Source organism: Pseudophryne corroboree, chromosome 6, assembly GCF_028390025.1.
Source record: "Pseudophryne corroboree isolate aPseCor3 chromosome 6, aPseCor3.hap2, whole genome shotgun sequence".
In the NCBI taxonomy this organism is placed as follows: Eukaryota; Metazoa; Chordata; class Amphibia; order Anura; family Myobatrachidae; genus Pseudophryne; species Pseudophryne corroboree.
In genome coordinates, this window is record NC_086449.1 from 117030781 (window position 1) to 117140227 (window position 109447).

Below are 109447 nucleotides of genomic sequence, written 5' to 3' on the forward strand. Positions count from 1 at the left end.
GTCCATCGTCCGCGGGTCAGGGAATTCCAAGGTCCTTACGGCGAGGGTGCATTCGGGGGCCCAGCCTGGACCAGCTGTGACCCCACATCCTTCCTCCTCCAGCTCCGGGTTCCTCTTACGGCCTGACCTCCATCGGCGGATCCTCTGGGGGAGTGGCATCTCCTCACGGTCGCTTGACGCTGGCCACCAAGGGGAATCTTCCTCCACGGGGACAACAGTCACCCACTCTTGGCCTCCGATATCGTCTGTGGCTTCGTCCCTGTCTTCCGGGTGTGGTATCGACCACCACCCAACAGCGGAATCCTCCGGGGCATCCGTTTCCTCCCGGGCAACAGCCACCACATGTAGAATTTCCTCGTGGGGCATCTCCAAAGGTCCTGTGTCTTCCTCTGGAACGGGTCCTCCCACGGCATCACAGTCCTGTCCCCGTACGTCGGTCCATTTCGGCACTCCTGGCAGGTATTCTTGCACCAGGACTATCTCCTCCTCTTTACGGGGGGCATTCAACTGGGAGCATGACTCCACCCGATCCTGCCAGTCACTCTCGTCGGCGCTTCCGACGCCAGAGTCGTCCTCCATCTGTTCTGGGAGGGATTCGTCGGCGGACAGCTCACCGTAGTCCGAGTCCTCCTCCGATATCTGGACTGGGGTATTACTTTCCTCCTCAGCGTACTTCTTCGCTTCCGCTGGCACCTCTGCTTCCTCAGCGTACTCCTTCGCTTCCGCTGGCATCGTTACTTCCTCAGCGTACTCCTTCGCTTCCGCTGGCATCGTTACTTCCTCAGCGTACTCCTTTGCTTCCGCTGGCATTTCTTGGTACCCAGGACACTCCTGTTCCGCACGTCCTGGTCGTGGACGGTTCCATCGCGGGGAGATTCCGGACGTCTCAGTCACTGGGTCTTCACACTTTTCTTCGCAGCGGAGCCTCTTCACCTCCCAGTCGTCCACCTCCGCCTCATGCGGGAAAGGATTCTGCCTTACTGGGGTCACTTTCTTGGGACAGAGTAGGTCCTCGGCATCTTCCCAAGGGCACTCACTGGCCGCATGTCCTGGTCGCCGACACTTCCAACAAGGGAGGGCCACTGCCACCTTCTCCAAGACGGGTTCCTGGTCCGCCTCCTTCACTGGGGAATCTTCACCCGTTGGTTCCGGCTCCGAGGAAATGGGCACCTGCGAATTAACTTCAAGCAAGGCCTTCCGCTCCATTTCCCTGGTTTCCTCCTCCCATCTCTGGGCGCGACCATCCGCAATCATCCGGTCTTCATTCCACGGACAATCGGGAAGCGCATGTCCTCTCGTCTCGCAGAGCGCACACACAGGCTCTGCAGCCACCCGGTCCCAAAGCTGCTGACGAGACTCCGTCATCTGCTTCACCGTGGCCTCGTAGTCCGTCCTGTCTTCAGTCCATGGACATTCCAGGAGCAGATGTCGGGGATTTCCACATTTTTCACACCGGGAATCAACCTCGTCTTCGCTCGACTCTTCGTCCCAGGGACAACTGTTGTGCTCATGCCCGTAGTTTCCGCAGAGCAAACACCAGGACTCCTTCGCTTGGCCCTTCTGACGTCTTCGGTCCGCTTCCTGGACCACCTTCTTTGGGGACGTCTCTCGCCAAGTACACTCGCTGGCAAAGTGCCCTGTTTGCCGACATTTCTTGCAGGGCGTCACAGCGGCCTTCTTGCGCCCCTTCTCCCGGCGCTCTTCTTTTTCACGCTGGACCGACCGCTGCACCATCTTCAGGATGTCTGCCCCAGACACCGTCACCCAGTCGCTCTGGTCCGCACACGTCCGGGGGTGAGTCTTCTCCGGAGCCGTCCGCAGGGAGGTCTTCTTGGTGGCGTTCCACATCGTGTCCGTGATCCGGTCTCTTTGATCCTGCCGACTACGCCAAGTGTGAGAGGTGCGGGGGCCTGCGGGTGCGTGTGGTGGTGCCTGCTGCTGTGCAGGTGTAGACTCGGTACTCACCAGGCGCCGCTCTCTCTCACCTTCAGGTACCGGAACCTTCAACGGACCTGGAATTCTTCAGGCGGATCCGGACACGGCGATTACCTCTTGGAGCTGACCGTCGACCGAGCTGAGGAGAGAATGGTCTACATTAAAGGGGGTATCGACCCTGCTTCCGGTGGAACAGGGGATACCCCAGGGGTGGCTGCGACCTTCACCGGCTGGGTGAATGGTCATCACCGGCACAAAGCCTCAGCTACCCAGCTTTCACACACTCGCGCTTTCGCACGTAGTGTGATGAAAGGGATTCTCACGTCCATGAGCAATCCTAACTCCGGCGCTCGGGGACAAACAAGGGACAGACGTACACGGATGCTACTCACCGTCACAAGTCTTGCACTCCGATCTTCTCCACTTACAGGTCCCTGTAAGGAGGCAAAGAGAAACAGCCGTGCAGGGCCTAACTCTGACCTAGTGTCACACCCTATACTATCTACAACGGCGGAGCCCTCAAACTAGCTCTGTGGGTGTGGTGCAACACAACTATGCACAACTTACACAACACATACACTTTGCCCTGCACGGTAACAACATATATCACACTATCGGAGTTACAACATAAAACGGTGCTGTCCCTTTTCTACCCGACTCAGAACACCCAGTAGTGGGGACCGCACAGCTCACCCACCTACCGTACTCTCAGGGTGGCCTGAGCCTAACGCCCAGTGCCACCTTTACTCACCTCGGGGAAAACACTGCTTCGCTGGGCCTGGCGCCCCCTAACTGCACACAGGCCGGAGGCCTGACTTCACCCACGGGCCTAGCGCCCGCCTAACTTGCTGCCCGTTGGGTGACCTGGGCCTTGTGCCCAGGGTCACCTTATCTGTACTTACTGGCCAAAATACGCTAGGGCCTAGCGCCCTCTAATGTCCCAACAGGCCTATTGCCTGAACTGCCCCTCGGGCCTAATGCCCGCCTAACTGTGCCCACAGGCCGGTGGCCTGACTATTCTCATGGGCCTAGTGCCCAACATGTGCCCCCCAGGCCTAGTGCCTGCCTATCTGGTGCCGCAGGGGTTGGGTGGCTTGGGCCTAATGCCCAAACCACCTAATCAGACAAATGACCCCCAATCTCCTAACTGCGCCACAGGCCTAGTGCCTGACTTGTGCCCGCGGGCCTAATGCCCGTCCCTGGTGGTCGAGGGAGGAAGAGGGGAGGATAGCCTCACTGAGGCCTTACCTAACCCGAGGGCCTCCGACACCGTCTTCTGCCGCTGACCCGTCCTGGCCAGCGGCGTCGCCTCCGCTGCTCCGCGTCCAGCCGCCGCTGGACATCTCCTTCCTGGGACCCGACGTCTTCCGGCCTCTTCAGCAGCCACCGGAGCTCTTCTCCCCGCGGCCGTCGTCGTCTCCTTTCTGCGGCGGCGTCTTCCTCCTTCTTCGCGCTCTTCTGCGCGCGCAACCTCTTCGGCTCCCGCCCGTGTCTTCTGTCCTCGCCGTGGCCTCCTTCGCTCCGTCCCGCCCGGCGTCTGACGTCACTGGGGAATCTTCACCCGTTGGTTCCGGCTCCGAGGAAATGGGCACCTGCGAATTAACTTCAAGCAAGGCCTTCCGCTCCATTTCCCTGGTTTCCTCCTCCCATCTCTGGGCGCGACCCACGGGCCTAGCGCCCGCCTAACTTGCTGCCCGTTGGGTGACCTGGGCCTTGTGCCCAGGGTCACCTTATCTGTACTTACTGGCCAAAATACGCTAGGGCCTAGCGCCCTCTAATGTCCCAACAGGCCTATTGCCTGAACTGCCCCTCGGGCCTAATGCCCGCCTAACTGTGCCCACAGGCCGGTGGCCTGACTATTCTCATGGGCCTAGTGCCCAACATGTGCCCCCCAGGCCTAGTGCCTGCCTATCTGGTGCCGCAGGGGTTGGGTGGCTTGGGCCTAATGCCCAAACCACCTAATCAGACAAATGACCCCCAATCTCCTAACTGCGCCACAGGCCTAGTGCCTGACTTGTGCCCGCGGGCCTAATGCCCGTCCATGGTGGTCGAGGGAGGAAGAGGGGAGGATAGCCTCACTGAGGCCTTACCTAACCCGAGGGCCTCCGACACCGTCTTCTGCCGCTGACCCGTCTTGGCCAGCGGCGTCGCCTCCGCTGCTCCGCGTCCAGCCGCTGCTGGACATCTCCTTCCTGGGGCCCGACGTCTTCCGGCCTCTTCAGCGGCCACCGGAGCTCTTCTCCCCGCGGCCGTCGTCGTCTCCTTTCTGCGGCGGCGTCTTCCTCCTTCTTCGCGCTCTTCTGCGCGCGCAACCTCTTCGGCTCCCGCCCGTGTCTTCTGTCCTCGTCGCTCTTCAGCGCGGCCTCCTTCGCTCCGTCCCGCCCGGCGTCTGACGTCAGACGCCGGGGGCGGGGCCTATGACGCGGCGAGCGCCGATTGGCTCGCCGCGTCTCTCTCCTATTGGCTGCCACTCCGGGAGCCGTGATTGGCTCCCGGAGGGTGCCAACATTCAAATGCCCCCGCAGTCTCTGGTCCGGTGCAGGGAAAAGGGTAATCCCTGCACCGGACACCCGCCGCCGCCACACACTGACAGGCGCTGGGGACAGACAAGCTGTCCCCGCGCTGTCAGAGACATTGTCCCGCAGGGGACACAGGCGCTCTGGCTGCTGCAGCTGGAATGTGTCCTGTAAAACAGGACACATTCCCACATTGAGACAGTTGTACACTGTGTAGACTCAGTGACTCAGTGGATGGATCTGATTCATGCAGCATAAGCCTGCAGGAGGTGGAGCCCCTGTGGTACAGGGCTCTCAGCTCAGTGCTCACTGATCCTGCTCAGTGTGCTTGTGGGTGGCAAACTCCCTGGAGGCTAGATAGTGGATAATATAATAAATACAAGGCCACCTAAGAAAAAGCCCACCTAAAATAACCAATTAGCAAAGTATGCAAAGTAAAAAAAAATGTTTTTATTTGGTTTAGTTACAGACTGAATGATGTGTTTCATGGCTGTTAAGCTTTCTCTCCTCAGCCAGAAGTAATGTGCATATTCTGTAACTAGTATGCAATAAGTGGTTATTAATATATCAACATAACACTGAATCAATGTTAATATATTATTAACAATCAGTGCATAAGCAGCTGCCTCCCCCAGATACACTGCACAATCACTGCAGCTGAATAACTCCCTCCATGAGTCCAGCACTGATCTGCCAGCACTGGCAACTCACTGATTCATGTGCAGTCTCTGCAACACATTCCAGTACAAATGAGTCATGACTCATGTGCCGAGACACTGACTCGAGACACTTCACTGAACTGAGTCATGTGTCTCAACTCAGTTCAGTGAATCACTTTGCCCATGACAATTGCGATCAGTGAGAATAAGTAACGCCTCACTTAGCTGCCCTTTATTAAGGGGAAGGCGGACCTGATGGGTGACTGTGAGAACCTTGGCAGGAGGAGTCATGTATTGCCTTTCCTTTCTTTCACAGGCACGCCCCAAATGTTGCAGCAGCACAGTTTAGGATTTCTAATGTATTTCTGGTTATTCATTGCACTGAGCTGTTTGATACACGTTCACCTCAGCAATTAGGCTACCGTACTGCCAATCACAATGTTTAAATCACTGTAGAGTTCCGTATATAGATTTTTTTTTAATTGCTATATTTCATATTAATGTTTTAGAAGCATATTCGTACACATATTATAATGTAAATAATATGCTACGAGACGTTCAAGGAAATCCTGATATGCGTTCTATAAATCAATCAATCAATCCTTTCAGCTACAGGGTGATGTGTGTTTGAGTAGTCACAACATAATAACCATAACGTCAATTCTTTAACGACTGATATATAAACTGTTACTATCACTGTGCTGCAACAATATTATTGAACTATCACATACTATAGATACATCTGCACTCAGAAGAGATTCAAGCTGCAGTGTTACCATGAATTGCACGGATAACAGAGATTGATTGACATACCCTTTTGTTTTCTATCAGTAATGACGATCCCTGGCATATATAAATAAACAGCAAATGTATATTATATATATGTACTACTAAACTTTATGTGTGGACATGTGGAAAAAGTAGGACAGCCTGAAATATCTAAAAAATAGTAGTTAATAGTCTAACCCAGTGTTTTCCAGGCTTGGACACAGGTGACTTAATTAGCACCTCAGTTACTTTGATTTAACCATCTGTGCTGAAGCCTGGATATCACTAAAACCTGCACTGTTGGTGTGCCTTGAGGACCCCGGTTGGGAATGCCTCGTCTAACCACTCCAATACAATACCTGGAATGGAGTCATTAAAGGTTAGATAAGTAAAAGATAACATTTTTAAAAAGTTACTGTTTATCGATCAGATTAGGGGCAGAAGCTAATTTCTAGCTATAGAGTATCACATATCTATTATCTTATCCCCGTGTGATTCATTGATCTTTTAACTGCTACCATAATAGTTATGAAGCCGAACTCTCATGAGCACAACAGACATAATACATGCCTTAATGTTTTGACTTTATTTTTTCAATGTACCTGATATATTTCCCAAATACATAACGCGTGTATTGGAACAGCAAATGTCCCGCACACATCCGCCTTCAGATAGGAAGATGAATATTCAAAATGGACCAATGAGTGTCGACCAGATTTCGGCGGGACAAAACAAAATCACCCCAATGCCTTGCCGCTCCTGTCTAGTCACTGTAACGGCTAAAAGTTGCCTGGCTCCCGGGCTCGGTCTGCGTGCCAGCTCTGCGCTTCGGTCTCTCCCTCTCATAATGAGCGCCGCTGATGCTGTACGCAGCCAGTCCCGATCCGGAACACTGCTGCTCAGCCGCCCCTGTATCTCTGTTATTCTGCGGAGCAAGGCAGGCATGTGTGCCTGAGCAAGCATTGTATGATCACCAAGCTCTCGGAAACGGGTGTCTAATAATGGATTGGGTTGGATATAACTGCACTGATACCGGAGTTTGCATCCTGGTGTTAAGGTGCGATGATACAGTAAAAGTAGCACCAGGGCCAGTGCTAGGGTGTCCAACGCCTCCCTGCAAACTACAAATTTGCGCCCTCTCTCCCATACTTAAGGGACAGTGCGCACCGAAGATGCGTGCCACAAAGGGGTGGGGTCTCACAAAGAAGGGGCGTATCCATACAATAGTACCCCCAATTTAAAGTACACCACACAGTAGAACAATTTTATACATATAAACACACACATACACTGTGCCCCCATACACACACACAGTGCCACCATACACACTGTGCCCTCATACACACATATACTGTGCCTCCATACACACATACACTGTGCCCCTACTGTACTGTATATAGACAGCAGGACTCACCCTCCCTGTAGAGCTGACACTTCCTGGACACATGACTGCTCAGCACCAGTCATGTGATCTGCATTCGGGAGACCACACACAGCATCAGCTCCCTGAGCTCCGGGGACCGGGCTCACTTCCAACTGCTGGAGACTTTTTCTCAGGGGCATACTGCAGGTCCGCGGCGGCATTCTTCAGTGGGAGGAAGGCGGGTAGAGGAGGGCAACAGCGCACATGGACGCCAGCAGAGCAGGGAGAGCGCCTCTCCAACACAGCGCCTCCCTGCATTGCAGGCTCTGCTGAGCGGGTAGCGCCGGCTCTGATAGCACACTACACAGGGCATCTTGAGAGACCAACGACCCTGTAGTATCTGTGATCAGCAGGGAGTCAGGGAGATAGTAACACAATTGCTACAATCTAATGATACTTTGTAACATTTCAATGAGACACAATCATTCTCTAGTTCTGCAGAAACTACACGGTCACTCACTGCTCTATGGATTGCTTTTTCTAAGCACTAACGGCGACATCCGCTATATAATGCCTATCTATTACCCCGATTTACAGCTCCTGGAATGGAGGCACAATGCAGCTTTGCAAGCAGTACATAACATAATAGCCACCGCAGTTTCAGCCCGATTAGAGAGGAGGTGGGTGGCTCTTAGAAGAGCCTTTGTGTTGATGCGAATCAAGATAAGGAGGGGTGGGACGACTACTTGGCGCTGGTGTACTTGGTGACGGCCTTGGTGCCCTCGGACACGGCGTGCTTGGCCAGCTCTCCCGGCAGCAGCAGGCGTACGGCGGTCTGGATCTCCCGGGAGGTGATGGTGGAGCGCTTGTTGTAGTGAGCCAGGCGGGAAGCTTCCCCCGCAATGCGCTCAAAGATGTCATTGACAAAGGAGTTCATGATGCCCATAGCCTTGGAGGAGATGCCGGTGTCAGGGTGCACCTGCTTCAGCACCTTGTACACGTAGATGGCGTAACTCTCCTTCCTGCTCTTCCTACGCTTCTTTCCATCTTTCTTCTGGGTCTTGGTCACGGCTTTTTTAGAGCCCTTCTTGGGCGCTGGAGCGGACTTGGCTGGATCAGGCATTCTCACCAACTACTTCTCTCTGCAGAGCAGACAGTAAATTGGGATGTTACAATAAGCAAACTGCCAATTGCCATTGACACACAGCGCACAGACCGTCTATATTTATTGCCTATGCAAATGAGGCGTTCACTCCTTCAGGCTTTTCTATTGGTAAACGTGTCATGTGATCTTTGTGAGCGGCATCATAGATCCCCTCCCCCAGTACATGACGAGTTTATGAGGCAACACCGCCACCTAGTGGCCAACTTCGGCATGAGCACCTATTTAAAATTTATTTATTGTATTTTCCAACTATTTATTATTTGAATGGATCTCAACATAACCAGCAGCCATTTTTCATATGAGGAAACACATTAGGGCCCTGTGTATACGGCCAGGGGTTGCCTCCTGGCGTTATTATAGTTCTCCAACAGGACTGGGGCGTGTGTATGGGTGACGGTACGAAAGAAGGGTAGATGCTAGAATCAAGTGGGCTAAGGGACCTTTTCCGTAAGGGGGAGGAGTTACGACGCAAGGGGGAGGAACTAGGCCAGCGGGATAGTTCCTCTACTATCCACGCCACCAACTATTACCTTTAGTAATTAGGTGGTGAGCGAAGCGGAGCGGAGCGAGCCACCGTGCCCGAAGCGTGGCGAGCGAAGCGAGCCCGCGAGGGTACTTTTCGGGTACCCTGTTCGCCCGTAGCTCCTCCCCCTGGTGACGTAGCTCCTCCCCTCAATACGTCACAAGGTCCCTTTAGCCCCTCCGATATAGAACCAACCGTACGAGAAGCCAATCAGTGCGCAGCGCCTTCCGGTACGTCATCGCGTAGGCACGCGCACTCCTGCTATGCGCTGCACGCTGCACGCTGCACGCTGCGGCCTGTACGTGGATTTGGAGCAGCGGTCTCGAGTGAAAACCATCAACAGGGTGAGAGCGGACTAACCCGGCCTAAACATGAGCAAGAGGAAAGCGCCGCAGGAAAGCCTGAATGAGGGGATAACGGACTTCCTCGTAGGTGAGAGAGAAGGGAAGGTTCAGGTGTGATTATTGTGTATTCATTGTGCAGCCAAATGACATGGATCGTGTGACACACTCACACACTGCAGCAGCCACCTTCAGTGTACATTGTCACTCATAATATGCTTAACATGTGTCTATACACGTACTAGTTTCACCTATATGATAGCTGGGGATCACACTGCATACACATTACCTTTCTTGGTAAAGATGAACATTTTTTAATTGATGAAAACATGTTGGAGAATTCAGACAATTTAAAAAAAAAAGAAAAACCTGCAGTTTCCAAGGACTCATTTCGAGTAAGGTGTCCCAAACACGGGTATGGCTGTAATGTTATACCCCTTTTCCACTAGTGATGCGGGTCGCAGCCGGGAGCCTGACACGGGTGCTACTCGGCTGCGACCCGCTTCAGAGCCCCCTTTCCCACTGCACTCGCCAACCTGGCATATTACAGAGTTGGTGGCGCTGGGAGATCACATGATCTCCCAGCACCGCCCTTCCATACACTGTGAACGGGAGCCGTGTCGCATCGACACAGCTTCCGTTTACACCGCACAGCTTACCGGGTAGGATTCCTGGATCACTTGATCCGGATTTTTGCAGAGGGAGCCGTTTCCACTAGCAAAAAACACGGGTAAATGCACGCCCCCGTGCATTTACCCATGTTTGTTGAGCTACTGGAAAAGGGGTATGAGGCTTACCATACTATCCTTTTAAACTGGGTCCCATTAATTACACCGGTTCTGTGTTTGGCTGACATCAAGTCTGCATCTCATCTGGTTTTAATAAGCCACAGACTGTGTAATTCAGTAGTATCTCTGTTTAAAGGGATGTTATGGGTAAGCCTATCTATGAGAAGTATTTTTTATATCACATTGTATACAAAACAAAGGGCTTGGTGTATCCAGCCGTGATAAGAGTGGACAAGTTAGCATTGAGGTAACATTTATCATGGACATTTTATGAGTTGATAGGTAGAAGCTGAAGAAACTTCGTTTCACTGCTTGATACATCACCCCCCAAGAGTTTTATTGTGTGTATATATAATGTATTTTTATCATTTAAATATGTTTGGAAAAAAGATGTCTCCAAAAGAATAACCATTTAAAACCCAAATCTGACTCTCGGAATAAGTTATATGTAGCAACCCTATAGCTGCATACACACTGTGCAATGTGGACTATATAGTCCATATCACAGGAAAATAAAGTGTTTTTATGTTACATCCTAGAGCAGGGGTGGGGAACCTTTTTTCTACCGAGGGCCATTTGGATATTTATAAAATCCTTCGGGGGCCATACAAAAATTCTCAACTTAAAAAATTACCCTGCCCCCCAGTAGGTCTGCCCCTTAGAGGTACTGTGCCAAAAAAATTGGTGTGGCCAGTTAAAATTGGATGTGATACACATATGCCCCCAATAGTGCGGTGCCAGATCCACAATTGCCCCCACAGTGCCAGGTATACAAATGCCCCCCACAGTGCCAGGTATACAAATGCCCCTCACAGTGCCAGATATACAAATGCCCCTCACAGTGCCAGGTATACAAATGCCCCTCACAGTGCCAGGTATACAAATGCCCCTCACAGTGCCAGGTATACAGATGCCCCCACAGTGCCAGGTATACAGATGCCCCCCACAGTGCCAGGTATACAGATGCCCCCCACAGTGCCAGGTATACAGATGCCCCCCACAGTGCCAGGTATACAGATGCCTCCACAGTGCCAGGTATACAGATGCCCCCACAGTGCCAGGTATACAGATGCCTCCACAGTGCCAGGTATACAGATGCCCCCACAGTGCCAGGTATACAAATGCCCCTCACAGTGCCTGGTATACAGATGCCCCCACAGTTCCAGGTATACAAATGCCCCTCACAGTGCCAGGTATACAGATGCCCCCACAGTGCCAGGTATACAGATGCCCCCACAGTGCCAGGTATACAGATGCCCCCACAGTGCCAGGTATACAGATGCCCCCCACAGTGCCAGGTATACAAATGCCCCCCACAGTGCCAGGTATACAAATGCCCCCCACAGTGCCAGGTATACAAATGCCCCTCACAGTGCCAGGTATACAAATGCCTCCACAGTGCCAGGTATACAGATGCCCTCCCCTCTCCCCTCCGTGCTTCTTACCGTGCTCCTTTCGGCGGGACACGGAGGAGAGCGCGGATATGTTGGGCGGCGGCGTGTAGGACTTGAAACCAGCCGCAGGTTCGAGAGCCAATCAGAGCTCGCGGACAGGCAGCCGCGAGCTCCTGATTGGCTGCTGGTCCGCGAGCTCTGATTGGCTTACGGACCGGCGGCTGGTTTGAAGTACTACACGCCGCCGCTCCCACCCAACAGCCGCGCTCTCCTCCCTGTTCTGACAGCTGAGACACGCTGCCGCCGGACTGAGCGGCAGCGTGTCTCACTGACACAAGCTGGTGGGCCGGACCAAACGCGGGCCGGAGGTTCCCCACCCCTGTCCTAGAGGATGCTGGGGTCCATATCAGTACCATGGGGTATAGACGGGTCCACCAGGAGCCAATGGCACTTTAAGACTTTAATAGTGTGGGCTGGCTCCTCCCTCTATGCCCCTCCTACCAGAATCAGAAAATGTGCCCGGAGGAGCCGGCCAGATCTAGGGGAGCTCCTAGAGCTTCTTTGGTTTTATTTTATTTTTAAGAGTAATTAGGCACAGGTAGGCTGCTGGCAACAGCCTCCCTGCTTCGTGGGACTTAGGGGGGGTAGTAGTGTCCAACCCTCTGAGGTTAATGGCCACTATCTCTGCTGACAGGACACTGAGCTCCTGAGGGTAATGATCGTTAGCCCCCGAAGCGACCGCTCACTCCCGCAGCATGCCGCCACCCCCTAACAGAGCCAGAAGATCGAGGTGGTGAGTGTGTCACCGGCGACCCGACAAGCGGGGAGCCGGTGTGCATGGTGGCTACAGGGTTGGAGCGCAGTACTAACACTGCACTCCGGAAGGCTCAGCAGTACAGATGTGGTGCTGTGAGGGGCGCCCTGGGCCAGCGCAATACCCTTACAACTGGTCACTCTAGCTATCAGGGGCTTCGGTAATACTGCTAACGTCATTACCTCAGGCCAGTATAAATATTCAAAGTGTGGGAAGACGCGCCATGTTTGGGGGCGGAGCTTCTCCTCAGAGCGGACCCAGCAGCTCACCAGCGCCATTTTCTCCCTGCAGTTCCACACTCTGAGACGCTGACAGGGAGCGCTGACCCTCCACGACTCCAGCTATCCTGTGCTGTACCAAGGGGGTTGTAGAAGGGGAGGGTGGGGGAGGGGGGGGTGGACTGTCTATTAACTGTGTAGTTCTATTAAGGGTACACAGTCAGCGCCAGGCAATTATTCTATAACTGCCTACTGAGGCGCTGTGTGTGCTGGCTCCAAGCTCTGTGTTTCTCTGAAGGTACTTGGGGGGAAACTGTGTCTGACACTTTTGTGTGTGTGTGTGGGTGTGTGTGTATGTATGCAACTTTCTCACATAACCATGTCCAGGGACTCTGTTTCTTGTGTGGCAGAATATGTATCTTCTCCAGAGGAATCCATTCCATGTAAACAGGAATGTAATATTTTGTTTCAGCCTTCCGAATCTGAGCCCCAGTGGGTAGCTTCTATTAAGGGAATGATATCCCAGATTTCTACTAGGATTGCGCATTATGAGACTGAATCACAGATTTCAAAACAATCTATGGAGGTTTTGTCTGGTTCTGTCCCCACTACCTCAAAATCCCCTTGTGTATCCAAGAAATGTGTGCTTGCTCAGATTGTGCCAGACGACACGGACACCGTCTCTGGCACGGCAGAGGGTGATTCGGATATGCGGGGGGGGGGGGGGGGTGAGGCTTCCCTGGCAAGATGGGTGCAACTCATGATTGAGGCTATTAGGAATGTGTTACACGTTACTGACAAACCACCTGAACAGGTAGAGGAGGCTTACTTTACGGACAATAAGAAAGCTTCCCTACGTCTAAGGAATTAAACGCATTATTTGAAAAATCCTGGGAAAATCCAGAGAAAAAAATTTGAGATCCCAAAGAGGGTTCTTGTCGCTTTTCCTTTCCCCGAGGATGATAGGAAAAAGTGTGAAAACCCACCTATACTATACGCTTCTGTATCTCGACTGTCTGAAAAGGTGGTTTTACCTGTCACTGGGTCTACCGCTTTGAAAGAACCGGCAGACCGCAAGATTGAAACTACTCTTGTAAATCCATATACACTGCTTCAGGAGTGGCGTTAAGACCCACTATTGCCTGTGCATGGATTTCTAAAGCCATAGTAAAGTGGTGAGGCACATTACTAGAGGATTTAGATTCTATGGATAGAAGCGACATTGAATTGTTTTTACGTAACATACAGGATTCGGCGGGTTTCATGGTGGAGGCCATGAAGGACCTGGGTAATCTGAATGCAAGGACATCGTCCATGGCTGTCTCAGTACGCAGGGGACTCTGGCTACGCCAATGATCTACAGACGCGGAATCCAGGAGAAGTGTGGAGAACCTACCCTTCACATGTCAGGCTCTATTTGGGGGAAGCATTGGATGCGTGGATTTCCACGGCAACCGCTGGTAAGTCAACCTTTCTTCCCTCAGCCTCTCAGACGATGAAGAAACCTTTTTCTATGTCCTCTATCCTTTCGGTCTGCAAAAGCTAAAAAGTCCAAGACTCCTACCACTTTCTTCAGAGATGGGCGAGCAAAATTAAAAAAACCGGCACCTGCAGGTTCCCAAGACCAGAAGCCTGCCTCTGTGTCCTCAAAATCCTCAGCATGACAGTGGACCTCCCTGCCTGGGGAACAGGCATTTGGGACCGAGGCTCAGACGTTTCAGTCACGTCTGGGTGTCGTCCGGTCTGGATCCCTGGGTACAGCATATTGGGTCCCAGGGGTACAAACTGGAGTTTCAAGAGCTCCCACCGACAGGTTCTTCAAATCAGGCTTTCCAGCTTTGCTGACAGAAAGGGCTATCCTTCATGTAGCCATTCAAAAATTAGAATGGTCAGATGTAATTGTTCCAGTTCCACCTCATCTGGTAAACCAGGGTTACTATTCAAACCTATTTGTGGTACCGAAACAGGAGGGTTCGGTCAGGCCAATTTTGAACCTGAAGTCGCTAAACCCTTATCTGAGGGAATTCAAGTTCAAAATGGAGTCTCTGAGAGCGGTGATCTCAGGGCTGGTGGGGGGAGAGTTTCTGGTGTCCTTAGACATCAAAGATGCGTACCTCCACATTCCGATTTGGCCACCACACCAGGCTTATCATATTTGTGCTGTTGGACTGTCACTATCCGTTCCAGGCACTGCCGTTCGGCCTCTCTACGCCACCGAGGGTATTCACCAAGGTAATGGCAGAGATGATGATTCTACCTCCACAGGCAGGGGGTGAATATAATTCCTTATCTGGACGATCTGCTTATAAATGCATCTTCCAGGGAGAGGTTGTTACAGTCCATTGCTCTCACGAATCGACTGCTCAGGGAACATGGATGGATCCTGAATCTTCCCAAGTCACTTTTGGAGCCGACAAGGAGATTCTTTCCTGGGGATGATCCTCAACACGGAAGTGCAGAGGGTATTTCTACCGGTGGAGAAAGCGTTGGTGATCCAAACTGTGGTCCGGGATGTCTTGAAGCCTTCCCGGGTATCGGTTCATCAGTGCATTCGCCTTCTTGGGAAGACGGTTGCCTCCTATGAGGCTCTTCAGTATGGAAGATTTCATGCACGGGATCTCATCTTCACATGCACCAGAGGATACGTCTGTCGCCAAAAGCCAGGATTTCACTCATGTGGTGGCTACAATTGCCTCACCTAGAGGGCCGCAGGTTCGTGATTCAGAACTGGATCCTTCTAACCACGGAGGCAAGTCTCAGAGGTTGGGACGCAGTCACCCAAGGGGAAACCCTCCAAGGAAGGTGGTCCAGTCTGGAACCCATTCTTCCAATCAACATTCTGGAACTAAGGGCCGTGTACAACGGTCTTCTACAAGTGGCACATCTTCTACAAGATCGGGCCATTCAGGTGCAGTCGGACAATGTAACGACGGTGACCTATATAAACCAACAGGGCGGAACGAAGAGCAGAGCTGCTATGTCAGAGGTAAAAAGAATCCTCCTCTGGGCAGAAAGGCACGTGTTGGCGCTGTCAGCGATCTTTATTCTGGGAGTGGACAACTGGGAAGCGGACTTCCTTAGCAGACACGATCTCCATCCAGGAGAGTGGGGCCTCCATACGGAGGTGACAAATCTTTGAAGTGTACCTCAAATGGATATGATGGCCTCCCATCTCAACAAGAAACTTCGGAGGTACTGTTCCAGGTCAAGAGACTCGCAAGCAGTGGCGGTGGACGCCCTGGTAACTCCGTGGGTGTTCCAGTCAGTGTACGTGTTTCCTCCACTTCCAATCATTCCAAGGATTCTAAAACTCGTAAAGAGAACAAGAGTTCGGGCAATCCTCATTGCTCCGGACTGGCCAAGAAGGGCTTGGTACGCGGATCTTCTGGATCTTCTGCTGGAAGACCCGAGGCCTCTTCCTCTTCGGGAGGACCTTCTGCAGCAGGGGCCATTCGCTTATCACGACTTACCATGGCTACGTTTGACGGCATGGAGGTTGAACGCCAGATCTTAGCTCAGAAGGGCATTCCGAGCAAGGTTCTTCCCACCCTGAGACAGGCTAGGAAAGGAGTAATATCTAAACATTACTATCGCATTTGGAAAAAGTATGTATCTTGGAGTGAATCCAAGAAGTTTCCTACAGTGGAGTTTCAACTGGGACGGTTTCTCCTCTTCCTGCAAGCAGGTGTGGATATGGGACTGAGTTTGGGATCCATAAAGGTCCAGATTTCGGCCTTATCCATATTCTGCCAGAAACAACTGGCTTCCCTCCCTGAGGTTCAGACTTTCTTGAAAGGGGTTCTGCACATCTAGCCTCCCTTTGTGCCGCCTACGGCACCCTGTGATCTTAATGTGGTGTTACAGTTCCTCCAATCGGATTGGTTCGAGCCTCTACAGGAGGTTGAGGTCAAGTTTCTCACTTGGAAGGCTGTCACTTTGTTGACCTTAGTTTCTGCTAGACGTGTGTCGGAGTTGGGGGCTTTGTCTTGTAAAGGTCCCTACTTAATCTTCCATGAAGATAGAGCTGAGCTCCAGACACGTCAGCAGTTCCTTCCAAAGGTTGTGTCGGCTTTTCATATCAACCAACCTATTGTGGTGCCAGTGGCTACTGACTCCTCAATTTCGTCAAAGTCCTTGGATGTTGTAAGGGCTCTGAAAATCTATGTGAAGAGGTCTGCTCGTCACAGAAAATCGGACTCTCTGTTTATCCTTTATGAGCCCAAGAAAATTGGGTGTCCTGCGTCTAAGCAGACTATCTCTCGCTGGATCAGGGTCACTATCCCGCATGCATATTATACGGCAGGATTGTCGTGTCCCAAATCTGTTAAGGCCCACTCTACTCATAAAGGTGGGTTCTTCCTGGGCGGCTGCCCGGGGTGTTTCGGCTTTACAGGTTTGCTGCGCAGCTACTTGGTCTGGGTCGAACACATTTGCTAAGTTCTACAAGTTCGATACTTTGGCCACTGAGGACCTAAGGTTTGGTCAATCGGTACTGCAGGAGCCTCCGCGCTCTCCCTCCTGTTCTGGGAGCTTTAGTACATCCCCATGGTGCTAATATGGACCCCAGCATCCTCTAGGACGTAAGAGAAAATAGGATTTTAATTACATACTAGTAAATCCTTTTCTCGTAGTCCGTAAAGGATGCTGGGCACCCGCCCAGCGCTTTGTGATCCTGCAGTGGTTACTTGGTTCAGTACTGCTTTGTTCTTGGTTAAGTACTGTTTTGTTACTTGGTTAAGTATTCTTGTTCAGCAGTTGCTGAGTTTTCAAGCTGGTTAGCTTGGTTTGCCTTGTATGTGTGAGCTGGTGTGAATCTCGCCACTATCCGTGTAAAGTCCTTCTCTCGAAGTTGTCCGTCTCCTCGGGCAGTTTCTAGACTGAGTCTGGTAGGAGGGGCATAGAGGGTGGAGCCAGCCCACACTATTAAAGTCTTAAAGTGCCCATGGCTCCTGGTGGACCATCTATACCCCATGGTACTAATATGGACCCCAGCATCCTCTATGGACTACGAGAAAAGGATTTACCGGTAGGTAATTAAAATCCTATTATCGCACCGTGTGTGAACAGCTTGCAATGCTGATGCGCGGTCCCGCGTGATAAGAATCGCAAGATAAAACCGACTGTGCAGTCAGTCCAACAGTGACTATATCGGTGGTGCCAGGCTCCTGCCACATCGCATAGTCAATGTTGCGCATGGAAACAGAACATATGAAAAAAGTGTGTGATTTCAACATCCTGCCACATCGCATAGTCAATGTTGCGCATGGAAACAGAACATATGAAAAAAGTGTGTAATTTCAACATAATTTAACCAGTTATGAGTTTTGTATACCACTTGTATAATATACAGTACTGATAAATGATCATATATTCAAGTTTGATGTTTGTGGTTATATTTTCAGAGCTGGCCAATTATGAGCGGAACGTGAACAGAGCCATCCATAAGTACAATGCCTACAGGTCAGAGCAAGTCCCTCATTGTAGATTGTAGATCACTTTGCGCTGAGATGCAGCAATACTTTAATGTTATACAATAGCAAGATGTCACAAGGAATGAATTAGAGCTGTGCCTAATTTCAGTGTCATTTATTGCTTTTTCCTCTTCTGAAACAGGAAAGCAGCCTCTGTGATAGCAAAGTACCCCACAAAAATCAAGAGTGGAACAGAAGCCAAGAAACTGGTGAGCACTCACGTTACTTATGTTTAACATGCATCCTGGGAGACTTTACAGTGATCGCGCTGAGTCCAAAAAAAAGTGGGTCCCAGGGACCCCTCCCTTTTAAAAATTGGGATCCTACCTGTCCTTTTCTGGGTCCCATCGGAATGAAGGTTTTATTAATCTTATTATAAAAACATAGAAACACAGACTTGATTTGGACACTACAAAGTGTTGAAAGGGGTAGGATGGGGTGACGATCCTGCTGGGCTGTGTAGCATACAGGACACTGCACCAGAGCTGTAACTAGACATTTTGGCGCCCTAAGGCAGAAAGCAAATTGGTTCTCCCCTTCGCACATGTGAAGGTATGGACAGTGAACGGCGAAGGCGCGCAGCAAACATTTATGGCCGTTGCTTCATGGGGAAGGAGCGTGGCCACATAATAGTGGCAGTTCACATTACACCACCCAGTAGTGCAGCTTATGCACATTGCGCCAAGTAGAACATCCTATACACACTGCACCAGGTAGAACACGTTATACTTTTTTTTATTTTATTTTTTTATCTTTTGCGCCAGGCAGAGCACATTCTACTCTTTTTGCGCCAGGCATTGCACTGAGACACACTGCACCAGGCATTGCACTGAGACACACTGCACCAGGCATTGCACTGAGACACATTGCAGTAACCTCCTCAGACCTCCCCCCTCCTCCCCCAGAAAGCATCGCTGGACCCCCTACAGCAAGCCCATCCACCACCCCACACACAGCCTGCTGCAGCCTGGCACACATGCTGCTTGGGGGAGGGGGGGACGGACACCGGACTGGGGGCACAGGGCAGATACGGAGCGGCACTCACCGTTGTGGAGGAGGACGCTGTGCCGGGTGAGCGGGGCCAGTCTCTTGGTGCTGGCAGTGGAGACAGGGTCAGCGAACAGCGGGGAGCAGGTGGAGCAGTACCGGGTGAGCGGGGCCAGTCTTCCAGCGCTGCAGCACAGATTCATGGTGCTGGAGGTGGAGCCCAGCCCAGATCAGCGCGCAGCGCCATGGTGATGGGGATTCAAACCGTGCCGGGTTGGCGGGAGACACCGCAGGCTGTGATTGGCTGCTCCTCCCTGCTGCACACTGACCCTGTCTCCGCCGCAGCTGCAGGAGATGATTGGCCCTATGGGACCCGCTCATCTTCTAAACGTGGGTCCCAGGTCGCTGTTTCTGGATAAAATACGCGCCATAGCGTGTTTTTGCGTTCACTGCTTTATTTATTCTAAGTAGAGGATTCAATGGGATTTGGCTTCCCAGAGTTATTCTTGTGAATAAGCAGTCTATTTATGAAGCAGTGAAAGGGTGGAAAAGAAACAGTGCAGAAGTTGCCCATGGCAACCAATCCACTTTAAAGGAAGCCTTTATCAAATACATTCTATAAAATGTAAGGGAGATGCTGATTGGTTGCCATGGGCAACTTCCCTACTGGTCTGTTTCTCCATTGTTTTCACCGCTTCATGAATATACACCTATATCGTTTCTCAGAAAAAAAAGACTGCGGGGCAGATGTATTAAGCCTGGAGAAGTGATAACGTGCAAGGTGATAATGCACCAGCCAATCAGCTCCTAACTGTCAAGTTATAGGCTGGATTTGAAAAACGACAGACCGGAGCCAACTGACAGGTGCGTTATCACTTTCCACTTTATCACTTCTCCAGACTTAATACATTGTGGGCAAATGTAATAGCCCACAATTTGTGGGAGCCAGTGCCATTCTGATAATCACTGCATTTAAAGCAGCTATTAGTTTAAAAGCAAAACCAACCTGGCTTTGTCTTAAACTAAAGCCATTTTAAAACTGACTATGGGGGAGATGTACCAAGCAGTGATAAAAGTGGAGAAGTGAGCCAGTGGAGAAGTTGCCCATAGCAACCAATCAGCATTGACGTAACATTTATAATTTTCATATTATAAAAGTGTACAGAGCAGCTGATTGGTTGCCATGAGCAACTTCTCCGCTGGCTCACTTCTCCTCTTTTATCACTGCTTAGTACATCTCCCCCTATATTACTGCAGCTGCTCATGCAGATCGCGGGCTATTACATTTGGACGAACATCTCAAATTACATCCTGTTAATGTAGGAATTTTTTTAAAACAATATGTATATAGTTTATTCAAACATGGAAAATGCTACAGTTGACAAATTGAAGGCAAATGTTAGGTGATAAATAGTAGAAATAATAAACTCTTTGCTTCTCCCTACTAGAACAGTAACTCCCAGCTCCCTGCTCCTATAGGATTTAATATTCGGTGAAGTTAGCAAGATGGCCCACTTAGATTTGTCCATTTTACACTACCCAGACAAGAGTTATCTCATTTCTGAATTCATTAAATGTGGCTGGGACCCTCTTCATTCTACTTTTGAGCAGGTTATGTATATATGTATGTATGTGCAGGTGATGTGTGAGCACACTCAGGTCTATTCATGTACAAAACAAAAAAAAATCATTGTTACTTGTTTAATGAGATATATAGGTTTGGTAAGTAGCAATTCATGTATAATCGCCTTTCCGGCGATGCAATCCATTATACAGGGGTCCAGCGGTGACGTCTTATGCTGCGGTCCCTTCTGTGATGTGTGGCGTCAGCCAGCTGGTCCCTCTGCGCATGCACCACCAGCTAAACCTCCCATCAGAGGTGATCGAGGCTAAGACAGTAGAGCAATTTAAACATGCATGGGATAGACATAAGGATATCCTTACATAGAAATAAGGATCAAATCAGGTTTGAGATATAAATATGGTTAAAAAAAAAAAAAGGAGGGGCAGACTAGATGGGCCAAGTGGTTCTTATCTGCCGTCAAATTCTATGTTTCTATGTAAGCTTCTAGGAGGCTGTAGGGAGGTCAGGGGCCTGAGCTTGCATGGGTGCATTGAGCTTCCCTGCATTTACCGCACCACACTTCAGACTACGACATCCTGAGATGGCGAAGCGGAAAGCAGAACTCTCCGTTCCTTCATGAATCTCACTCTCCATACTAACATATGGTGATGCGATTCAGGCACAGAGCGGGGGGTGCAGGTGGGGAAGTCGGGGACATCTCCAAGGTAGCCCTGTGAATAGGCCAAAGTAGAGAAAAGCCCTGTTTTCCGCAAAACGGCTTTTCTCTGTTTTATGAATAGACACCCTGATTATGCTTTGTACGGTATCGCACAGCTCAGGAAAGCGGCTGTGCAATTCCGTACAACTAAAATACAAATGCTGCAGGAGGCATCTGTAGGAGATAGACGCTAGTGTGATCGAAGTGCTGTGTCTGAAGATGCAGCATCTGATCTCCATGCGCTGTGTTCCCTATATTGGATTTGGATATAAACCATAAAGTTTGCATACAGTTCCAAATCAGGCCCTTAGGTTTCATGTGTTTAGTTAATGTGGAAGATTCTCTGTGACAGTACCCACCAGGACTATACTGACGTGCTGCTAGGCAAATGTACCCTCAGTATCCACATTTAGTTTGTGCAAAATATTTTATTTTTATTTATTTTTTTACTTTTAATCAAATGTTATTCACCGCCTTCTGTCAGTTAACAAAAACAGGTGATCACATTGGCCACTAGTCTTTACAGATCGGTTCCTATTCTCAGACAGAAGTGGCTCAGGTGACTCCTGGTGGAACCACACCCGTCCGCTAAGCCTCTATAGCCTTGCACTGTCTGTGCCTCTACAGCTGGATATGAATAAACACCAGTTTCTTTTTCTCAAGTCTGTGTCCAGTGATCCTGGATCAGCAGCCTCTCCAGTTTCATATACTGTTGCCTCCTGAGTTATTTGAGAAAGGGGCACCATTAGCTGAACTTATCTGAGGGACAGGTGAACCTTGTGCATTAGAGCAACCCACTCCCCCTTTTGTGTATTGCAAGAACGGGCTCTGCTGAGCTGGGTGGTCCATGAGCAACTATACCTGGTAAACACACAGAACAGTAGCCAGATAGTGACTGGGAAGCTTACATGCTCTGATAAACCACAATTTGAATCCCGTAGTGTAAAATGTCTGTAGTCATTGCCTGGTCCGTGGAAGCCTCCATACATAATCTCAAACAACCCACTGACCCCAGACCAACGTTTCTGTGTGATGGGGTCCAGCCAGTACCCTACAATCTGGCTGGACCAATATGCTATATGTAGCACTAAACTTCCTATATAAAATTACTGTTATCCTATAGATTGTAAGATTGCAGGCAGGTCCCTCACCTGTCTGTCTTTTAATACCCAGTCACATTTTATCACTTTGCTTGTTCCCAATTGTAAAGCACTGCGGAATATACTGGCACTACATAAATAAATATCAATAAATAATTATAATTCAGATACTTGCAGATATTCAGTCCACTCAGACCTCATAATGATAACTTCTGTGGAAGGACATCAAAGTTATTTATAGTGGCATTAGATGAAAGGGAGTTCCAGACGAGTGGAGCCTTTTGCCTGGTGTCCACCTTTTATCGCAGTATACACGTCCGGTATCCTGTGCGTGTCGTTTATGATCAGTCTCACCTTTGGGGGAAGAATGTAATGCTGCTAAATCTACAACTTGTCTCTAACGCAATTCCTGAGCTTTAGCCCGTAGATTTAAAGCAGCAATAATTTAAAAGGGAAAACCGGTTTGGTATGGTTGCTTCTCACTGGCCATTGCAACACTGTGGTTTGACTTTGACAGTGCTAGCAGGGTTTATTTATATTAAACTGAGGCCCTTCTCCATGATGATGATGATTTTGGGTTGAGTTAGACATTAAGGTGCATACACTCTCTTGTACAGCAACTTCACAAAAATATACCATCAATTAGACTGGGTTGGGTTCGATTTGCTGGAGTTTGGGATGACGGCAGTCCGTATACCAACCGCTGCACCCCGATGTTCGGAATCCTGACAGGGGAAGGTAAGTATACTTACCTTCTAGTCCTAGCCCCCTGACCCTACACTCCATGCTGCCTAAACCTAACCCTCCCCTCAGCCTAACCCTAACGGTCCCCAGTGGTGCGCAAACCTAACCCTCCCCTCCCCGCAGCCTAACCCTACTGTCCCAGGTGGTGCCTAACCCTTCTCCCGCAGCCTAATCCTATCCCCTCGCCCCTCTCCTGCGGGCTGGTGTCTTCTCGTTCAGCATCCCAGCTGTTGGGATTCCGGCGCTAGGATGGTGAACCTATTCAGGATGCCAATGTTGGCATTCCGAATAGTATCAGGATTCCGGCGTCAGTATTGTGACTGCCGGGATTCTGACTGGATCCCATTAGATTTATCAATTTCCATGTCGCTCATATTTGAGAGTATGATCTGTGACCATCAGCTTTGCAAATGACTATAGTGAATACAAATCGACACCTGTCAATTTCCAACGTGAACATTACAATTCTATTAAGTAAAATTAGCATGCGGTATCTTGGCAGGATTTCTCAACCTGAGATAGAATCAGGAGGAACTCCAAAGTGCAGTCTCTAACTCTCAATCATATGTTAATGTATTAGTTTAAGATTCCGAGACATGACTGTGGAAAATGTAAAGAAAAGTGAAGTAGTTGGTAAATATTGATAGAAACATGTTCTGCCTATCACTGACCTGGTCGAAGGGTGTTGTGGACTCGGGGCTTCTTCCGGTGACAGGGAAGAGGAACCGCTACTGGGTCGCAATAGAGATGGCCGGATGTAGGTCTTCTTCATACAGGATGAAGACGGTAAGCAGGAAGCACGGAGGAATGATGAAGGTCTCCTGAAAAACAAGACTAGTGAAAGTGCTGAGTGCTGAGGTACAGAGATGCTGGAATTATTGAGGTGCTGAAGGCACTGAGGTGCTGAGACACCGAGGTACTGAGGTGTTGGAGTTCTGTGATACTAAGGTGCAGAGGCTCCGAGGTGCTGAGGTTCTATGGTGCTGAGGCACCGGAGTGCTGAGGAACAGAGGCACTGAGGTGCCAAGGTACTATGGTGCTGATGGCGCTAAGGCGCCTTGGTGGCACGGAAGTGCGTGATAGCGCTCGGGCGCTTGGAGGCACGGAAGTGCGTGATGGCGCTCGGGCGCTTGGAGGCACGGAGGTGCGTGATGGCGCTCGGGCGCTTGGAGGCACGGAGGTGCGTGATGGCGCTTGGAGGCACGGAGGTGCGTGATGGCGCTCGGGCGCTTGGAGGCATGGAGGTGCGTGATGGCGCTTGGAGGCACGGAGGTGCGTGATGGCGCTCGGGCGCTTGGAGGCACGGAGGTGCGTGAAGACACTGGAGACACAGCGGAAAATAGGAACAAGGGAGCTCTGGAAATCACTGCTTCTGACAAGCAGAACGATGATACACAGGCGCCGGCTCCCTGCTCGGCGTCTGGCTTTGAACCTCCCGCCTTGGTCTAATTGGCGGAGCGGGCAGATGACGTCAGCCCCGCTCCGCCTACCTAATCTAAAGCAGCATGGCGGCGCCCTCGCTCCGGGAGCCGCCGGAGATACCCGCCGACCCGACGCCGGACCCCCGAGGCCGCCGGAGGGGAGAGACGCCAGGCCATCCAGGACACCCGCAGCGGTAAGCGCGGCCGCCGCTGCCCGCGGGGTGTGACAGTACCCCCTCCTCCAGGAGTGGCCCCTGGACACTTTCCGGGTTTAGTTGGATGTCTGGAATGGAAGATTCGAACCAGTCGGGGAGCCATTACCTCAGTAGCATTGATCCAACTTCTCTCTTCAGGACCATAACCTTTCCATTCTACCAAGTACTGTAATTTCTTATGAAAATGACGAGAGTCAAGAATAGCTTTGATTTCAAATTCTGTCCCAGCTTCAGACACAGTAGTAGTTGGCCTAGGAGATGCTGAGTGGAACCGATTTAGAATGAGGGGGCGGAGGAGAGAGACGTGGAAGGAGTTTGGAATTCGAAGGTGGGAAGGCAACTCCAATTTGCAAACGACCGGGTTCAAGACTTGCCGCACTGAGAAAGGACCAATGAACCTTGGGGCAAATTTCATGGTGGGTACTTTCAAACGAAGATTGCGGGTAGAGAGCCATACCTTGTCACCAACCTTATATTGAGGAGCTGCTCGTCGTTTCCTATCCGCAAATAATTTATAGCGACCGGAAACCCTCTTAAGATTGGCATGAACTCTGCTCCAAATTTGAGTGAAATGTCGAAGAGTTGAGGCTGCAGCAGGAACTTCTTCTGGAGGACAAATGGGCAACTCCGGAACTTGGGGATGAAATCCATAATTAATAAAGAATGGAGACTCACCAGTGGAAGAATGATAAAAATGGTTGTGGGCAAACTCAGCCCACGGCAACAACTCCACCCAGTTATCTTGAGAAGGGGAAAGGTAAATACGGAGAAAAGTCTCTAGATCCTGATTGACGCGTTCAGTTTGCCCATTAGTCTGTGGATGGTAAGCAGAAGAGAATTTGAGCTTAATTTGTAGAGTTGAACAGAGGGCTCTCCAGAATCTCGCTGTAAACTGTACTCCCCGATCTGAGACTATTTCCAGAGGTAACCCGTGCAGGCGGAAATGCTCTTGGATAAATAACAGGGCCAACTTGGAAGCGAAGGGTAATCCGGTCAACGGAATAAAATGTGCCATCTTAGAGAATCGGTCAATGATCACCCAAATGGTGTTATGACCCTTAGAGAGCGGTAATTCAGTAACAAAGTCCATCGAGATACGAGTCCAAGGCCTTTTAGGAATGGACAAAGGATGCAACAAACCCGTAGGCGGCAGACGTGGAGTTTTGTGCTGAGCACATTGAGGACACGAATTGACATACTCTTGAACATCTTTTTTCATAGTGTCCCACCAGTATGATCTTCGCAGAAATTCCCACATTTTCTGAATTCCCGGATGACCAGAAAACTTAGAAGTGTGTGCCCACTGCAACAGTCTCGGTCGAAATTTAACTGGTACCGACATTCTTCCCGGAGGAGGGCCCAACCTAGTGGGAGCTGCAGAAATAGAGATGGGACTGAGGATTAATGCCTTCCCCATAGTATTCTCCTCATCGGAAGCCATCACTGAACGGGATAGGGCATCCGCCTTGGTATTTAGAATTCCAGCCCGATACTTGATGATAAAGGAAAATCTGGTAAAGAAGAGCGCCCATCTCGCCTGACGGGGGTTCAAACATTGGGCCGTCTTTAGATACAGTAAGTTCTTGTGCTCCGTAAAAATTGTAATTAAGTGTTTAGCACCCTCCAGAAGATACCTCCATTCTTCCAACGCAGATTTAATTGCCAGTAGCTCTTTGTCTCCGATGGTGTAATTTAGTTCAGCAGGGGAGAACTTGCGAGAATGAAACCCACACGGATGCAACTTCCCATCTGAGGCGTATTGCGAGAGTACAGCACCTATGCCTACCGTGGAAGCATCAACCTCCAAAAAGAATGGTTTTAGGAAATCTGGCTGCTGAAGTATGGGAGCAGATATAAAGGCGGTCTTCAACTGTTTGAACGCTGCTATTGCTTCAGAAGGCCAATTGCTTGGGTCAGCCCCTTTTTTAGTCAGAGCCGTAATAGGTGCCACGATGGTAGAGAAACCTCTTATAAATTTCCGATAATAATTTGCGAATCCTAGAAATCGTTGCACTGCTTTTAAGGAAAGAGGTTGAGTCCAATCCCGGATGGCCGAAAGTTTCTCCGGATCCATACGCAATTCAGTTCCAGAAATAATGTAGCCCAAAAATGAAATAGAAGGAACCTCAAAGGTGCACTTGGAGATCTTGCCATAAAGATGATTCTTGCGCAACCGAAGGAGTACTTCCTTAACTTGTAGTCGGTGCTCAGAAAGATTCTTAGAAAAAATCAAAATGTCATCCAAATAGACTACTACATTCAGATACAACATATCCCGAAAGACTTCATTAATGAATCCTTGAAAGACAGCGGGGGCGTTGCTGAGGCCAAATGGCATTACCAGGTACTCATAATGCCCATCTCTCGTATTGAAAGCCGTCTTCCACTCATCTCCTTGACGAATACGTATCAAGTTGTATGCTCCTCTTAAGTCAAGCTTAGTAAATACTCGAGCTCCACGCACTCTATCGAAAAGCTCTGTGATGAGCGGCAGAGGATACTTGTTTTTAATGGTGACTTCATTAAAACCACGATAGTCGATGCATGGTCTCAGCCCTCCATCTTTTTTCTTTACAAAGAAGAAGCCAGCTCCCGCTGGAGAAGTGGAGGGACGGATGAAGCCCTTCTGCAAATTCGACTTAATGTACTCAGACATAGCTTGTGTCTCTGGAACCGACAAAGGATAAGTGCGACCTCGAGGCGGTATTTTCCCAGGAATGAGCTTAATGGGACAGTCCCAAGCCCTATGCGGAGGTCATTTATCAGCCGCCTGTTCCGAGAAGACATCCAAAAACTCTCGGTAAGCCTCAGGAACTAACTCCACGTCCAACTTGGCCGACGCACGGAGTGGAACGACAGGAGTAAGACAATTCAATCGGCAGAAAGGACTCCAAGAAATTATTTGTGTCGACCCCCAGTCGACATGAGGGTTGTGTAGCCTGAGCCAGGGAAAACCCAAAACGAGATCATGAGACATTTCCTGAATAACTAGAAACTTCAGTTGTTCATGATGTAAAGCTCCCACTTGTAGCTGAATTGACTCAGACTGACTCGTAATCAAGGCGTTAGGAATTTGAACCCCGTTAATGGCTGTAATAGTAATAGGTCATTCGACCAACTGTAATTTCAAACCCAAACTCTGGGCGCAGGAAAGAGAAATAAAATTCCCCGCAGCACCTGAATCCAAAAGAGCCATAACGGTCTTGACTTTTGTTTTAGTAGACAAAGATACTGAGAGTAAACAGTCCACTTCTGGAGAAGATTGAGAAACCACACCCAGCTTGACTTCCCCGGAACAGGCTAGGATTGCCCGTTTCCCGGGCGAGCTTTGCAAGACTTGAGGAAGTGATCCGCGGCTCCACAGTAGAGGCAAAGTTTGTTCTCACGCCGACGCTGTCGCTCCTCTGGAGACAGTCGAGACCGATTAATCTGCATGGGTTCGTCTGGAGCTGTCGTAACCGATGGTTTAGACGGAGGAGCCCGGAATCTGCACCGATCAGACCGAGAACGTTCGCCAACTCGTTCCTGCATGCGGAGATCCACTTTCACACAGAGCGAGATCAACTGTTCCAAGGAATCTGGCAAATCTCTTGTAATCAATTCGTCTTTAAGACGGTCGGACAGCCCGTTCCAGAAAGCGGCCCGTAAGGCATCATTATCCCAGCGCAATTCGGAAGCTATGGTCTGAAAATGAATCACATACTGACCCACTGAACGAGAGCCTTGTCGAACTCTAAGAAGATCTGAAGAGGCAGCGGCCGTTCTGCCAGGCTCATCAAAGATCCGGCGGAAAGATGAGATGAAATTAGTGTAGTTGGAAACCAAAGGATCAGATCGCTCCCATAAAGGAGACACCCATTCCAACGCTGAACCCTCAAGCAAGGAAATAATGTATGCTACTTTGGATCGATCCGTGGGAAAATTGTGTGCGAGGAGTTCAAACTGCACCTCGCACTGGTTAAGAAAACCACGGCAATTCTTCGGGTTGCCGTTGTAGCGAGAGGGAGTGGGAAGCTGAAGGCGTGACCTGGTACCGGACACTGCGTGAGCATTAACCGGAACGACTGCCGGAGTGGGTACTGGAGCTGGAACTGGAACTACTGAAGCCAGGGAAACCTGAATTTGATCCAACCTGCCGGATAGCTCTTGGAGATACCGCATCACCTGGTTTTGCGCCGCTTCCTGACTCTGTACACGGGAAACCAGATCTTGGATGGCACTTGCTTCTGGGTTCCGATTCCCCGGGTCCATGTGGCCTGTGTATACTATCACTGACCTGGTCGAAGGGTGTTGTGGACTCGGGGCTTCTTCCGGTGACAGGGAAGAGGAACCGCTACTGGGTCGCAATAGAGATGGCCGGATGTAGGTCTTCTTCATACAGGATGAAGACGGTAAGCAGGAAGCACGGAGGAATGATGAAGGTCTCCTGAAAAACAAGACTAGTGAAAGTGCCGAGTGCTGAGGTACAGAGATGCTGGAATTATTGAGGTGCTGAAGGCACTGAGGTGCTGAGACACCGAGGTACTGAGGTGTTGGAGTTCTGTGATACTAAGGTGCAGAGGCTCCGAGGTGCTGAGGTTCTATGGTGCTGAGGCACCGGAGTGCTGAGGAACAGAGGCACTGAGGTACCGAGGTGCTGATGGCGCTCAGGCGCCTTGGTGGCACGGAGGTGCGTGATAGCGCTCGGGCGCTTGGAGGCACGGAAGTGCGTGATGGCGCTCGGGCGCTTGGAGGCACGGAGGTGCGTGATGGCGCTCGGGCGCTTGGAGGCACGGAGGTGCGTGATGGCGCTCGGGCGCTTGGAGGCACGGAGGTGCGTGATGGCGCTCGGGCGCTTGGAGGCACGGAGGTGCGTGATGGCGCTCGGGCGCTTGGAGGCACGGAGGTGCGTGATGGCGCTCGGGCGCTTGGAGGCACGGAGGTGCGTGGAGACACTGGAGACACAGCGGAAAATAGGAACAAGGGAGCTCTGGAAATCACTGCTTCTGACAAGCAGAACGATGATACACAGGCGCCGGCTCCCTGCTCGGCGTCTGGCTTTGAACCTCCCGCCTTTGTCTAATTGGCGGAGCGGGCAGATGACGTCAGCCCCGCTCCGCCTACCTAATCTAAAGCAGCATGGCGGCGCCCTCGCTCCGGGAGCCGCCGGAGATACCCGCCGACCCGACGCCGGACCCCCGAGGCCGCCGGAGGGGAGAGACGCCAGGCCATCCAGGACACCCGCAGCGGTAAGCGCGGCCGCCGCTGCCCGCGGGGTGTGACACTGCCTTTGCATACATTTGCAGATAGATAGGTATGCTTGCAAGTAGCCCTTACAACTGCAGATTAAGTCAATGGCTGGACATATAACACAAAGGCCATTTGTTACAGCTTCATAGTTTTTTACATAACCTCATGGAGTTAGCCATTTGCTGGACAGCTTTGAATATTCACGAGTATTAATAATAGGAGAGTAAATTCTGTCCAGAGCATGCTCAGTGTGCTTAAGAAATATCCTATGACATAATTAACGTTCTGCTTTCTTTAAATGGTCTCTGATTGGCTACATGAGCTCAGTATCCCAGAAAATCTTGTCACCCCAACAGCTGGTGTGTATAATACCTATGGAATTAAGGCACGGTAAGTAGTGTAGTTTTAGGTTTTTACATAGGTTTTCTATTACAGTTTATTGATCACTTAATTTTCATCCACAAAAGCCCCAAAATACCAGGTGGTGGCAGGAATTTTTTGACCTAGGAGATGTTAGGTAGATAGACCATTAAATGGAAATCTATTGTGCAGGGCGAGTATAATACATCACAGACCTTTTTATTAACAAGCTTGTCTCCCTTGTTATTCAGGATGGTGTGGGAGCCAAAATAGCAGAGAAGATTGATGAGTTTTTGGCCACTGGAAAATTGCGGAAACTTGAAAAGGTAACAAAATATCCCCCATTGTATTACCAATCCATATCCTACCCCTTTCACACCGCACAAATAACCTGGTATCGACTCAGTATATTGCCAGGTCGACATGGGTCGCTGTGCGGTGTGAAAGGACCCATGGCGAATTCCCGGGTCGCTTGACCTGGTAATTCAACCCGGGAATAAAGCGGTGTTCTTCCCGGGTTGAATACCGGGTCAGTGGCAGTGTGAACGGGTTGCCGGGTCGATGCGGCCAGGGACCCAGTTCACTACATAGGAGAGGCGGCGCGGAGATGACCTCATCTCCAGCACTGCCTCCGCCCCCAATGACGCCGCGGTCCCCGCCCCTGTATAGCAACCCGACCCGGCGATATACCGAGTCGGGATGGCAGCGTGTAGGGTCAAATGCCGGGTCCCACCCGGTAAGGACCCGTTTCCAATTACCGGGTGGGATCTGGCATTTGCGATGGGAAAGGGGTACCACTGTGCTTAGGCCATGTGTTCCTCTGACACCCTTGGTCAGGCATCCCGGCCTATGTCGGTCATGCTGGCATTTTTGCTGATTACTTAATAAGAGTCCATCTGTACTCAGCCATTCACTGTGCATTACCTTTTTTTGTTTGTTTTTACACTTTCTAATTTGCTTTGTCAATGTTTTTTTTCTTCCCCATTAAATGGCACTCTCATGGTGGATTATGTTTTCTCATTTGAAGGCTAGGCACTGGAAAATAATGTTTCTCTGGCTGGGTCCACAGGATTATCCACAGGATAACATTGGGATATTGTCGAGCGACAGCGAAAATGGCACCAACACGGTCACGAGCTTTCTGGCCTCCCAGGATGCATTTGGGCCTCCACTACATAGTCCCGCCCACTGACTCAGTCAGATCAGTTTTTTGCTTGGTGCGGCAGGAAGCCGCATGGTCACAGGGCTGCTGTGAATTAAGCAGCCTAAAGCTTTTATTATTTTATTTTTATAGACTTACTATATTTTTTAGAGCGACTTATCTTAACAGCGTCCTAAACGCATATTAGAAAGAGTCGCTCCAACAACTCCCCACCGGGTCGCAACAACGCTTACCTCCGCGGTACAGTGCTGTCTCGACGGGCGTCTGTGTCGGATGTTCTAGCAGGTCCAGCAGACGTAACCAGGCTGTGGCCGGAGCATGGGGAGACGGTGAGTCTATGGACTTCCTCTTACTAGGGGCGTCCAGACACAGCTACACTGATTTGGTGGAGACTACAGACAGTGTGTTGATGCGCCGAACATCTCGAGTGTGACAGCGCTACGCTCCGGGGATCATAGGTGCCAGGACTAGGTAGAGGCCGCGATCCAGGGAGTTTAAGTCAACAGGGGGTTTCAGACGCTCTCCTGGCCGTCCCTCCTCCGAGTTCATGGCCAGTTCCCGCGTGTCTCTCGTTTCATGAACTGAATGACCTCACTTCCGGCTCAGACGCTACCACGAGGGTACTCGGTCGCAGCTTAGACGCTGCGGTTGTGTACACTGGATATAAACCCGCCCAGACTGAGTCGCAGGCCTTTAACGTCTGCATACACGTGGAAGTCGCTCAGCGTCCGTGTCCGTTGGTGAGCGTCCGTGTCCGTTATCAGTTACCAAGAGCGGCAGTGTGCACCAGTAGCGTCTGAATCCACTCAGCGTCTTACGAGCGTATTTGCTTGGATATGGAAGTGTGGTGAATCTCCCTGTATCCCGCTCTCTGGAGGCAGGGTATACAGTACTAAAAATTCCTTCTACTTCTTAGTATGCATTGTTAATTTTTAGTACCTATTGCATATGAGACCTGTATATTACTGTGTTTTCTGCATGTTATGTTGAAAAATAGAACCAGTTAAAACAGAAGTACAATGTTCCTACTTATGTATAAGTTATTATGGAGGTTGTATTCTCATATGACAATGTCTAATGCTTTAACATGTGACTGACTGCTAGTATGTGTACTGACTTTTCTGTGTAATGTCAGTCCTGTTCTGACCCTCAAATCAGGTGCAGCTGTGGTCAGATTGATCTCACCTCTATATACTGACATATAGGGTGTTTTTCAGTCACAAAGTGTGTAGTCGATAACAGGTTAATACCATGTCTATGAGCGGCAAAAGTGATGAGGAGAATTTACCAAGCACTCCTATAACCCTAACATGCTTATCTTGTAAGTCAGGGGTAATTGATATGAATCAATTGGTCACTTATGAGGGTTTGTGTGCAAACTGTTTAGCTTTTGAGCGAAGTAAAAAACAGGAGTTAGTTCAACCTCCAGTAGAGCCACCATGGAATATGTTCGCAAAGACTCTGTCTTCAATAGCGGACAGGTTAGCTCCGGTAGCACCACCTCAAGGGTTAGGTTACACTATGAACCCATACATGCAGCTCCCTTCCTATGGTTTGGTTCCAGTAGCCTCTACAAGCAACCAAGGGGCAGGTAAGACTAAGACAGATACGTCTGTATGGCAGACTACACAAGATGATACATCGGATGATGATGCGGAAACAATAGATTCAACTCCGTATGATGATCAGTCGCAGAGCTTTAGTTCAGAAGATGTAGCTGAACTTATTAATGCAGTGAAGGCTGTGCTTTCTCTGGAAAAACCAGCCAAGACGGCGTTAAAAGCAAAAGCACCTGTATTCAAACGAACAAAGTCAGTGAAAGCTGAATTTCCAGCGTCAGATGAATTGACGGAAATGAAGGATGAGTCTTGGGCAGCGCCCAGTAAAAAGTATAAGATTCCTAAGAGATGGGATTCTTATTATCCATTTCCTGCTGGGGATTGTTCGAAGAGAGAAGTTGCTCCAAAAGTAGATGCACATGTTCTGCGACTCGTGCATAAATCTGCTTTACCACTGTCATCTACCTCTTTGAATGATGTCACAGACAGAAGGGTAGAGAGCCTATTGAAAAATATTTTTTCTCTTGTAGGAGCAGTGGTAAGACCTGCTATGGCTTCGGCCTGGGTAGCAAAGGCAATGGGCGAATGGATAGAGGAACTAGAGAATGACATCCCCTCTCCTACTAGGGAGCAAGAGGATCGTTTTTGCCGTTTAAGACAATCTACCCAGTATTTAGAAGACGCAGCAATCGATGTAGGCACTGTTGCTTCTAGAGCTTCAGCCTTGGCAGTAGTCGCTCGCAGAGCAGTTTGGCTACGGACCTGGAAGGCAGATGCGGAATCCAAGAAGGAATTGGAAGCATTGCCTTTTAGGGGTAATATATTATTTGGAAAACCTTTATCGGATATCCTAGAATCAGAGGCTGAATCGAAAAAGGTCAGATTTCCGGCTGCTTATAACCCTAAGTCCAAGGGTTTAAAATTTTGCTCTTTTCGTTGGAAAAGTAAAGCGAAAGCTAAAGAGGAGCCTAAGCAACCCCAGTTTAAATCCGGGGGTAGGAAGCAGTGGGCTAGCAAGAAGCCAGCTTCCAAACCTGAACAGAAACCCTCAGCCTGAAGAGACGGGCCTCCGCCTGGAGGATTCCAGGGTTGGGGGCCGACTCCTGCAATTTGCACACATATGGCAACGGTCAACAACCGATGCCTGGGTGCAGAAGGTAGTATCTCAGGGGTATGGGTTCCCATTCAGGAGGCAGCCTTCTCAAATATTTTTTTGCACCAGCCCGTCTCGTATAGAGTCGAAGGCCAATGCCCTGCAAGAAGCAGTCCAAAGATTACTGCAGCCAGGTGTGATTGTCCCAGTACCTCCATCACAAAAGGGACAGGGGTATTACTCCAATCTATTTCTAATCCAGAAACCAAATGGGTCATATCGACCAATTCTAAATCTAAAAATGTTGAACAACTACATATGGATCCCGAAGTTCCACATGGAGACGTTACGCTCCATAATGTTGGCTATGGAACCGGGAGACTATATGGTATCTCTGGATGTACGGGATGCTTACCTACATGTGCCTATAGCACTGTCACATCAGTGTTACCTCAGGTTTGCCATCCTACAGGAACATTTCCAGTTCCAAGCTCTGCCTTTCGGGCTAGCTACAGCACCCAGGGTGTTTACCAAGATCATGGTGGTTATGGCAGCTTGTCTGCGCAAACAAGGGATAAGAATATTCCCATACCTAGACGACTTGTTAATCTTAGCACAGTCGCAAGATTTACTGTTGAGCCATCTCCAACAGACGATAGTTTGTTTACAGAGACACGGGTGGCTCATAAATTGGGAGAAGTTGTCCCTGAATCCGTCACAGCGGATGGTTCATTTGGGAGCCATATTGGATTCAGACCTACAGAGAGTTCTCTTACCAGAGAAGAAAATAGTCAAGGTGCAGGTCATGGCTCAGGAAGCGTTGCAAGCCCAGACAATGTCAGTCCATGCAGCAATGCGACTGTTGGGTCTGATGGTATCAACGTTCGACATGGTGGAATATGCGCGATTCCACTACAGACCGTTGCAGCATCTCATTTTGACCAAATGGAACGGAAATCGTCAAACGATAACGAAACAGATGATAAAGATTCCAGTAAATGTAAAAAGGTCTCTAGCGTGGTGGCTACAGACAGGCCATTTAAACAAGGGGAGACCCTTTTGGATAAAAGAGTGGCAAGTCCTGACGACAGATGCCAGCCTGCAAGGCTGGGGGGCGGTACTCGGAAGCCTATGGTTCCAAGGAAAGTGGACCGCAAGGGAAAGTTGCCTGCCGATAAATCTGTTAGAAATAAGAGCCATTTACTTGGCTCTGGTTCAGGCAAAGGACAATCTACAAGGAAGACCAGTCCAGATCCGCTCAGATAATGCGACGGCAGTAGCATACCTCAATCATCAAGGAGGAACTCACAGCAAGAGTCTGATGGAGGAAGTAACTCCCATCCTAAAATGGGCAGAACTCCATCTCCCGGCATTGTCAGCAGTATTTGTCCCGGGTGTACTAAATTGGGAAGCGGATTTTCTCAGTCGGCACACCATTCAGGAAACCGAATGGGCACTACACCCAGAAGTGTTTCAGACACTGGTGAACAGATGGGGTCTACCGGAGATAGACCTTATGGCGTCTCGTCTAAACAACAAGGTTCTGAGATACGGATCAAGAACAAGAGACCCAGGAGCGGTCCTGGTAGACGCACTGTCAGTAGAATGAAGGCTTCAGCTGGCGTATCTGTTCCCTCCAATATCTCTGTTACCCAGAGTAGTGAGAAAGATAAAACAGGCAAAAGGAGCAATCATTCTAATAGCTCCAGCTTGGCCAAGAAGGCATTGGTACACAGATCTGTTGAGAATGTCCGTGGAAGCACCGATACTGCTCCCTCAACGTCCAGATCTGTTAATGCAGGGTCCTTGTTGTCACAGTCATCTGGACCGCCTAGCTTTGACGGCGTGGCTGCTGAAACCTCTATCTTAGAGGCTAAAGGATTTTCAAAGCAAGTAATCCAAACCATGCTTAGAGCAAGAAAGCCTTCTTCGGCCCGTGTGTATCATAGAATATGGCAAGCCTATATTCATTGGTGTTCTGGAAAAAATTACAATCCGAGATCTTTTAAAGTAGCTAGGATTTTGGATTTCCTGCAGGCAGGATTGGATAAAGGGTTGAAGGTTGCTTCCTTGAGGGTGCAAGTCTCAGCGTTGACTGTATGGTTTCAGCAGAAGATTGCTGACCTACAGGATGTACGTACGTTTTTCCAAGGAGTAGTACATATTCAAACTCCATTTGTTCCTCCTGCTGCTCCCTGGGATTTGAATTTAGTTCTTAAATTTCTCCAGGGTCCTCTGTTTGTACCACTTGAGAGAGCAGATCTTAAGTGGTTAACGGTTAAAGTTCTTTTTTTACTGGCAATGGCGTCAGCCAGAAGAGTGTCCGATTTAGGAGCATTATCTTGTAAGTCTCCTTTCCTAAGTTTTTTTCCAGACAGAGCAGTTCTCAGAACGATATCCCAATGTTATCCTGTGGATACCTGTGGACATAAGAGAAATCACGTTATCAACGGTAAGTTCTTACCATAACGTTCATTTCTGCAGCAATGTACACTGGGATTCCACAGGGAATAACATCGGGGTGTAGAGTTGGAATCTTGATCCGAGGCACCAACAGGCTAAAGCATTGACCGTTCCCAGGATGCAATGCACTGCCTCCTCTATATCCCCACCTCCAGGCACTGGAGCTCAGTTTGTAAGTTTGTGCCTGCAGTGCAGGCAGCTAACAGGTGGGGCTGCGCTAGGCAGCCCTGAAAAGAGCTTTTTAAGAAGTCTTCAAGGGCCGCAGCATTGGTTATGTCTTTATGACATGCTGGGCTGCGCTGCTTCATCACCTCCCCCAGCAGCGCTGCATACTCCCGGGTACTTGCAGCGGAGGCGCACTGGACTTCAGGCACACACCGCTGACGCTCTTCTGGTTTGCGTGGTTGCAGCTCAGGGAGGAGGTAAGAGGGTCCCCCCAGGTGGGACCCGCCGGTAAATCGCGGTCCCAGGAAACGACCTGCGCTGCTGGCGTGGACACTGTACTGCACAGGGACCCCATTATATCCACCAAGGCAGGGAGCACAGGTCGGATTTACTAAAATCAGTTTGTAATAGGCTCCACAGTACCCGGTGGTGAAGTCCAGCAGAGGGGATAAGGTGCTGACCTGTAGCCCCTCCCCCAGCTCCGGGCGCCATCTGCTGGTGTTCCCGCCCTGGAGCTGCATTTCTCTCTCCCTCACTCCCTGACTGAGATTTTGGCGCCATCTAGACAGTGTTAGTTAAGAACAAGTGCACTACTACCTGAATATTTAGTACAAGTATTCTGTGAAATACATCCAGTATTTACTGTGCATTGTTATATCTGTATTCATATTTATATGTAGTTTTACTAGTCCAGTGCAGTTTTATTGTTTATATGTAATAACTTCTGCATTGCACCTGTGACTGAGTGTGCCTGTAGCTGTTATGTGGATTAATTTCCTGTATGACAATTGCTATCACTATTCTGTACCCTGGGGGGCTAGGTGCGTCAGGGTCATATATATATATATATATATATATATATATATATATATATATATATATATATATATATATATATATATATATATATATATATATATATATTATACACCGCCTAAATCCTCTGTTTGTGCTCTATATTTATTGTCACATAGCACAGGGGGTTATTTGCAGGTATTGTATTTGTCTGGCTAAATTGTACTGTTACACTCTCTAAGGCTACATTCCCTATAATGTCTGCCACACAGGGCGGGAAATCCACGGACGCTCCTGCATCCTGCAGTGTTGTCACCACGGATTTACCGGTGGGGGAAGTGTTAACTGCTGGTTCAGGCGCTGGGTGCCATACATCTCCTGGTACACCTGCTGCACCTGTGGCTAATCAGGACCGACCTTGGGCGGCGTTTTCAAGTATGCTGACTACACTTGTAACACATCTTACGCCCCCTGTGGGACCTCCTGTGCCATTACAGCCACATATTGTCCCTGTAGTAAATCCGCCCTGGGTGGATAAGCTGTCTACCCAATTGCAACAATTAAATCAATCTTTGGTTAGACAAAAGTCTACCCCCACACCCATCTGGGGCCAAGGGGTCATCTAAGCGGGCCATTTCTTCCTCACAGTCCACTAATATTTCGGATTAATTCCTCCGATGAGGGTGGGGAATATACTGACCCATCAGACACTGATACAGTTCCTTCTGATGAGGATTCTCCAACACAGGTTGATGATCCTGAAGTAGTGGAGGCTATCAAGCTGATTCTCCAGACTGAGGATGAGATCGAGCCTTCTGCTACTTCTAAGAAACCTGACAAGTTCAAACGTCAGAAGGTTGCTAAAGTAGTTTTACCACATTCTGACGTTTTAATTGACATACGTCAGGAACTCTGGGAGTCTCCAGGAAAGAAGTTCTCCCTCTCTAAAAGGATGCTAACTCGTTATCCTATCCCTGCGGAGTTGAGTAACAAATGGGAGACTCCTTTGCCGGTGGACTCTCATGTCGCCCGTCTTGTTCTGCCCCCTACTCTGCCTGTCACCACCGTCGCCTCACTGAAGGGACCGACTGATAAGCGTGTGGAGGGTTGCCTGAAGTCTATTTACTCCTTTGCCGGTGCTGTACATAGACCTACTATGGCAGCCTCCTGGGCTGCGAAAGGTATTGAAGCATGGGTTCAGGCAATAGAGGATGAGCTCGGAAGACAGGAAAACACCAAAGAAGCCAATTGCGCAAACACCACAAGTGCAGCCCAGGTCAACTCAAAATGGCTCACCACACCATAACCAATGCATACAATAGAAAAAGAGAGAGACCCTGTGGCGCAGATATGGTATAAAATACAATACAGTCCCTTTAAATTTCCCTTGCTGGGGATAGAAGATTTCTTCCAAGAATGTCGTCCTTCTCTCCAGGGGTTCACTCCAAGTATTAGCCTCAAAATAGGAGGAAAATATTCTTAGTGTAACACTGTGGGGTCTGGGTGGAATACACTTTAAGATATATGATGTTGCACTCACATTTTATAATAATTAAATATGCCCATCATCCTCCATATGTCTGTTTCTCCTTCTCCGCCAAATGTGTGGCTCAAATAAAGAGAAATATTTAGTGCAACACTGTTGGTTAAAAACTAAAACTGAATTTATTACAGAATTGCACTCACATTAAATAAAACATAACAAAGCATATAGAACCTCCTCAATAGGGTAAGATGATTCTCACGACAGATAGATTCGGAACCAGCCGGTCCAACCGTCAAAGGAAGATATCACCGTTCCCAAGATGTTTCCAGAGGTAAGTCCAAAAGTCCAGAGTCCAAAGAAATCCACCTGCTTTACGCGTTTCGGACTTAGAAGTCCTTCATCAGAAGCATGGTGGAGTACAAACTGAATGGGTTTTTATACCCACAAACATTATGAAGACCACCCCCACCCCACCTGAGAATGGGCGCCCAGATTCAAACCAGCCAATGAAAGAAGCAAAACGGAGCCGTACTTCACATTACATCACTTCCGGTTTCCGGATGGATGCGTTCCACCGTGTTCCATACATATGTACGCGTGCCGTCCGCTCGCTTCCGGTATTACCCGGAAGTTGTATTTGCGTTCCACCGCGTTCCAATGTGGCGCTTCTTAGAGCTTCCTCCTTTACTTTAATTCGAAAGCATAGCGGTGACAGTTACCATGGTCACGTAGTTGACATTTACTGGCGGCTCAGACTCTCATGGGGTGAAAGTGGTCAATGATGATACATAATCTATAAAATATACCAAAAAACATAATTAGTTATACAATAGGGGAAACTATAGGAAATGCTTGAGCTCAAAATCCCCATTCAAACCTCTGGGGACCAAAGATTTTAATACGTAAATCCACTTCATTTCAGCTTTGGAAAGCCTAAGATCCACATCCCTTGTTTTCCAATTATGTTGGACTATTTGAATGCCCCAAAAGGATTTAACATGACCCTCATTTGATTTGATGTTTTTCTTTAAAATGGGCCGATAGTGTATGTAACTCTAAGCCCTTTTTGATATTATATATGTGCTCTGCCATCCTAGTTTTTAGATTTCTAGTTGTTTTACCAACATAAATTAAATTGCAGGTACATTGTATAACATAAATAACATTCTTAGAATTGCATGTTATAAAATCCCTTATGGGATAGGTTTTACCATTAACTGCAAATTCTTTTATTTTAGAGGGGTTGTTTTTCGTAGTCGTCCTGCACATTAGACAGGATCCACATCGATGAAAGCCTTGTATTCTAAGGCTACTGCGTTTCACTTCATCAATGCTACTGCGTACCAATTTATTTTTTAAATTTGGTGCTTTCCTATATATGAAGGAAGGTTTACATGGGAGCTCCTTTCCAATTACAGGATCCTTAAGAAGTAAAGACCAATTTCTCTTAATGCATTTTTCTATTTCTTTAGAATTAGAACTGTATCTACTAATAAATGCCCATGTATAGGTGTTGTCATTCAATACTTTTGGTTTATCCTTTAGTAGATCAGTTCTTTCTATTTTATCAATGCGATCTTCTGCCTTGTTGAGTTCCTCTAAAGTATACCCCTTTTCCAAAAAACGTCCCTTGGTTTCTTTTATAAGCTCTTTACAGATCTCCGGTTCTGAGCAGTTTCTCTTAATACGACTATACTGCCCAAAAGGGATGCCACTAAGCCAATTATCATGGTGCTGACTGTCCCTATAAATATAACTATTACAGTCAGTGGGCTTACGGTAGTTCTTTGTTTGAACTTTACCATTTGTTGTATAGATCAACAAATCCAAAAAGACTATTTCCCTTGTACTTATTTGAAAGGTAAGAGAAATATTAAAATCATTAATATTTAAAGAATTACAAAAAGTCTGAAGGTCCTTTTCTGTTCCATTCTTTTTCTATTGTATGCATTGGTTATGGTGTGGTGAGCCATTTTGAGTTGACCTGGGCTGCACTTGTGGTGTTTGCGCAATTGGCTTCTTTGGTGTTTTCCTGTCTTCCGTGTTATCTGTCACTATCACCAATCAAGTACTGCAGCAAACATGTTTGCATTTCGGGATTGTCGAAATGAATCTGTTAAGAATATTTTTGAAACCTCTAATATAGAGGAAGAATGTAGTAATGAAGATCTCTACAGTCTGAGTAAAAAATTGGAAACTACCATGTTAAGGGAAAATAGAGTATGGTGGGAAGTCATAACATTAGATAAATATCAAACTGAAAATTTAATACCAAAAGGTCTTCAAATTATAAAACCACCATCCCTTAATGGGGTTGATGAGACTTTCTCCAATGAGTGGCAAGCTATGCTTGACCAATGCTCCCATAAATTGATTGATCTCATTCTCAGAGAACGAAAGAAATTATTGAAATCTTTAAATGAGGAAATCAATAATCTTTTCATTCTAATTGGTCCTTTTAAAGATCAGAATGTCTTTAAATCATCTGAGGAGGAGATAATGAGAAAAATAAATAAAGAAACTCGAGAATTGAAAGAAAGGAAAATTCGAAAATTTAATAGAGATACAGTTCTAATTCTAAAGAAATAGAAAAATGCATTAAGAGAAATTGGTCTTTACTTCTTAAGGATCCTGTAATTGGAAAGGAGCTCCCATGTAAACCTTCCTTCATATATAGGAAAGCACCAAATTTAAAAAATAAATTGGTACGCAGTAGCATTGATGAAGTGAAACGCAGTAGCCTTAGAATACAAGGCTTTCATCGATGTGGATCCTGTCTAATGTGCAGGACGACTACGAAAAACAACCCCTCTAAAATAAAAGAATTTGCAGTTAATGGTAAAACCTATCCCATAAGGGATTTTATAACATGCAATTCTAAGAATGTTATTTATGTTATACAATGTACCTGCAATTTAATTTATGTTGGTAAAACAACTAGAAATCTAAAAACTAGGATGGCAGAGCACATATATAATATCAAAAAGGGCTTAGAGTTACATACACTATCGGCCCATTTTAAAGAAAAACATCAATCAAATGAGTGTCATGTTAAATCCTTTTGGGGCATTCAAATAGTCCAACATAATTGGAAAACAAGGGATGTGGATCTTAGGCTTTCCAAAGCTGAAATGAAGTGGATTTACGTATTAAAATCTTTGGTCCCCAGAGGTTTGAATGGGGATTTTGAGCTCAAGCATTTCCTATAGTTTCCCCTATTGTATAACTAATTATGTTTTTTGGTATATTTTATAGATTATGTATCATCATTGACCACTTTCACCCCATGAGAGTCTGAGCCGCCAGTAAATGTCAACTACGTGACCATGGTAACTGTCACCGCTATGCTTTCGAATTAAAGTAAAGGAGGAAGCTCTAAGAAGCGCCACATTGGAACGCGGTGGAACGCAAATACAACTTCCGGGTAATACCGGAAGCGAGCGGACGGCACGCGTACATATGTATGGAACACGGTGGAACGCATCCATCCGGAAACCGGAAGTGATGTAATGTGAAGTACGGCTCCGTTTTGCTTCTTTCATTGGCTGGTTTGAATCTGGGCGCCCATTCTCAGGTGGGGTGGGGGTGGTCTTCATAATGTTTGTGGGTATAAAAACCCATTCAGTTTGTACTCCACCATGCTTCTGATGAAGGACTTCTAAGTCCGAAACGCGTAAAGCAGGTGGATTTCTTTGGACTCTGGACTTTTGGACTTACCTCTGGAAACATCTTGGGAACGGTGATATCTTCCTTTGACGGTTGGACCGGCTGGTTCCGAATCTATCTGTCGTGAGAATCATCTTACCCTATTGAGGAGGTTCTATATGCTTTGTTATGTTTTATTTAATGTGAGTGCAATTCTGTAATAAATTCAGTTTTAGTTTTTAACCAACAGTGTTGCACTAAATATTTCTCTTTATTTGAGCCACACATTTGGCGGAGAAGGAGAAACAGACATATGGAGGATGATGGGCATATTTAATTATTATAAAATGTGAGTGCAACATCATATATCTTAAAGTGTATTCCACCCAGACCCCACAGTGTTACACTAAGAATATTTTCCTCCTATTTTGAGGCTAATACTTGGAGTGAACCCCTGGAGAGAAGGACGACATTCTTGGAAGAAATCTTCTATCCCCAGCAAGGGAAATTTAAAGGGACTGTATTGTATTTTATACCATATCTGCGCCACAGGGTCTCTCTCTTTTTCTATAATAGAGGATGAGCTGCCTCAGGATTTTTCTGACACTGCCAGACAATATCTGTCCTATATTACCACAGCCTCCCACTATATTCAGGAGGTGGCCTCTGATGCAGGCGTAATGGCGGCCAAAGTGTCTACTACGTCTATCCTGGCTCGCCGGATTCTGTGGTTGAGGTCCTGGAAGGTGGACCTGGACTCCAGAAAGACCTTGGAGGTGCTCCCTATTAAGGGAGACATATTATTCGGGGAGGATATAAACAAGATTGTGTCTAACTTGGCGACTGCTAAGACTGCGTTCCTTCCAAGTACTACTCCTGCTCCGAAGGCTAAAAGTACCACTTTTCATTCCTTTTGACCTCCAGGGAAAGCAAAAGGTCAGGCGTACCCGAGACAGGCTCGTGCTTCCAAGACCACTAAGCCCAAGTCTAAACAATCTTGGGCCGCCCGTCAGCCTGCTTCCAAAGCAGAAAAGCCTGCTGCATGACGGGGCGAGCCTCCCCCTGGGGGACCCCAGGGCGGGAGGCCGACTTCTGCAGTTCACTCAGGCCTGGTTAAGGACCACTTCAGACGCCTGGGTGCGGGAAGTTGTCTGTCATGGGTACACAATCTCTTTCAAGAGACATCCTCCTCGCCAGTATTGCACGACGGTTATCCCTTCAGATCCGTTAAAAGCGCAAGCTCTACACTTGTACGATCCCTCCTGGACACAGGAGTGGTAGTGCCGGTACCTCTGTCTCAGAGAGGCAAGGGTTACTATTCGACCCTGTTTCTAGTTCTGAAACCAAATGGGTCCTTCCGGCCTGTACTCAACCTCAAATCTTTGAACAAATTTGTGAGAGTATCCAAATTCCGTATGGAAACTCTGCGCTCTATTGTGCTGGCCATGGAAGCCAAGGACTATATCCCTGGGCATACAGGATGCTTACCCACACATACCTATTGCCATCTCACATCAGCAATATCTGCGGTTTGCTATTGGCAACCTACATTATCAATTCCAGACCTTGCCTTTTGGATTGACCACGGCCCCTCTGATCTTCACCAAGATCATGGCCGTAATGACGGCCCTTCTCCGCCGTCAGGGAATGAGGATCCTGCCGTACCTGGACGACTTGCTGATCCTGGCGAACTCCCAAGAGGTTCTCCGTCATCTGGAACTGACGGTCCAATTCCTACAAGCCCATGGGTGGCTCATCAACTGGAAGAAGTCCTCGCTGGTCCCTGCTCAGAGCATGGTGCACCTGGGGGCACTGTTGAACACACACAACCAGAGAGTGTTTTTGTCTCCAGAGAAAGTCCTGAAGCTTCAGGACAGGATCAGATTCTTCCTCTCTCGCCCAAGAGTGTCAATACACTCGGTGATGCAAGTACTAGGCCTCATTTAATCGTGTTTTCGACATGGTAGAGTACGCTCAATTTAATTCTCGTCCTCTGCAGAGGTTAATCCTTTCCAAGTGGGACGTCCTGCCTCATTGGATAAGGTCTCAACTGATCTCCTTGACTCCGGTGGTTCGCCTGTCACTGAGATTGTGGCTACAGGACCAACAGTTGAGCAGGGGCCGTACCTTCTGGATTTCCAACTGGGTCCTCCTAACGACTGATGCCAGTCTGCAGTGTTGGAGCAACACTCTCTCCCAGGGTCGGTGGACCAGGGAGGAATCTCTCCTCCCGATAAACATTCTGGAATTGCGGGCAGTGTTCAATGCGTTAACATTGGCCCTGCCTCTAGTACAGAAGAGGCCTGTTCAAGTACAATTAGACAATGCCGCCACAGTGGCATAAATAAATCATCAAGGCAGCACTCAAAGTCGCATGGCAATGATGGAAGTGTCAAAAATTCTCCGTTGGGCGGAACGCCATCTGCCAGCGTTATCGGCAGTGATCATTCCCGGAGTCCTCAACTGGGAAGCGGATTTCCTCAGTCGTCAAGACGTTCATGCCGAAGAGTGGAGTCTTCATCCGGAAGTTTTTCAACTCCTAGTGGACAAGTGGGGCCTACCAGATGTAGACCTGATGGCATCTCAACACAATCACAAGGTTCCGGTCTTCGGGTCAAGGACAAGGGATACTCAAGCAGCGTTCGTGAACGCACTGGCAATTCCATGGAACTGTCGGCTGCCATACGTGTTCCCTCCAGTGTCACTACTGCCCAGGGTAATGCGGAAGTTCAAGCAAGAAAGAGGAATTTTACTTCTAGTCGCTCCAGCATGGCCCAGACGTCATTGGTACTCAGACCTGCAGGGTCTCTCGATAGAGCGTCCTCTTCTACTTCCTCAACGCCCAGACCTTCTCGTTCAGGGCCCTTGTGTCTATCCGGACCTGGCCAGACTGGCTATGACGGCGTTCTTGAAGCTTCACTCCTGAGGGCCAAGGGATTTTCTGAGGCGGTTATTCAAACTATTTTGAAAGCCCATAAACCAGCTTCTGCACGGATTTATCATAGGGTCTGGAATTCTTACTTCGCCTGGTGTGCTGGTAAGAAGTATGATGTATAAACTTTGAAAACTTCCAGACTTTTGACTATTCTGCAACAATGCCTGGACTTAGGCCTTCGTCTGGCCTCCCTCAAGGTTCATATTTCTGCCTTGTCGGTTTGGTTTCAGACGAACATTGCGTCTCTTCCTGACGTTCATGCTTTCACTCAGGGTGTTTTTCGGATTCAACCTCCCTATGTCCCTCCTGTGGCTCCGTGGGATATGTCGGTTGTTTTGAATGCCCTGCAAGAGTCTCCATTTGAAACTCTTGAGTCGGTGGACCTTAAATGCCTTACTCTTAAGGTTGTTTTTCTGTTGGCTATTGCCTCTGCTAGGAGGGTGTTGGATTTAGGCGCTTTGTGCTATCATCCACCAATTCTGATTTTTTACCGTGACCGGGCAGTTGTTAGAACTCGCCCCGGTTATCTCCCTAAGGTGGTATCATCTTTCCATCTTAACCAAGAGGTTGTGGTTCCAGCCTTTATCTCTTCTGGTTTGTCCTCCAAAGCACGATCTTTGGATGTGGTACGGGCTCTCTGTACTTATGAGGAGAGGACTGCCTTCCTCAGGAGGTCAGATACCCTTTTTGTACTTTTTGGTTTTCACAAACGTGGCTGGCCTGCGAATAAGCAAACCTTGGCCAGATGGATTAGAATGGTGATTGCACAAGCCTATGCGCAGGCTGGACTCCCAGCTCCTGCTGCTATCAAAGCCCATTTTACTCGGTCTGTTGGAGCTTTTTGGGTGGCACGCCGTGGTGCGTCCGCAGAACAATTGTGCAAGGCAGCTACGTGGTTTTCAGTGAACACATTACTTAGGTTCTATGCCTTTGATACTTCCGCCTCCCAGGATGCTTCCTTTGGACGCCGGGTTCTTGTACACGCTACAGTGTGTCCCCTCCCATGAGGAACTGCTTTAGGACATCCTCTGTTATTCCCTGTGGAATACCAGTGTACTCCACTGCATAAAAGGAGTTTTATGGTAGACTTACCATAGTTAAATCTATTCCTGCTAGGTACACTAAATTCCACAGGGTGCCCACCCTGACGCACTTAGCTTCTTTAGGTTTGTATGGCATTAGCCGCTGGTACCTTCTCCTGTCGTGAGAATGTGGTTCTGTGTGGCCTACATCTGCCGTCTCTATTTTACCTGCTACTGCATTAGATTGGTTAATGAAACTGAGCTCCAGTGCCTGGAGGCAGGGCCATAGAGGAGGCGGTGCATTGCTTCCTGGGAACAGTCAAAGCTATAGCCTGTTGGTGCCTCGGATCAAGATCCAACTTTACACCCCAATGTTATTCCCTGTGGAATCCATTGTACCTCGCAGAAAAAGATTTAACTATGGTAAGTCTACCATAAATCTCCTTATTCATCCTCCCCACTATAATCCCACTGCACTCTTGTCTGTGTGATCAGAAAATCTTGAACCATGTAACACAATGGACACACCAGGTTTGCGGAGTGTACAATCTCTGCAAACCTTTCCCAAATATGCAAACTTTGTACATTGTTTTGTAGTATCCCTGTCCAGGTGACTCTTCACTCTCAAGGGCCCTACACATTTAGCGATCCGCCACCAAGCTGCCCGACGGCGGATACGGCCGACGGGCAACCCGGCATTGGGGGGGGAATGTGACGGGGGAGTCAAGTTTATTTACGTCACCCGGCTCCATAGCAGCGCAGGCAAATATGGACGAGATCGTCCATATTGGCCTGCATGCACAGGTGACTGGGCACCAGCGATGAACGAGCGCGGGGCCGCGCATCGTTCATCGCTTGTGCCTCCACACTCGAAGATATGAACGGTATCTCGTTCATATCTTTGAGTGGAAGGACTGTTTCCAATTCAGGTGGGATCCGGCATTGCAATCTGAAAGCGGTATCAAAATCATGGCTGTAATTGTGATCAAAGTAATTACTACTTTGTGCCGTTGGTTTTTATTAGATTACACTAGACAGGATAATGGGAACATAAACCTTGTTGTAGAATATAATAGTATTCAAAGTCATTCAGGGGCTCTATGTAATTTTTACACTGGAATGCAATATTCTTTATGGTACCCAGGTTCAGTTTTCAATGAAGCAAGATGCGGGTATGAGAGAAATACTCAGCAACTGTACAGTGAATTCCATATATTCTTTGTTTTCAACATGAGTCATCTATCCAATCACCGCTTACCAGATTCCAGGTTAGATTTTGCATGTGTGATATTACTAGTCACCAAATATCAGGGATGACTTCACTGATTGCCAAAATAAGGGTACACACATTTGTGTCATTGTGTCAATGTATTTGTACGGCGTGAAGGAAACACATCTTTGTTGTTGGTCATCACATAGAACGTATATAGCCATGTGAATGTTACTGTTTTCACATGGATATAGATGTTAAGCAGCCACTCATTACCACTGACGTAACTGACAGTCATCCTTTTTGGATAAGTAAACGACTGCAAAGGTTGCACTGAGACAGGATCAGCCCAGTTAGAACGGTGCACTCACCACCTCTACCCTGTTTGCAGATTCGTCAAGATGACACAGGCTCTTCTATCAATTTCTTAACGCGAGTCAGTGGAATCGGGTGAGTTACATTTTTCCCTACCTTTTTCATAAGAAAGCAGTTACATGGTTTATGTAAAAATCTGTTTCTCTAGCATCCATAAGGGATATTGGGGGAAACTAGTACGATGGGGTATAGACGGGTCCAAAGGAGCCAGTGCACTGTCTGGATGTGCTGGCTCCTCCCCTCTATGCCTCCTCCTACAGGCAGTTTAGAAAAAAGTGCCTTCAGGAGAGGATGCACACTCTGCTAGCTCCAGAGTTTTCTTCAGCTTATTTTAAAACTTTTGTTTTTTTTTGTATGCTGTCTGGGCAACAGCATACCTGCGCCGTGGGAGTTAGGGAGGACGGTCACCGGCCTCGCGAGGTGCAGAGCAGCTTCCCCGCTGCAGGACCACCGTCCTGAGGGGTTGTTTGTTCAGCGGTGCACTGCGCGTTGGCTGTCGCAACCGCAGAACGCCGCACACCCCTACTGCTGCCTTGGTTTCCACCAGATCGACTTCATGGCGTCTCGCCTCAACAAGAAACTTTGCTGCTATTGCTCACGAACCAGAGACCCTCGGGCGAGCGCAGTGGATGCGCTGACATCGCCTTGGCCTTGCCAGCTGGTCTACCTATTTCCTCCGATTCTGTTGATTCCAAGAGTGCTCAAGAGAATCAGGCATCAGGGAGTGCAGACAATCCTGATTACCCCGGATTGGCCCCGGAAAGTGTGATACGCGGCTCTTCTGGACATGTCCGTAGAAGACCCTTGGCCTCTGCCACTAAGAAGGGATCTTCTTCAGTATGGGCCGTTAGTTTACCAGGACTTACGGCGGCTTCGTTTGACAGCATGGAAATTGAGCGGAACATCCTAGCTCACAAAGGTCTTTCCAAAAAAGTCATTGCCACCAGTGATCGCGCTGAGCCAAAAAAAAAGTGGGTCCCAGCGACCCCTCACTTTTAAAAATTTGGGTCCTACCGGTCTTTTTCTGGGTCCCATCGGAATGAAAGTTCTTTTTAATCTTGTTTGGACACTACAAAAGTGTTGCAAGGTGGGGGGATGGGGTGTCAATGCTGCTGGGCTGTGTAGCATACAGGACACGCTGCACCAGAGGTGTAACTAGACATTTTGGTGCCCTTAGGCAGAAAGGGAATTGGTGTTCCACCTTTCAGATCGCAAAGTATAGGAAATGCGCGCTTACGGCGCGCTGCAAAAATTTAGGGGCGTGGCTTCACGGGGAAGGGGTATGACCACATAATAGTGCCAATTCACATTACACCACACAGTAGTGCCGCTTATACACATTGCACCAGGTAGAACCTCCTATGCACACTGCGCCAGGCAGAGCACGTTGTACACATTGCGCCAGGTAGAGCACGTTATACACATTGCGCCAGGTAGAGCACGTTATACACATTGCGCCAGGTAGAGCACGTTATACACATTGCGCCAGGTAGAGCACGTTATACACATTGCTCCAGGCAGAGCATGTTATACACAATGCGCCAGCTAGAGCACCTTATACACACTGCGCTCGGTAGAGCATGTTACACACATTACACCAGGTAGAGCACGTTATTATACACATTGAGCCAGGTAGAGCATGTTACACACATTGCACCAGGTAGAGCACGTTATTATACACATTGAGCCAGGTAGAGCATGTTACACACATTGCACCAGGTAGAGCACGTTATTATACACATTGAGCCAGGAAGAGCACGTTATACACAATGCGCCAGGTAGAGCACGTTATACACATTGCACCAGGAAGAACACTTGGACACATTGCACCAGGTAGAGCACATATAAACAGTGCACCAGGTAGAGCGCATTATACACAATGCACCAGGTAGAGCACCGAGGCACATTGCACCAGGTAGAGCACCGAGGCACATTGCAGTAACCAGATTGCAGTGTGATAATCTAGTGACTACTGTACATAAGATGAGAATGCTTACATATAATAGTGAAATATATATGCTATATTTTGTATTTGTATCCATCAATCTTTTTTAAAGTGATGCTGGCACGGGAACTGGGCACATGTACCTCTACCAACATAAGACAATAAGACACCAGTAATAACATTATGTGACACTGACAGGTTTCCTTATAAACACTGTTTATGTGTAAGCATAGAAAATTGGGCAAAGGTTTCTTAATGAAGTGAATGTTACAGTATCCCACTCCCTCACTCGGGCAGAGCACCGTGTACTGTGCCATGTCTGGACACCCGCCAGCTCCAATCACCTGTTTTAAACGTGAGCTGAGGATCATCCTTGGACCCAAACCTCCTGTATCAGGACCACGAAGATGACCCCGCATGCGTTCTGGATGCCAAAGACGGACCCATTGCACCACATGGTGGAGAGCATGACCAGCCATTCCCCGCCACCTTCCGGGTGTACAAACTCTGTGCTGGTCTCCGGGTCCCCTGCTCCTCCAGTAGCAGCAGCGATCTTCTTCTCCCCATCTCCCGGCACGGAGTTCCACTCCCCCCCCCCATTCTCTTGCTTCTCCTCATCAGTGATGAGGGGTGCGCTCTCCTCTGCCGCAGCTGCAGCACTGTCGTCCCCCTCCGGCTCCTCTTCTTCTGCTGCCGGGACATTGGTGGGCAGCTCTTCCTTACTCTGCTTCCTGTGTCATCTCTGCACTAATGACACTATATTAGCAGGGAGGAGGTGGAGATGAGCGGGGCCAGTCTGTCAGCGCTGCAGCACAGATTCATCCATGTGCTGGCGGCGGAGCCCAGGTTTGCGGGGAGGAGGATTCAAAGTGGGCGGACTGGCGGGAGACGCTGCAGGGATGATTGACTGGAGACTACAGGAGGTGATTGGTTGAGGAAACAGCCAGTCACCTCCTGCGTGCCGCTGACTGGCTGGCGCGATCTCAGAGATTCAGATGAGCGCGTACAGCTGCTAAATGTGAGTCCCGGAGTATTTGCTGCTGCGGAGCGCGTCCCCGGGGACCCTCCCATTTTAGATAAGTGAGTCCCCGGACATCAAATGTGGGTAAAATTCGCGCTATGGCGCGTTTTTGCGATCACTGGCCACTATGGTGCAAGCCAGAAAATCTGTGACGTCAAAACACTATCATCATATCTGACGGAGATATATCTCCTGGTGCGAGGAGCGCACTTATCCGTCCGCAGAGTTCCACTTGGGAAGGTTCCTTTAGTTTCCTGCAGGCTGGAGTGGATAAAGGCTTACGTCTGGGATCAATTAAGGTCACGTGGAAGACAGTGATGTTACTGGCCCTGGCTTCTGCTAGGCATGTCTCGGAATTGGGGGCCTTATCGTGTAAAAGTCCATACTTGGTCTTTTACGAGAGCAGAGCGGAACTCAGGACTAGACTGCAGTTCCTGCCGAAGGTGGATTAGGCTGACTATCCAACAGACCTATGTGTCGGCAGCCTTACCTGTTCCACAGTCTCTGAAGGCCCACTCTACAAGATCGGTGGGGTCTTCCTGTGTGGCTGCCCGTGGAGTCTCGGCCCTGCAACTATGCCGAGCTGCTACCTGGTCGGGGAAAAACACCTTTGTGAAGTTCTACAAGTTTGATACCCTGGTCAAAGAGGATACGCAGTTTGGGCAAGCGGTGCTGCAGTTGCCTCCGCACATTCCCGCCCATTCTGGAAGCTTTGGGACAGCCCCATCGTACTTATGTGTTCCCCAATATCTCCTATGGATGATAGAGAAAATAGGATTTTAATACCTACTGGTTAATCCTTTTCTCGTAGTCCATAAGGAATATTGGGCGCCCGCCTCTGTGCGGTGACTTTCTGCAGGTTCTCTGTTGTGTTACCTGTTCAGCTGTTGCTGTTTTATGTTGCTGGCCAGGTTATGTTATGGTGTGCTGTTGTGTAAATCTCACCACGCTTATTGTCGTTATGTTCCTTCTCTCAAGTATGTAATTTCTCCTTCAGGCACTGTTTCTTTTTCATCCACTAGGGGTCACTGGAGTACTCTTGAGATATGGACGGCTTAGCAGAAACAAAGGCACTGAATATTTAAATTTGGAACTCTCCACCCCTCCATATCCCCGAGTACCTCAGTGTTTTTTTCAGTGCTCACAGCACTAACAAGGCTTGTGTGGAGTTCCCACACTTAGTTGAAGATTTTATTAATTTTTCATTTTTACTTTTACATTTTTTACTTTTTTACATCCCTTCCCAGTTTCTGGAAAAACATGGGTCCGGGATAGTGCCGCTGCAAGCAGCGCATGGCGTGTCGGTCCTCACAAAGAGCACCCTCACAGCCACAGGCAGCTCACTGCCTCCTGCAACAGCTGGACGGAGCTTACAGAAAGAAGCCCCGTCGCAGCCATGAAGACGTGATCAGCTGGACGGAGCTTACACATAGAAGCCCCGTCGCAGCCAGGAACAAGAGCTGGACGGAGCTTACAGATAGAAGCCCCGTCGCAGCCCTCCCTACGAGACCAGGTATGCTGGGGGGAACGGGGCGGTCAGCGCGCGCTGCCGCCCCGCTGTGTGGGGTCCGTTTTCTTTACCGCCGCCCGCACCCGCCGCTAATACAGCGCCCGCCCCAGCTGCTCCGTCCGCGCTGTACGGACTTCAAAGCCAGGGAGACCGCCGCAGCACAGCGCTCTCACTAGCACCGCCGGAAGCCGCTACACGCCGCTCCAGCCAGCGAACTCGGCCGCTCTCCTCACAACGTTTCCTGCCTCCCTGCAAGGTCAGCTTCCCGGCACCCGCTCCCCGCTGCGACACGGAACACAGGGGGAGGTGGGGGGGACAAGCCACAGGCAGCGCTGCTGCAGGGAAAGATATGTTAGTAAAATATGACAGGCTGCCACATTCATATAGGTTATATTAATAACCTAACCTGTGATTCTCCCTGTATAATAGACTATTGAGCCTATATTCACACTGAATGTATTGTAACCTGATCTGGGATTATCAGTGTAAGCATGGCATGGGGGCCATTTTAACCATGCTTCCTGTTTCTTCCTCTTTCTAATTCCAGAACGTTCCTGTCCTACAACACTACTCCACCGGAGGCGCAGGGGTGTTGGTGGGAATTTTTGCTTCAGCTTTTATATAGGCTGGCAAAGTGAATGCATTTCGGATATATATATATATATATATATATATATATATATATATATATATTACACACCTTAAGTAACGCTTTTACTGAGCGTGCAAGTGTCGGTCTTTGTTTATTGTGTGGTTTTCATTCCTATGCTACGCAAATGTAATGGCTGGGCTGCAATTACAATTAGCCACCGTTCGACACGAGCGGTTAGATCCGAGTCTCGGAAAAGACCGTCAAATCTAATATTAATTAATTGGTCTTATACGTTAACCGTTTCTGCTGTGTTAATCTGACAATTCTATGCCAAACCTCACGACGCTACATACGGGTGAGGAGGGCACATTAGACCAGCAGTCACAAGTGCGGGTTTTTTTTGACAGCCCAGACATTGATAATGACCAGTGCGTCAGTCTCTGAAGTTTACAGAGACTAAGGAGCAATCGGGCTCTTATTTAGGAGATCTTAATAAGATGTTAGTAGAAACGCAAAATAACCGTATAACCGGTTCTATACCTCCCAGATTTAATTCTATTTACCCGTTTCCACACAGAATCTGCCATTGGTGGATTCGTCTGTGTCAAACCTTATAAAGACCCTTCAAATGTAAGACAGTGACATCTACATTGGAGAATCCGACATTGGTGGATTCGTCTGTGTCAAACCTTATAAAGACCCTTCAGATGTAACAGATTTGGGTCACTAAGGCGCTTTTTGTATGGAAAAAATGACGATCATGTTATACTTATCGTTAATCAAATCGGAGAAGCTGCTAAGTAGCTATGTACAGCTTCTGCTGCCGGCTGTTAGCTCGCTTCTCGCCTTTCATCGTCGCTAGTTACAGCACGACAGGTTCTCTGGCTGCGTTCTTGGCAAGCGGAGTCAGAGGTCAAAAGAATACGGTGGCCAGAAGTTGTTTGGTCCTAAAATTGACAAATGCATTTCTCAGGCCAAGGCGGAGGGGAGAGAGTCTAGTTTCCTGCTATTGCCTCCACTGGTACGAAGACGGAAATACTCTGGTCCGGCGTTCACTTTAGACTTCAGTCCTGTCAAGGCTGTGGTACAGCCACGCCTTGTAACACCAGGGCGCTAAAATCATCAACAAGCCAGTGGCTTGACGGGCTCCCAGGCCATTTTGGATTTCCAATTGTGGTAGCGCGCCTTCAGATGTTACATTTGCCGGGATTCCAGACATCCACTGATGGATGTATCCGCAATTTAGTGTTAAAAGACAGCTGTCTTCCGCCACTGCGTTTTTGTTGTCAAAACTAGACTGTCTCTGTCGGACGAAGGCTTTTGGCAGATTGCCATTCAGTCTCTGCTGGATTCAGCAGTTTTTAATTCCAGCCTGGTACATCAACAAGGTCAGGGTTGTTATTCCCATCTGTTTGTGGTACCGATTTCGGAGGGCTCCGTCTGTCTCAATCAGTAAGTCACTTACTACAGATTGAATATGGAATTTCTGCGGTCAGTATTTGCAGATTTGAAGCCACAAGATTGCATGATTGCGCTTGATTTCAAGGATGCGTACTTACACATTTCGATTTGGTCACCTCATCAGAGGTTCTTGCGTTTTGCAATACGCCACACAGGCCCTACCGTTTGGCCTCTCGTCAGCGCCTCGGGTATTCGCCAGAGTGATGTCTGTGATAATAGCTCATCTCAGATCCATGGCAGTGACTATCGTTCCGTACTTAGACGATCTGCTCATGAAAACTCAGTTTCAGCAGATGCTCCTCCAACTTGCGCTGATAACATACACCCCGGTTGGAGTGTCAATTTCAAGAAATCGCATCTATTTCCGTCTCAACGACTTCAATTTCTAGGTATGATTCTCGATACGGTAAATCAAAGAATTTCCCTACTACAACAGAAAGTACAGATTATTTATCTGGTACAATAAGTGCTCAAGCCACGCACACTCTCGGTACATTTGTGTATTCCCCTATTAGGAACAATGGTGGTGGCTTTCGAAGCGCTTCAGTGCGGAAGTTTTCCCGCCTGTCCATTTCAACAATAGTGGTCGGCCTCGCATTCTGCAGATTTCCCACAGGGTGAGGTTGTCGGCAAGGGCGAGGGTGTCTCTGCTCTGGGGCTCAAGGTTCACAATTTAACTGCAGGCGGCGGCTGGAATTGAATAATTCTAACGGCGAACGTGAGTCTCAGAGGTTGGGGAGCTATAGTTTAAAATTGTCAGCGACAGGGTCTCTGGGCGGATCACGACAAATTGCTGTCTAAAAATGTCCTGGAACTCCGCGCAATTTACAATGCACTACGACAAGCATTACACATGCTTCCCTCTCAGACTGTCCAAGTGCAGTCAGACAACGCGACTGCAGTCGCATACATCAACAAGGACGAGAAGCCGCATGGCAATGCGGGAAGTAGCTCGAATCCTCAATTGACCAAAATACCACCAGGTGATATTGTCGGCAGGGTTCATTCCGGGAGTGAACAACTGGGAAGCGGATTATCTCAGCCGTCGGGATTTTCATCCAGGAGAATGGGCATTAAATCCAGAGGTGTTTCAAAAGTTGGTCCACAGGTGGAATATCCTCAGGTGGACCTGATGGCATCTCGCAACAATTACAAACGCCCCAGTATGTGTCCGGAACGAGAGATCCAAGGGCATTGGCGGTGGATGCTCTCACAATCGCGGGCCCGTACAGCCTCGTGTATCTGTTTCCACCGTTTTCCGCTGCTCTCTCAGTCGCTAAAACGGATCACAAGAGAGTCCGTCACAGTCATACTGGTGATGCCTCATTGGTCTCGGAGAGCTTGGTTCTCGGATCTCCGCGGACTACTCGCAGACGATCCTTGGCCGCTCCTACTACGTTCAGACCTGTTACAACAGGGTCCGTTCTTTTACCCCTATTTAGCGCAGCTACATTTGACGGGGTGGTTGTTGAGACCGCCCTCTTAAGAAGAGAGGGCATTACAGTATCGGTTATACCAACCATGTTACGAGCTAGGAAGCCGGTTACGGCAGCTCATTATTACAGAATTTGGCGTGCCTACATAGGTTGGTGTGAAGCTCGGAAGTTTCCGACATCATCTTTCCAGTTATTCCGTCTTCTGTTATTTCTACAGACGGGTTTAAATGGAGGACTGCGTTTATCTACACTAAAGGTGCAGGTATCTGCTTTGTCAATTTACTTTCAAAGACGATTGGTTCTATTGCCGTCTATACACACCTTTCTCCAAGGTGTCCTCAGAGTTCAGCCTCCATTCATTCCACCTACAGCGCCATAGGACTTGAATCTGGTTTTAGATTTCTTACAGTCTTCATATTTTGAACACTTACAGCAAGTGGATATAAAGTTTCTCACTTGGAAAACAAATTTTCTTCTAGCCTTAGCTTCGGCAAGGCGTGTTTCAGATTTGGGTGCCTTGTCATGCAAGCCACCGTATTTGGTGTTTCATGATGACAGAGAGGAACTTCGGACGAAACCCGATTTCTTACCAAAGCTAGTGTCATCTTTTTCACATCAATCAACCAATAGTAGTTCCTGTGTTGACAGCACATTCTGGAACTCTGAATGTGGTACGCGCATTACGCGTTTATGTCCCGAACGTCTACAGTTCGTAATACGGATACGTTGTTTGTTCTCTCTGATGCTGCCAAGTGGATGCCAGCTTCTCAGTGGACCTTATCCAGATGGATAAAACTGACTATACGTCAGGCTTACCTTAAGGCTAGGTTACAGTCGCCTACATCAGTAATAGCTCATGCCACAGGTTCTGTGGGAACGTCATGGGCAGCTGGTCGTGGAGCTTTTACGACGCAGCTTAACCGTGCGGCTACATGGTCTTCAGTGCACATGTTTGTGCGCTTTTACAAGTTTGATACGTTTGCGGCATCAGCATCTAGCTTTGGCCGCCTAGTGTTACAGGTGTCAAACAGCTCTCCCGCCCAGGGGGGAAACTTTGGTACGTCCCAAGAGTACTCCAGTGACCCCTAGTGGATGAAAAAGAAAATAGGATTTTGGTACTTACCAGGTAAATCCTTTTCTTTGAATCCATAGGGGGCACTGGACGCCCACCCAGAGCAGTTTTACTTGGGTTGTATTAAGCTCAGGGGATCTTATGGTAACACATTTTCACCGACTGGTTCAAATTATAAGGTTCTATCGGTTATGGTGTCAACTGTTTCGTTGTCAGTAACGTTATGTGTCAACTTTGTTGTTGTCCGTTATGTTATAGGTAATTCTCCATTGTCAACCTCTCTATAGTTCCTGTTCGGCTCAGTAAAAAACACTGAGGTACTCGGGGATATGGAGGGGTGGAGAGTTCTAAATTTAAATATTCAGTGCCTTTGTTTCTGCTAAGCCGTCCATATCCCAAGAGTACTCCAGTGCCCCCTATGGATTCAAAGAAAAGGATTTACCTGGTAAGTACCAAAATCCTATTTTTACCTATAACTGCCTGTGGGAGGGGGCATAGAGGGGAGGAGCCAGCACACCCAGTTGAAGAAATTTAAAGTGCACTGGCTCCTTTGGACCCGTCTGTGCCCCATCGTACTAATGTGTCCCCCAGTATCCCTTATGAACTACGAGAAAAGGATTTACCGGTAGGTATTAAAATCCTATTTCTCTAACGTCCTAGTGGATGCTGGGGACTCCGTAAGGACCATGGGGAATAGACTGCTCCGCAGGAGACTGGGCACACTAAAAGAAAGATTTGGTACTACCTGGTGTGCACTGGCTCCTCCCTCTATGCCCCTCCTCCAGACCTTAGTTAGATTTCTGTGCCCGGCCGAGCTGGATGCACACTAGGGGCTCTCCTGAGCTCCTAGAAAGAAAGTATATGTTAGGTTTTTTATTTTACAGTGAGACCTGCTGGCAACAGGCTCACTGCAACGAGGGACTAAGTGGAGAAGAAGCGAACCTACCTGCTTGCAGCTAGCTTGGGCTTTTTAGGCTACTGGACACCATTCGCTCCAGAGGGATCGACCGCAGGCCCAGTCCTTGGTGTTCGTTCCCGGAGCCGCGCCGCAGTCCCCCTTACAGAGCCAGAAACAAGAAGATGGTCCGGAAAAGCGGCGGCAGAAGACTTCAGTCTTCACCAAGGTAGGGCACAGCACTGCAGCTGTGCGCCATTGCTCCTCATGCACACTTCACACTCCGGTCACTGAGGGTGCAGGGCGCTGGGGGGGGCGCCCTGAGCAGCAATAATATCACCTTGGCTGGCAAAATAACCACAATATATAGCCCCAGAGGCTATATATGTGGTAATTACCCCTGCCAGAATCCATAAAAAAGCGGGAGAAAAGTCCGCCGAAAAAGGGGCAGAGCCATCTCCCTCAGCACACCGGCGCCATTTTCTCTTCACAGTGTAGCTGGAAGACAGCTCCCCAGGCTCTCCCCTGTAGTTCTCAGGCTCAAAGGGTTAAAAAGAGAGGGGGGGCACTAAATTTAGGCGCAATATTGTTTATACAAGCAGCTATTGGGGAAAATTCACTCAGTGATAGTGTTTATCCCTACATTATATAGCGCTCTGGTGTGTGCTGGCATACTCTCTCTCTGTCTCCCCAAAGGGCTGTGTGGGGTCCTGTCCTCAGTCAGAGCATTCCCTGTGTGTGTGCGGTGTGTCGGTACGGCTGTGTCGACATGTTTGATGAGGAGGCTTATGTGGAGGCGGAGCAGATGCCGATAAATGGGATGTCGCCCCCTGGGGGCCGACACCAGAGTGGATGGATAGGTGGAAGGTATTAACCGACAGTGTCAACTCCTTACATAAAAGGCTGGATGACGTAACAGCTATGGGACAGCCGGCTTCTCAGCCCGCGCCTGCCCAGGCGTCTCAAAGGCCATCAGGGGCTCAAAAACGCCCGCTCCCTCAGATGGCAGACACAGATGTCGACACGGAGTCTGACTCCAGTGTCGACGAGGTTGAGACATATACACAATCCACTGGGAACATCCGTTACATGATCCCGGCAATAAAAAATGTGTTACACATTTCTGACATTAACCCAAGTACCACTAAAAAAGGGTTTTATGTTTGGGGAGAAAAAGCAGGCAGTGTTTTGTTCCCCCATCAAATGAGTGAATGAAGTGTGAAAAAGCGTGGGTTCCCCCAATAAGAAACTGGTAATTTCTAAAAAGTTACTGATGGCGTACCTTTTCCCGCCAGAGGATAAGTTACGCTGGGAGATATCCCCTAGGGTGGATAAGGCGCTCACACGTTTGTCAAAAAAAGGTGACACTGCCGTCTTAGGATACGGCCACTTTGAAGGTACCTGCTGATAAAAAGCAGGAGGCTATCCTGAAGTCTGTATTTACACATTCAAGTACTAGACTGAGACCTGCAGATAGTGCTGCTGCAGCGTGGTCTGTAACCCTGTCAAACATGGATACTATTTTGCGAACATAAGTCGTCGTCTTATATATGAGGGATGCACAGAGGGATATTTTGCCGGCTGGCATCCAGAATTAATGCAATGGCCATTCTGTCTGGAGGGTATTAGAGACCCGACACTGGACAGGTGATGCTGACTTTAAAAGGCACATAGAGCCTTATAAGGGTGAGGAATTGTTTGGGGATGGTCTCTGGGACCTCGTATCCACAGCAACAGCTGGGAAGAAAAAATTTTACCTCAGGTTTCCTCACAGCCTAAGAAAGCACTGTATTATCAGGTACAGTCCTTTCGTCTTCAGAAAAGCAAGCGGGTCAAAGGCGCTTCCTTTCTGCACAGAGACGAGGGAAGAGGGAAAAAGCTGCACCAGTCAGCCAGTTCCCAGAATCAAAATTCTTCCCCCGCTTCCTCTGAGTCCACCGCATGACGCGGGGGCTCCACAGGCGTAGCCAGGTACGGTGGGGGGCCGCCTCAAAAATTTCAGCGATCAGTGGGCTCGCTCACAGGTGGATCCCTGGATCCTTCAAGTAGTATCTCAGGGGTACAGGCTGGAATTCGAGGCGTCTCCCCCCCGCCGTTTCCTCAAATCTGCCTTGCCGACAACTCCCTCAGGCAGGGAGGCTGTGCTAGAGGCAATTCACAAGCTGTATTCCCAGCAGGTGATAGTCAAGGTGCCCCTACTTCAACAAGGACGGGGTTACTATTCCACACTGTTTGTGGTACCGAAACCGGACGGTTCGGTGAGACCCATTTTAAATTTGAAGTCCTTGAACACATACATAAAAAAATTCAAGTTCAAGATGGAATCGCTCAGGGCGGTTATTGCAAGCCTGGAAGAGGGGGATTACATGGTATCCCTGGACATCAAGGATGCTTACCTACATGTCCCCATTTACCATCCTCACCAGGAGTACCTCAGATTTGTGGTACAGGATTGCCATTACCAATTCCAAACACTGCCGTTTGGACTGTCCACGGCACCGAGGGTCTTTACCAAGGTAATGGCAGAAACTCCTTCGAAAAAAGGGAGTTTTTAATTATCCCGTACTTGGACGATCTCCTTATAAAGGCGAGATCCAGAGAGCAGTTGTTGGTCGGAGTAGCACTATCTCGGGAAGTGCTACAACAGCACGGATGGATTCTATACATTCCAAAGTCACAGCTGGTTCCTACCACACGCCTGCTGTTCCTGGGGATGGTTCTGGACACAGAACAGAAAAAAGTGTTTCTCCCGCAGGAGAAAGCCAAGGAGCTGTCATCTCTAGTCAGAGACCTCCTAAAACCAAAACGGGTATCGGTGCATCACTGCACACGAGTCCTGGGAAAAATGGTGGCTTCATACGAACAAATTCCATTCGGCAGGTTCCATGCAAGGACCTTCCAGTGGGACCTCTTGGACAAGTGGTCGGGATCGCATCTTCAGATGCATCGTCTGATAACCCTGTCTCCAAGGACCAGGGTGTCTCTACTGTGGTGGCTGCAGAGTGCTCATCTTCTAGAGGGCCGCAGATTCGGCATACAGGACTGAGTCCTGGTGACCACGGATGCCAGCCTTCGAGGCTGGGGAGCAGTCACACAGGGAAGAAACTTCCAAGGACTATGGTCAAGTCAGGAGACTTCCCTGCACATAAATATTCTGGAATTAAGGGCCATTTACAATGCCCTAAGTCAGGCAAAACCCCTGCTTCAAAACCAGCCGGTACTGATCCAGTCAGACAACATCACGGCAGTCGCCCATGTAAACCGACAGGGCGGCACAAAAAGCAGGATGGCGATGGCAGAAGCCGCAAGGATTCTCCGATGGGCGGAAAATCACATAATAGCACTGTCGGCAGTGTTCATTCCGGGAGTGGACAACTGGGAAGCAGACTTCCTCAGCAGACACGACCTACACCCGGGAGAGTGGGGACTTCATCCAGAAGTCTTCCTACTGTTGGTAAACCGTTGGGAAAGGCCACAGGTGGACATGATGGCGTCCCGCCTCAACAAAAAGCTAAAGAGATATTGCGCCAGGTCAAGGGACCCTCAGGCGATAGCTGTGGACGCGCTAGTGACACCGTGGGTGTACCAGTCGGTTTATGTGTTCCCTCCTCTGCCCCTCATACCAAAGGTACTGAGAATAATAAGAAGGCGAGGAGTAAGAACGATACTCGTGGTTCCGGATTGGCCAAGAAGAGCTTGGTACCCGGAACTTCAAGAAATGTTATCAGAGGACCCATGGCCTCTACCGCTCAGACAGGATCTGCTACAACAGGGGCCCTGTCTGTTCCAAGACTTAACGCGGCTGCGTTTGACAGCATGGCGGTTGAATTCCGGATCCTAAAGGAAAAGGGCATTCCGGAGGAAGTCATTCCTACGCTGATAAAAGCCAGGAAAGAAGTAACCGCAAACCATTATCACCGCATTTGGCGAAAATATGTTGCGTGGTGTGAGGCCAGGAAGGCCCCCACAGAGGAATTTCAGCTGGGTCGTTTTCTGCACTTCCTACAGTCAGCAGTGACTATGGGCCTAAAATTGGGTTCCATTAAGGTCCAGATTTCGGCTCTGTCGATTTTCTTCCAGAAAGAACTGGCTTCACTGCCTGAAGTTCAGACTTTTGTAAAGGGAGTGCTTCATATTCAGCCCCCTTTTGTGCCTCCTGGGGCACCTTGGGATCTCAATGTGGTGTTGAGTTTCCGAAAATCACATTGGTTTGAACCACTTAAAACCGTGGATCTCAAATATCTCACGTGGAAAGTGGTCATGTTATTGGCCTTGGCTTCGGCCAGGCGTGTGTCAGAATTGGCGGCTTTGTCGTGTAAAAGCCCTTATCTGATTTTTCATATGGATAGGGCAGAATTGAGGACTCGTCCCCAGTTTCTCCCTAAGGTGGTATCAGCTTTTCACTTAAACCAACCTATTGTAGTGCCTGCGGCTACTAAGGACTTGAAGGATTCCAAGTTACTGGACGTAGTCAGGGCCTTGAAAATTTATGTTTCCAGGACGGCTGGAGTCAGGAAAACTGACTCGCTTTTTATCCTGTATGCACCCAACAAAATAGGTGCTCCTGCTTCTAAGCAGACTGTTGCTCGCTGGATTTGTAGCACAATTCAGCTGGCGCATTCTGCGGCTGGTTTGCCGCATCCTAAATCAGTGAAAGCCCATTCCACGAGGAAGGTGGGCTCATCTTGGGCGGCTGCCCGAGGGGTCTCGGCTTTACAACTTTGCCGAGCTGCTACTTGGTCAGGGGCAAACACGTTTGCTAAATTCTACAAATTTGATACCCTGGCTGAGGAGGACCTTGAGTTCTCTCATTCGGTGCTGCAGAGTCATCCGCACTCTCCCGCCCGTTTGGGAGCTCTGGTATAATCCCCATGGTCCTTACGGAGTCCCCAGTATCCACTAGGACGTTAGAGAAAATACGAATTTACTTACCGATAATTCTATTTCTCGTAGTCCGTAGTGGATGCTGGGCGCCCATCCCAAGTGCGGATTGTCTGCAATACTTGTATATAGTTATTGCCTAACTAAAGGGTTATTGTTGAGCCATCTGTTGAGAGGCTCAGTTGTTATTCATACTGTTAACTGGGTAAAATATCACGAGTTATACGGTGTGATTGGTGTGGCTGGTATGAGTCTTACCCGGGATTCAAAATCCTTCCTTATTGTGTCAGCTCTTCCGGGCACAGTATCCTAACTGAGGTCTGGAGGAGGGGCATAGAGGGAGGAGCCAGTGCACACCAGGTAGTACCAAATCTTTCTTTTAGTGTGCCCAGTCTCCTGCGGAGCCGTCTATTCCCCATGGTCCTTACGGAGTCCCCAGCATCCACTACGGACTACGAGAAATAGAATTATCGGTAAGTAAATTCTTATTTTCCTTCAACTGGGTGTGCTGGCTCCTCCCCTCTATGCTGCCTCCCACAGGCAGTTTAGAAAAAAGTGCCCTCAGGAGAGGATGCACATCTCTGCAGCTCCAGATAGTTTTCTTCAATTTCATGTAAAACTTTTTTTTTTTTTTTTTTTTTTGTATGTTGTCTGGGCAACAGCATACCTGCACCGTGGGAGTTAGGGAGGGATGGGGGGGGGGGGTCACCAGCCTTATGAGGTGCAGAGCCGCTTCTCCGCTGCAGGACCACCGTCCTGAGGGGCTGTTTGTTCAGTGGGACACTGCGACTTGGCTGCCACAGCACGCCGTACACCCCTAACGCTGCCTGAAGGTGACATCGGTGGTCAGTACAAACCGGGGACCCCGCTGGGGGGTCCCCGGTTCAAAGTGCGGCTGACCATGGGTGTGGCGTTCAGGACCCTCCCTGGGGGGTCCTGTTAAGATCCCCCATGTGAAAACTGGCAGTAACTTGCTTAACTAATCACTTATGTGAGGTTTTAAGCTTATTTGGAGGCTTTGCCAGTATAAATAAGATGCATAGCTCCGGCGCCATTGGAGCGGATGGAACTTCCTCAGAGCGGGACCAGCTGCGTTTTGGCGCCTTCATCTTCTTACTGCAGCCATCAACAGCACACACTCAGTGCTTCCTGCCTCACAGACACGCTGGAAACTGGTACAGGGTGTAGCTAAGGGGGAGAGTCGCTTGTGTACACTATACACAAGCGACCCACTCTTCTCCCTCTTACATCTCTGACCTTATCTCTCTACATTCCCACCCGTCCTCTTCGCTCTGCTAATGCACGCCGTCCCTCCTGCCAACTGATTACCTCCTCCCACTCCTACCTACAAGATTTTGCACATGCTGCTCCCTATCTCTGGAATGATCTACCTCTCCCCATCCGACTCTCCACCTCTCTACAAAACTTCAAACGGGCTCTCAAGACCCACTTCTTCACCAAACCCAGCCAACTCTCCTCCCAACCCTCTTGTCTATGCTCACTGTCTACTCCTTCTGTGTCACTCCGGTCTGTTAGCCCCTCACCTTTTAGATCGTAAGCTCGCAAGAGCTGGGACTTCTTTCCTCATGTGCCTTTCCTTTTCTTACACTAGCTTATACTCCATACTCCCTTTGATGGCACCTAACCCCGGGTTTTCTATACCTGTCCTATATTGTCTTGTGCTGTTTTCTTGTTTTATTTAATTATGTACTGTGTAATGGGCGCTGCGGATCCCTTGTGGCGCCATATAAATAAAGGATGATCATAATAATAATAATACTGAGCCTATTTAGGACTGCATATATTAGTGTTTACTGTTATATGCAGAGCTGACAGTCTCACTGGGATTGTGCAGCTCAGGGTGTGCATACAGTAGGGCAGGCTTGCAGGATCACTCTCTGTGTGTATGTTATTGTGCTTACTGTGACTATGTGTAAACACAAGCTGTGCAGTGTATGTCACACTAGATTCTCTCCTTTATCGAATGACACTGTTGCCTGTGAACAATGTAGTCACTCTTCCCAACTTAGTGAAGAGGCTGGGGGAGAGGGTCCAGAGCCCCACTGGTTAGGATCTCTTAAGACTATGATGTCTGATATGTCATCCCAGTTCACTGCTAATGTGCAGAAAACTCAGCTGCTGCAACAAGCTGTTGCAGATTTAGCTGCTAGGGCTGATGCACAGCCCCCACTCTCTTATGCAGGTCCCCAGAAGCGTAGTTTACCTGCACTACTATCTGATACAGATGATGATATACAGGATGATGGGGATGACCTGGATCTATGGTGGCCAATCCCGGGATCGGCGGGATCCCGGGATTTAGGGCCAAAAATGGCCGGGATTCAATCCCGGGATTGGAAGCTCCAATCCCGGGGGTTGAGGGATCAGCGTTGAGCGTCCACAGGACGCTCAGACGCTGCCCGGCTTCCTCCTTCCGGGTCCCCAGCGCAGCGTGAGAGGTCACGCTGCGCTGTCAGCCGAGATGTTCCCCTCCTGGCCGCCCCTGGTATATGGTGAGTTATATGTGCGGGGCGAGGGGGCGGCCACCTAGTTAAAAACCAATCCCGGGATTCCCGGGTATCCCGGGATTCCCGGGATTGTCCATTTTTCAATCCCGATACCCGGGATTGAAAAAATGGCCCGGGATTGGCTTCCCTACCTGGATCCCGTTAGTGGGGATCCAGATGCTGCTCAGGGTATTGAACCCCTCATTTTGGCTATAAGGGATGTTCAAAAGCTCCCTCTAGAGGACACTGCCTCACAGCATTTGTTTTTCTTTGTACAAAACAAGCCTAATGTCACTTTTCCTGATTCTCCAGAGTTAGATGACTTATTCAAACAGGCCTGGAAAAATCCAGACAAAAAATTCCAAGTGTCCAAAAAGTTTTGCGCACTTTCCCATTTGCCCCTGAAGGTGGATGTCTCTGTCTCTCGCCTGTCTAAAAAGGCGGTGTTACCTGCCCCAGGCTCCTTTACCATGAAGGATCCTGGGGATTGGAAAATAGAGACTACCCTAAAGTCTCTATACGCTGCAGCCAGCCTTTCACAAAGACCGATCATTGCGTGTTGCTGGATGACCCATGTTGTTCATTCTTGGGCCGTTCAAATTCAAGGGGGCCTCTCTGTGGATATGCCCTTAGTTACTATGGTAACCCTCCTTAAGCACACTCAGGACACTACCCGCGTCCTCTGTGATTAGCTCAAGGAGATGGGGAACAATAATGCTCACACTTCTGCAATGGCAATGTCAGCACACAGGGCCTTGTGGTTGCGTGAGTGGATTGCGGACGCAGAATCCAAATGTAGTGTGGAATCCCTCCCCTTCTCGGGGGAATGGCTGTTTGGCGTCGAGTTGGACTCATAGATTTCCAAGGTCACGGCTGGAAAATCCACATTTCTCCCCTCTGGGGCCCCGCCGGCGATACGCTCCTATCCGGGGCCATCTCTCCAGTCCTTTCGGTCTCACAGGTTTCTATCTAATGCCAGAGGTGCCTCCAATGTGGCTAGAGGCACCAGAGGTAAGTCCAGAAGACCAGCAAGCACCAATTCTCAGGAACACCGGTTCTGATTCCACTAAGGCCTCAGTATGACGGTGCTCACCCACCCCGAGGGGATCTCAAGGTGGGAGCTCGACTGCGTCACTTCACGTCTGGGATGCTTCCTGCCAGGGTGCCTGGGTCAGAGATCTTGTTTCTCAGTGCTGCAGGCTGGAGTTCGACAGTACTCCCTCCTCAACGATTTTTCAAATCAGGCTTACCAGCTTTGGAGGATATGCAAGTTACGTTGCAACAGGCTACCCAAAAGTTGGTCCAGTCCCACGTCATTGTTCCAGTACCACTACCAAAACGCGGCAAGGGGTTTTACTCAAACCTGTTTGTGGTGGCGAAGCCAGATGGTTCGGTCAGACCCATTCTGATTCTGAAATGCTTGAATCCTTATTTGAGGGTGTTCAAGTTCACAATGGAATCCCTCCGAGCAGTGATTGTGGGCCTGGAAGAACAGGAATTTATGGTTTCCTTAGATATCAAGGACGCCTATCTCCATATTCCGATTTGGCCACCTCATCAGGCGTACCTACGGTATGCACTGCTGGACGATCATTTCCAATTCCAGGCACTGCCCTTCGGCCTGTCTACAGCCCCAAGGGTATTCATGAAGGTAATGGCGGAGGTGATGCTTCAACTCCGGGTCCAGGGGGTCAGTGTGGTCCCTTATCTGGATGACCTTTTGATAAAGGCGTGATCCAGGCAGCTTTTGTTGCGCCATATCGACCACACCACCCATGCTCTGTTAGACCATGGGTGGATCCCCAACTTACAGAAGTTCCACCTGGAGCCAACTCAGAGGATCCTGTTCCTGGGGATGTTCCTGGATACTGTGGCCCAGTAGGTGTTTCTACCAGAGGACAAGGCGAAAACACTTCAGGAGATGGTCCGCCTGGTGCTCTGATCCACTCGAGTGTCCGTACATTTTTGCATAAGATTGTTAGGCAAGATGGTCGCCTCATACAAGACAATCCAGTATGTGTGGTTCCATGCCAGAACATTTTAGTTGGATCTCCTGAGCAAATGGTCCGGCTCACATCTACAGATGCACCGGATGATTTGGCTGTCACCTCATGCCAGGATTTCCCTACTGTGCTGGCTACAGCCCTCCAATCTCCTGGAAGGCCGGAGTTTCGAGATTCAGGATTGGACCCTCCTCGTGACGTATGCAAGTCTGAGGGGATGGGGAGCTGTCACCCAAGGGGCACAGTTCCAGGGCAGGTGGTCAGCCCACGAAAGCCTCCTTCCAATCAACATTCTGGATATTCGGGCGATCTACAATGCTCTGCTTCAAGCCTCTCCTATGCTCAAGGATCACGCGATCCATGTACAGTCGGACAACGCCATGTCAGTGGCATATATCATTTGACAAGGAAGGACAAAAAGCAGATCCTGCATGCGAGAGGTGTCAAGGATACTTCTCTGTACGGAAAGAGATGCAAGAACCATGTCAGCTATCTTCATTCCGGGTGTGGACAACTGGGAAGCGGACTTCCTGAGTCGTCACGATCTCCACCCGGGGGAGTGGGGACTCCACCATCTGGTGTACCAGCAGATCATCGACCGGTGGGGTTGCCCACAAATAGACATGATGGCTTCTCGTCTCAACAAGAAACTTCCCTGGTATTGATGGCGTACCAGGGACCCTCAAGCGAGGGCAGTGGACGCTCTGGCGTCGCCTTGGCCGTACCGGCTGGTCTATCTGTTTCCTCCAATCCCATTGCTCCCAAAAGTTCTAAAGCGAATCAGGAATCAAGGTGTCCAGGCAATTGTAATTGCCCCGGATTGGCCTCGGAGGGCGTGGTAGGCAGACCTTCTGGACATGTCCGTCCAATACCCTTGGCCTTTACCACTCAGAAGCAATCTTCTTCAACAAGGACCGTTTGTCTAGCCGGATTTACTGCATCTTCGTTTGACGGCATGGAGGTTGAGCGGAATATCCTAGCTCACAAGGGCCTTTGCAAAAAAAGAGAGGGGAATAGGGACTGGGGAAGGCCGCACAGGATAAATTGTTGAACAAATTGTAATTACCTCAGAAAAACTGACACTCTTGGGATATTGTTTTCCCTTTTATTGATCAATTGTATACCTATAACCTAATGGTATAATGGTTACAATAAATTATGACGGTCAGTGGTGCTCCCAAGGGTATAGAGACACAAATCATGAAAAATGACCACAAGGAAGACCAAAAAAACCCTGGTTGGAAGCACTCTTGTCTGAGGTAACGAGAAAAATTTAATATATACTGATGAAAAATTATTAATCTTAAAATTACAAATTTGATTTGGTATGCCTTAAAAAAAATTTATACAACATCCATATGAATAAACTAATATGTGATCTTCTTGCAAAAATATGTAAAAAGAGTATGGTCTGATCTAAATAACCTCAGTCAAAGACGATTAATTATGTTTGAGTCCGTCTGTGTGATAATTCCCTTCTCATAAGTATAAGAAAATATACCAAAATTTTGATAATGTGACCATCATCTTTATCATTTATGTGCCCATGTGTAAATTCTCAGGGCAGTAGTTTTGAATCATAGGTCACTTGAGGGATTATTTTGAGTTGGGTCACCTATGTATCAGTGTGTGGCCCAGTTAACGAGGTAAAATGTCTGTGTAGCCGTTTCTTTCGAGACATAACAGACCAGGGCATGCCATCAATAGGACATAAAGAATGGTGTAAAGAGACAAGGAATTAAGGTTTGTGTTGATTCACATACATATATAATGGGAGGATACAAGGCACCCGTATCATCAACAAATTACCCCGTGTAATCTATCCCAATTATTTATAGGTTAATAACCCAAGGAGGGAAAAGATCAAATTACCTTAGAAATGGATCATAAAGGTTACTATATGGAGGTACGAGGTGCATGTGCCTTCATTTCCAGCAGTCTATCAGGCAATCCGCCTGCTGGATTTAAGGGAGGAAATGTTGGGGCAGAAACACTCAAGACAATTGTCTGATTGATAAATTGCTTTGTGTCAACAATTATATAGTGGTTCTCCAAAAGTAATTTACCTTAATTATCCACAACTGAGTATTCCTATGTCTCAAAGGCAAATCTTTTCTGTGAAGAACCCTGGACGTATCACTCCAAATCTCCTTGTCGTGATTTCTTTCACATATATCCCATAGTTTTGAGCAAGAGTCCTGACAGAGGTATGGGGCACAATTGCCTCAGTTATTTGTCAATGGCTATCAAATAGTTAGTTCAGCAACAATCTGATAATTTCAAATGCTGAAGTGAAGAAAGTTGTTATTTACAACCATGTCCAAACGGAAATATGAGGCACCAATCCCTCGATTTCTTTTAAAGGCTATCAGATGATTTCAAATACATGACAGAGGTGTACAGCATAAAGAGCTTTAGTTCTTTTTGACAATTACCAAGTGGTTGTATATATTGATATCGTTAATTGTCAGAGGTATGAGGTACCAATACCTCAGTTTTTATCAATATCATAAGTGATTTTATTGCTTGACAGAGGTCAGAGACCCAAAAACTTCAGGTCTTACCAGCAGCTACTAATGCATTTGGCTAGATTATAAACATGATATATTGAGCACATAGAGGTATAAGAGAGTGGCCAAGATATAGGCAAACCTCCCTTCTACTGTTCTCCCGTCTTGCCAGCAGGTATAGGACGAGGAATGAGAGAGGGTAGGTGCATCCAAATTGGCCAGAAAGAAGAGAAAGAGGAGGTATCAAGCAAGGAGACTCAGGCAGGTATTCCCTGGTGCCTTGTAACAGGTAGTGCAGAGATTTTAAACCTGCACATATGTCTCTAATGCGGTACACTCCTGAAAGGTTAATTGAGATTTTAATTACTGTTAATTTTTATCAGTGTCAACCAAAATAATGATAATATTGCTTCTTCTCTCTTTGCCCTATTGTCTTCCCATATATACCCCAACACAAGACAAAATGAAAAAAAATGAATAAATAAATGAATGACTTCACAATAACTGACAAAACCCGTTTGTCATGTAATAATCAGCTGTTCTCTCTAATGCAGTATTACTGCTACTGCCAGTGTAGGTAACCACTGTTATCATTTGCTAATTATAGCAATGGCTAACTCCCAAAAGGCTCATTAGCATATCATAATGAGCTGTTTTCTCTGATGCAATATTGCTGCTACTGCCAGTATTTGTAGCTAGTATTGATACTTGCCAGAGATGTTATATGTATCAAAAGAGAGAGATATGATACAGGTTGAGTATCCCATATCCATATATTCCGAAATACGGAATATTCCGAAATACGGACTTTTTTGAGTGAGTGTGAGATAGTGAAACGTTTGTTTTTTGATGTCTCAATGTACACAAACTTTGTTTAATACACAAAGTTATTAAAAATATTGTATTAAATGACCTTCAGGCTGTGTGTATAAGGTGTATATGAAACATAAATGAATTGTGTGAATGTAGACACACTTTGTTTAATGCACAAAGTTATAAAAAATATTGGCTAAAATGACCTTCAGGCTGTGTGTATAAAGTGTATATGTAACATAAATGCATTCTGTGCTTAGATTTAGGTCCCATCACCATGATATCTCACTATGGTATGCAATTATTCCAAAATACGGAAAAATCCGATATCCAAAGTACCTCTGGTCCCAAGCATTTTGGATAAGGGAGACTCAACCTGTACATCTATCATAAGACATGTAGCTGTTTTCGAAATAACACCTCTGAGAGTAGAACTGTAAATTTAACCAATTTGTATCCTCATAGTTATTATCCTGATCTTTTGAGATGGAAACAAGATGTTTGAATGTCACGTATAAAGTTGTATATATATTCACTGGCCACCACTCTGTCTATATAGTTACCACTCCCGGGACAGGGTGCGGAGAAAAGGGGGGGAAATAATTAATCGTCTTTGACTGAGGTTATTTAGATCAGACCATACTCTTTTTACATATTTTTGCAAGAAGATCACATATTTATTAGTTTATTCATATGGATGTTGTATAAAAAATTTTTTTAAGGCATACCAAATAAAATTTGTAATTTTAAGATTAATAATTTTTCATCAGTATATATTAAATTTTTCTCGTTACCTCAGACAAGAGTGCTTCCAACCAGGGTTTTTTTGGTCTTCCTTGTGGTCATTTTTCATCACAAGGGCCTTTCCAAGAAGGTTATTGCAACCATGGTTCAGGCCATGAAACCTGTGACGTCCGAACACTATCATCATATCTGGAGGAGATATGTCTCTTGGTGCGAGGAATGCACGTATCCGCCTGCAGAGCTTCGCTTGGCACGTTTCCTGCAGGCTGGTGTGGATAAGGGCTTACGTCTGGGTTCCATTAAGGTTCAGATTTGAGCCCTCTCCATTTTCTCCCAGAAGAAATTGGCAGTGTTGCCTGAAGTTCAGACCTTCTTACAAGGGGTACTCCACATACAATCGCCGTTTGTGCCGCCTACGGCACCCTGGGATTTGGATGTAGTGTTGGCATTTCTACAGTCCTCTTGGTTTGGACCACTGATGACGGTAGAAGACAAGTACCTCACGTGGAAGACGGTGATGTTACTGGCCCTGGCTTCTGCTCTATGTGTTTCAGAATTGGGGACCTTGTCATGTAAAAGTCCATACTTGGCCTTTTACGAAGGACAGAGCGGAGCTCCGGACTAGATAGCAGTTCCTGACGAAGGTTGTCTCTGCATTTCATCTGAATCAACTTATTGTGGTTCCGTCCAGTTCTGACGCTTCTGCTCCTCCGGAGGCATTGGATGCTGTGTGTGCCTTGAAGATCTATGTCAAGCGTACAGCTCCGGTCAGAAAAACGGATTCCTTGTTTGTGCTTTATGGTGCGCAGAAAAAGGGTTGCCCTGCTTCAAAGCAGTCCATTGCTCGTTGGATTAGGCTTACTATCCAACAGGCCTATGTATCCGCAGCCTTACCTGTTCCTAAGTCTCTAAAGGCCCACTATACAAGATCAGTGGGCTCTTCCTGAGCGGCTGCCTGTGGAATCTCGGCCTTGCAACTATGCCGAGCTGCTACCTGGTCGGGGAAGAAGACTTTCTTTTTTTGTGAAGTACTACAAGTTTGATACCCTGGCCAAAGAAGATACTCAGTTTGGGTAGGCGATGCTGCAGCTGTCTCCGCACGTTCCTGCCCGTTCTGGAAGCTTTGGGACGTCCCCATCGTACTAGTTTCCCCCAATATCCCTTATGGGTGCTAGAGAAAATAGGATTTTAATACCTACCGGTAAATCCTTTTCTCGTAATGCATAAGGGATATTGGGGGTAATTCCAAGTTGATCGCAGCAGGATTTTTGTTAGCAGTTGGGCAAAACCATGTGCACTGCAGGGGAGGCAGATATAACATGTGCAGAGAGAGTTAAATTTGGGTGGGTTATTTTGTTTCTGTGCAGGGTAAATACTGGCTGCTTTATTTTTACACTGCAAATTAGATTGCAGATTGAACACACCACACCCAAATCTAACTCTCTGCACATGTTAAATCTGCCTCCCTTGCAGTGCACATGGTTTTGCCCAACTGCTAACAAAATTCCTGCTGCGATCAACTTTGAATTACCCCCATTGGGCGCCGGCCTCAGTGCGTGGACTTTTCTGCAGGTTCTTGTTCTATGGTTACCTGTTCAGCCGTTGCTGATTGTTGTATGTTAGTGGTGTGCTGGTGTGTAAATCTCACCACCCTTTCTGTTATCATGTTCCTTCTTTCATATATGTCCTTTCTCCTTCGTGCATGTTTTACCTGTAACTGCCAGACGCAGAATTCTGGGAGGCAACGGAGTCCGCTGCCGCCGGGCTCCTGCTTTGAAGGGGGGCACCTCTCCTCCTGTTCTGTGTGTTCAGTGATATTAATCAATTAGGTTAATTGACAGCAGCCAGTAACTCTTCCGTAGCAGACTTCCCCACGAGCCACTACACCTTTCAAATCACGCCCTCTTTATTATAGATATACTGGAAGCAGACACCTTACTGATATTTGCTCCTATAAAGGAAGCCTGAGAACTCTAACTATATGACGAAGTTTCCCTGACAATTACAAGTAACTTCATGTAGTTAGAATTCTCATACTTCCTATGCAACAGCAGATATCTCCGTCAGTATATAAGCATAGGGGGGGGGACCAATATATTTCTTGCCTCCGGGCAACTGGGACAAACTTACGCCACTGATAACTGCTTGTGGGAGGGGGCATAGAGGGGAGGAGCCAGCACACCCAGATGAAGAAATTTTAAGTGCATTGGCTCCTTTGGACCCCGTTTATACCCCATCGTACTAGTTTCCCCCAATATCCCTTATGGACTACGAGAAAAGGATTTACTGGTAGGTATTAAAATCCTATTTCTCTGACGTCCTAGTGGATGCTGGGGACTCCGTAAGGACCATGGGGAATAGCGGCTCCGCAGGAGACTGGGCACAAAAGTAAAGCTTTAGAACTACCTGGTGTGCACTGGCTCCTCCCCCTATGACCCTCCTCCAAGCCTCAGTTAGATTTTTGTGCCCGAACGAGAAGGGTGCACACTAGGTGGCTCTCCTGAGCTGCTTAGAGTAAAAGTTTAAATTAGTTTTTTTATGTTCAGTGAGTCCTGCTGGCAACAGGCTCACTGCACCGAGGGACTAAGGGGAGAAGAAGCGAACTCACCTGCGTGCAGAGTGGATTGGGCTTCTTAGGCTACTGGACATTAGCTCCAGAGGGACGATCACAGGCCCAGCCATGGATGGGTCCCAGAGCCGCGCCGCCGGCCCCCTTACAGAGCCAGAAGACAGAAGAGGTCCGGGAAAATCGGCGGCAGAAGACGTCCTGTCTTCAATAAGGTAGCGCACAGCACCGCAGCTGTGCGCCATTGCTCTCAGCACACTTCACACTCCGGTCACTGAGGGTGCAGGGCGCTGGGGGGGGGCGCCCTGAGACGCAATAAAAACACCTTAGATGGCTAAAAATACATCACATATAGCTCCTGGGCTATATGGATGCATTTAACCCCTGCCAGTTTTTCCTTAAAAAAGCGGGAGAAGGGGGCGGAGCCTATCTCCTCAGCACACAAGCGCCATTTTCCCTCACAGCTCCGCTGGAAGGACGTCTCCCTGACTCTCCCCTGCAGTCCTGCACTACAGAAACAGGGTAAAACAAGAGAGGGGGGGCACTAATTGGCAGATTAATAAATACAGCAGCTATATAAGGGAAAAACACTTATATAAGGTTATCCCTGTATATATATATATATATATATATATATATATATATATATATAGTGCTCTGGTGTGTGCTGGCAAACTCTCCCTCTGTCTCCCCAAAGGGCTAGTGGGGTCCTGTCCTCTATCAGAGCATTCCCTGTGTGTGTGCTGTGTGTCGGTACGTTGTGTCGACATGTATGAGGAGGAAAATGGTATGGAGGCGGAGCAATTGCCTGTAATAGTGATGTCACCCCCTAGGGAGTCGACACCTGACTGGATGGTCTTATGGAAGGAATTACGTGATAGCGTCAGCACCTTACAAAAGACTGTTGACGACATGAGACAGCCGGAAAAACAGTTAATACCTGTCCAGGCGTCTCAAACACCGTCAGGGGCTCTGAAGCGCCCGTTACCTCAGATGGTCGACACAGACCCAGACACGGACACTGACTCCAGTGTCGACGGTGAGGAAACAACCGTGTTTTCCAGTAGGGCCACACGTTACATGATCACGGCAATGAAGGAGGTTTTGAACATTTCTGATACTACAAGTACCACAAAAAAGGGTATTATGTGGGGTGCGAAAAAACTACCCGTAGTTTTTCCTGAATCAGATTAATTAAATGAGGTGTGTGATGAAGCGTGGGTTTCCCCCGATAAAAAACTGCTAATTTCTAAAAAATTATTGGCATTATACCCTTTCCCGCCAGAGGTTAGGGCGCGTTGGGAAACACCCCCTAGGGTAGATAAGGCGCTCACACGCTTATCAAAACAAGTGGCGTTACCGTCTCTGGATACGGCCGCCCTCAAGGAGCCAGCTGATAGGAAGCTGGAAAATATCCTAAAAAGTATATACACACATACTGGTATTATACTGAGACCAGCAATCGCCTCAGTCTGGATGTGCAGTGCTGGGGTGGCTTGGTCGGATTCCCTGACTGAAAATATTGATACCCTGGACAGGGACAGTATATTATTGACTATAGAGCATTTAAAGGATGCATTTCTATATATGCGAGATGCACAGAGGGATATTTGCACTCTGGCATCAAGAGTAAGTGCGCTGTCCATTTCTGCCAGAAGAGGGTTATGGACGCGACAGTGGTCAGGTGATGCGGATTCCAAACGGCATATGGAAGTATTGCCGTATAAAGGGGAGGAGTTATTTGGGGTCGGTCTATCGGACCTGGTGGCCACGGCAAGGGCTGGGAAATCCACCTTTTTACCCCAGGTCACCTCTCAGCAGAAAAAGACACCGTCTTTTCAGGCTCAGTCCTTTCGTCCCCATAAGGGCAAGCGGGCAAAAGGCCACTCATATCTGCCCCGGGGCAGAGGAAGGGGAAAAAGACTGCAGCAGGCAGCCTCTTCCCAGGAACAGAAGCCCTCCCCCGCTTCTGCCAAGTCCTCAGCATGACGCTGGGGCCTTACAAGCGGACTCAGGTACGGTGGGGGGTCGTCTCAAGAATTTCAGCGCGCAGTGGGCTCACTCGCAAGTGGACCCCTGGATCCTGCAGGTAGTATCTCAGGGGTACAAATTGGAATTCGAGACGTCTCCCCCTCGCCGGTTCCTGAAGTCTGCTTTACCAACGTCTCCCTCCGACAGGGAGGCGGTATTGGAAGCCATTCACAAGCTGTATTCCCAGCAGGTGATAATCAAGGTACCCCTCCTACAACAGGGAAAGGGGTATTATTCCACGCTGTTTGTGGTACCGAAGCCGGACGGCTCGGTGAGACCTATTTTAAATCTGAAATCATTGAACACTTACATACAAAGGTTCAAATTCAAGATGGAGTCACTCAGAGCAGTGATAGCGAACCTGGAAGAAGGGGACTATATGGTGTCTCTGGACATCAAGGATGCTTACCTCCATGTCCCAATTTGCCCTTCTCACCAAGGGTACCTCAGGTTTGTGGTACAGAACTGTCACTATCAGTTTCAGACGCTGCCGTTTGGATTGTCCACGGCACCCCGGGTCTTTACCAAGGTAATGGCCGAAATGATGATTCTTCTTCGAAGAAAAGGCGTCTTAATTATCCCTTACTTGGACGATCTCCTGATAAGGGCAAGGTCCAGGGAACAGTTAGAGGATGCTGGGCGCCCATCCCTAGTGCGGATTGTCTGCAATACTTGTACATAGTTATTGTTACAAAAATCGGGTTATTATTGTTGTGAGCCATCTTTTCAGAGGCTCCTCTGTTATCATGCTGTTAACTGGGTTCAGATCACAGGTTGTACGGTGTGATTGGTGTGGCTGGTATGAGTCTTACCCGGGATTCAAAATCCTTCCTTATTGTGTACGCTCGTCCGGGCACAGTATCCTAACTGAGGCTTGGAGGAGGGTCATAGGGGGAGGAGCCAGTGCACACCAGGTAGTCCTAAAGCTTTTACTTTTGTGCCCAGTCTCCTGCGGAGCCGCTATTCCCTACATAATCTGCTGCTCTTTATAATCCAGAGTATATATACCCTTATATACATACTATACATTTCAGCCTTTCAGGCATGGCAATGTTGTGGGGCTGTGTGTACAATGTGGATTTGAAATAAAGTGGCTCAATAAAGCACACAGATTTTCAGCTGTGTCCATCTGCACGGTGTATGGTGGAACTGGTTGTTTGAGAGGGAAAAAACAAACTGCTCAAGGTTTCAGTGTTAGATAAATCTACTCTCAGGTATACTGTTTCCATCACGGTGAAGGGCAGCCAGTGGTGTTAGGAAGATGGTTCATGTGATTTGTGTGGCTTCAGCATAGATCTTGTACTAATAACTTGTGGATTGCAAATCCAAGAAGAGACATATAAAGAAAAATTGAAGGGGAGTGCAGCATTGATATTTGGCACTATTAGCGCAAATAGCTGAGGAAGTGTAGAAGACACAGCACCTGGTTCAGAGATGGACTACAGCTGCGTCTAGAAAGACGCCCACTGCATGCTTTTGTTATCCGCTGCTGCGTCCGAAGACGCAACATCGGATCCACTGTGTGAACATCAAGTAATTTATACTGCTGAAGCCCAAGTAGTACTACGACAGCACGGGTGGATTCTAAATATTCCAAAATCGCAGCTGATTCTGACGACACGTCTGCTGTTCCTAGGGATGATTCTGGACACAGTCCAGAAAAAGGTGTTTCTCCCGGAGGAGAAAGCCAGGGAGTTATCCGAGCTAGTCAGGAACCTCCTAAAACCAGGCCAAGTGTCAGTGCATCAATGCACAAGGGTCCTGGGAAAAATGGTGGCTTCTTACGAAGCGATTCCATTCGGCAGATTCCACGCAAGAACTTTTCAGTGGGATCTGCTGGACAAATGGTCCGGATCGCATCTTCAGATGCATCAGCGGATAACCCTGTCTCCAAGGACAAGGGTGTCTCTCCTGTGGTGGTTGCAGAGTGCTCATCTTCTAGAGGGCCGCAGATTCGGCATTCAGGACTGGGTCCTGGTGACCACGGATGCCAGCCTGAGAGGCTGGGGAGCAGTCACACAGGGAAAAAATTTCCAGGGCTTGTGGTCAAGCATGGAAACGTCATTTCACATAAATATCCTGGAACTAAGGGCCATTTACAATGCCCTAAGTCAAGCAAGGCCTCTGCTTCAGGGTCAGCCGGTGTTGATCCAGTCGGACAACATCACGGCAGTCGCCCATGTAAACAGACAGGGCGGCACAAGAAGCAGGAGGGCAATGGCAGAAGTTGCAAGGATTCTTCGCTGGGCGGAAAATCATGTGATAGCACTGTCAGCAGTGTTCGTTCCGGGAGTGGACAACTGGGAAGCAGACTTCCTCAGCAGACACGACCTCCACCCGGGGGAGTGGGGACTTCACCCAGAAGTCTTCCACATGATTGTGAACCGTTGGGAAAAACCAAAGGTGGACATGATGGCGTCCCGCCTCAACAAAAAACTAGACAGATATTGCGCCAGGTCAAGGGACCCTCAGGCAATAGCTGTGGACGCTCTGGTAACACCGTGGGTGTACCAGTCAGTGTATGTGTTCCCTCCTCTGCCTCTCATACCCAAGGCACTGAGAATCATAAGAAGGAGAGGAGTAAGGACTATACTCGTGGCTCCGGATTGGCCAAGAAGGACTTGGTACCCGGAACTTCAAGAGATGCTCACGGAGGACCCGTGGCCTCTACCTCTAAGAAAGGGCCTGCTCCAGCAGGGACCCTGTCTGTTCCAAGACTTACCGCGGCTGCGTTTGACGGCATGGCGGTTGAACGCCGGATCCTGAAGGAAAAAGGTATTCCGGATGAAGTCATCCCTACCCTGATCAAAGCCAGGAAGGATGTAACCGTGCAACATTATCACCGTATTTGGCGTAAATATGTTGCGTGGTGTGAGGCCAGGAAGGCCCCTACAGAGGAATTTCAACTGGGTCGTTTCCTGCATTTCCTGCAAACAGGACTGTCTATGGGCCTAAAATTAGGGTCCATTAAGGTTCAAATTTCGGCCCTGTCGATTTTCTTCCAGAAAGAACTGGCTTCAGTTCCTGAAGTTCAGACGTTTGTCAAGGGGGTACTGCATATACAGCCTCCTTTTGTGCCTCCAGTGGCACCTTGGGATCTCAATGTAGTTTTGGGGTTCCTCAAATCACATTGGTTTGAACCACTCACCACTGTGGACTTAAAATATCTCACATGGAAAGTGGTAATGCTGTTAGCCCTGGCTTCAGCCAGGCGTGTCTCAGAATTGGCGGCTTTATCCTATAAAAGCCCTTACCTAATTTTTCATACGGACAGGGCAGAATTGAGGACTCGTCCTCAATTTCTCCCTAAGGTGGTTTCAGCGTTTCACTTGAATCAGCCTATTGTGGTACCTGCGGCTACTAGGGACTTGGAGGACTCCAAGTTGCTGGACGTAGTCAGGGCCCTGAAAATATATGTTTCCAGGACGGCTGGAGTCAGAAAATCTGACTCGCTGTTTATCCTGTATGCACCCAACAAGCTGGGTGCTCCTGCTTCTAAGCAGACTATTGCTCGTTGGATTTGTAGTACAATTCAGCTAGCACATTCTGTGGCAGGCCTGCCACAGCCAAAATCTGTAAAAGCCCATTCCACAAGGAAAGTGGGCTCATCTTGGGCGGCTGCCCGAGGGGTCTCGGCTTTACAACTTTGCCGAGCAGCTACTTGGTCAGGGGCAAACACGTTTGCAAAATTCTACAAACTTGATACCCTGGCTGAGGAGGACCTGGAGTTCTCTCATTCGGTGCTGCAGAGTCATCCGCACTCTCCCGCCCGTTTGGGAGCTTTGGTATAATCCCCATGGTCCTTACGGAGTTCCCAGCATCCACTAGGACGTCAGAGAAAATAAGAATTTACTTACCGATAATTCTATTTCTCGTAGTCCGTAGTGGATGCTGGGCGCCCATCCCTAGTGCGGATTGTCTGCAATACTTGTACATAGTTATTGTTACAAAAATCGGGTTATTATTGTTGTGAGCCATCTTTTCAGAGGCTCCTCTGTTATCATGCTGTTAACTGGGTTCAGATCACAGGTTGTACGGTGTGATTGGTGTGGCTGGTATGAGTCTTACCCGGGATTCAAAATCCTTCCTTATTGTGTACGCTCGTCCGGGCACAGTATCCTAACTGAGGCTTGGAGGAGGGTCATAGGGGGAGGAGCCAGTGCACACCAGGTAGTCCTAAAGCTTTTACTTTTGTGCCCAGTCTCCTGCGGAGCCGCTATTCCCTACATAATCTGCTGCTCTTTATAATCCAGAGTATATATACCCTTATATACATACTATACATTTCAGCCTTTCAGGCATGGCAATGTTGTGGGGCTGTGTGTACAATGTGGATTTGAAATAAAGTGGCTCAATAAAGCACACAGATTTTCAGCTGTGTCCATCTGCACGGTGTATGGTGGAACTGGTTGTTTGAGAGGGAAAAAACAAACTGCTCAAGGTTTCAGTGTTAGATAAATCTACTCTCAGGTATACTGTTTCCATCACGGTGAAGGGCAGCCAGTGGTGTTAGGAAGATGGTTCATGTGATTTGTGTGGCTTCAGCATAGATCTTGTACTAATAACTTGTGGATTGCAAATCCAAGAAGAGACATATAAAGAAAAATTGAAGGGGAGTGCAGCATTGATATTTGGCACTATTAGCGCAAATAGCTGAGGAAGTGTAGAAGACACAGCACCTGGTTCAGAGATGGACTACAGCTGCGTCTAGAAAGACGCCCACTGCATGCTTTTGTTATCCGCTGCTGCGTCCGAAGACGCAACATCGGATCCACTGTGTGAACATCAAGTAATTTATACTGCTGAAGCCCATTCAAGAGCACAGCAGCCACTGGCTTCAGCTCGCTCACAAAACGGGGCCATCATCCCCCGTTTTCTGCAACGCTGCTTGTCGCTGCCCTCAATCGCCAGCAGCTTGTCAATCATGGTGCTGCGTTTGGAGCACTGCGAGCGTCATCGTAGTCCCTGATCTGCGCATGTGTAGTGCGTCTTCTGCTTAGGCACAGATCTCACCTGAAGTCATTATTGAGACACATTACATCTTAATTGCATGTTTTTTAATTGTCCAAGTCTTTTTTAAAGAAAACTTATTATTAAATACTTACCTTTTTAGATTACACTGTGTCATTGAGCGCTGTATATCTTTTTTCTCACAGATCTAAAAACATTGGAGATCTACGTAAATTTTGGGCTTGTGTACATCTCGGAATTAGGCCCATAGAACCTTCTAAGGGAATCTATACATGACCACACAAACTGTGATCACTGATAACTATGATCCCATTTCATCCATTATGGGACCAAGCCTCCTATCTTTTCCTTCTTTTTGATGTTAGATAAGTGCTAGCCAGTGCATTCCTTTACATCCAATCAGATACTATAGGCACGGAGATACTAGATTATGTGCTAGTAATTGAAAGCACTACAAGTGTCAGCTCAAATAATACAGTGTGGACAACAACCAAAATAAGTGAGAGCATGCAGGGATTGGGTAGCAGCCGCTCTGAAGGGCTGGGATTGGGTAGCAGCCGCTCTGACGGGCTGGGATTGGGTAGCAGCTGCTGTGATAGAAGGAATCACAATTATAGGTCCAATTTAAACGAAATATTGTAGTAGCTAGTAGTAAATCGCATGTTAATATCAGATCCCTGGTGTTCAGACCTGTAAGTTCAGTCTGGTAAAGGAAGCCTGATTCAGGTCTCGCTATAACCCATCTTGCCAACATCCTAAAGGGTTGTCCTTGTGACCTCCCAGGATCACCATTTCATTTGTGGGTTCCAAAATCTGTACAAAGCAGTAATCACCTTTTAATGTAGTTTATAGACCTGAAATCACCTGGAGTCAGTTGACTTGTGAAACTATCAGCAGTCTGGGTTTCTGAAGAGCTTGTAATGTGCAGCAGGCAGTGGTCTCTGAATTGTCTTTGTGCCTTGTGTTACAGGCCAGCAGCTGCTCGCAAACTAGTGGAAGAAGGAATTAAGACTTTAGATGGTAAGTCTCATCACATACCTTGCATTTTAAGCACCAGATTTACAGTCATATGTGGCCCATAGTTGGAGCCCACACACCAACCTTGCTGTTTCTTGCATCTGCCAAAATGCCAGATTTGTGAACAATTTTAGACCATACATGCCATGCCAAATTACAATCGGCCCTACCTGTAATTCTAAGTTAAACATGAGCCCCACACATGCAGTGATGATCAACCATTTTTTTTTCTCCCATCCAGGTGGTGGACACTGTAGCCATGGGGCATAGATCCAGCAGTTAGGCACTTCATTTTATCTTGTACACATTCTGAAAGCTCCTCCCCTTGTTTATTAACTGCCATTAGGTAACTTTTGTTTAAATTAAGAGCCCAGGGAGTATGGGCACATTCTGCGCAGAGCTGCCTAGTGTTAGTTCTTTATCAATTTGTAGGTTATTTTATTTGGTCTTTTAACTATTGCTGCTGCTTTTGTTTTAACCAATGGCCCAATAGCATTGGGGGGTACACCTCCAGACAGCATCTTTGGGGGTTCCAGTGGCCATGTTTGGACTTGGCCCATGGGGTGGAAGGAGGGGGGAAGCAGCGTACTTAACACCTCCTTCTTAGCTTTATCTTGGGCTGTCACCTCAGCAGAGTCTCCCATATGCCCTCTAGAGAACTATTGGACAATATGGTAATTTTCTCTAGATTTGTTTTGTTTGTTTGCTGCTATTGGCTTTGGAGCTACAGAGGGTCCCATATGTCTCCCACTTTTCTTAGACACACCCAGTTTTTATTATATTGTGCACTATGGGAATTTCACCTAGCTTGTTCACTAATGTGATTTCCGGTGTAGGAAAATGAGTGATATATTTCTCTTACGTCCTAGAGGATGCTGGGGACTCCGTAAGGACCATGGGGTACAGACGGGCTCCGCAGGAGACATGGGCACCCAAAAAGAACTTTTCCTATGGGTGTGCACTGGCTCCTCCCTCTACGCCCCTCCTCCAGACCCCAGTTAGATTCTGTGCCATGAGGAGAAAGGGTACATTGCAGAGAGCTCTCCTGAGTTTTCTGTAGAAAAATAATTTTGTTAGGTTTTTTATTTTCAGGGAGTCTTGTTGGCAACAGGCTCCCTGCATTGTGGGACTGAGGGGAGAGAAGCAGACCTACTTAACTGATAGGCTCTGCTTCTTAGGCTGCTGGACACCATTAGCTCCAGAGGGAGTCGGAACACAGGTCTCACCCTGGGGTTCGTCCCGGAGCCGCGCCGCCGTCCTCACAGATGCCGGAAGATAGAAGCCGGGTGAGTATGAGAAGATAGAAGACATCTCAGGCGGCAGAAGACTTCAGATCGTTGCGCGCCATTGCTCCCAGACACAACACACAGAGGCAGCACTGATGGGCGCAGGGGGGGGGGGCGCCCTGGGCAGCAATAATCCTCAATTTTGGGCACAATAGAGTATGATTAGGCTGCGGAGGCAGTAAATCACAGATCCCCCGCCATTTTATTACAATTGCACTGGGACCGAAGCCCGCCGTTGGGGGGGGGGCGGAGCTTGATCCTCAGCACTAACCAGCGCCATTTTCTCCACAGAAGCTGCATGAGAGCGCTGGCTCCCCGGTCTCGCCCCTGCTGAACACTTCACAGGCTGGAAAAAGAGGAGGGAGGGCACATTTGTAACGCAGTGAGTGGGAATTTGGATAGTATATAAAAAAGCGCTATCTGGTCATTTTGTTTTTCCAGTGTTATTTGAGCGCTGGGTGTGTGCTGGCATACTCTCTCTCTCTCTCTCTCTCTCTCTCTCTCTCTCTCTCTCTCTCTCTCTCTCTCTCTCTCTCCAAAGGGCCTGGTTGGGGATTTGTCCCCTTATAGGTATATCCCTGTGTGTGTGGGGTGTCGGTACGTGCGTATCGACACGTCGGAGGCGGAAGGCTTCTCCAAGGAGGAGGTGGAGCAAATGAGTGGTGTGTCCCCGTCGGTTGTGCCGACTCAGGAATGGATGGACATGTGGCATATGTTGAATGCAAGTGTGGCTTCTTTACATAAGAGGCTTGATAAGGCTGAATCAGGGGAAGCATCAGGGGGTCAATCCTCGGATTGGACCGACTCACAGGGCCCGTCGGGGTCTCAAAAACGTCCCTTGGCACAAATTGTGGGCACTACTGCCGACACGGACTCTGATTCCAGTGTCGACTATAATGAAGTAAAATGGTTGGGCGTCATGGTTGAACCCGCGAAATTGGTTCTCCGGTTTGGGAGACTGGGCTCAAGGAGTCATAATGGATGTTGGGAAGTTTCTCCTATGTATCTTAGGTGTTGTCATATCAATTGGCTTGATATTTAGATGCGGTCAGGCTTTAATGAAGTGCAAACATCGTACCAGGGTAATGAGTTTGAGGAGTGAGGAAACTGTAATTAACCTGGATTTGATTTATGACCCAATGATAGAAACAATGATGTAATGAAAATGCGATTATACGGTCCGTTTCTTTCACCTGTTTTTCTGGTTTTTCTCCAAGATAAAAAGACCCACTTGGACGAGGAAGTTGACGAGACGCTATACAGACAACGGATAGACCAAAGAAGAAGTTTTGACCACTTGAGATACGGACATTTGATGAACTTTGCCATGGATCCCCAGTTTCCCTAGAATTCTTAAACTTACGCTAGCCCAACATTTTTTGTAAATCTAATGGCATTGACAAAGCTTTTTGCTCACACCTAATGGGCAACATAGCGCAAAGAAGACGACTTTCAACTGATACCGAACAAAACTTCAACCGACAGATGTACATTAACCTGACATAGAATACCACCGCATTTACCGTAATTATGTCTTTTCTTCATTTCTACAACCCTCAGGTAATGACACACATAGTATAGGGAATACAGGCACAGATATCAGCAATCACATATTCCCCCATTCATGTATCATCAACTAAAATGTGCTCCCCATTTTGTTCAAATCCGAAAAGAGCTCGGTAAAGTTTGACAGCCCATCCACAGACCCGTACCACGGGATAAGAAGGAATTCAAATGTATACTTCGCAATACCTCGAAGCTTGATTTACAACACGTACGGCACGATGATACATGACCCCCCAAACATGGACTCATACACACATGCTTCTGCTATCTCACTAGGTCATACCCTCTTCCCACCTACTCCTCTCTCCTCCCTTACCCAACCATGGAAATGAATTAACCCCTGACATATATTTTTCTCCTTTTGAAATGTTTTAGAAGGTGGCAGTTAATATTGACTGCCAAAGGGTGGACTGTCAAAGTCAGAAAAATATCTCTATGCACACTACCATATTTGCACCTCACACAGGTCCGTGCTGCGCATGCGTACGCTCTCCCGTACGTGCGCATACTCACAGTCGCGGGCACCCGCAGGCGCATGGTATGCGTATTTACGGTAGAGTTTATGCGATCGTAGCGTGCGACTCAATCATTACATATTTTCACTAATAATGTATTTTGTAGATCATGGTCCCTTTGATAGATTCTGAAAGTTTGGTTAACATAGCATGTTCCTGAACAGAGAAATCCCTCTTTGTTTGATACGAAGGGTCAGACAGGAGTAATACAGTGGTGTTTAGTATCCATCGGAAGAATATTTAATTAGAAATATTCCGGTGTTGGTTTGAAGCAGATCAATCGCTCGTGCAAATAGTTATGGACATAAGAAGTTTATGAACATTTACTTTATTTGCACTTTATTACCCATGCGGCGGGAAACCCAGTTTCCCTCCCACCTGAGCAGTTGGAAATAGTCACAGCCCACCTGTATGAATCAACCTATGACCTTTTGTTATAATGCGAAGCCGAATTCCTGTGTCCAATGAACAATGAGATTGTAGGGACCATTGAATTGTATTGTGTGTGGGGCATAAATACGCAGGCCGACCATATCCAACTTCACTCTCTTCAACGGTTCTCATTGCTGATAATCGGGAGCTGGATATCGAGGCGCATGCGATCGTTCCCCTTGTGCGTAAGTTTTCTCCGTAATCATATTGTCTTACTGTGAGCCATCTCTCTCTCTCTCTCTCTGTGTCTCTCTCTCTCTCTCTCTCTCTATCTCTCTCGTATTTTCCTTTAATTGTATTGTATTGTATTTCCTGTGTAGTTTATCTGGTTAGTTGGTTTATGTTATATTGTAGTGTATCATTTGTACTGTGATTCCTTTTGCAAGTATAATAGTTATAATACATATAATAGGTTTTGGACCCTAAGCCCAGGTATCTGTGTATTCTTTATAAGGGTTAAGTATTCTCTGAGCGTCGGTGACGCTCAAGCAGCTTTGTAGTTAATCAGGTTACACCAGGTTGCACTTACACTCTGTCTCTACACTAAGGTATACTGTGTATCTCATCGTTAAAGGTATAGATATAAAGGTTTAACGTTGTAAGCGTCTCCACCGCTGGTGATCTCCTCGTGGTCCCGAGCGTACGCTACGCTATAGCGAATCATTACGTTAGTCGGCAGCCAATAGCGTGCCTGCCTGTGATCACTGGGCCGTAAGCGAACGTGACGCTTGAGCGTCTCGACTACGGTTGAGTGATCGCTACACAACTTGCGTACCCTTACGGTACTTCTTACGTAGATAGCGTACAGTGTTCTTAGACCTCTTAAAGTGTTTTATATACGATAAATATTTAGCTTTATCAGTAAAGTACTGTAATAATGAGCACTATGCTACTATCTTCAGCTACCTGACAGCTAAGAATTATTTTTTCTAAACCATAACTAAAATACATATTGCATATATGAAAAATGACTTTATGGAAATATATAAATCTGCATAATTATGCGTAATCACCCATTAATATAATTTGCAGTAGTATGTTCTATGTAGTTAAACTTTCTGCTTTCTAATTATGTTTAAAATCTTGTAATGCATTCAGGAATAAAATGACAATTATTTTTCTAATGCAATTTTTGCTTACTGTTATATTATCCATATTCCGTAGTCATAAACATTTTGCACCCGTATGCAATTAGTCACATAAAACTAACAGGTGAATTGTTACCTTACTTCCCATCCCCAGCCTGTATATTTACAGAGCACATAGAATAACAGATTAGAATTGATAATGTTACCATTACAATAAACTTTGATATATCAATTATCTATTTTTCCCGATTTTACAGCTAATGTGAAACATACGTAGGACCTGAGCGTCCTACGCGTCTGCTTCTCCTGTCTAATATAAAAATGTATTAGAGATTTAATGTGCTCAGTATAGAAGAATGTATAGCTAAGTTTAGTACCACATGATTATAACATGGCAATTGTAAAGTGATAGAGACTCGGACATTAGGTCCATTGCTGCGCAAGTCAGATTATATAAAATATATCCGGCACGGATATGAGCTGGGATAGGTAATTTACATGCAGTATTTGAAACAATATACCAGCCGGAGTGCAATACAGGCTACTTATATATATATATATATATATATATATATATATATATATATATATATATATATATATAAATGCTAGTCATTACCTAAGTACAGTTCACTATAATAGAAAGAGAATTGATAGACATCAATGTGTATATATTAACAGCATAAGAACTTTATTTAAGGGATTTGTACATGTAATTGGTTCCTATCATCTGATTACAGAGCTACTTTACCAGATCTTAATTAAAGGATCACTGACTATTACAGCGCCTTTATTAATGTGTATATCAATGCCATCATAAGTCATACATCCGGGTGAAGGGTGAATAACTTGATCTGGTGCCGCTGAGTTACGATAGATTACAGTAGCCGGTTAAACACAGCTCAGCCGCGGAATGCCTGTCACATACCTGACCGCAGTTTAGCATGAATGGACCTCGGATAGAAACTTAATGAAGTCAGTGTACTTACATTAGCCAAACATTGATGGGAATTAAATCTATCTATACATACTTACTGTGTTGTGAATTCCTTCTATATAAGGTCACCCCACATTCTGTATAAATTACAAAGTGTTATATATACACCATACTTATCCCCTTTTTGACTGTCATACATTTTACTGTACTATCACTGAAGCAAATCTCTAGCTATATAATATAGCAATAAAGAGATTGATGCCCATGAATAATCAACTCTACCCTCTGGGATTACAAGCATAAGAATTTTTTCATTAAAACAATATAGGAGGTAGAGCTGAACACCTGACACTATAAGTGAGAGGTGAACCAATATATATTCTCATATATGAGAAATACCACAGGATGTGGGATCCTATGGTACGAGTTAAACACCTGACACTATAAGTGAGAGGTGAACTGACACTGCAGTGTGATATCTTAAGCAAGAGGATTAACTTCTGATAATTTGTACAAAGAGGCATCATACTATTATACTGAGAATTGCATACCAGTAAAATTTATATAGGGATCTGATATTACAAATAAAAGGTAAATTATAACTATACGTTTATAAGGATCCATACATAGATCCTACATACTAATGAGAGGGAGGTCACATAAATGAATGTGTGATTGATCCTGGAAGTCCAAGTGAATCATAACACATTGTGAAACACAGGAACAATGGGGGTAATTCCAAATTGATCGTAGCAGGATTATTTTTAGCAGTTGGGCAAAACCATGTGCACTGCAGGGTAGGCAGATATAACATGTGCAGATAGAGTTAGATTTGGGTGGGTTATTTTATTTCTGTGCAGGGTAAATACTGGCTACTTTATTTTTACACTGCAAATTAGATTGCAGATTGAACACACCACACCCAAATCTATCTCTCTCTGCACATGTTATATCTGCCTCCCCAGACAATGTCAGTCCATGCAGTAATGCGACTGTTGGGTCTGATGGTATCAACCTTCGACATGGTGCAATATGCGCAATTCCACTCCAGACCGTTGCAGCACCTTATTCTGACCAAATGGAACGGAAATCATCAGACGATAAAGAAGCAGATGATAAAGATTCCAGTAAACGTAAAAAGGTCTCTAGCGTGGTGGCTACAGACAGACCATTTAAAACAAGGGGAGACCCTTTTGGATAAAAGAGTGGCAAGTCCTGACAACAGATGCCAGCCTGCAGGGCTGGGGGGCGGTACTCGGATGCCTATGGTTCCAAGGAAAATGGACCGCAAGGGAAAGTCGCCTGCCAATAAATCTGTTAGAAATAAGAGCCATTTACTTGGCTCTGGTTCAGGCAAAGGACAATCTACAAGGAAGACCATTCCAGATCCGCTCAGACAATGAGACGGCAGTAGCATACCTCAATCATCAAGGAGGAACTCACAGCAAGAGATTGATGGAGGAAGTAACTCCCATTCTAAAATGGGCAGAACTCCATCTCCCGGCATTGTCAGCAGTATTTGTCCCGGGTGTACTAAACTGGGAAGCGGATTTTCTCAGTCGGCACACCATTCAGGAAACCGAATGGGCACTACACACAGAAGTGTTTCAGACACTGGTGAACAGATGGGGTCTACCGAAGATAGACCTTATGGCGTCGCGTCTAAACAACAAAGTTCCGAGGTACGGATCGAGAACAAGGGACCCAGGAGCAGTCCTTGTAGACGCACTGTCCGTAGAATTGAGGTTTCAGCTGGCATATCTGTTCCCTCCAATATCTCTGTTACCCAGATTAGTGAGAAAGATAAAACAGGCAAAAGGAGCGATTATTCTAATAGCTCCAGCTTGGCCAAGAAGGCATTGGTACACAGATCTTTTGAGAATGTTCGTGGAACCACCGATACTGCTCCCTCAACGTCCAGATCTGCTAATGCAGGGTCCTTGTTGTCACAGTCATCTGGATCGCCTATCTTTGATGGCGTGGCTGTTGAAACCTCTATCCTAGAGGCTAAAGGATTTTCGAAACAAGTAATCCAAACTATGCTTAGAGCAAGAAAGCCTTCTTCGGCCCGTGTGTATCATAGAATATGGCAAGCCTATATTCATTGGTGTACTGGAAAAAATTTAAATCCGAGATCTTTTAAAGTAGCTAGGATTTTGTATCTCCTTCAGGCAGGATTGGATAAGGGGTTGAAAGCTGCTTCCTTGAGGGTTCAAGTCTCAGCGTTAACTGTATGGTTTCAGCAGAAAATTGCTGATTTACAAGATGTACGTACGTTTTTTCAAGGAGTAGTATATATTCAACCTCCATTTGTTCCTCCTGCAGCTCCCTGGGATTTGAATTTAGTTCTTAAATTTCTCCAGGGTCCTCTGTTTGAACCACTTGAGAGAGCAGATCTTAAGTGGTTAACGGTTAAAGTTCTTTTTTTACTGGCAATGGCGTCAGCCAGAAGAGTGTCAGATTTAGGAGCATTATCATGTAAGTCTCCTTTCTTAAGTTTTTTTCCAGACAGAGCAGTTCTCAGAATGAGATCTAGCTATCTTCCAAAGGTGTTATCAAAGTTTCACCTAAATGAAGAGATTGTAGTCCCAGCTTTTCAGGCATCGGGACTATCTGCGGGAGAAGTGTCGCTGGACGTGGTCCGAGCTTTAAGAATCTACATAGATCGTACAAGTGCCATCAGGAAAACAGATTCTCTCTTCATCCTCTACTACGGATTCCATAGAAGAGGATGGCCTGCTAGTAAACAGACGCTGGCGAGATGGCTCCGAATGGTAATATCAGAAGCTTATTCTCATGCAGATCTCCCTATTCCGGCTAATGTCTCTGCACACTCTACATTTAAGGCAGGTTCTTCTTGGGCAGCACAACAGGGTGCTTCAGCAGAACAGATATGTAGGGCAGCCACATGGTCTTCCATAAACACATTATGCCTTGGATACTTTTGCCTCTCATGACGCAGACTTCGGGCGAAAGGTCCTCCTGTGCAATCAGGAGCGTCCCCACCACTAAAATGGCTTAGGGAATCCCAATGTTATCCTGTGGATAATCCTGTGGACCCAGCCAGAGAAATATACGTTATGGTAAGAACTTACCGTTGATAACGTGATTTCTCTTATGTCCACAGGTATCCACAGGGATCCCACCCTGACGCATCTTATTTGAGGATATAGACAATCTAAAACCTCTTCCTTCTTGTATGGAAGGGTGTGCATGTGTGTTCTTATCGCCTAAACAGGTCTCTGTCTGATGTTCCTGCCTAAAATCGCTGTGGAAAGAACTGATCTGACTGAGTCTATATAGTGGAGGTCCCAATGCATCCTGGGAGGCCAGAAAGCTTGTGACCGTGTTGGTGCCATTTTCGCTGTCGCTCGACAATGTCCCAATGTTATCCTGTGGATACCTGTGGACATAAGAGAAATCACGTTATCAACGGTAAGTTCTTACCATAAAGTATATTTTCTTCTGTAATTCACAGTGTTGTCATACTTTCACATATCTGTTATTTGTGGTTTTAATATTTCGCATACTAGCTAATCAGCAGAATACGTTACAATACATCGTTATAATTAATTTTAACGGAAAAAATTAAAAGTTATATTTTAAAATTTTGTGCACCAAAAACAGATCCTTTTTCCCCTTACTCGGCTGTACTGGATTTAAAAAGGCTGAGTATGTGAGTGTTCAGTGTCTTAACCTAATTCTATGCCATCTGGTTAAACGTTATTTATAATTAGTGGAATTTCCTTCACTAACTATAACTCTGGGACCAAGGGGTAAGGATGACAAAGACTTAGAACAAACCCCCTAATAGGTTCCTGGTATATAATTAACAAGTAATTTATCAAGACAATATGGAAATGTATCATCGATAAATTTTTCTGTCACCACTTTATCAACATGACACCGCACAACTGTTGCAAAACCTATCTTAAAGTTCCCTACAAAACTAAAATCACTGTTTTGCAATATACCTTTAAATTCACAATATTCAGACTCAATAGCAGGATTATGCCACAAACATATTGAGCATTTGCAGTTATGACACGTCATTTAAAAATAAAACCACATTTTTTCCTTGCAAAAGTGAAACTGAAACATAACTTTATCAGCGCACACAGAAAAATAATGAATGCTTTCAAAAAGACAAGTGGGTCCAAATGATCGCGTATAGCTTACCTGAGCAGATGAACAGACCAAAGGGCTATATACAAGTGCTGATAGAGTAATCATGTTGAAAATCAATCTTCAGATCACTCACCTGGGTATGTCAGCAGTTGTACATGTCCAGCAGTCGTGTCATCATCTGATGTCGGCAGCTGTCAGCGATCCCAGCAAAAGAGCCCCCATGTAACTGTCGGAGATAAGCCTCCTTTTATCAATACCCTTCAATTGTCTGTTCGATACCATTTGTTTACCAATGCATTGGGAATCCCAGGAAGCAAACAACACTCACGGTTATGTCGGCAAGATGAGACTGAAGTTTTGTTTATTCCACAAGGCATTAAGTCACTTGCATGAAAACTTGATACACGTCACAGGGTAAAACAAAATGCATCTTCTCTCAGAAATCCTCCCTAGCTGAACCCCTCATTTGTGTCCTTCACAAGAAGTCTAAACACATGAAAAACTGTCTAATAACATATTTCCAAGACTATAGCTATGGCCTTGCTTCTCACAGAATGTACTAACTATGAAATGTCAGCATTTTTATGACTTCTTAACAAAGCATTTTCCTTATTCACCACATCATGGCTGCTACTTATACAAAATGGCTGATAGCTGCTTAAGATTAATACTATCTCTTTCAGGATCAAGATCCACTCTACACCCCAATGTTTCCCTGTGGAACCTAATGTACCTCGCAAAAAGTGTTAACCATGGTAAATCTACCATAACACTCCTATTTTTAGCAACCCAGAGAGAAAATAATTGTTTCAAGTAAGGGAGAACACAAAGGGGCCCTACACTGAGGGGATTGGTGTAGTCAGTGGTGCATGGAGCAGTATAGCAAGGTAATGCCCATCACTAATCTGTAGCAGTAGTAGTATTCACTTACCACAAAACTGCTGAGAAACACATAACTGGCTCTGTAACAATAACCTGTTGTTGTAACTATAAGGGTGTACTGCAGCACCCTGCTACTTTCTCATACCATATGTGTCAATATGAAATGGTTTTTAAGTTTTCCAGATCTCCTTCATAAAGGCTGATAGACCTTAGCAACTTAAAGAAAAAATACAGATAGATAGCCAAAGGTGTACTGCACTCGTATCTCATATGGTTCAAGGTTGTGGGTGCCCCCAGTAGGCTGTTGTCGGGTCCACTGCTATACCATAAGTGCCACAAAGTGGAGGGTGCACTCTTTCTTAAATAACTCCAACTTCCAAAATGACCACCATCTTCAGTCTGTCACTTCTTACTGCCTGATACCCACCTACTTCCTGTGAGCAGAGGGAGGTAACTACTGCTCATGGGAAGTTAGTGGGTATCAGGCAGTAAGAAGTGACAGACTGAAGATGGTGGTCATTTGGAAGTTGGATTTATTTAAGTGAGAGTGCACACTCTTGTGTGGGCTAGATAGATAGATAACTTGATCTGGCACTCAATGAATATGTTGGTAATACCCCGGAGTCCACGTCCAACATGGTGAACCCATCAATACAAATGATAGATGGAGCGGCACTCGGGAGGGTTTTTGCAGCAATAGATATATTCAGATAATCATACAACAGGACATCACATCAACATTTCGGTGCAAGCATGCACCATCTTCAGGATCTATCTCTGCATAAAAATGTGACACAAACAACCTTTTGTTTGTGTCCAATCGGAATCTGGGGACGAAGCTTCGCAGGCGCGTCGAGGGGGTGGTGAGTAGAAGCCGGGGACCCTGCTAGGGGATCCTCCGGTTCCAGGGTGCGGCGCTATCACAGGGTCGGCATTTGGACCCTCCATGAAGGGATCCCATAGCCCCCCTGCGTGCACTGGCATTTGTTTTGGTGGAAACAGGTACTCATACTACATTTGGCACCATTAGGAGACTTTAGCCAGCATAAATAAACACATAGCTCCGGCACCATATAAGGGGGCGGAGCTAACTCAGAGTGGGACCAGCGGCTTCCTGGCACCTCCCTCTGCTTCCAGCAGCAGCAGCAATTCACACAGCTCCTCCAGGGACACTCCATTACACTCCATTACACTGGGAATCCGGTACAGGGGTGTTAGAAGGAGGAGAGCCACTAGATTATATATTATAATTGCTGTTCTGTGATAGCAGTAAGCTCTGGTATTTACACAGAGCTTCAGTGTATTTATACAGCCTGCAGTCTTACTGAGTGTGCTAGGCTTGGTGTGCTGGTCCTCACTCTCTGGGTCTCCTATCCACAAACCAGTCTGGACAATTTCATTGTTTATCATGCCTGATCTCCCATCTAAAGTGAAGGGAGATCGGGGAGCGATATTCAGTTTTTTGATCACACTGTTCATGTCCAGATAGTTCAGATTTAGCCGCGTAAAACAGCTAAACCCGTCCAAAGTGCTGTGTGCGATGTGAAAGCTGCCGGTTAGGCGCCGAAGCGGGCCACTTTGCTCATTTTAGCTCGTCAGCATGGAGCAACTTTTGAATTGATTTGTTGTGCACAATCAGCGTGTAAAAACAAGTTTATTTCACCCAATGGGGGTAATTCCAAGTTGATCGCAGCAGGAATTTAGTTAGCAATTGGGCAAAACCATGTGCACTGCAGGGGAGGCAGATATAACATTTGCAGAGAGAGTTAGATTTGGGTGGGTTATTTTGTTTCTGTGCAGGGTAAATACTGGCTGCTTTATTTTTACACTGCAATTTAGATTGCAGATTGAACACACCACACCCAAATCTAACTCTCTCTGCACATGTTACATCTGTCCCCCCTGCAGTGCACATGGTTTTGCCCAATTGCTAACTAAATTCCTGCTGCGATCAACTTGGAATTACCCCCAATATCTCTATAACTGCCAAGATAGTTAAGCTCTAGTAAGTTTGGACTGCATTTTGTGTATAGAGGGATTTTTTATTTTTATTTTACTCCGTTGCTAACATCCTCAAAAAAATACTCCCTTCATCCTGGTTGGTTTAGGTGAAGTAGTAACTTTCAAAAAGCCCACCAAGAATTATTGTTTCCTCCTATTGTTTATATGAAGTTTCTAATGGCCCATGAGTTACAATTTTAGTTTTTTTCACGGTTTACAAGCCCCGGTCCCATTACAAAAACTATACCACACGGCAGTGAAAGATCAAATGTAATCATCACACACAATGTTGCTGAATAGCTGCAAAGGCCTGTGATAAAAAATATTGTGTGTACAGAATATAATCCTTACAAGCTATACACACGAATTCCAGGGACATTATAATATGGGATTGCGGGTAAACTAGCAAACAACAGCAAAAATACCACACCTTAGATCAAGACAGTTGCATGTAATATAATCCTTTGATCATAAAAACATGACTGTTAATTCTAAAGCTACTCGCTATATTGTAGCTAGAACCTGAATGTAGTCAGAACTGCATGTGCTGGAAACGATGTGATACTAATGAGAAGCAATAAATAGTGTTACATACCTCCCAGCATGACCCACTCCAGGAGGGACAAAATGCTCTGCTCCTGGACTTCCCTCTTAATTTATGATTGCCATCACCTGTGCTGAAACCAGAGCCATAACTAGGTGTGTGCAGAAGGTGCATTGCCAACAGCGCATTTGCCTTGTGGGTGCACCTTCTACATACACCCCGAGTGGCCGCATATTTTCCCCCTGGTGGCCGCTCCTTCTGCTCCCCCCATGCCTGGTGCCCGCAACCCAAGCTCTGTGCCGCTGGTCACTGCTGTAGTCAGTGGCAGTGCTGGCCAGCCTGCCACCCTGCTTTGCCCGTGGCCTGCCTCTTCCCTGCAACCATTGGTTTGCAGTGGGAGCGGCAGCGCTCCGCTGCAAGCTCAGACCTTCTGTGATGTGCATGGAGCCAGGGACACATGTCTCAGCCTGGGACAGCTGAGAGATAACCGGCAGCCGAAGCAGCAGCTAATGTTCACTCCGGGCAGCTTCTCACCGATCCTGTGGAGAAAGGGGCTGCATCGATGACCTCTCTGCAGTGTTCAGACCAGGTAGCAGATGCACCCAGGCGCTGAGTCCCAGCATGCAGCAACAGCGTAGCGCTCATAATGTAATGCAGACAGAAGAAGACCACCTTTCTTGGTAAGTACAGTATTTGGAGAGCATGGGTGAGGGAAGGATAGCAAATCACTATCAGGAACATACAGATGGAGGTGTAGTACACATTATAGCAGGCAAATACACATGTGAGTGTCTGTGTGGGTAGAAGCGGGTGAGGAGCATAAAGTACACATAAATGAGATAAAACATACAGGGAGTGGGTGGATTGAAGAGCTATGTAAAGCACTATAGGAGCACCACTTTGAAAACAAAGAAGAACATAGGGCACTATAAAAAGAAAACAGACAGGGGGCACTTTAAAAATAAAACAGACGGAGCATTGTACAAAATAACAGTTCCAGACGGGCACACATGGTAAGGAAATACAGAAACGCCCACTACACTACTCTACACTATATTACGCTATACAGTACTACAGTACACTACACCCTAAGGGTAGGTGGGGGGGGGGGGGGAGGAAAGGGCTCTGCCTGGCGTACTGTGTAAAAGGTGACTCTACCTGCCATAATATGTAAAAGGGAGCTCTGCCTGCTGTAATGTGTAAAAGGGGACTCTACCTGCCGTACGGTGCAAAAAGAGCTCTACATGGCGTACTGTGAAAAAGAGGACTCTACCTACCGTACTGTGTAAAAGGGGACTCTGTCTGCCGTAATGTATAAAAGGGAGCTCTGCCTGCCGTAATGTTTAAAAGTGGACTCTACCTGCCGTAATGTGTACCATGGAGCTGTGCCTGCCGTAATGTGTAAAAGGGGGACTCTGCCTGCTGTAATGTGTAAAAGGGGGCTCTACCTGGCGTAATGTGTAAAAGGGGAGTCTACCCGGCGTAATGTGTGATAGGGACTCTACCTGGCGTAATGTGTGATAGGGGCTCTACCTGGCGTAATGTGTGATAGGGGCTCTACCTGAAATAAAGTGTAAAACAGAGCTCTACATGGTGGAATATGTGACAAGGGCTCTACCTGGCATAATGTGTAAAATGGGCTCTACCTGGTGTAATGTGTGTAAGTGGCGCTACTGTGCAGCGTAATTTGAATAATGGAGACTACTGTGCAGCTTAATATGCATTGGTACTATTTTACTATTTTATGGTCACGCCCCTTCCCCATGAAGCCATGACCCTATCTTTTTGGCACACTGTCCCTATTTTGGATATGGGGGGACGGGGGTGGGGTGGGGGGACAGGGGGGGGAGGGGGGGGGGACGCCAATGCTGTATTTTGCACACAGCGCTATAATCTCTAGTTACTGCACCGGTGCTGGCAAACATAAAATTAAGAAAAAATTACAGAAGCAGGGCATTGTGTCCCTCCTGGAGAGGGTCATGTTGGGAGGTATGGTGTTATACAATTGTAACTATTCCATTGAAACATTGCTGGATACAATCTGTGCAAAAGTATCAACTTAGACCACAACCTAAGCCTCATGACTCTGGGAATCTAAATGAAGAGACTATAAGGCTACTGTATATCTGGGTTGCATAGGGGGCTCTACATCTACTCAGTGAAAATAAAATTCAGATACAGTACCAAAGGCCCAGTATATAAAAGTAATCACTAATTGTTCTATTTTATTACTTTTTTTAAAATGTTTTTTTTTTTGTTTATGCACATATAATTATTGTGTATCCATTTAATGACTGCTAGAAAAGAAAAACCAAAAAACAAATTCACGTTAAATCTGATAAAATCATATTTATGGTGATTAATATAGTTTAAGACTCTTAAAGGGGACTATACAGATTTAAGACCAGTGTATATTCACCTGGAATAATGTGAATTAGCAATAAAAAAATAATACCTATCAATAAAATTGAAATGGAATTTATTGAAAGAACTATTTTTAAATTTACCATACAAATTTAAATGATAACTGTTAAATACATGGCATAAAAAAGTATACAAAAACTTGAAACAATAAATATGTAAAATGTTCCAAAAAATATGGAAAAAAAAAAACCCATCTAAAAATGAATGCAAAGGAAAATACATTTTGTATGTCACTATTTTGTGGGATTGTATCATATCAATACTGATAAAAATGTTAATATCATTAAAATTTTGATAAAATGTTTATGGCAATCTAGTGGGGTCGTACGGAGTACAACGCTTCCAGCAATGTCTTCAGAGTCCAGCAGTCAACTGATGAAGCTAATGAAGGCTTCCTGTGAATCCATTGGCACTTCCGACAGTGAGAATTCCTAATTATAGCCCCTAACCAAGGTCGTCTTAATAGTATTGTGATCCTGTGCCATCACTCCACCTGCTTCCATGCAGTGACTGGCTGTCGGCACTCTGGTGGATAGCTGCATCCATCCACCAATCAGCATGCTAAATGCCATTCGCTGTCTGGCTGCAGGATGCGGTTGGGTACGGGATCCCGTTGGTAAGAATACCGATGCCGGGATCCTGACCACCAGAATGCTGGCAAGGGGATGATCGCAACAAAGCCCCTTTGGGCTCGCTACGTTAGCCACATTGTGGACTCAGTGACACCCAGGAGTGGGAACAGCTGTGGAGGTGCTGCCGACATTCTAGTGGTTGGGATCCCGGCGTCTGTATTCTAACTGCCGGGATTCTGACTACATTCCGCAGGATTGGAGGCAGGAAGGAGAATGCTGACTGGCTGCTTTTATTTGTGTGTAATTCACAATTAGAATGGTCAGACAGCATTCTCTACCTGCACTACAAGAAGCTCTGGAGGTACCGGCCCAGGGGGAGATGACCCTGGCCCATCCTACACGTTCTTGGAGGCCCCTTTACGATTGTAGGGACCTGGGCATCTGCCTACAATACTGTATCAATACTTTAAGATGGCACTGCCCTTAACCACTAACTCTAGCCTCCCCTTAGTGCCTAAGCAGATTGTTGGCACTTCATATGTGAACATGATGACATTCTACACATGTCGACATGTTTAATGTAGACATTTTAGCAATGTCAACATCATAACTGTTAGCAATGTGCTGTAAACATTACGAATGTCAACATTGTAAATTTTGACAATTTAAATACATCTCATCGCTTGATATCATGATGTTTTTATGATGACTACATAGAGTGTCTGTTATGCATAGCTGCATATTCTGGGGCCTCAGCACTGGCTTGTGCCTGAGTGTGATTTATTGTATGGGCAAACTGCCCAGACTGACCAGAGAGAGAAATGGTCCATGGGGGTGTCCACAATGGGTATGTTCTTTATTCACACTCTGACAGTGTCACTTTGAATCATGTAACTGTTGAGTACCAATAGAAGAATTCAGGTTTAGCCAAAGTGATGGAAGCACCTAAATCCCTAAGGATCTTTTTCCCCCCCTCCAAAATCCAAGTTGAATGTGTACCTGCCTTTTCGTTGGCTCATCCCTTCCCATGCCACTACTTCAAAAAATGATGACCTCCACCTATGGCACAACAGGGTGTATCTTATGGGAAAGATTAAGGGTCATCATGACAACATATCACCTGGTAAGTATGGATCAGGCCCCCAGGAAAAGGCCCACAGCGTTACAGTTGGCAGGATTGATAAAAATGGAAGTACCTGCTTTGACCGGGTAGCTCACTTGGTTTGCCCTATATAGTGGCTGCTATAGTTTTGTTGGTTAGGAGGATTTGTGGTCAGCCATCCACTCTCCAATTTCCGTAGCCAGTTTTATCAGAATTTGCTCCAGTAAGACAAGAGCCAGGATCTCATCTCTTTTCGATGATTGTAGATCTTCCACCCATCAAGTACACAACAGCATTAACTGGGTGGCATATATCGCATGTGACCTAGAAACACTTTGAAGATAGCCCAGAACAATACACGGTACAATCTTTGGTTCATGTGATATGTGGGATTGCTAGGAGTCATCTCAGGAACATACTTTAAGAAGAGGTTCCATTAATCCTTTCAACAGATGACCAGTCAGTAGAAGAAGCTCTCTGCTGAATGTTTGGTTTGAAGAAAAGGGTGGATTTAAAAATATCTCCTAAATAGTGGTGCTTAACTCCAAAATAGTCATGCTTTAATAAACAGTTGCTAGGAAGATGATAAGATAATCTGGGGAGAGTATGGAGACAATGAGCTCAGACTTAGATATGAAGTTTAAGATGTCACTGGGACAGCCAGGAGAAAATTACAAATAGACATAGTTAGATACATGAGTGACAAAATATTGGGGGAAAGAGTATCACAGGAAGAGTGCAGACTTGAGTTTCATCAGCATAAAGTTGGAACTGGAACCAAAAAAGCGGATGTGCTCACCCAGTGCAAAATATAAGGGTTGAACAGAAGGGGACCTTGAATAGAGCCCTGAGGGGCACCAACAGTTAGCAGATGATGGATTAGGTGGAGTCATGAGAAGAGACAGCTAAAGAGCAGTCAGATAGGCAGGAAGACAGCTCTCAGAGTACACTGTTAAAGGGATTATTGGAGTGAATGATTTACAAAATGTCAAAGGTAGAGGACCAGCAGATTATGTACAGAGTGCACCCTTTAGATGATGTCAGTGAAGTACATTTTTGGAGAGCAGTCATATCCAGATTGAAGTGGGCCAAGCAGAGTGGGAGGAAAGAAAATCTGCTCAAGAAATTTTGTGTCTAAAAGGATGAAAACAGGTGGGGGAGGTAATTACTGAGAGACTCAGTGTCAGGACTGTATTTTTAAAGAATGGCAGAGATAAGGGCATGCTTGAATGCTGAGGGATCATTGACTAATGAGAGAGATAAAAGGCCAAAGTGGTAAGATGATTAAAGACGGTAGGAAAAAGCAAGATGAATGGTAAGGGCTAAAACCTCTGCTCTAAAAAACAGATAGATTTAAGTCATAGTTGACAGGATTGTAGGAGAGGACGGAGGGGTAGAGGCCAGACGGGAAGGAGGTGGTTAGAGGAGGGGTGTATGGTGGGAGATGAAGTCCTGGTAGATGGACTTAATTTTGCATGTAAAAATGTCAAGTGCAGAGATAGAGATGTGGGGACACAAAAGACAAACGAAGGTAGTGGAGAGCTCTGGGAGGCCTGAGAAAAGATAATGGATTTGAAAGAAGACTGTTTGAAGGAGGAAAGGGCATCATCCAGTGATATATCTATAATGGTTGCAGGGTGGGTTGTGCACACTGACCACTGGGATCCCATGCCATGCTCACTGCACCCAGAACAGACCCCACTCTACATGCCAAGTAGCAGGCACCACTCTTTCACTTGATGCCAGCAACCATTTATTCTTGTGATATGTTTGGACACTTGTTGCCAGCTCATGAGATCCAAAGACTCTGTATCTGTGCCAGAGCCATTATGACCTTCTGCACATGTGCCATCATTTTGAAAATACCAGATGGATGCTGGCAGCATGCATAGTAGGCATATGCCACTGCAATCATTAATTTGCCTGTGCCACAGAAGCTGAGCATGAATTTGATTGAGGATGTCCACCAGGGAGCTGATTTTCCTACAGCGTTGCTCATACGTAGATCGATTATACTTTGCTGGTATCTGGTGCATTTGGAATGTTGCAGATTTGTGAATGGTGAACAGTGACAGCTGGACCAACAGAGTCCAGGTAAGAAGCAGGGGTGACATCGTAAATGAAAATGGCTTGATAATGTGAGGTGTAATTTGTGTTACAATTTGGCTGGAAATATAATGTATGTACATTTTGATATATTCCTTTTTTTATTTTCTCCCCCTCACATCAAAACCTGGAAGTGCCACTGAATTGTAGAGAGAATGTCCTATCTCAAGAACTCTGGAGCACTGCCCCAGTCTCCTTTACAGACCAGTTACTCTTCTTCAAGCAAGGCAGGTCTGAAGTGTAAGTCAACTCCGAACTAGGTTGGTACACAGTAGCAAAATCAGAGGTTTCTGTGAGGGTACAGTCCCAGAAAATATTGTAGACCTATTACAGAGGAGCTGCAACTCCAAATAACCCTGTTCCAAAATGCATGTCATTTCAATTACATGTAAGCAAGAAGGATGTGGCCTTTACAGCTATCTGAATGGGATAGTTATTTACCATCCTTGGGGACCCAATAATCCTTTGCCTTATATCAGGCCCTGATCATTAGTCCCTTTATCTGCTTGCGGTACAGCTCTGCATCTAAATAAGTTTGTTGCCAAATTGCTCCACTCCTCGGATGACCATTGCCTGTCATCTTGGCCTGCAAGCTGGTGGGCCTAACTGTTTAAGTTTTTTTCTCTAGAAGGTGCCTGTCTCACCTGAAGTATGGCCCTTTTCAGCTCCTGTCTCGAACTCTGGACCACTTGCCTCATATCAGGCAAAATCCTGCTCCAACCAGGGCCAGCTGGGTAAGTGGGGATGCTAGTTTGATAAAACTATTACAACTCTAGCATTTTGGGCTTGTCATTTGTCAGCTGGCTAGCTATTGTGCAGGGCTTTCATATTTTTGTATTTTTTAGCTCTTCCACACCTGTCCATCTGTTCCTGTTTCACCCATTCTTCGCCTTGTCCTTCCATTTCCACTTTTTAATCCTGTGTCTTTCATCACCTTAATTCTTCCTTCTATTTTACATTCCACCCATTTGTCTCATCTTTCCTATTCCTCCCTCTGCCTTTTTTCTGTTCTCCCATTATTTCCTCCTTTTTCTTATAATCTCACGCTACTCTTCTCCCTGTTTCTCCTGTTTCCTTTTATCACCCTTATTCTTCACCTTATTTCTCCCATCCATCCCACTCACTTTCTCCCCTTATTGTCCTTCCTACTCCCCAACTCCTCTCCCCTTTTGCCGCCCCTATTTTTTTATTAAATCTACATTTCTCTATTTATCTATATGCCCATTGCACTCCCTTCCCCACCCACACAAACACAATCACACACAAACGATCACCTTCTCAAACTTTCTCTCTTAAATGGTTGTAATTCTAGGGAATATCATTGTTATTATTTTTATCATCATCATCATCATCATCATCGTCATCGTCATTATTATTATTATTAATGTAATTGGGATCACAACAATCAGGATGCTGATGTTCAGAAGACCAGCATCGGTATCCTAACACCACTCATTATCCCGATGGTCACAATTGCGGATGTAAGTATGAAGGGGAGGGTTAGGGTTAGACTGCAGGAGGGAAGGTTAGGTACTAGTGGGAGGGTTATAGTTAGGCTGTGGGAGGAGAGGGTTAGGGTTAAGCTGTGGGGAGGGAGTATTAGGGTTAGGCACTATGAAGGGGGATTAAGGTTAGGGTGGGGATGGTTAGGGTTAGGCTGAGGGAAGGGAGGGTTGTGTTTAGGCACTAAGGTGGAGGGTTAGACTGCAAGTGGGGAGGGTTAGGGGGTAGGGGAAGAGGGTTATTATACTAAACGCTCCCCTGTTGGGACTCTCAGCATCAGGATGCCACTGACGGTCTTCTGACCGCCGTCATCCCGAATGACGGCGTCCCGTATCTATTTTAAGGTCAGTATCACACAGACTGATGAAGTAAAAGAATTGCTGGTGGAGTGGCTGGTCCACATTGTCAAATGCAGCAGAGAGTTCAAAGAAAATAAGCATACTGTAGTGGCCCTTGGATTTGGCAGCAAGAAGGTGACTGCAAATCTAACGTTAGGGCAGTTTCAGTGGTGCGGAGAAGACAGAAGGCAGACTGAAATAAGTAAAACAAGGAGTAGGAGGAAAGAAAGGCAGTTGTAGAAAATATGCTCAAGGAGTTTAAAGTCAAAAGGTAGATGATAGATAGGTTGGTAGTTGGATAGAGTGTTAGGATCGAGGAAAGGATTTTTAAGAATAGGGGAGACAAGGGCATGCTTGAGGGAAGAGGGGACAGTGCACATGCCACAATGTGGGTATGGCTCACTGGCATTTCTATAATGGGTACAGTGTGTGTAGTGCAAACAGGCCTATGGGTCTATGGTCCTACATCACACACATTGCACCCAGGTTCAAATACGTACCTCTCCGGAGTCCCGAGTCAACAATGCAGCTGCGGGGGAAAAGTCACTGGAAAAATGGCTGACGAACCTGCGGATTAATGTTTAAACATCGGTACATGATGGGTGCAGCATTTCCAGAGATCTGTGCAAGCACTGTAGACTCTGGCACAATGCCAGAGTTTACGGTGCCATAGATAGGACGGGTTCCACACACAGTCTGCACACGGCTCTCCTCCTCTGTTAATCCACCCCTAGTATAGTGCACAGTACAGGCAGCATGAATACAGTCGTTATGTGGAAATGAAATGACCCTTTCATGCCTAGAAATTAGAGTGGGGTATCCAAGTCTTCTGAAAGAGTTTGGAAGTAGAATACCGTCACTTGTAGGGTTCAATGGCTAGAATAACAATAGCAACATTTTGAATTATATGTCTGGCATGGTGGTGGACTCCTAAAAGAATTGGATTGTGGTCAGATTGATCGACAATTGTCATGTCAAAATGCAATTGTCAGAATTCGTTTGGATCTCCCATTGTGAGAACATATTAGCAGGGACTGAAGTTCACGGTATAATAGCAAGTTTATTAAATCAATGTACAACTGTAAACAATAAATATAAAGCAGGAATAACTAGAGAACACAAAGGGGAAACTGAGGGGACATGGGATGCCAGGAGACTGTGAGTACATGAAAATGATGTAGACTGTGGTAGAGTATGCACGTACTGTACCAGGGTTGCAGGATTGCACTGTAGCTGGACTGCAGGATTGCACTGTAGCTGGATCACAGGATGGCACTGATGATTTGTAAACTTGTGAACGGTGACTAAAGGTGCTGATGAGTTAAGGAACTTGTGAATGATGATTTAAGACACTGGTGATTTGCAGACTTGTAAATGGTGACTGAAGATGCTGATGAGTTAAGGAACTTGTGAATGATGATTGAAAACACAGATGATTTGCAAAGTTGTAAGCGATGACTGAAGACGCTGATGATTCCAGGAACTTGAGAATAATAATTAAAGACACTGGTGGTTTGCAGAGTAGAAAACGGTGACTGAAGACGCTGATGATTCCAGGAACTCGAGAATAACAATTAAAGACACTGGCGGTGACTGGAGACACTGATTATTCTAGGAACTTGAAAATAATACTTAAAGACTCTGATGCAGACACCGACTCCCAGCATGCTGATGACCGAGACACATTAAAGTCCAGAAGCTGCTTGAGAATGCTGGAAGCTGTGCAGCAGTTAACGCTGGAAGCACCGGAGACACTGGGGTAGACTGCGGAGAAACTCGCCGGGAACAAGAGCACTGGCAGTTCTTTGGTCGATTTAGCAGCAGAGACCAGCATGACCAGGACCAGGAGCTGTGACAATCTTGACTCAATGAACTGGCAACAAGGAGCCTGTGTGGCTGGCCTAAGTAGTGAGTTCAGGTGCTGCTCACAGCTGTGGTAAGTAACAGCTACTAATCAAGCTGCAGATACAGAGCAGAACGCTGAGCACCAGAGCAGAGAGCGCCACCCCAGGCATGGAGGAGAAACTACATGGATTGTGACAGTACCCCCTCCCTAAGGAGCGGATTCCAGACGCTCAACACATGTCAGAGTCTGAATCAAAAGGTAGAGGGCATATCAGGGTATCCTCATGCTGCCAAGGAAGTCCAACAGAGGCTTTCAACTTAGATTTTCCCTTTTTCTTCTTTCTCCTTTTTTGTGGATTTCCCAGTAGGAACAGTAGACTGGAGCTGAAGAAAACCAACAGGTAAGCTGATTTGCTGGAGTCTCTAAGCTGGCAACAGGATTCTCGGATGAACCAAGATAGATAGGAACCTTAGATGACCCCGGCTGGGCAGGAACCTCAATTGGGACTGAAGACTGGTAAGACCATGAATTGAATTTCTTAATTACCATTTCACTGAAGGCCACAAGATTGAGAAGAACTGGGTCATTGGTCTCAATTAGTGGACTAGCCCAAGCCGTGGCTTCTCCTCTGAAGGTCAGGAATAAAAATGTAACTATGTTGGATGGAGTAATTCCGAGGGAAGGATCTGTCTCCATCATAGAAACATATCGATTAACTAGTGCGAAGTATTGCGTTAAATCTCCATCAAAGTAATCCAAAGATGGAGCGTTGGATGAATTCTGTGAAGTGGAAACTTGATTTTCTGGAAACACTGGAGATGGATCATCAGGACATTGAGGAGGGGACAGACTTTCAGGAGACTGGTCAGAAATATATGATGATCCTAACCGAACTTTGACTAGAGACTTGGATGGTACTTTTTGGATTTGGTCCTTCCCGGAAGTCCTGGGGGACTGGGCTCTACCCAAATCGTGAGCCAACAAGTTAGTAGTAAGATTGGAACCCAGGACTACAACAGTGCCTATGTGTCTAGATATAAGGCCTGTGTTGTGAGAAAGGAGAGTGCTAGATTCTTCCTCCGAGATTGACATAATGCTCAAAGCCCCCTCTTCACGGGGCTGAACTAAGGCAGAAACCCCCTCTTCACGGGGCTAAACTAAGGTGGTCATTCCGAGTTGTTCGCTCGGTAAATTTCTTCGCATCGCAGCGATTTTCCGCTTAGTGCGCATGCGCAATGTTCGCACTGCGACTGCGCCAAGTAAATTTGCTATGCAGTTAGGAATATTACTCACGGTTTTTTCTTCGTTCTGGTGATCGTAATGTGATTGACAGGAAGTGGGTGTTTCTGGGCGGAAACAGGCCGTTTTAGGGGCGTGTGGGAAAAAATGCTACCGTTTCTGGGAAAAACGCGGGAGTGGCTGGAGAAACGGAGGAGTGTCTGGGCGAACGCTGGGTGTGTTTGTGACGTCAAACAAGGAACGACAAGCACTGAACTGATCGCACTGGCAAAGTAAGTCTCGAGCTACTCAGAAACTGCACAGAAATGTCTTATCGCTATATTGCGAATCTTTCGTTCGCAATTTTAAGAAGCTAAGATTCACTCCCAGTAGGCGGCGGCTTAGCGTGTGCAATGCTGCTAAAAGCAGCTTGCGAGCGAACAACTCGGAATGAGGGCCTAAGGCAGGAGCCCCCTCTTCACGGGGCTGAACTAAGGCAGGAGCCCCCTCTTCACAGGGCTGAACTAAGGCAGGAGCCCCCTCTTCACTGGGCTGAGGCAAGAGCCCCCTCTTCACGGGGCTGGGCTGAGGCAAGAGCCCCCTCTTCACGGGGCTGGGCTGAGGCAAGAGCCCCCTCTTCACGGGGCTGGGCTGAGGCAAGAGCCCCCTCTTCACGGGGCTGGGCTGAGGCAGGAGCCCCCTCTTCACGGGGCTGGGCTGAGGCAAGAGCCCCCTCTTCACGGGGCTGGGCTGAGGCAGGAGCCCCCTCTTCAAGGAGCTGGCCTGAGGCAAGAGCCCCCACTTCACGGGGCTGGCCTGAGGCAAGAGCCCCCACTTCACGGGGCTGGCCTGAGGCAAGAGCCCCCACTTCACGGGGCTGGCCTGAGGCAAGAGCCCCCACTTCACGGGGCTGGGCTGGGCAGCACTCTGTAGGCTCTCGGGCGGGGCAGCACTCTGTAGACTCTCGGGCTGGGCAGCACTCTGTAGACTCTCGGGCTGGGCAGCACTCTGTAGACTCTCGGGCTGGGCAGCACTCTGTAGACTCTCGGGCTGGGCAGCACTCTGTAGACTCTCGGGCTGGGCAGCACTCTGTAGACTCTCGGGCTGGGCAGCACTCTGTAGACTCTCGGGCTGGGCAGCACTCTGTAGACTCTCGGGCTGGGCAGCACTCTGTAGACTCTCGGGCTGGGCAGCACTCTGTAGACTCTCGGGCTGGGCAGCACTCTGTAGACTCTCGGGCTGGGCAGCACTCTGTAGACTCTCGGGCTGGGCAGCACTCTGTAGACTCTCGGGCTGGGCAGCACTCTGTAGACTCTCGGGCTGGGCAGCACTCTGTAGACTCTCGGGTTGGGCAGCACTCTGTAGACTCTCGGGCTGGGCAGCACTCTGTAGACTCTCGGGCTGGACCCTCTGAACCCCTCACTGGGGCTGGACGCTCTGAACCCCTCACTGGGGCTGGACGCTCTGAAGAACCCCCTCTTGGGGCTGGACGCTCTGAAGAACCCCTCACTGGGGCTGGACGCTCTGAACCCCTCACTGGGGCTGGACACTCTGAAGAACCCCTTCTTGGGGCAAGATACTCTGAAGAACCCCTTCTTGGGGCTGGACACTCTGAAGAACCCCCTCCTAGGGCGACAGGCTTGGAAACTCTAGGTGGAAGACCAGTTTTGTGACAGATGGTATTTAAAGATTGGAGATACACTCTGCCCCCATTTCTTGGTTTTCGAATGGGACAGGTTAAAATAAAATGTCCTTGACCCCCACAATACAGGCAAAGTTTATAGTCTCTACGATACTGGCGTTCTGTTTCAGAGAGGCTAGGTCGAGGGAAACTTTGGAACTTGCCTCTTGTCTGAGGAGGAGAGGTGCCCCTAGCATGCCTAGTCCATGGGTCAGAAGAAAACTCCTTTTCTGGAGCTATTTTACTGGGGTCCACCAGTCTCCCCAGGAATTCAGGAAGAACGCATAGAATACCGGACACTAAAGTCTGTAGCTGGTCTAACTTCTCCTTTAAAACCCCCAGTTGTAACAAATCTAAAGAAGGTGATGTCCCGGGAGCTGAGGGGTTAACGAGCTGTGAGAAAACTCCCTCAGGCAGACTGCAATTATCTCCCCTGCTGTTTGTTTTTGGCCAGTTCATACTGTCAGAATTCGTTTGGATCTCCCATTGTGAGAACATATTAGCAGGGACTGATGTTCACGGTATAATAGCAAGTTTATTAAAGCAATGTACAACTGTAAACAATAAATATAAAGCAGGAATAACTAGAGAACACAAAGGGAAAACTGAGGGGACATGGGATGCCAGGAGACTGTGAGTACATGAAAATGATGTAGACTGTGGTAGAGTATGCACGTACCAGGGTTGCAGGATTGCACTGTAGCTGGACTGCAGGATTGCACTGTAGCTGGATCACAGGATGGCACTGATGATTTGTAAACTTGTGAACGGTGACTAAAGGTGCTGATGAGTTAAGGAACTTGTGAATGATGATTTAAGACACTGGTGATTTGCAGACTTATAAATGGTGACTGAAGATGCTGATGAGTTAAGGAACTTGTGAATGATGATTGAAAACACAGATGATTTGCAAAGTTGTAAGCGATGACTGAAGACGCTGATGATTCAAGGAACTTGAGAATAATAATTAAAGACACTGGTGGTTTGCAGAGTAGAAAACGATGACTGAAGACGCTGATGATTCCAGGAACTTGAGAATAATAATTAAAGACACTGGTGGTTTGCAGAGTAGAAAATGGTGACTGAAGACGCTGATGATT

The 109447-nt window shown here is 47.2% G+C and overlaps 2 protein-coding genes across 3 annotated transcripts; one reads left to right on the forward strand and one right to left on the reverse strand.

Moving 5' to 3' along the window:
* Positions 1 to 7923: 7923 nt before the first annotated feature.
* LOC134934968 (histone H2B 1.1-like) lies at positions 7924 to 8431 on the reverse strand. Its single transcript, XM_063930288.1, has one exon. The coding sequence runs from the start codon at positions 8362 to 8364 to the stop codon at positions 7984 to 7986; it is 381 nt and encodes a 126-aa protein (XP_063786358.1). The 5' UTR covers positions 8365 to 8431; the 3' UTR covers positions 7924 to 7983.
* Positions 8432 to 9119: 688 nt separating this feature from the next.
* LOC134936617 (DNA polymerase beta-like) lies at positions 9120 to 85158 on the forward strand. Of its 2 annotated transcripts, none has more exons than XM_063931738.1 (7): positions 9120 to 9361; positions 17887 to 17944; positions 18098 to 18164; positions 30545 to 30619; positions 48220 to 48278; positions 82132 to 82181; positions 84682 to 85158. In XM_063931738.1, exons 1-7 carry the CDS (start codon positions 9301 to 9303, stop codon positions 84810 to 84812), a joined length of 501 nt encoding a protein of 166 aa, XP_063787808.1. In that variant the 5' UTR covers positions 9120 to 9300; the 3' UTR covers positions 84813 to 85158. The 2 variants fall into 2 exon arrangements, with proteins under 2 accessions (XP_063787808.1, XP_063787809.1); XM_063931739.1 differs by lacking the exon at positions 84682 to 85158 and adding an exon at positions 83756 to 83846 and having other exon boundaries at positions 9124 to 9361.
* The last annotated feature ends 24289 nt before the right edge of the window (positions 85159 to 109447 follow it).

What these genes read in the sequence shown, in the direction of transcription:
- LOC134934968 (XM_063930288.1), bottom strand. Translation starts at nt 8,364, where the DNA reads ATGCCTGATCCAGCCAAGTCCGCTCCAGCGCCCAAGAAGGGCTCTAAA.
- LOC134936617 (XM_063931738.1), top strand. Translation starts at nt 9,301, where the DNA reads ATGAGCAAGAGGAAAGCGCCGCAGGAAAGCCTGAATGAGGGGATAACG. An exon ending in GATAACGGACTTCCTCGTAG is followed by an intron (nt 9,362 to 17,886) that starts GTGAGAGAGAAG and finishes TTATATTTTCAG; the next exon opens with AGCTGGCCAATTATGAGCGG. An exon ending in AATTGCGGAAACTTGAAAAG is followed by an intron (nt 30,620 to 48,219) that starts GTAACAAAATAT and finishes CCCTGTTTGCAG; the next exon opens with ATTCGTCAAGATGACACAGG.